General features: G+C 39.8%; 4 protein-coding genes across 7 annotated transcripts in view; 3 read left to right on the top strand and 1 right to left on the bottom strand.

Annotated features, from left to right (window-relative positions):
- The first annotated feature begins 15,530 nt into the window (after nucleotides 1–15,530).
- LOC108709540 (protein THEMIS2) lies at nucleotides 15,531–34,402 on the top strand. The gene is made up of 7 exons (XM_018249480.2): nucleotides 15,531–16,021; nucleotides 18,782–18,922; nucleotides 27,653–28,060; nucleotides 28,681–29,729; nucleotides 30,425–30,530; nucleotides 33,140–33,204; nucleotides 34,004–34,402. The coding sequence occupies exons 1-6, from the start codon at nucleotides 15,922–15,924 to the stop codon at nucleotides 33,184–33,186; spliced, it is 1,851 nt and encodes a 616-aa protein (XP_018104969.1). The 5' UTR covers nucleotides 15,531–15,921; the 3' UTR covers nucleotides 33,187–33,204; nucleotides 34,004–34,402.
- Nucleotides 34,403–44,274: 9,872 nt separating this feature from the next.
- Nucleotides 44,275–70,953, bottom strand: rpa2.S (replication protein A2 S homeolog). Of its 3 annotated transcripts, none has more exons than XM_018247892.2 (9): nucleotides 70,802–70,953; nucleotides 53,158–53,255; nucleotides 50,375–50,476; nucleotides 48,321–48,434; nucleotides 48,090–48,164; nucleotides 47,400–47,513; nucleotides 45,581–45,706; nucleotides 45,274–45,368; nucleotides 44,275–44,727 (listed from the first exon to the last, which is right to left on the bottom strand). In XM_018247892.2, the coding sequence occupies exons 2-9, from the start codon at nucleotides 53,230–53,232 to the stop codon at nucleotides 44,643–44,645; spliced, it is 786 nt and encodes a 261-aa protein (XP_018103381.1). In that variant the 5' UTR covers nucleotides 53,233–53,255; nucleotides 70,802–70,953; the 3' UTR covers nucleotides 44,275–44,642.
- A 5,236-nt stretch (nucleotides 70,954–76,189) lies between these two features.
- smpdl3b.S (sphingomyelin phosphodiesterase acid-like 3B S homeolog) lies at nucleotides 76,190–96,318 on the top strand. 2 transcript variants are annotated; one of them, XM_041583937.1, is made up of 8 exons: nucleotides 76,190–76,309; nucleotides 76,480–76,693; nucleotides 80,561–80,658; nucleotides 88,183–88,326; nucleotides 89,610–89,782; nucleotides 91,353–91,533; nucleotides 94,330–94,430; nucleotides 95,912–96,318. In XM_041583937.1, the coding sequence occupies exons 1-8, from the start codon at nucleotides 76,249–76,251 to the stop codon at nucleotides 96,278–96,280; spliced, it is 1,341 nt and encodes a 446-aa protein (XP_041439871.1). In that variant the 5' UTR covers nucleotides 76,190–76,248; the 3' UTR covers nucleotides 96,281–96,318. The 2 variants fall into 2 exon arrangements, with proteins under 2 accessions (XP_041439871.1, XP_041439870.1); XM_041583936.1 differs by having other exon boundaries at nucleotides 94,297–94,430.
- Nucleotides 96,319–107,592: 11,274 nt separating this feature from the next.
- Nucleotides 107,593–108,314, top strand: part of xkr8.S (X-linked Kx blood group related 8 S homeolog) — a 7,405-nt gene continuing 6,683 nt past the window's right edge. Inside the window, exon 1 of the mRNA XM_018249478.2 lies at nucleotides 107,593–108,314. This exon is cut by the window's right edge and continues 232 nt beyond it. Coding sequence (XP_018104967.1) covers nucleotides 107,747–108,314 — 568 coding nt within the window. The 5' untranslated portion in view covers nucleotides 107,593–107,746.

The raw sequence follows: 108,314 nt of genomic DNA, 5'->3' as shown, positions 1-108,314 counted from the left end.
TCAGAGTGGGTCAAAGGGGGGATAGCATCGCTAGTGTAATGAGCACAATATCGCTCTCTGCAGTAGTGGAGCTGAATTTCCAGGTTATTAAAGTTATGGCAGAAGCAGCCCTGCTGTTTTGCCCCATTTTCCACAATTGCTATAGACAGTTGCTGGCTGCATGCTGTTTAGTGGAAGGTGAAAGGGAGACTTTATACACACTTTCCTTGTTGGAATCTTTTTTTTTTTTTTTTATAGTTTTTATTTTAACAAATTTTTTCAAATACATTACAGTACATTACAAAACCACAGACATAAACAAATAAACAGATAAAAAAAAAAGAAGAAGAAAGAAGAAGAAGGAAGAAGAAAGAAAATTAAAAAAAAAAGAATAAAAAAGTAAAGTAAGAGTGTGTAAGGGTATGTAAGGGTATATGGGACCCTAATTAACTCACCCCTGGGTACCCCTGGCCTTCGCTGTCACACCCACAGGCCCATGTCGATCCTTTTAGGATTACTTAAACCGGTTATAACCTTTATTATTTCAGTTACCTCCCTTGCCCCCTCACCGATGTGTTCCTTTCCTTGCTACTGAGGGATCTCCCTATCTTTCTGTTTTATTACCATCCCTTTTAACTCGGTTTTTTTAGGTACCTAACCCATGGTCCCCAGACTTCCCAGTATCTGTTACTCTTGTTGTGGATAATGTGTGTTATTTCTTCCATTTTTCTAATATGCTCTACCTCTTGCTGCCATTCCATGCTGCTTAAGGGGCCCCTCTGCTTCCAGTGTCTTGGAATGATTGACCTAGCTGCCTCCAGCAGGTGCAAGTTGAGTGGGTCTCTTAATAGACCCTTATTGTCCTTATCAAAACTTAGCAAGATCAAAGGGGCATTATCCACTGACAAATCGTGGTTAGTTATTTCTTTTATTACTTTGAGGATTTTACCCCAATAATCTTGCAGTTCGTTACACTTGCACCATATGTGTTTATGTGTCCCCTTCTCCTTACCGCATCTCCAGCAAAGGTCTGTTTGTGTAGGAAACATCTTATTCAACCTAGTTGGAGTAAGATGCCATCTAGAGACTATTTTAAAGTTCATTTCCTTCACTCTTACGGCTTTAGATGATTTATGAGCTTGTAACACAATCTTTTTCCACATTTCAGGGGGGATCTCAATACCCAAGTCCTTTTCCCATTCGCTGAGTGCTGTATCTTTGCCCAGTGAGATATTTGATATTAGAAGCTTGTATGTGTTACTTTATTGGGGGCCTCTTTACTTTCCATTGATAGTTCCCATTTAGTCAATTCCCTGTCCCATTCTTCCTCTCTATATTTATAAAAGTAGTTTTGCAATTGGCAATAGTTGGCAATAGTTCCATATGTCCCTAGCCTGTTTCCCCCATTTCTTCTGAATTTCAGTTAAAGGAACCAATTTGTTTTTTTCCAAGAAATCGCTAATTCTCGTTGTTCTCCCCTCAAAGGTCCGCCAATTCCCAAATGCACCCCTCTCCAGGCTAGGTAGGAAAGAAATATTATTTGTCAAGGATTGTAATATAAACGGCCTTCTAGTCAGCTTTAACCTAATTCTATTGCCATACCAGATCTTGAGTGTAGTAGATATTAAAGGGTGGGCTTTCACCTTGTTTGGTATGTCTTTTGGCTCGCACCATAGATAATTTGACAGAGGTAACCCTGCCCATTGATTTTCTATCTCTGCCCACTCTTTCTTCCCTTCTTCTCTTGCCCATTGTTTAATACGAGTTAGGTGAGTTGAAATATAAAATAACCAGGGATCTGGAACAGCTAACCCCCCTCGATGTAGTGGTAGAATTAGTTGTTTATATTGAATCCTAGCTTGTTTGCCCTTCCAAATGAATTTTATAAATATGGATTTGATTTTTTTAAAAAAGGCAGCTGGTAGACTAATTGGGAGAGCTTGTAGGTAGTAGTTCAATTTGGGCATCAAGAACATTTTCAGAGCTTGTACTCTTCCCATCCATGATAGGTTTGTTTTATTCCATTTATTAACCTTATTCTGTAGTGATAACATTAGGGGGGCAAAATTGCTATTATATAAGTCAGACACATTTGGAGATATTTTAACACCCAAATATTTGATACTGCCATTTGCTTTTTTAAAAGGAAAGTTTTCTGTTAAACTTTCCATCATGCTTTCTGGGGTATTAACATTCAAAATATTCGATTTTGTGAGGTTCACCTTAAAGTTTGATAGGGTTCCAAAGTGTTCTAAAAGTGATAAGAGGCTAGGTAGGGAACACATCGGATTTGAGACAAAGATTAACATGTCGTCCGCGAATGCTATTGTCTTGTATTCTTTCTTTTCATACCTCATACCCTCTATCTTTGCCTCCAGTCTGATATGTGAGAGAAGAGTCTCAATTACCAGAACAAATAGCAAAGGAGATAGCGGGCAGCCTTGCCTGGTTCCATTACAGATATGAATTGGTTCGGACAGTTTACCATTCACTTTGACTCTAGCGTATGGGTCTTTATATAAAGCAAGGATGCGATTTATTGTAATCTCCCCTATTCCAAATCCCCTCAATACTTTTTCCAAATATAGCCACCCCACTCTGTCGAATGCTTTTTCAGCATCAGTTGTAAGAATTATAGTTGGAGTATCTACTTTGTGCCCGTTCTTTTGCCCAATTCTCAATAAAGATAGAATTTTATAAATATTGTCTTTTCCCTCCCTTTTAGGTATAAACCCGGCCTGGTCTTCGTGTATTAAGTCTGGTAAGTATTTTTTCAATCTATTTGCTATTATTTTAGCGTATATCTTTAAATCTATGTTTATTAGGGAGATTGGTCTGTAACTTTCACAAAGCTGGGGGTCTTTCCCCTCTTTTGGGATAATTGTAATGTTAGCTTCTTTTGCCTGTTTATGAAACCCACAAACTCCGTTGATTGTGTTATAGTATGAACACAGCAGGGGTATTAATTCTATTTTATACGTTTTATAGTACAGTGCGCTGAAACCATCTGGTCCAGGACTCTTTTCCACTGCCAATGAGTCTATGGTGTCGCTTATTTCCTGTGGTGTGAAAGGTAAGTCTAGTGTATTTCTCTCCTTTGCATCAAGAGATGGTAAGTGCGCTTCCTCTATAAATTTATCTATTTCCTTCGATTTGTCGTTATAGTCCTCCCCTCCCTGTAGTCTATACAATGTTTGATAGTATTGCTGAAATATTTTAACGATGCTTTTTGTATCATAATAAGACTTTTGGTCCTTGCCTTTTATTGCTGTGATATGAGTTATACTATTCATTTTTTTTAACTTCTGAGCGAAGTATTTGTTACATTTATCTCCCAATTCGTAACCTTTTTGTTTGCTGTTCATATATGCTTTATATGTACCCTGATCTAATATTGCTTTCAATTGAATTCTTTTCTTTTCCAGTAGCTCTAATGTATCTTCTGTTATTCTTATCTTATGTGTCTGCTCCAAATACGAGATCTCTTTAAGTAGATTGTTAATGTGTTTCTCTTTTTCTTTCTTTAGGTTGCTACCAAGAGCTATCAACTGTCCTCTAAGCACACATTTTTTGGTTTCCCACAGTGTCGCCAGCCCAACCTCTGGTCCTGAATTTTCTTTTAATATTTGTTGCAACATTATCCTTATTTTACCCTTTGTATCTTTGTTATGTAACAATAAATCGTTGAACCTCCATGTGTAGTCTTTATCAGTTATTTGAGGTATGTTCAGCTTTAGCAAAATTGGATAGTGGTCTGAAAACAGGTTTGTTATGATTTTAGCCTCCGTGACCCAGTGGAGCCCCCTTTGGGAGACAAATATATAATCTATCCGCGTGTAAACCCTGTACTTTTTTGAAAAGTGTGTGTAGTCCTTATCTTTAGGGTGTTGGACTCTCCACGTATCAACCAAACATATCTCTTCCAATTCTTTTTTTAGGCTTTTTATCCCCCCTTATCCCCCCTGGGATATATGGCTTTTCCCATTGGAGGAGTCCATTAATGGGTTAAACACCAGGTTAAGATCCCCTCCCATTATTACTGTCCCTTCTTTAAAATTATTTAAATCTTCTAAAAACTTCTTTAAAAAGTTTACCTGTGCTGTGTTAGGCACATACACGTTGGCTATCGTGAGTTTGGCGGCCCCTAGATTGCCCTTTATTATGATATATCTGCCCTCCTTGTCTGTTTTCCTCTCTTGAATTACAAGTGGTAAATCTTTATGGATCATTGTCAAAACCCCTGTTGCTTTTTTCTCGGGATTGTTGCTGTAGTAAACCTGTGTGTAATATTTATCCATTATCCTTGGGGTATGTCCCTCCTTGAAGTGTGTTTCTTGCAACAATATTATGTGTGCTTGGAGTTTTTTGCACATATTAAGAATTTGACTTCTCTTAACCGGTTCATTCAACCCATTTACATTATAACATACAATTGAGCACATTCCCTTTCGGAGTACTTTGTTATGTCCTGTACCCTAATATTTTTTCCCTCTTGTCCTGTATCATCAACTCTGAAAAAATTGTAATCCATCAGGAAAAAAAAGTTAAGCTTGGGGCCCCATACAGAAAAAACAAGAAATAGAATGTAAGAAAAACACATAAAAAAGTTAAGAAAAGTAAGAAATCCCACTTGCATGGTGGGAGATCGATATGCCGCCTCAGACTTATAGAGGAGATATCCTCTTGCTGTTCCCCGAGGGCGACAGGGTGCGCCTAGGCGCAATTATGTGGGGATTAATAGCTGCAATTAAGCTGTCTCCTTCCAGAGAAAGCCAAGATCTTATTCCACTTAAACCTAAACCTAGATGGGTTGCTTGCCAGAGCTTTGCCTTTTACTTCCCTTTTTTTTTTTTTCTTTTTTTTTATCTTATTGCTAAACTGCCTCGCTGCTACCTTCCCCCCTCCTGAGAAAAAGAAGTACACAAAAGACTTTTAAAACCTTACATTGCATATCGGTATTGCCCTTAAACATTTCCTTGAAGTCCTTAACTCTTGGGGGCATCTCAGGCGAGTACAGCGAATAGCGGCCTTCCAGGGTTTTTGGTGATAACTATGTCCGTGTCCCCCTCCGTCCCCCCCCTGTGTTTGTTCCCTTTAATATATAGAATCTATGTGACCATTAACCTTCCTCACACTAGACTAGTGTGGTTTGTCCTGTGAATTAATTTTGCCCATGCTATGTTACTTCACTCACCTAAATAACCATGTGTTGGTATAGTGAACTTATTTACTCCGACCCTCTTTGTGTATCTGTTATGTGCCCGACCTTTTTATACTTGTGTTGTATTTTAAGTTACTTGTCTGACCCCTCAGTGTTCCCCCTATGAATATTCCTCCTTCTCATGCTCTTCCCTGTGTCCATACCGCAGTGGCCCCCTAAATATAACATGCAGTGATAATTCCCCTGGAGGGCTTGCCCATTCACCCATCCGCCTGGTTGATCTACTCCCCCTCCCTTTATTGTGTATTAATAGGAATTTTGTTTGTGAGCGGAAAGGAAGAAAACAGCAGCAATATACAAATCTTCCCTTGTATCATTTCATTGCCACCCCTCCCCCTCAATGCATGTATAAACCCCCATATTACATAAAGTTCAGTTTAAATCCATTTAGACTCACAGTCTCTGAAAGACAGTCATATTTACCCATCCTGTAGGGCGGACCCTCTAGCATCTTTTGCTTGACTTCTCGGAACTCTCACTTAATTCTCTGGGGGTCGGGGTACTTGAAATCTTTTTAGTTGTTTCTTGCCATATTCCCTGTTGTAACGGGCCCCAATCGATTTCACACGGTTCTTCTGTTTTCCAACCTGGTAAGTCCAAGTCCGGTAACTTCATCTTCTTCAAAAATCTCTCTGTGTCCTTTGGGAAACGAATCGTTGCTTGCTGTCCTTCCCTGCTCGCGCTTAGAGAAAAGGGGAAACCCCATCTATACTGTATATCCCTTTCCTTAAGGGCTGTTGTCACTGGCTTCAGTAATCTGCGTTTGTTTAATGTGCTCCATGAGATGTCTTGGAAGAGTTTCAATGAGGAGTTCTCAAAGTTGATTGTGCCCCTCTCCCTTGCCTTCTTTAGTATCTCTTCCTTAAGTGTAAAGCTTTTGCTATAACAAACAATGTCTCTGGTTGCATTTAATGGTGCTGTCTTCGATTTCTGTACCCTATGGGCTCTCTCAATGTCCCTTTCTTGCACCAGTTTTCCTTCCAAAATATCTGTGAACAGTTTACTTAAAACTTCTTTCATTTCCTCTTCTTTGTCCTGTTCTTTCATTCCTCTTACTCTTATATTGTTTCTCCTTCCTCTATTTTCTTGATCTTCCATTTGTCGCTGTAAGTCCTCTAACCAAGAGTTGTGTGATAACACCGTCTTATGTATTGTTTTCTGGTTTATAATTATCTTACTTTGTAGTTTTTCAACCTCCTCCGTTCTATTTGCCAAGGTTTCGAAGTCCTTCTTCAGGTCCTTTAGTTCTTCCTTTATTGTGGAGGTTACTTCCTGCAGCATTAATCTTATATCGACTTTAGAAGGCAGTCTAGTCAGGTACGCGGCTATATCAGTTTCCCCCTCGCTTTCACTTTCATGTTCAGAGGATTCCTGCAATGTGTCGACAGATTCTTCTAGCTGAGCTTTTACAGGTGTCTTTCTCCTTTGTGTCCCTGCTACTTTCCCTTTTATGAACATTGGGGCTACTTCCACTTGCCCAGGAGTTTGTTGTTTTTCTGTAACTTTCACCTTTTCTCCTTTGGCTTTATGTAGTTTCCCCATCCTCCTTTCCTCTATTGGTTTCTTGCTGTTGCCCCCCTACAGTTTGTTTGTGCCTTTATAACAGGGCCTTCTTCACCTTTGAGGAGGTTGGTTTTGAATGCCCTTTAGGTATCTTCCCTCTCCCCCCTCCTTGCCCAAAGAATATCTTACAGACAGGAAGTGAGGGCTATAATTGCTTCTCCAAATAGTAGTGGGGGTCAAGTGTTCCAATACAGTGATTATTGGCAGTATTTCAAATGGCTGCTGGTTAGAGCATACAGTCAATGGTGGATTATAATACAGTCCTTCTTATAGACAAACCCCACTTTATATCGATATAAGTTCTGGTTAAACTTTAGAAGTAAAAGCGGGTTGTGTGCAGAGAGAATGCTGAATAGTGTACTGATGTAGGACGAGGTGTTTGCGCATACAGTCAATGGTGGATAATAATACGGTGCTTCTTACCGGCAAACCCTTCTTTATTTCAATATGAGTTATGGTTGTACTTTAGAATTGGAGGCGGGTTGTATGCAGAGAGAGAGCTGAATAGTGTGCAGGTGTAGGACGAGATATTTGCAGGCGAGTACGGCGTGCAAGACACAATATATGCAGAGAATTGTGGTCTGTACCCTGCTTTTAAGCAGGAGGCCCGCATTCATATCTTTCTCGACCCGCTTGCTCAGTCTTGAAGGGCCTTGAACGCCTATTACACTTGCCTTCCCACCGCCTTCCCTCAATCTTCTCTGCCAGTATATATTGGGACCTGCGATGCCGGCTATCTGGCCCCCTGTGATCCTTCTTCCCCCGCTTACTTGGCTTTTTAGCGTATGAGTGCCGCCTGAGGGAATGCCGCCTGTGGAAGCCCTGCTTACTTGCTTACTTGGTTCGTAGGCATACGGGAGCCGCGTGAGGAAGCCGCCCCCTCTTCAGCGTACAGCCCGGTAGTGAGAACGCTCCTCTCCCGGCCCTCTCTCCTCCCTTCTCCTTCTCCTGTCACTGTGTACAGAGCCTCGCACGGTTCTCCTCTTCCCCCTCTCGCGGGATCTCACAGGGCTCACCGCGGCGCCAGGACTCCAAGGAGCACTTGCCTCCTCACGCTGCCTTGTCCGTTCCTCTCGCCAGGACCCACTGATCCACAGCCTGCCTCCACGTCACCTCCTCGGTTCACTCCAGGTAAAACTTTTTATCTAAGGAGCTCAATTCGGCTATCGGAAAGCTCTAGCCCTGGCTTGCTCCCATCGTGTTTTAGGTGCGTGCAGCCATCTTGCTGACGTCACACCCCTCCCCCTTGTTGGAATCTTAGTCTGTTGAAGAGCATATGTTGGGGTTGTTGTCCCTTTCCACAATATACTGTGGATTGATGCAATTTGTGTGTTGTATAGTAGAAGGAGAAATTTAAAAACCTAGAAGTCCCCTGGTGACTATATTATTTCAGACTTTGTTGCTGCTGAACACCTAAGCACACTTTGGATATAACTTTGAGTAGGCAGGAACAGACTGTCGTTTGATAGCCAGCGTCAATCTCCCATGTGTGTGTGCTTTATGATGTGGATAACAATGGCTGTCTCCTTTATATTGGGCATGAATAAATCTGAATAGGGATGGGGGAATGTTTTCTCCGAGTTTTGACGTGGAAATGATGCTCATACACTCCGCTGGGAGAAAAAAATGTACGCAAATCAAAAAAATGTACAGTGCTTCAAACAAAAATATTGACACCCATAGACAATGCATTTTGGCAAATTTTCGCAGACTGTGAATTTTTTCGAAACAGGCCAGATTCGCCCATTTGAAGTGAGAACTATTCAGCTCAGGTATTATTAAGCATTTAAAGTTTTATTGAGGACACAATTATGTATGGATGTATAATCGTATATATATATATATATATATATATATATATATATATATATATATATATATATATATATATATACTGTACATATAGACATACACATAATGCTGGGGTCAGGATTTAATTTCCCTTCCCAAACTGAAGTACCAAGCCTTCCAGTGGGAACTGCTACTGTTGTCCTTTGTCCTGCTGACATTGATAAAGGTAAATGAGAGTGAATATGAAACTAGAGCTGTGGCATCCTGCAGAACCATACTACTTTATTTCTATTTGGACATCTCTGAAAGTTAATTTCCTTAAGGGCTGTCGCCAGATACCATAGACTATGCATTCTACTTAAAATTAAGTTTTTATCTGCAGAGTCAATACATGTAAAATAGCCGTGAATGTTTTCTTTTGTTACCTTTTGATTCCATTTAAGATCTCAAATGTCATAATCTGAATATCTACACACACACAATATGTTAGGGCCAGCCAACAGACTTATATATCAGCTTGAGGAGAGTTTAAGGTAAGGTTACTGATTCCTACTAATGCGTTCTTTCCCCTAGTATATGAAACCACATTTATTTTAGGGCACCTAAAATCTGAATAGGGTACATCTTCAGCACTACCTATGAATCTGACTGTACTACATATATTGCTTCTCTATTAAGAAGAACCTTACTAAAGTCTGCATAATATTGCAGTTCCCAATCAGCCCCACTGACTACATCAATTCCTTGTGTTCCACTGCATCACTTCCCCATCTGTGGTCCAGAGCCCTGATATCAGGTCAAGTTCCCAGAAAGCCCTTAGCAATGAAAAAAGTACATGATAACATATTTCTCAAGAGATAAATAAGGGGATTATTTATTAAAGTCGTATTTTTTCTGGTCAGACTTTTAAAGGGGAAAACACAAAGTCAATGGCAGATGTCCCGTTGATATCCTGATCTGTACTGGGTTTTGTTCAATAATCCAAAATTTTCGTGGTTTTCAGGCGTCAAATCCAAAAAGAATTCTGTTTTCAGAGACAAATCCAAAAAATGTGTATGATTTGTATTTTTCACAATTTTATCAAGTTTTTTCACACACAAGAAGTTTTCTGAGAAATGTATTGATAAATAGGGGGGGAAGTCAGAGCGGATTTGGTCGGAGTGGTTTTCAGAAGATGTAGAACTTTTCGGATTTTGATAAATAACTTACTGTAGCCTTAGAGTATAATACAATGTTAAGAGTATAATATATTGTTACACAGAGTTTTTGTATACAGTACATCTTATGTAACAAATTATTATAGGGCAGTATACATCTTTTTCAGCCTGCCTTTAAGGAAGTGATGCCAATTAATGTGCATCTTCTATCAGGTTGAGTATCAGTAGGACCCTGATGAATAAGTTATCAAGGTGCTAAATTAAGGTGGAATAAAGTGAGGGAAGTTTATGCTTGGGTTTTAACTAGGGTTGCCACCTGGCCGGTATTTTACCGGCCTGATCGATAAAAATGATGCTTGACCCCAATGTTATTAATAGGGAAATAGGTGGCAACCATAGTTTTAACCCTAACATTAAGATACATTATCTTTAGAGCTTAACACAATAGTGTGATTCTTATGAGTTATTTCCTTTATACTCTGTACTGGCTGTGTGACCAGAAGTATAAATACTCCCTTCTGTTTACTTCTTGCAGAAATCTCCCAGGTATCAAAAGGTTTGAAACCTAAGCCAGAAGGTAGGACCAAAAGGTGTTCTGAAAACATGGATGTGTTTATTACCGTTGATCCAAACTGTATTGTGGAAAGTGGGAAAAAATTATGTAAGGAGTGTTCTGGAATTTAAGTTATAGTTCTAAGGGCGTTGGTTTCAAGCGTTCCAAGGCACCATCATTATTTGCCATATAATAGTGCTATCTCTGCACCTGCCATGCCATTGGAAAGATGTCTAAGACCTTCCAATGAAATCACAATTTTGGGATTGCCAAACGGAACCACCAATACACTAATTTAGTATATATATCATATAATATATAGCTAAATGGATAGGAAGCAAAATACAGGTTCAGCAAGCGCAAACAAATGGAATTTTTTATTAATCATCTTAAAGTATGATTTAATGATATGTACCCGGGGTATTGCGCATCAGAAAAAACTCAACATTCACCCAACTTAAACCCACAAAACCTTAACCTGCACCCAACCTAAACCCACAAAACCTTAACCTGCACCCAACCATAACCCACAAAATGATGTCATTGTAGTACCCATGCCCAACTCATAGCTGCATCATCTTGCTCTGTATGTGCCTCTGGTGGAGGAGTGTACTTCCCAGGTTTTACCCACACCCATCTTTAATCCACAATGGTTGCCCAAATTTCAACCTGAAATTATCTGACCAGTGATTAAGGATCAACCCACACATCCCTATTGTGGGCAGTACATAAATAGCGGGGCAAACAGAACATTTTATCCTACCCCACAAACAGAATGGAAGTTTAGACCAAAAGGGCAGAGTTAGAAAGGGAGGTAAGTATAGTATCTAGATTAAGCCAAACACATTTTTCTTTACTTCTTAGACTTTGTATTCCGAACTATTAAAATGGTATCTACTGACATTTAGGAAGTTTCATGTAGTTGTTGTCGTCAGGTGCATGGAACAAGAGGAGCTGATTACTTCAAATTGACATTAAATCCAAAAAAGTAACCAAATTGATTTACAATATTTAACAGGGTTCTTGGCCTGCATCTGTATATTAGCATTTTTTCTGCATACCCTGATTTCCATTCTTCAATTGGATCCAAGTGCTAGTCAATCCAAGGGTCATTGTTATTAGGTTGCTAGTGCCTTTATCACCAAGGCAATAATTACGAATCTACATTCAGGAGTGAAATTGGCTTATATAATACATTTTGGCAGTTAATGAATGTGCACAGGATGGGTAGGGTTATCAGTTCTTAAATTGTTTTATATCAGTCAGCTGGTAAGCCATCTAGTCCAGGTATTTTATTACGGACAAAAGCATTTATGGCTTGATTGCATGATTGCATTTCCTTTTTCTCCAAATGTAATATGTCAATTATGGTTCATGATATAAAATATTATGGCTATTTTGCATCCCTAAACATTGTACTATCAGAACAGTATGACACATTTATAGAGCATTGTCTCTACAATTAAACAATATGTACGGACATTGAGATACAATGATTTCTTATCTATCTTAGTATCCTAGCAAAACAGATTATAAAAGAGGAACTTAGTAAGGTAAGTGAATAACTAATTCACAAAAACTTCACACCATATTTGTTTCCTTCTTCCACCTGGTAATGTCCAATATCTGTTTCACCTATCGTTTTTGTTGCCTTCTTATGTCTGACTCTTCATATACTGTGAATATGTGTGCACCCTTGTTGAATGGGAAGCTTGACAAATGTGTGAGTTCACCGTGTGCTATACTTAACATTTATTTGTGTTAGCAGAATTTAATTTCTCATCATGATTCAATATGTTCAAGTCTATAGCTTTGGCTAAACAAGGCTGATCTTTGGCCTGTGTACAAACACAGGCTGAGAATCAGCCCCTCACTCTGGCACTGGCCTTCTCATGTGCCTGCATCCGGGGCCACTGCGTCGGCCTGGGTGCAGGCACACAGAGCAGATTTTGGCACTGCAATGAGTATGCATTTTCAGTTTTCGTCAACAACTGGTTTAGCAACAAAATGCATCATGAATTTACAAAAATGTAAGCCAATTAAAGGGTGAATATACCCTAACAATTTCCCAGAAGACTTGTGGTTGGGCTAGATAAATAGCTATGCTATTGTAGATATGGTTTCTCTTTGTTCAAACTAGCCCCATGATCTCCCCTGGTTTCTAAATGTAGTTGTTATCCTGCTAACAGTTAGCCAAACTGCCTCCAAACACAAGTCATGTATGCTTAAAGCATAGCCTGAGAAACTGTAACAAGTCAAAACCAGAAAGATGAGCCAGATCCCTTTACCTAACCATTTCACTCCCAGACTGTGCTGCACCAGCAGGGCACTACTGCATGTCGCCTCACCTTTACATTACCCATCCATTGCCCTATTCACACACCCTGGGAGAGCATACAATCACTTTACTATGTGCATGTCCACAACCAGGCTGATCATATAATTTTCAAGTAAGGTCTTGTGCTTTGATCCCACCTACAGTGCAGAGAAGGAGGAGAAATGCAGGACTAATGTAAAACTCCACTCAACCTATCAGTTGTGATTTCAGGTGGTATAGCCAACCAATATTACTTACAGAACACTTGTAAATTGGGAGCACTTCGCAGGTTGTTCATAGTTTCACACTGTGCTTATTATACTGCCCCCAGAATGGATCATCGGCCAGGAAATAAAGTCTGCAAACACGAAGCACCAGCAGGACATTTAAAATCCACTCTTATTAAAGGAAACCTGTACCCCCAGACAATGTAGGTCTCTTTAAAAATATATTGCATAAAACAGTTCATATGAAAAAAAACCCTGCTTCATGTAAATAAACCATATATCAAAAAAAAAAGTATACAATAAATGTATTTTATTATTCCTACCTCCCAGCTATCCCACTTTTCATGCCACATTCTGTGGAGAAAGGGTGTGTTTTTGAGTTTTGATTTTTATATGCTGGAAGGTATGGATCTGGTATTTGGTCAAGTCCAAAAATGATAGATTCCTAAACTTTGTACCAGAAGAGACCGGCATTTACAGGATAGAGCATTGTCTGCACATCAGAAACTTCCCACTTGATGGATACCAACACTGTATATTTTAGTACTTTAGCAGATCTAGTTTAGATGGGATTTCTTCAAGTAAACTAAGGGCCAGGAAGGCAAAGAGGACAGGTGGCCTTTAGATCTGAGCCTTGGTGAGGCTTTAGTTGCTGTGGAGGGAATCATGCTACTGATTTTGCAGACAACACTGCAATTATTAGAATAAATTCTCAGTCTGATGCAGCAACAAATTGGGTGGGTAGCAGTCATTTCTTCTACATTCCCACGCTTAACTACTTGCTTCTGCTTCTATTTTCACAGTTGTATAGGGTGATGGCAAACAGGGTGTTTTCTAGCCTTCTGTGGTTCCTCTATAAACTATGAATTGGGTATCGCTTAAAAATACAGAGCTAGAAGTTAACCTTCCTGTTACTTGAAAGGACCAAGGAGTTAGCGGAGATTCACATTCACATTGTTTGTTCTGCCTTTACCCTTAAAGACAAGTATAGCCACGTAAGGATTTCCAGGAATCTGTGTTCAGAATAATAGCATACAGAATTTAGTAATGGGTGGAGGGCACACCAATTCAGCAAATGCTGTAGGTAAACAGTGCAAGAGGTGCAAACATCAAAAGGGTACCCCTACAATGGGTACCCCACAACGTAACAATATATAGATAGGTATGCACACTCAAAAGAAGGCAAGTATGGTATATTTAAAATAAAGTTTTACTTGTTTATGCAAATAATACACACAAAGCCACAATAGTAGGCCTGTATAATACAATACATAAGCTTACATGGTATATACCTAACGTTTAAACATAGCCACAATTACATAACAGTAAACAGTAAGTATTACAATTATACAGCAAGGAGCAGATACACCTACCACCAGTATGAGAATGGCCCCAACGTTTCGGCGTAAGCCTTTGTCAAGGGGATTCCCCTTGACAAAGGCTTACGCCGAAACGTTGGGGCCATTCTCATACTGGTGGTAGGTGTATCTGCTCCTTGCTGTATAATTGTAATACTTACTGTTTACTGTTATGTAATTGTGGCTATGTTTAAACGTTAGGTATATACCATGTAAGCTTATGTATTGTATTATACAGGCCTACTATTGTGGCTTTGTGTGTATTATTTGCATAAACAAGTAAAACTTTATTTTAAATATACCATACTTGCCTTCTTTTGAGTGTGCATACCTATCTATATATTGTTCAGAATAATAGCAGTCTGACATCACTAATCTGATCAATAACTGTTTTTGGTAGAAATTATATTTCTACATGGCAAATAATTTACTAGTAGATGCAGTAGACGCAGGGATCCCCAACCTTTAGAACCCGTGAGCAACATTCAGAAGTAACAGGAGTTGGGGAGCAACACAAGCATGAAAACTGTTCCTGGTGTTCCGAATAAGGGCTGTGATTGGCCATTTAGTAGTCCCTATGTAGATAGGCTACCTATATTTGGGCTCTGTTTGGCAGTACAGCTGGTTTTTATGCAACCAAAACTTGCCTCCAAGCCTGGAATTCAAAAATAAGCACCTGCTTTGAGGCCACTGGAAGCAACATTCAAGGGGTTGGAGAGCAACATGTTGCTCGCGAGCTACTGGTTGGGGATCACTGCAGTAGAGTAATAGAAAACCAACAGACCCAACAGTCATGACATGCATGCTGCTTTGTAATTGAATCATTAATTGAGGCTTACGCCAAATAATAGCAGTGTTCAAAATGATAATAACTTGTTCCAAATAGCAGTGTGGAGTTTAATTAGTGAGATCATTCATTCTGTTAAAAAACAGGTGTCAATGAAGGCCCTTATTTAAGGAAGGAAGGCAGCAAATGTTGTGTATGCTGATTATAGTGCATTTCTCTCTGAAAATCTGAGTAAGGGCTCTTACTGTTGAGCGGTTGAAGCTGCGCTCCCCTGCGTTCCATTTTTCTGCGTTCAGCCACAGGGGAGCGCAGGAATAGACGCATTTAGCTTTTTTCAATGGGGCTGTACTCACACAGGCGCGTGTAGGCGCCGAATGCAGGTTGAGACGCAACATGCAGAATTGTTCCTGCGGCTGAACGCAGAAAAACGGAATGCAGGGGAGCACAGCTTCAACCGTTTGTCAGTAAGAGCCCTAAAATGGGTCATTCTGGACATTGTTCAGAAGAACTTTGGTTAAAAAGTCAATTGGAGTGGGGTAATCATAGAAATAAGTGCAGAAAATGATAGGCTGCTCAGCTAAAATGATCTCATATTCTTTAAAATGTCAACTAAACCTGAAAGATGTTAAAGATAATGGTAAACTACCATTCTAATGGATAGAAGAATAGCCAAAATGGTTCCAGGAAGATCAAAGAAGGAGTTAAGTTACCTGTGAGTACTGTTACAATTAGAAGACACTTATGTGAAGCCTCCTTGGGAGGAGGAGTTAACATTGATAGAAAAAAACGAGGACATTGGCATTCAGCCACTAAATATTCTGCTCTTCCTGGTTCCTCCTTTGCTGTTACGTTCAATCACATTCTGAGAATTGAAAAAGGAGGGGGGGATAAAAACTGAAGACCAAACAAAGATTGAGTAAGTATATTAATGTCACATTTAGCAGTGACTGGATACCTGAGTCTGCACCATGGAGGAGGATTCAGTCTCTCTGCAAGATTACATTGCATCTGTGCCTGCTGCCTCACTGCCAAGGGTTATACAGATTGCCTCTGGGGTCTATCTTCAGAGTAAGTTACTGCAATCCCTTTTTCTAATGTATGCATCAGACTAGTTACTGTACATACAGGACAAGCTGCATATTCAGTTATAATTTATGCAACAAGAATACATAATTTTTTTGAGTTATTGCAGGACAACACTTAACATAAATAATATAAATAAGACAGAGGTATTATAAATTTTGATTAGCATGACTATTAATATTCTAATGTAATCGGCACCTTTGATTTATACAAACTTCTATTGTACAGAGTTGTGGAATATCATGGCACTTTATAAATAGTCGCTAATGATGCATGGTTCTCCAGCAGGAAACATGCAATCACTAAAAATAAAATCTTAATATATTATGCGTTATAATGTTCTAAACTGGAGAGTTTTTGGGTGAAGGGATTAAGAAGTTGCTAATTATCACAATAGCAATAATGCATATTTGGAAACAGCAAGGGGGATTAAACCAAATTTTGGAGATCCATAAACCTCTATTTTATGCTAACGAATAACCCTACAGATTTATTAAACTATAACTTCCAGCTGGATAAGGGTTTCTAAGAATTTTGCTGTCTGGCTCTGGAAGCTATAGTGTTCTGGAAAGAACAGGCAAACCATTCCAGTGGTCCACTTTGCACGTTGGAGATCACTTTCCACAGGAAGACTGTCCTGTGGAATGGTATTTATGGAAGTGAAAATGTTAGGAAGGTCTCTCAGAGCAGGAAGGTTACCGGTCTGTGTTAAGAACTCCCAGAGGGACTGGGGGTGCTGCCTGTCACTGCAAAGAGCTAGTGATTGAGGAGAGCCAGAAGGTGAGCCAGGCCAGAGGCTGGTGAATTTGTATCCCTGGAAGGGAAAGTCAGCAGAGCTTATTTAGAAGCCCAGAATATTCCAGGCGTCTGAAGCCTGTATGGTGAGAACCCTAGTGCGGGGTAAAGTTGTGAATGTGTGCTTTTAAAACGCTAATCAGCTATGTTCCTGCATGCCAGTATATTTATATTTGGAAGAGTTGCCTAAATAAATAAATTCGATTGATTGAAGACCCAGTGTCCATGCCTTTATGCTTCTGATCCTCTGCTAAACCTGCCTACCATTGTATGTACAGGCAACCAGCTTGCCATAATATATATATATATATATATATATATATATATATATATATATATATATATATATATATATATATATATATATATATATATATATATATATACGTATATATAGTATATATAAATATGAATATAAGAGTGCAAGTGCAGCATATTCAATTCCAATTGATAATTAGACGAGTATGTGAAATCTGCCTGTATATATACTGTATGTGAAGTGTAAGAGCAAATCCATTGCCAAAAAAAGGGAGAACGTACAAGTGCCCATTTACTATGAGCCCAGGTGCAAGTGCTACAGCACTAAAGGGTGCAGGGATGTGCCCCTTATTGATCCCTTAAACCTGTGGCAAAGTTTGAAACACACGGATGTTTGCACCTTTGTTTTGCACTTTGCACCCTGACTTCACTTTGTAAAGACCACTACAAACTGATATAGAGGCAGTGCCTCCTGGTCCCAACTGAACTCAGCACTGCAAGGTAGCAACATGAACACTTCACTGCACTTGGTTCTTGGGTGCATTTTTTTCAGAGAACAACAGAATCTTTAAGAATATTTAACTTAGTAAAAGAACACAGGAGGATGTAGAATGCGTAGAAAGAGGACTCTTATCCATGGCTCATCAGCTATTGCTTAACTACTGCAGCCATTGTTTTGCAAGAGCTGAGCTCAAGCCTGCAGGTTCCTGCTTTAAGTTGTGTAGCACCGACTTGGTGAAAATGTGCTTAACTGGGGCACAGAGTCCAGGGTGATGGGGGCAGGAATCGCTAGTGTAGAGAGTACAAATCTGTTCTCTAGGAGAGCTGAAATCCTACTTAGAAAGCTGCAATTTGGTTATTATTAGTGACTTTTTGTGTTATTCCTGGTAAAGTGCAGAGGATTTTTGCAGAAATGGTGAGTGTTAAGAAGGAGAGGCACATTTAGCTTTCTATGAAGGTATGCTCCGCTTGCAGTTTTAGGCTTATGGCACAGGCTCGGCCCCACTAGAGAGCCTCTTTCTATTCATTTGAATGCAAAATGCATCTGCCATAGACAGCATGTTCCCATGTGTATGTGAAGAAGCTGTCATCTGTGTTGGCATTTTGATCACCATGATTCTCTCTAAGGGGACAGCAGTAGTCACAAATGGCCATAAGAGATCTATACTTAAGATACAAGCACCAAGAAATGATAGCCTGGGTTGGGGGACCATCATGTCGGGAGGAAGTATGCTTTCTTAACAGGTTGCCCACAACTTTCCTTCTTTTAGTCACCCAAAGGTTTTGCATTTGTTAGCCAGATCTGCAATAACATGCCAAAAATCCAAAACTGACTGGCTAGCTGACTGACTGAACAGGTAGACCTATGCACCACTATCTTCACTCTTAAATAAAGGCTATGGATTCCCTGGGCGGGGGCATGTATTTACAGTCCTGAATGTACCAAACTATCATGTTTGAGTATAGTTGTTTTGTTGCAGAGCTAGAGAACTGGATAAAGGTGCATGTCACCAAAGAGCCACACAATCATGGTCCCCATACAAGAAATACTTGTACAGTGTGATCTGCATCTTGTGCTGAGTTGAAAATCAATTGCAAATCAATATAAAATGGAAACACTGTTAATTACATTTATTAATTATATCTATTTGTTTACATCTAACTTTTTTTTTCCTTTAACTTAACTCCCAGGCTCTGTCTATGATATCAAAGGATCCGAATGCTGTTTATCTACTGGTGATCTGGTAAAAGTTCTTGAAAAGGAGTTTCAATTCACATCTTGTGTTGATCTGAATATAGGAAAGTGCTTCGAACTACCAAGCAACTTTAAAGGTAAACTCATTTGCAGGAATAACAGATACAGTATATATTCTATTTTTGCAGATGATACTAAATTGTGCAGAACTATAGGTTCCATGCAGGATGCTGCCACTTTGCAGAGTGATTTATCTAAGTTGGGAAACTGGGCAGCAAACTGGAAAATGAGGTTCAATGTTGATAAATGCAAGGTTATGCACTTTGGCAAAAATAATATAAATGCAAGTTATACACTAAATGGCAGTGCGTAGGGAGTTTCCTTAAATGAGAAGGATCTAGGGGTCTTTGTAGATAACACGTTGTCTAATTCTGGGCAGTGTCATTCTGTGGCTACTAAAGCAAATAAAGTTCTGTCTTGCATAAAAAAGGCATTAACTCAAGGGATGAAAACATAATTATGCCTCTTTATAGGTCCCTGGTGAGGCCTCTGTGCAGTTTTGGACTCCAGTCCTTCAGAGGGATATAAATGAGCTGGAGAGAGTGCAGAGACTAAGTGCAATTAAATTGGTGGAAGACTTAAATTATGAGGGTAGTCTGTCAAGGTTGGTTTGTTTTCTCTGTAAAAAAGGCACTTGCGAGGGGACATGATTACACTTTACAAGTAGATTAGAGGACATTATAGACAAATAGCAGGGGACCTTTTTACAAATAAAGAGAATCACTGTACCAAAGGTACCCTTCAAGCAATGTAGGTGGTTCTTCACAGTGAGGACAGTGAGGTTGTGGAATGCACTGCCGGGAACTGGGGTAGGCAGAAGAGGCACGTGCCTAGGGCGCAAAGCTTGGGGGACGCCAGAGCCAGGCACGTACCTCATATGCAGCCTACCCCTATTCCAGCAAGTGTTACTTCAGTGAAAAGTGGGTGAGCTCTCTGAATTCAAAGCTCTTTGCGTACGCGCGCCCTTGGCTGCGCACGGTTGCGTACCTACGTCTTCAGTGCGCACTGTTGCACATGCGTGTCCTAGGTTGCACACTGCTGTGTCCGGCCCAGCACTATAGAACATGGTTTTATGCTCCCTCCATTGCCTAAAATCCATAATGGTCATGGACACAAGAGGAGACAAAGAAAATTAAATGCAGGTCAGTTCAGAGAATATGAGGCTGAAAACCAGTCATAAATTAATCTTTTTTTTTTTTTGGCGAGCCGTTTATACTTTATACAAACTACTCTAAAATATTCCAGCACACTCCTAAAAGGGACGCTACCCGCACAAGCGCATATCAGAAATCAGAAAAAGGCTTCTTCATTCCAGGGCTTTCTCTTGTCTCTGTAATACACTGTACTTCATTATTTAGTGTTTTAATAGAACAGCTTCTTTTTTCTGCTTCCCTCAATTGTTATGAACAATGAAATTATAGCTGGAAATAGAGGTAGCAGCACAGGGAAGGGCTGAAATGTACAATAGTATTAATTACGGGTCAATAAAACTGGTTTATACGTGTGTTTTGGCACAGTAGGAGGGGGTTGATGCTATTTGCAATGGCTGGATTTCTATTAGGACCAAAAAAGGGAAGGGGTTATGGGATGTTTGGGGCAATATGATGGATTTGTGGCTCCTGCTGGCACAGGTACAAATTAAGGACAATATGATGGATTTTTTGGCTGCCGCTGGCATAGGTACAGATTGGGGGTAACAATATGATGCATGTTTTGGCTTATGCTGGCACAGGTACAAATGGGGGCAATGTGATAGGTGCTGGCACAGTTACATGGGGCAACATGATGGCTGCTGGCACAGGTACAGGGGGCAATATGAATGGTAAGGTGGGAAATTGTAATGCAGGACCCGGTGGGGGCACTGATTGAAGACCTCGCCTAGGGTGCCAAAATAACTTGGCCCGACCCTGATGCCGGGTGATGTTGTGATGGCTGATTCTGTTAATGCCTTTAAGAATGGCTTGGATGATTTTTTGGACAGACATAATATCAAAGGCAATTGGGATACTAAACTATATGTGAAAGTAGGGAGGGTTGTGTGTATGGATGCTGGGTTTTCATTTGGAGGGATTTAACTTGATGCACTTGTTTTTGGACAAGGAATTGTTACTTGTTTTTGGACAAGGAATTGTTATATTGTATATCTGGCTTTCAGCCTGATGGCTCTTTAACCCTGCCCCCCAAACCCAATGTCTTTTTTAGGGAAAAAAAAGTATTATAATGTGTTTTTGGAACATTGTAAAAAATGGCAGGTAGCAATTTCAAGGCTTACTGGGTTGTTCTTGTTAAAAAACGTAACATGTCAGTATCCCTTCAAGCCTTAGAGGGGGACAGTTCTAGCAATCACTTTATTTCATTTATTACATGTATTTATTACATTTATTACTTTATTGAAGCACTTTATTACAACACACAATTCCTGCACAGCCCTTTATTTCTCCAAAATAGAAAAGTCCAATAAAAGCTGAAAATGATTAACAGAATCAGAACATTGTTTAATGCGTGCCTTCATCATTTCACCTAACATGATTTAAAATATCTTACTCTTTGCCAATGTTCCTGACGTGTGCACAAAAATGTTTTGCAAAAAGTATTTCCGCAGAGAATATTGTTTGCACATTACTCCCAACATTTGAAAAATGGATAGAGGAATAAAAAGTTGTGCTGCCTGCAACACAGTGACATTTTTGACCATGCATGTTTTATGGCCACACCCCCTAATTATCATGTCAATTTTACAAAGTTTGGCAGGTTATGAAAGTTTGCATACATTTCTGAGAATTTATTGCAAAGTTTTATGTTATTATAACAGTTCTTATATTGAAAGTGAATTGCCCTTTAAGCTGTGAATCTCAATTCTCCCAAGAGACCTGCTTGTCTTAAATAGTTACAATTGTATCTTTGCTCATCTTAAATTGTTACAAATGTATCGCAGTGCAGTGACCCAGTGTTCTAGGCTCTCTGCCAAAAAAACATCTTATTTTAATTAAGTTTCAAAAACTTTGATTCTTTTTTTCTGGCATCAGTGCAGGAGAAACTCACTGAGCTGTCAAAATTGGGAGAAAATGGGACGGTTGGGAGGTATGTGTATACAAGACGTGTATGCACAGCTTAGAGCAATGGTTCCCAAATGCTAGGGATTTGCAGCCTGAAGACCAGTTAGACTTACTGTAGCTTTTGGGAGAATGTCTACTTTCTCTCCTAGATACTTCTAGATATCCAACAGTCATTTACAGTGAAAATTGGAGTAAAAACCTGTTTGCTACCAACTAAACTACTAAGGCCAAATGGTTTTTAACAGAAGTGTTTACAAAATCTGAACCTCAAATTAGAGTTTAAGTAAAAAAAAAAAGTCCGAAAGCCACAGCTTTACCAGTAATTATGAAATAATGAATAAACAATGTTGTATGATCCCTTTAACAAACAAATGTGTCATATCTGTAATGATTTGAGAAAGGTAATTTGGGTAAAAGTACAAATAAAGAAGACCAGTTTCTCCAGATATAGAATAGACAAATGTAACCTGAAGACACAAGGTATGGAAAACTTTCTCATAAACAGTTTGTTTATTGCTGCAACCTCTTCACAAGACGTATGTTGTGGCACAATCCTTTCTCCTCACCTAACAGAGACTGCTGTCCCTTCCTCTATCACTACCAGAATGTCCACCATATTTCCTGTTTGCTTTATTCACTTTTCACTGCCAACAACTTTATACTTCATAGTTTAACTTAGGACTAAAGCTAATTATACATTAACCATTTAAAAACTCACATTTTGCTTCCTTACACTTCTCACTTTTGAAAATCAGACACATCCTTGTGTCTGCCAGTCATCCTCACTTACATCTCACGTTTTCACCATACATTAACGCTAGAATCTTTAAGATATTTGTTCTCCTATTCTTATGTAACACATCACTAGCACCACAGTATGGTTCACAAAATCTTCAGCAGCCTCTCCAGAGACCTGCCATGGCACAATGACTGCTGCAAAAGAATATCAAGTTATAACATCCTAACACTATAACTTTGCACTAGCTATAAACAGGGCTGCCATCAGGGGGGCACAGGGGTACATCTGTACAGGGCCTAAAGGGGGGCCTGGCTGTGCTGCACATTTCAAAATTACCTGGGCCTCCCTTGACAGCGGCGAAGCGCCAAAGAGCCAAAGTCCTGAAGACCCAAAGCCATGAACAGAGCTGAAGCCGCGAAAAGACCCAAAACGCCGAAGGACCGTAAGGAGCCAAAGCTGCCAAAAGACCCGAAGCGCTGAAGACCCAAAGTCGCAGATGGAGCCGAAGACGCGAAAACCCCCAAAGTTGAAGTCCTGAAGCCGCAAAAAGACCCGAAGCTAAGAAAGGAGTCGAAGCTGAAGCCCTGAAGCCACAAAAAAAGACCCAATGCCACGAAAGGACCCTAAGGTTAGTTCCACTGAACACCAATGTGTTTTTTTTATTTTATTAAACCTCTGGCCACTAATGTATTATTTTAACACTATATAGGCCCCTATGGGGCCCCTGACCACCAGTGTTTTCTTTTAACTTGTAAGGACGGGGGCATGGCCACCAATGTTTTTTTTAAAAACTTTTAAGGGGGGCCCTGGTGTCAATGTTTTTCTAAAAGGCTTGACAAAGGGTCTTGTATAGGCCAGAAACTTTGCAATTACTATGAGCTAAATAAATAAACCACAACTGGTTTCATAGCATAGTATGTGCCATTGGTGTTTTGTTCGTTTGGGCCCTTGGCAGTTTTTGGGCCGTACACCTAGAGACACCCAACACCAAACAGGTAATACTGGTAGCAGCACTCCATTTCAGTATAATGTTTTTTTTAAAAAAAAAACAATGTAGGACCCTGGCCACCAATGATTTTTTAACTTATAATGGGGTCCTGACCACTAATGGCTTTTTATAACTTGTGGGTGAGGGGGGTTTACCGTTTTTAGTGCTGTCTGTGTGGCCTTTTTACTGTGGTGTTGGTGGGATCTGGGGTGAGGCTTCGGGGCTGGGGTGGGCAGGGACCAGGGGGCCCAGAAAATTTTGTTTTATGGGACCCCTTGATTTCTGATGGCGGCCCTGGCTATAAACAAAACATTTCACATTGTTCAGAAATATTTTATACCTTGTACCTTCAGTCATACCATCATCCATACTCATTCTCACTGAGCATACTCCAATCACATCCAGCGCATACATTTGCAATATAACCAACACATCATTAACTCTCAACATATTTCACCATATTGCTAGATGGACATCCAATTATGAGTGACCAGCTGTCCCACTCTGGTTTAATGACTTGCTGTGGAAGAAACAACACCATTCACTTACAGTTCTCAACACTCACAGTTTGTAATCTGTAAACCTAGCGTTCCGTGCCTCTCACAACCGTATAGCCCAGCACCCGTATCCACTGTTCTGGGCTGCATTGCACTGAGCCCACTGCTGCTGGCAGTATAAGACCTAGCAACATCCTAGCCTGTCTACTGAACAGCAAAAGGAATGGGGAATACCCTGTAGTGGCATGCACTGTTGCTGCACTTCACCAAATGTAACCTGGAGACAGAAGATATCTTTTTTGCTAAGGTGCATGTACATAATTGGTTGGATTTTTGTCCCTCCTAATCTCTTTTTTAAAATTCTCTTTTCTAGTCAGAAAACAGAGGTAGTACTTTTTTCAAGCTAAAATGAACATAATTGCTGGTTGGTCTTCTTGTTCATGACGTCTTGTAGGACTTATGCTGGCATTTAACAGGGCAATTCTTTTGTGGGAATAAAAATATAGATAAGTACAAGGAAAAATGGAGTCACTGGACGCAAATTTGTTAGCCACCAACACCCCCCCAGTGATTTTAATTGCTTACCTCATACAGCAGGGAAAATAATTATTGAAAGCATCAACATTTTTCTCAGTAAATATATTCTAATGGGGTTATTGACATAAAATTTACAACCCAAGTAATCCACACATACAAAGAACTCAAAAGGAATAAGTCCATAAATTAAAGGAGAACTAAACCCTAAAAATGAATATGGCTAAAAATACCATATTTTACATACTGAACTTATTGCACCAGCCTAAAGTTTCAGCCTGTCAATAGCAGCAATGATCCAGGACTTCAAACTTGTCACAGGGGGTCACCATCTTGGATCTCACATGCTCAGTTGGCTCTGAGCAGCTGTTGAGAAGCTAAGCTTAGGGGTCGTTACAAATTATCAAGCAGAAAATGAGGTTTGTAGCTGATGCTACAGGGCTGATTATTAAATTCTGATGTTAGTTGCACTGGTTTCTGTGCTGCCATTTAGTAATTATCTGTATTAATGACTAATCGGCCTTATATTGTGACATTTCTTTTCTGTGTGTACTGTATATTGTGAGTGGCTCCCTAAGCTCAGTAAGTGACATCAGCACAGAGCATGGCAGTGAATCAGCAGAAAGAAAGATGGGGAGCTACTGGGGCATCTTTGGAGACACAGATCTTTACTGCTAAAGGGCTGTGGTTGCCTTGGGCTGGTACAGAAGCACAAAACATAATGTAAAACATTTCTGCCCTTCTTCTTTGGTCAGGCTTTAGTTCTCCTTTAGGCTAAGTGGAATGACACAGGGAATAAGAATTGAACACACTTACTGAAATGTATTTAATACTTAGTAGAAAAGCCTTTGTTGGTAATGACAGCTTCAAGAAGCCTCCTGTATTGAGAAACTAGTTGCATGCATTGTTCAGGTGTGATTTTGGCCCATTTGGCCCATTCAGAAACTTAGAAATACGTCTGTAACCAATGCCATCAGTATGTTTTGCAACAATAAGGTTGCAAAGGTCATGAGAGAGCTCTTTGCTTTTACCCATCATGAGATGCTTCTTGTGTGATACCTTGGTAATGAGAAACCTTTGATAGGCCATCAACTAGGACTAAACCAGCTGATATTAATTTGCACTGATAGGTGCAGGATTGCTTTCTAATACTGACGAATTTCTGCAGGTTTCTAGGCTTTCCATGCCTTTTTGTGCCTCCTTTTCTTCAATTCTTCAATACTTATTCCCTGTGTCCTTCCACTTTATTACACATAATTTAATGTATGGATTTATTTGTTTTGAGTTCTTTGTGTGGATTATTTGAGTTGTTACAGACATCTGGTGTAAATTTTAGGTCAATAACCCCATTAGAAATATATTTATTTAGAAAAATGTTGACGTGTTTAGTACTCATTTTCACTGTTGTTCCTGGGGTACTTTTCAGCAGGGTGGGTGACTGCAACCTTCCCAGGGATCCTCCATGACAGTTCATAGCTCAGCACATGCCCAGAACTATTTGGAAAAGTTCTGACATGGAGTATTCCTGGGAAGATGACAGTCCTCTTAGGCCCATTTAGGGCCCCCAAACATTTGTAAGTTAAGTCTACCAAGGAATATTGAAATTCTCATTAATTTGGGCCCCACACACATATAGCCTGCTGTGACTGCTCTACACGTTTTGGTGGGGAGATTAGTGAGTGTAGGTACAAAGTATAAATAAAAAATATTTAAAGGAAGGCGTTTCACTTGTGTTAATAATGCAATTCCACCCATCAATGAATACGTTTGTCTCAATTGTAGCTTTCAACTGAACAAAGTATTCCCTAGGTTTTCTAGGAACCCTCAGGGCCTAGTTCAAGCAGAATCAACTTGCTTCTTTTAGCTTTAAAATACAGTTTACAGAGCCTTCTCTCCTTCTTCACTTCACATGATAGAAAGCATCTCCACCACACTTTGAACAGGAAACTACAGTTCACACCAACCTTCTCACGTACACAATGGCAGCCACAGGAAGAACAGCTCCTCCCTTCTCAGACATAGAAAAGTCTGGTGCGTGTCAGCATCCTGTTTAAAGGAGAAATATGGCTGTATTTTCTTGGGAGTGCCAAAAGTCAGGCACCCCAAGTGATTGTATTGTGCCAGTGCTACTATCAGCAGGAAACTGCACTGACACGGCGGTTCTAACAATCGGCTTCCTCCTTTTCTTTTGTCCGAATTTTAACAAAGTCGGCTATTTCGTTCTACTGCCCATGCATCTGAAAGAAAAAGAAGGAAGCAGATTGATCTGTGGTGCTCACTGGATGAACCCCTGGACCGGTGCAGTTTTCTTCTGTAGGAGCGCTGGGTCAGGGTGTGAGGTAAGTATATATAGTCACCTTCTGGTGCCTAACTTTTGGCACCCCCAAGTAAATAGGCTTTTCCTTCTCCTTTAAACAGTAGTAGCTTTGCACTCAGCTTCAGGCTCATTACCTGGCCAGCAGTGAAAATGAATGAAATTTCATTACCAAGCCATCTACTGCGGCCTGTATTAGGCATGACATAATACTACTGCGGTGGGAGGCAGGGGTGAAACTACACTGGTAGGGGGTGATGTAAATGATGAGCAGTGTATACATGTTTCCATTGCCTGCGGCATGGCACACGCGGCGATTCATATTCTGAAGTCGTCCGAAGTTTCCTCCTGAGGCAACTTCGGCAATCTAAGCGCCGAGAGTGCCATTGCGCTTGCGTTTTCTCATTATAGCAGGCGAACGTCAGGGGGAAGGCAGTTCGCCAGGTGACTAAATCTCCCTGAATCTGCCCGTGTGCCCCTGCCCTAAAGCAGAAAGGACATTCATCTGTGCTTTTTAACACAATATGACCTCCACTGTTTACATTATAGATACAGGTATATGGCAGGGTCCTCCTGTCTTTGTAAACAGTCCTGGGTGTTTAACCCTGTTCTAATATGATGTGCTTGATATATGATAGGCTTCAGAACAGAACTGTGATCTTTATGTTCTCTTTCTCAGATATTTTTCAGATCGTGGTTCACAGTGGCACATACAACAACCTTAAAGATCTGAAGCAAGAGTTATATGGTGACCTTACCCATCCTTTCTGGTTTGCATCTGCAGCAGACATTATTTTAGAAGATCGAGTTATTCATCAGCATCGTCCAATTAAGTATGTGTCACCTGACAATTTTAACCCAACCAGCTTTGCGATTTGTCAGGTTTGGGAGGTTCACAGTGAAGCCTGCATTAAAATCCCTACAAGGACAGTTGGACAGTTTTACGAGTGTGATAATACAGAGTCCTACACATTGGAGCAGATCTTGCAATCCCCAGCTCTGCTGAAACGTAGCTACTCCTGCGGTAGCCTTGGAAATGGGCCCTACAAGCTCACTCCTGTTTATGAGATCAAAACAATTATGCACAGTAAGTGAATAAATACATATATCATCAATCAGTGACCATACCATACATACTGTCTGCTCCTATCAATTTTTCTAATTATAATATGTATATATATATATATATATATATATATATATATATATATATATATATATATATAAATATATATATAGTCAGAGCAGATTAGGGATTTTATATCTAGTCAAATCGCTTACACAAATCACCAAATTGGCAACAGGTGAAACAAGCCATTCTTCCTAGCAATAGCAAGCATAGGCATGAGTGAATCAGAGCCTTAGTTGTCTGCTCGTATAGAGCCGTGATAACACAGACAGCACAAGAACACCAGGATTCACAAGAGACTAGAGGTACAACAAAAGTACCTCAGACACATGAGAAAAATATGTAGCAAAAGATCTGTGCACACAGTACTAATGTTTGTATAAACTATTCTATAACTCTGTACCAATACATCTTTATTCTTTCCTATTTGCTTTATGTCTTAGAAGTCATAAAGAAAGTAGATCATGCTATAACATCACAAAATTCATCACAAAATCTGGCACAAGCATAATGTTCAATATTGTATACACATTACTGTGATATTTATGGTAGTCTTTGGTTTTTTTTCCCCAAAATAGTGAGAAAAGATATTGTGAAAATGCCTTCAAGCCTTGAAGTAGAAGTTATAGACATTACTGATCAATGTTGGGACACTGAGTTTATCAAGCCTTACTCCTTGGCCGAAGTTTCACAGTGTGAAGAGAAGTTTCCAGTTGTCACAGAAATAGTGGAAAGTTCGGATTGCAGTCATATAGTTAAAAACGACTTATTGTCATCTCTTGGGAAAGGACAAAAGATCATAATCCACAGGAAGGAACTTTCTAGAAAAGTCCTGGCTACAGCTGCTAAGGGTAAACTGTCTAGGTTCTTCTACATCCATACTGGATATGAAGGAAAGGCCCGTCAAAGGCCAAGGGAATTTACAACAGTTTATGATCTCTGGACCAAATTGATGGCAGGAGTAAAGCTGAATGTTGTTGTAACCCAAGACTGTGATAGTATAGAGGATTGTTTTCCTTCCCTTTGCATTGGGGATCACCTTAAAATCCTTCGTCATGAGAAAATCAGAGCATCAGACAGCTTGGACTGTAAAGAAACAGATGTTCTAGTGTGTGAAAAAGACTCTGCAGATGATGAAGATGACGAATCAGAGGAAATTATGCTGCCTTTGTATCTTGAAGGACATTTTGTTGAGGAAATTAAGGATAACAAAAAATATACCATCAGCAATATAATGCAGAAGTTTACACTTCCCTGTGAGGTCAAGGTTGTAACAAAAGATCCATCTTTTCCCAGTGATCCCCTGCCCTCATTTGCCTCTATTAGGCTGGAGGAGCAAATTGAAGAACCTGTTTTGTTGGCCAGTTTTCTGGATAAACCATCGGTGTGTTTTCAAATTCCTATTAAGTGGAGAGACTTTTCTTTGATTTTCCTCAAAGACCCAGTTCCAGAGACACAGACAATGTTCACACCTTTAGAGGAGCTGACAGAAGGGTTTTATTATAGTCTCAGGAAGGAACTACCAAGTAATGAACTTCCCCCACCAAGACCCCCCAAAAGACAGACCAAAGCTGAGAGTTCTAACAAACCTGGCAGAGAAAAAAAATCAACATGCAAAAACAGAAAGGTAGCTTTGAATTGCGTTTTGCTTTGAATAATGATCAGTAATGGGCTCTTTTGTATTAGTTTTTATTAGATACAGTCAGGGCTATTGGGTTTATATTTGTCATACCTAACTATAACAGCAGCCTATTACAGACTATATAAACCTATTTATAAGCTGAAAAAGGAGTAAACAGCAATCAGATAGGGTGTATTAAAACACAATTACTATCCAGCTCTCTGAGGTACCTAGAGAAAACCCATGCAGGTAAGGCAAACATGTAAACTCCTTGCAGATATTGCCCTGACTGCCCCCTCCTAGTTCCTTAATAAGATTTAAAATGTGCTGTGAAATTTCAAGTACACTGAGACCCAATCAGTCCCCACAGGCCCAATAAACAGGCCAAGTAAAACTTGTTGCTATGTGAAAGCCTACAACAGCCACTCCGGCAGAATATTCATATTGCTAGTCTGGGTCTAACATAGCAAATAATCTCTCCATACCCCATATAACTTCTCCTTGCAGCTCCACCTATCTCTTTAGTTATTTGTTAATATCCATATAACAGTTCATATTTAACGGATGATAGTAGCCTCCAAAACCACACCAACTCAATTTACCAGCTTCTTTTATTACAAGTGTTCACATAATCTTTTGAATTGTACAGCAAAATGCTATTGTTGATAATGCTGATTTCTCTTTTCTTGTCTTTCAATAAGATGCCAGATCAACTGCACTCTTTATCTAGAGGAAAATGTATCACAGAGCCTTACAGACCACCGACCATGAATGCATATTCTCCTCTGCCTCGTATCAGTCATGATGGTATGTTAGCATATTAAATAAGCATGTATCTTTCAACGGACCAGTACAAATCAAATAATAAAGCAGATCTCTAAATGGTTCACATAGTTTAGTCAACCAGAAATTATTCGCCAGCGTTACAAAATAGCCAAACATGAGTGAAGTTCCAGATGCAACGTGTTGCCTGCAGCACATTTGTATATTTGTGCTTTACTGGTACACACATGGATACAAAATTGCATCAGTTAATTGACAAAAATAAAGGCCTAAGTCGGGTCATTGACTGTGCTTCCTTTCCCATGATATTCACTAGATGTCCTCTTTCATGTGAGAATTTCTGCTGTCTTTCAGATGGAGGTATATTATCAACTATACTATAAGATATAAGACTTACTTGAGGAAATAAGAGCAAAGCTGACCATACATAGGCTAATATTAGCTGCCAACCTTAACAAAACCAGTAGCATATCAATACATATATAGTTGTGTTCAGAATAACAGTGTGTTTAAAAAAGTGAATAAAGCTCATATTCCTTCTAAAAGCTTTTATTTGCATACACACAAATGCATTGGGAACACTGCACATTCTATTCCAAATCAAAACATGAAGAAACGTATCAAATTTGTGTTTTTCATTTATAGAAAGTTAAGAAAAGGGAATATTAGGCAGAAAATAATAGTGTGTGCATTCTTCTTTACAAACTCGGACGTTCACTGTATAAACTGAACAATGTTTCAAGATCTTGCTTTCCTTTGAATCACTGAACTGATATTTAGTTGTATAATCAGTGTTTCTGAGAACTGCTGCACATCTGTGTTGCATGGAGTCCACCAACTTCTGGCACCTGTTACATTCCACAATTCTTCTGCATTTCTTGGTTTTGCCTCAAACAGCATTTTTGATGTTATCCCACAAGTTTTCTATTGGATTAAGGTCCAGGGATTAGGGTGGCCACTCCATAACGTCATCTTGTTTACTGGTGTATTTGGGGTTGTTGTCTTGTTGAAACACCCATTTCCTCTTCAGCATAGGGCAACATGACCGCTTCAAGTATTTTGATGTATTGAAACTGATCCATGATCCCTGGTATGAGATAAATAGCCCCAAACCCATAGTATGAGAAACATCCCATATCATGATGCTTGTGCCACCATGCTTTACTGTCTTCACACTGTACTGTGGCTTGAATTCAGTGTTTGGGGGTCATCTGACAAACTGTCTGCAGCCCCTAGACCCCAAAACAACCATCTTGCTTTCATCAGTCCACTAAATGTTGTGTCATTTGTCTTAAGGCCAGCCAATGTGTTCTTTGGCAAATTGTAATATCTTCAGCAAGTCTTTTTTTCAAATGTTGGACTTTGAGGGGGCTTCTTGGTGATAGCTTGGCTTCACATAGGCGTCTTCTAATTGTAACAGTACTCACAGGTAACTTTAGGTCTTCTTTGATCTTCCTGGAACTGATCACTGGCTGAGTCTTTGCCATTTTGATTATTCATCTATCCATTCGAATGGTAGTTTTCCATTTTCTTCCATGTCTTTCAGGTTTGGTTGCCATTTAAAACCATTTGAGATCATTTTAGTTGAGCAGCCAATCATTTTCTGCACTTCTTTATATGGTTTTCCCTCTCCAATCAACTTCTTAATCAAAGTACGCTATTCTGCTGAACAATGTCTGGAACGACCCATTTTACTCAGAGAGAAATGTACTATAACCAGCATGGACAACATTTGCTGCCTTCCTTCCTTAAATAAGGGCCGTAATTGACACTGTTTTTCACGGAATGAATGACCTCACATATTGACCTCCAAGCTGCTATTATTTGGAACAAGATATTATGTTGAAAAATGCCTCGATTAATGATTTAATTACACAGAATCAGCAGCATGCATGTCATGACTGTTGGGTCTGTTGGTTTTCTATTACTCTTCTACACCTACTAGTAAATTATTTGCCATGTAGAAGTATAATTTCTACCAAAAACAGTGATTGATCAGGATAGTGATGTTGGACTGCTATTATTCTGAACACAACTGTATTGTTTCAAAAATGATTATTTTCTCATCTCGGTCCACTGAGAAACGCTATTAATAATCAGCCCCTCAAAGCTGCAGCCTTGGTTAGAATTTGAGATAAAGAGCAGCTCAGTATATTCAGGTCTTCGTAATGGATCTTTGGGTAACATATTGTCTAGTTTATAGGTTATGACCCTGCTCTGTTCTAGTTTCTGCCTTCATTTCATCCCTGGTACTCCACTATTGTTTTTCCCCTTCTGTGGGATCCGGCTAGCCTTCTGACTAAGCTTCTACACACGGAGGCTAAGCAATCATAAATCTGGAATTATACTGTATAGTGAGGTTTCCCAAAAATCCAAAACAAATTAAAAGTACAAAATTATTTATTAAGAGGTAAAGAATGGTGTTTCATACCTATTGGGGAACTTACTCAGAGCCATACTCAGCCTATTTTAATTTGATAAAAATTTACAAAGTTTTATTCATTGTGCAGTACCCTTGTTTCCTTCGTGAGGAAGAGGACATCAAGTCATTATTTTTGCAGCATCTTTATAACGCAATGTTCATCTCAAAAATATTTAAGGAGTGATTTTGTTTACTTTTCTTACCTAAACAGACCGTGAACCAAATTATGAAGTAGCTGACCTGAAAATCACAGATTAAGACATTTATAAAAGAAAGGTAATTCTCTGCAATTTATTATAACGTTACTCTTCTTCTTTTGTTGCACTATTGATATTTTCAATTACAGATAGCACAATGTAATACAAGTCAATGGATGATTCATTTTTACAAAACAGTGATGATACTGTAGCTTCCTGGTGTAATTTGCACCGGAGAGTAAGGATTTGGATGGATGATAGAGCTCAGTGCTACTAAGTAGTAGTGCTGGGCTCTTGCACCACTTAGTGCTCAAATACTTGTGTCCAGGGTTATAGTAAATGACCCCTTTGGTGTTCAACTGCTCAAATCAGTCAAAGACAAACAGACACTAGTATTAGCTTTGATAAATATGTTGGTTCATTAAAAACACTGTCAGTAATATAGTCATATTTGGATGTCAGAAACATGCTGGAGAAACACAGCCCGATACTTCCCATGTGTGAATGCAGTGACAAAAAAGGCACCTGCCTGTCATTGCACAAATGGGGCAGATTTCACCCAGAAAAACACTCAAAAATCCAGAGTGCAGTAACAGGTGGATGCCAGTCCTGTCCTGTCTGTATAAAGCTTTTTACCTTCCATTTTTTGACACTGTGATACATTAACTGAATCCTTCCCATGTATACCCAAAGAAAATGCATTAAGCTCAAAGCATATCAAACGGCTTTCCTTTAGGAAAATATTAAAACAGGAAAATATTGAATTGCTGCACATCCTTCTTTACAGACTTGCTGTGCCAGGTATGGCATGGTAATTCTGAATTTGTTTCATTTAAACATTTTTTAATCATGGTTTATCTTTTTTTCTGTTTGTATAGGCCACCCTTCAGTACAGTTGGAGGTCGGTCTTCCTGGCAAACTTCAGCCTGGACTTCAGTTATAGAAGGTGGAGGTCTGGCTGAAAATATGGGATATCAGACTTTTATCACGCTATTACGGTTAAGGGATCTATTATTCAAAGTGTTTCAGACTTAGGGCTTTTGATTGAATGGTTTGTAATATGAAGTATCATGCCTCAGGTCTACTAATATTTTAACAATAAAAAAAGCAGAATAGCATTTTTCCCCATCAACAGGGCTGCCATCACACGGGACAGTAAAGGCGGCCATAGATGTTATCATTATCATAGGACCAAGCTTATCCTGAAACAATAGTTTAAATGTACGATTTGTCCATCAACTAAAAAGACCATTTCAAGTGATATAGTCGAGTTGAAGCCAGGAAAGCTGTGGGTAGCTGCCTGCTTGGTTCTGCAAACAATTGGACAATGAATAAAATGCACTGTGAACAATGAAAATCCTGGAACCTGTCCAATCAATTTTCTGATCAATGCCAGTCAAAAAATCATTAGATGCACAATAGTTTGGCACCCACTAACCGCACAATAATTTAACGGTTTTGTCGGATTGCACTGAAATTGGTCGTTAGGGAGAGAGTAATCTAAGAGGCACATTCTGATAAAACTTGAATGTCAGGAAGGCTGCAAACATCACCAAATTGATCCCTGGACCTCTCCCACTGACTTATACAGTAATTCGGCAGGTTTTAGGTGAAGAATAGTCTAATTCGAGTTCTTGAAGGGACAGATTATGATAAATCTCAAAATTCAAATTAAAACTCAAATCGAGTTTGGCTAATTCTCAATTCAAAGAGAGTTTTGACCAAAAAAAAATTTGGAAAATTGGAATTTTCACTTCGACCCTTAATAAATCTGCCCTTAATGTCTTTGACCACCTTTTAACGACTCCGTTAAGCCCCAGCCTGGTTTAGATGGGGAGTTTCCTGTTGAAAGCACAGAGTATTAGTAGTTCAGGGGCAGGGTTGGATGGGTCAGGGCTGTGTCAGGCAGACATGTGGGGCTGCACAATTCTTTACAACATCCCTAGCCATCAGAGAGGATAGTACGCCAATTAAGTTCATCAATACTGTCCTACTACAGAAAAAAGCAGATCAATAAAAAGAGCATTATTGACACATGACAAGATGACATATGCCATTGCTTTATTTTGAATCTTTCTGGATAACTATTTTAGAGATAATAGATTCCATCCAAGTATTACTTTAACCTCACAAATGTTGAAAACCTGTACAATTAGGTACTGTATAACTGCCAAAATATGTTTTAGAACTGTATATGTGTAGAACACATTAACATTATGAATCTCTAGATTAAAGGAAAGAATAACTTCAGTCATCATTATAGCCAGAGCATTTATGCAAACACAACCTTGAATAGTCTAACTTACTCATTATCTAATGTACTTTCCAATCTCTTTCCACCTTTTTCTACAGTCCAAGTCCAGGCCAGGTTGTACAATGTTCATAGTGTAACTGAATGAGTTTATGTTAAAAGGTGGGGTATTTTTCTCTTTAAGAAGTAGATGGTGGTACTAACTGAGTTCCCAAACTTTCCCCTGAAATGAACAGTACAGGAAGAATGCACACTTAGTAACCCCTATTTGCATGTCTCCTACTAATTGGAGGGGGGGTCATACCTTATGGATATCTTAAAGGAACAATCAGTGTAAAAATAAAAAGTGGGTAAATAGATAGGCTGTGCAAAATAAAAAATGTTTCTAATGTAGTTAAGTTAGCCAAAATGTAAGCTATAAATGCTGGAGAGACTGGATGTCTAACATAACTGAACCCTACTTCCTGCTTTTCAACTCTCTAACTCTGAGTCAGTGACTTTAAGAGGGGCCACATGGGACATAACTGTTCAACGAGTTTGCAATTGATCCTCAGCATGCAGCTCACATTCAAAATCACAGATATGACCCAAGTGCCCCTCCCCCAAGTCACTGATTGGTTACTGCCTGGTAACCAATCAGTGAAAACCAAGAGAGCTGCAAAGTAGGAAGTAGTGTTCTGGCTATTATCTTACACATCCAGTCACTCCAGCCTTTATACATTACATTTTTGCCTAACTATATTGAAAAGAACAATTGCTTTAATGGTATCCTAAACCCCTAAACTATACTATATATTTTTGAAGAATGAATGAGCATGTATTTGGGATTGTGCATTTTGTTGAATATATTTTTACATTTAACATTTCTCGAACTGCTGTAAAGATCAGCAGCACTAACTGCTCTGTAGTATAAAAGACAAGGCCAGGGGAGGCGTGGCCTGGAGCTGAATGTAAGAGGTCACAAGTAAGGGGAGCTCTGCGTCCTGGCCTGTAAGATCCCTGTTAAATCCTGATAAACCGGCATCAACAACTGAGAAAACCAGCCTACCCTGGGAACAGCTTCCCCCGAGAACACTAATGGGTCAAGATAGAGCTCAAAAGAGAGCCTCAGCGGCTGCAGTGCGCCTATGGAGGTACGCCAGAAAACCGCTTGATGAAGAAGATGGCGACGATCAACAACCACCAGGCCCAAACAACGATGCAGCAGCCTCTGGAGGGCCGCTACCACAAGAGCCTACGCTATCTGACCTCCTTATGGAGATCCGTGCCTCGAATGACTCCTGCGCCTCCCTAATCTGCTCCAAAACTGAAAAAATTAAAGTCGAGCTTTCAATCAGTCGGCTCGATGGAAGATATCTGCCATCCGCTACCAAATCAAATCCAGTAGTTGGACCAGGCAATAGGCGCTTGTACCTTCAAATCGGACGACCTAGAAAATAGGCTCCGCCACAATAATTTGCGATTCATTCCCCCGAAAGAGCAGAGGGCGAATCCCCAGAACAGTTAATCGAGGCTGGGCTGGCAGAGCAATTTAGCCGTGCGGCCTTCTCGCAGGCCTTCGCAGTTGAACGCACACATATAACCCCGACAAAGGCCCCAATACCAGGAGCGCCGCCTCGCCTTCTCATTGCACGGCTTCTCAACGCAAAGGACAGGGATGCGGCGCTGACACAGGCGAGATGGAAAGGTACCCTCAATTACAAAGCAGCAAAAGTATTGATATATGCCGACCTCTTCTGAGATCCAACGTCAGAGGGCCAAATTCCAGGAGTGCAAGAGGAGACTCCGTGAGATGAGGCTTCAATATGCTATGCTTTATCCTGCAGGACTTAGGGTTGTGGCGGATGGTCAGACCCATTTCTTCACAACGCCTCATGATCTGAATGAATGGCTAGATATCCAGAGAAGGAGACCCAACAATAATCCGTAGCCACCATGAGGGTCACATATCTATCCTCCATTCCATTCTGGGGATCGGGACGCTTCAACTTCGCTAAGGGTAAGCCCCCTATAACTGTTTCACAGTAGCCTGCACCTAGCAAGCGAGCGAACACTGGGCCATTACATAGAACTTAACCCTGAACATTGACTCTATAACCCAGGTAAAAGCGGCTAGTAAAAGGTTAATTTCACTGCTCCTTGACTCGAACTCCTTAATGGTTGTATGGACAGAGGCAATTTACACTAATTCAGCCAGTTTTTCTAATTCTTAACGCTACTGTACTTATGTTACAATTTCATATTTTAATGTGCACCTAGGCCAGGAGCAGTGTTTTTTTCCTCTAGCTTTTCACGAGGATAGTTGCTTGCCTATTGTTGGGGTATGGGGCAGAAAGGTTATGTAAAGGGATTCGTTCAGCTAGTTAAGGTTAAATGTTTAAGTTCAGGTAGGTTAACGGCAAATTTTTAAATGTTTACAATTATACCAGGCACAAGAGTGGGGGACAGCAAGGTGCCAATCACCCAACCAGAAAATGACTATGGCACTTAAGGTAATAAGTTGGAACACAAGGGGCATAAATGATGCCATTAAGCGCAAACTGGTTCTGGATTTCCTAATAAAAACTTGAGCCAATATAATTATGCTCCAAGAGACACATCTTACAGGTCCCAAAACGCGTGCGCAAAAACGTCCATTGGTAGGTTGGCACTATCACGCCGACTACCCGACGCACTCCTCAGGTGTAGCAATACTAATATCCAGGAATACCCCGTTTAGACTAGAATCTGTAAAATCTGATGCTAAAGGCAGGTTTCTGTTTATCCATGGATATCTACAGGCCCAAGAGGTGGTACTGGCCTCCATATATGTCCCTCCCCCCTACAGTGATGACTGCATTGTCCACTTAGTTAAATTTATGGCGCAATCCCAGCACGCTATGGTGTTGGCATTGGGCGACTACAATGCAGTATTAGATATTACACTAGACAGACTTAGGAAACCTCCCATAGCCGGGCATGAAATTACCACCAACATCAAGGAAATCACACAAGCAGCTGGGCTGGTAGAAGCCTGGAGGCACTTCAACCCTACAGCCAGGCAATACTCTTGCTTTTCCACCTCACATATAGTTCTATCTAGGATAGATCACTGCTACGTTAACCAGGCATCTGTAACGCAAGTCAATAGTATCAAATACCTCCCATGGGGAATATCGGACCATGCCCCCATAGAGCTCATGATCTCCTTTGCCCATGAAAGTGCAAGGCCCAGATGGTCACTGAACCCAGTCTGGCTTAATCTATTAGACAACCATGACTCCTTAGAAGCTGAAATCACAGAATTTTTAAGGCACAATGAAGGTTCTGTAAACACTTGCACACTATGGGATGCCCTTAAGGCCCACTTGAGAGGGGTACAGCATGCGGAAATATGTGCATACAAAAAGCAAACTATGCACGAGGTGGTGATTGCTGAGAAAAGAGTTACAACAATTGAAAATGACCTAGTTACAAACCCCTGCCCGCAGAAATTTAAAGAGCTTAAAGAAGCACAGGACAATTATTCCCACCTTAAGAATATGAGAGCTAAACACAAACTTTTCTTTTGTAAACTCAACATTTTAGAACACGGTGAGAGCACAGGGAGAATGCTTGCTCACCTCACCAGATCCCAATCTACTCCCCCTGCAATTACTCTCCTAAGAGATACCCATGGCTCACTCACCACAGACAATTAAAGACACCCAATACCAAGATACCAATTTTTATAGTACACTTTACCAAACCACGCTTAAGGATATAATTCTGCAAAAAAATAGATGAATTCCTAGAAAGGGTGTCCCTTAACCGCCTGCTACCAGAGTTCCAAAACTATTTGGATGCTGAGCTGTCACTAGCAGAGATACATGAGACGCATTTCCATTAAGGAAAGCAGCGGGTGCAGACGGCCTGCCAATAGAACTATACAAAAGGCACAGCAAAACACTAGCCCCCCTACTTCATAAAGTATTTAACCATGCTGTGCGCTCCTCAGCCCTCCCAGATTCAATGTATGAAGCTGCAATTGCCCTACTTGCAAAACCTGGAAGACCCAATCTCTCTGTTAAATGCCGATGTGAAAATCATAGCCAAACTCTTAGCAAATCGCCTGAAAAAGGTAGTGCACACTGTCATCAATGACGACCAACTGGGTTTTATGCTAGGGAGGATGACTGCACTTAATATTAGGCGCTTACTACTAAATTTAACCATAGACTCCACAAATAAAGGTTCTAGAGCGGTGGCGGCACTGGATTTAGCTAAGGCTTTTGACACTGCGGAGTGGCCTTATCTTTGGAAAACGCTTCAAAAAATGGGATTTGGGCAGGGGTTTATCTCTATGGTGCAGTTACTATACATCAAGCCAACTGCAGCAATCAGACTAGGTAGCTCAAACACACCACACTTTGCCCTAACCCCGTTGTTCGCCTTGGCAATCAAGCCTTTTGCAGAATCACTCAGACAGAACCCTCACATTGTGGGCTGGTCATCAAACTCGGGCATTAATAAAATCCAATTGTACGCAGATGACACTCTGGTATATTTGGGAGACAGAGGTGGCTCACTGGAAGAGCTAGTGACCCTTACATCCGAAATTGGTCAATTCTCTGGTTTAAAGGTCAACCCCTCCAAGTCTACATTGTTCCTGGTGGATCGGCAGATGGCAGGCGAGGATTTGAACAATTGTCCCTTACAGGTCTCTCCCCACTTTGTCTATCTAGGGGTAACAGTCAACCTCCCAGTAGCTAGTTATTATGATCTAAATGTGGCCCCACTGTTGGAGTGGACCGAGGCAAAACTTTTGGCATGGGCTTCACTTCCAATAGGACCAATGGGGAGGATCGCTCTCATTAAAATGTTTATTCAACCCAAGGTCATGTATGCTTTGTGGCATGCAGCACTGCTCATCCACAAAACCTTCTTCTACAAAATAGACATAATGCTAAAAAAAATATGTATTTGGGGGAATGGCAGACCTAGACTTAGCTTTGCCACTCTGGGTAGGAAGCAGGGAATGGGTGGCATGGCAGTCCCTGACCTGTATGCGCTCTACCTGGCACTACAACTATCCCACTTGGCTGTGCTAATCAGTGGGAGAGCAACGTTGTCCCAGGCCTGGTTATCATTGCTCCCGAAAGAACGTACCATGATACAATCACTCTTGGCACCAGGAGTAGGAAAGAAGCAGGGTTCAAATCAAATAATTAAGGCTTCCCATGAAATATTTAATAGGGCCACAAGAATTATGGCAATTGTTACCACAGACCCTATGACGCCACTCTGGGGGAGCGGGGGAAGAGGTGGTCTGTCAAACCTTGATCCCCCTGGAAAGTGGGTGCAAAGGAGTACCGTATATACTCGAGTATAAGCCGAGTTTTTCAGCACTCAAAATGTGCTGAAAAAGTCTACCTCGGCTTATACTCGATTCAGCATGTCAGTTGTTTTTTAAGGCTTGCCCCTACCCAAACGCTAGGTTTTTAGGTCAAAAAGCCCTTACCCCCATGATTTAAGGCTCCTCAAACTTCAAAATCCTCCCTGCATGCCTGTCCTGAGATCGGGTTAGAAGGAGAAGTGGGCGGGTAGCTGTGCTGTGTGAAAGGAAAACGTGACCCTGCAGGCAAAAGTGGCCATCTCTGAACAGTGAGACTGGAGAAGGAGGGGCTGAAAAAGGTGACTGTGCAGGCAGAAGTGAGCTCTGCTGTGGAAGTACCTGACCCATGCTGCAGAAGGAGAGGGCTGGAAACGAGACAAAGTAGAGAGCTATGCTGGGACACAACACAGAAGACTATAAAGCAGTCAGAAATGGTGAGCTGTGTTGAAGGGGGAAGTATATGTGAGCTTTTAAAAGAATGACTCCTATACTTATTTCTGAATATATATGTTTGTGTTTAATACATTTCCGATTTTTCAACCCCTGGAAAGAAGCACGCTACACTATATTTCGTTTTAGGTACTGGCAATTTGCTTTTTCAATCGTGAGCGCCCCGATCTTTGATAACTTTCTGTTTCACTTATATAGCAAGTATATAGTATAGGCTTATACTCGAGTCAATACAGTTTCCCAGTTTTCCTAGGTAAAATTAGGTACCTTGGCTTATACTCGGGTCGGCTTATACTCGAGTATATACGGTATATGATCACTAGGAGTTGTGTGGGAAATGAACCAGCTCAGCTCATTTAAGTCACTACACCTTAAGGCAGTGTTTTTCAACCTTTTTTGAGCCAAGGCACATTTCTTTCATTGAAAAAATCCCGCGGCACACCACCAGCTGAAAATGTGAAAAAAAGCTTATATTAACAATATAAGTGCTATTGTTAATGTAAGCTTTTTTTTAAACATTGATGCATGAGGCAGAAAGTTGTCAGTAAGAAAGTAGAAGGAAACATATATGAAAAGGCCAATTGAACTTTATTATATCATCTGCAGTCTTTTTACCTGATAAGATTTTCCAAAGCAGGGTAGCGCTGCCCTCTATTTAAGATGGTTGGGGCAATAGTTCTCTCACGAACACAGAGATTAAATTATTTTGTTATTGTGTTTTTTTGTAATAACACTCCCCCAAATATTTTATAATTGCTGCCAAGACCGTTGGGGTTTTATAAATAAACAATACTGATAATCAAATCTCAAATCTAACTAACTAGATCTGGTGCTTCAGCTAGCAACTGTGCAAAGGGAGAAGCAGGTCACTTATTATTATTTTGTTATTACAAAAAAACACAATAACAAAATAATTTAATCTCTGTGTTCGTGAGAGAATTCTCACATTCATCATTCAAGGCCAGGGTAAACTTGCTATGCCGGGTACCCACGCTATTGCCCCTACCAGCTTAAATAGAGGGCAGCGCTACCCTGCTTTGGAAAATCTTATCAGGTAAAAGTTCAATTGGCCTTTTCATATATGTTTCCTTCTACTTTCTTACTGACAACCTTCTGCCTCATGCATTGCAGCCAGACAGCTAGAAATATGGTTCTCCTTATTACAGCATGGCTAAGCCGCAGGGTCTGCTTCCTTAATATTTTGATAACAGCACTAGCCGTTCACCTGTCAGTCCGTGCACTTCTGCCTTCACATCAAAGCTGCGCGCAGTGCAGCCAGCGACCTCCCTGATCAGCCAACCCAGGCACGGCTCTTCTGCCCGCTCAGGTCACGTGACGTCACGTGAAAGGTCCGCGCACTTCGGCCTTCAAATTGATAGCGGCACACAGGTTGAAAAACACTGCCTTAAGGGGCCGATTCACTAACTTCGAGTGAAGAATTCGAAGTAAAAAAACTTCGAATTTCGAGTAGTTTTTTGTGCTCCTCGACTATCGAGTAGAATGATTCGAATAGATCGAGCGCAAAAACGCTGCGACTATTCGCCATTTGATAGTTGAAGTACTGGATCGAGCGCAAAAACGCTGCGACTATTCGCCCATTCGATAGTTGAAGTACTGGATCGAGCGCAAAAACGCTGCGACTATTCGCCCATTCGATAGTCGAAGTACTGTCTCTTTTAAAAATACTTAGACTGCCTACTTCGCCACCTAAAACCTACCGAATTGCTTTAAAAGCCTATGGGAAAGTCCCATAGGCTTGTTTTCCAAGTTTTTTATCAAATAAAAAAGGCATTCAATTGAATGAAAATCCTTGAGCGCCTATTCGCCTGGTGAATATTCGCCAATTCGACTATTCGCCAACGCGTAAATTCGCCTGAATTGCCTATTCGATTCTATTCCCCAGTCGAATTTCGAGGTATTTAACCCCTCGAAATTCGACCCTTGATGAATTTGCCCCTAAGTTTGGACTCCCAGCTTCCCAATGGTTAAACTACATGAGGTTGAGGCACTCACTGATGCAAAGGCACAGAGCCACTCCAGTGATACTAGGTGAGCATCCTATAGTATCTCTACTCAACCCCAAGTCGCCCAAGGGAATAATATCGACCCTCTATAAAAAAATCAAAGCTACCTCCACGAAACTAACTCCAATTAAGTCCAGGATGGCATGGGAAGAAGACTTAGGGTTCCTTAGGTTCCACTGACGAACAGTGGGAATACTTCCTTAAATCACCAAATTTAAAAATCTGTAAATCCCAGGCATAAAATGTTACAATTATACTTGATACAGAGGGCATACTACACCCCTGCCTGCCTGCATAAAACAAACCCTAATCTCTCCCCCAATTGTCTTTCAATCTCTACTCCATCTGGACCCCTTGGCTGATGAAGTTTCCTATTCCCAATATACAGTCACCTGAAAACCCCTCTTAGAACCTTGCAGTGTGGTATTTCCAGTGCTTCTTGTAATTATATGTATGACTCAATAAAAATCCGGCACTATAAGTGATGTAATAAAAAAAACCTATGCTTCACATGGGCAGTGTATTGTCCGGTATAACTCTGTTTGGTAATGCCAAAGTATATCTTAACAATACCCGACATAGGTAAAGTGGTAATGGAATGCCAAAGTATACATGTAATCTGTGCAAACTGTGTAATTTTTCTTTGCACTGTTTATCAATAAACTTACCTGAACAAAACAAATAATAAAAGATTAGGGATAAACAGGCAAGACAGGCACCCATGATAAGGATACCTGATCATGTAAATTGTCTGGAACATCTTTAAAAAAAAATAAAAAAAAACCCAAGGCCAAAGGGCTGCCTTTATCACGTATAATTTAAATGCAAGTACAGCATCCTTTGTACTATAGTATGATGCCAAACCTTTCCATATAATAGGACACTGAAAAAACTGAGGTAGTGTAGGAGGAATAAGCACAGGGGATATGTAGAAGGGGAGGAGCAACATTTTTATTTGTCAGTGTCCTGCCTCCTGGTTGGAGAAGCTTAACCCAGTGGTTCCTGTGTCCCCCAATGACCTAAGAGAAATAAAGATATTTACAGTGTACAATCCCAAAAACAGCCATTTGAGAGGGGGAGTGGAAGTCTTTAATTACAATAAACACCAAATGTTTTAAACTTAGTTGTGTCTTTTTTCCCCAGACATGTAATTTCTGGAAAGTGCCAATAAATAATATTTTCAAATGTCACTTGTCAAAAGTAAAGAATATCGTTTCAAACTTTCCTGGAGACAGTCAACGTATAACCAGATTAATCTTAATCTTTCCAGATACTTATATTTACATTAGGCTTCTCTGAAGTGCATTGTTTTCTAACAATCTACAGGTCAGTAAAATGAAGGGCTTGCTTCAGCATATATACACAATTACCATAGAATTTCAATAACTTCTACAATTAAATCAGATGTTCTAAAGCACAAGAAATGAAAACAAAACTTGTTAATCTCCATCCGTTGATTTGTAATGTTCATCATCAATAGTGGAATAAATGTGTCCCTCATTGCTGAGAAAGTCCACAGTTTTCCTAAAAATTAAACAAAAATATAAATAACATTATATACAGGTACAGGACCTGTTATCCAGATAGTTTGGGACCTGGGGTTTTCCAGATAACTAATCTTTCCATGATTTGGATCCTCATATCTTAATTAGCTTTTGCTTGTCCTTTAAGGTCAGTCCACATGAGCAGATTCGGGGAGATTAGTTGCCCCAGCGATCTCCCCGAACTGCCTTCCCCTGCGCCGGCTATAATGAAAATCGACTGCGGCAATGCACACACGGCGCATCGTTTTCGGAAGTCGCCTCACGAGGAAACTTCGGAAAACGAAGTGCCGTGCGTGTATTGTTGCAAGCGATTTTTAGACAAAGAGGCGATTTGTCGTTGGGGAAACTAATCTCCCCGAATCTGCTCGTCTGGACTGACTTTCCAGGATTTTTAAGAAAAAAATGAATGTTAAATGTATCCCTATTTAAATGTATACTTAAAAACATCCAAATTGGATTATAAAAATGAAGCAAATTCAAAACAATAGATTAATTTGACACTACTCATTCTGTAAGGATTGCATACCTAATTGAGTTAACATTCATTCCATGAAGTCGGTTTTTCAGTTCTTCAAATGCCATGCCTTCATTTCCTTTGCAGCTTTTGATCAAATTAAGAATCTGCAATAATAAAGAGAGAAAAAAAACACAGTTTAGGTGTTATTTTTTTGCAGTGCAACTTGTTGGAGCAACAGCTTTTTTAAAAAAATCTCTTTCTAGTATACGGTGAACATGTATATATTTTGGATTGCATTGGTATTTACAGCTCCTATAGGGCTGTGAAGCAACAGCAACTCGCCCTTCTTTTTGAACACAAACTTCTTTTCAGTTACCTGGTTCTGATGTGGTGTCAGTCCATTTGTAGGATTGTCATTTCCTCCTGAGAATGCTCCGCCACTGTCACCAATACCCATGCGTCCAGGTGTGTTAAGGGCCATTGTGGAACCACCCCCTGAAGGCTGTAAAAAGGAGTGTTTTAATATGAATTTAAAGCGTTTCTCAGTGAAATTAAAGATTTGTCAGACCAGCATCCTTGACATTTAAAATACAATTAAAATGACTAAAGGGAAACTATACCATGAACATTACAGGTCTCGGTAAAACACATCACATAATACAGCTTCATATAAATAAAAAATGTTCATAAAAATATACTCTTCTAGTAGTATGTGCCATTGGATAATCCCAAACTGCCGGGCAGCAACCTGGTTCATACAATTCATGCACACACACACATATTCACACTAGGTTACATGAGCCAATGTTTTTCTTTTACTTTCACCAGTCTTCCTGTTACAGTTAAAGCTGCATTATGTCCTGTCAGATGAGGGAGCACGCAAACTATCACAAAATGGTGGCCCAAGATAAAAGGGAAATATTTGAGGATATATATTTGTCAATTAATAAGTCTTTAATAAGTCACTTAATACAATATAAATTATCGTTTGGTTAAGAATCCATTTTGAAGGTATAATTTTCCTTCAATGGTGTTTCTTCTGAGTATTGCTCTTGCAGTAAATTAGTTGCAGTGACAGGCCCCCCTCCTAGTCTGCCTTCTTGGTATTGTGACAGATGGGCTATGTACTATGGGCTCATATATGAGAAAATGTTATTTGCACTTACTGTATTATGCAAAAAAAAATCAATACGCCTCCATTGGAAATATATGACAGCCCCTTTTGGAAAAGGTTAATTAAAGGGAACCTGCCACCCTAAGGCATAGAGTAAGGGCAGGCAATATTTGATTGACAGCTGAGATTTTTAAACGAGTTTACAACAGTTATGAATGCTTAAACAAAAAAAAAAAAAAAAAAAAGAATTTGGATTTCATGTTTAATTTGAAAAGGACTTTTATTATACAACTTTTTATGTCTGGGTGTCAGGTATACTTTAGGGTAGGGGCACACTGGGCGATTCGGGGAGATTTAGTCGCCTGGCGACTAATCGCCTCGTCTTTGTGGCGACCAATCTCCCCCAACGCCTTCCCTCTGTCTTGCGCCGGCTATAATGAAAAGTCGCCTGCGGCATGGTACACGCGGCGATTCGTATTACGAAGTCGCCTCGCGAGGAAACTTCGGAATGTGAATCGCCGCGTGTTCCATGCCGCAGGAGACTTTTCATAAAACCTGACGCAAGATAGAGGGAAGGCGTTTGGGGAGATTGGTCGCCGCAAAGACAAGGCGATTAGGCGGCCAGGTAGTGTGCCACTAACCTTAATGATTCTCTTTCAAAATAGAAACATATCTAGCCAGATGCCCCAAACAACATCAAAGATAATGCGGTGCTTATATATCTATACACATTAATGTATGAGTCACTCGACCCTACCCCCCTGCCTTATGAGACCTCTCCTTTTTCTACTATCTTCTCTTTTTATTTTTGAATATGTTTGTTTATAAATAAAATTAAAATAAAATCTTAATTTTTCTTTTTTAAAAAATGTAGTTGCTGTGAAAAGTAATGGCCTTGAGGTGTTACAACACAATAAATCTATACAGCAGAAAAATTATTAACTGACTGTATCACATAACAGCAAACTGATACAAAAATAAAAAATTACGAGAATCTACAGACATGCTTTCCTGTCCAACCCTCTGACCAGCTTATTAAACAGCTTTTAAAGAACATGGTAAGGAGTTACTTTTAACTTACCGCACCCTGGGAATTCATGACCATGTGAGAGTGAACAACTTCCAGCATATGAGAAACAAACTCGTTCATATCATCAACAGGAGCAATCTTAAATGCTACAACACTTTTCTTGTTCTGGAAAAATAATACATAGGTTTTAAAGGGAGGGTTCAGCTTTGAGTTAACTGTCCACTAACAAAAAATAAAAAAAACTGCAAATGGTCTCAAAATATCACTTTTTACATCATACTAAAATTCCAAGGGAACAACTCCTTTAAATAGTGACACATTTTCCAGTCTTGCATTTTTTGGGCTAAATAAAAATGTAATCCCTGTTCTGCCTTGCTACACCATTACTAGAACAGCACATAATATGGATTAGTCAGCCTAGATCTTTTTTGTTTTTTTAATATAAACAGGGTTATGGAAACGGGTTATGGAAACGGAGGATACAGCAGTAATCTACTGTAATTATAATGTTACAGAAGGTTAACCATACAACATCATAACATACCATCAGGGTAACAATAGCAAACATTTCTTCAACCAGTTGCCCCATATCTTATAAAATGTATTGGGATGTCCCTGAACTACATATTTAAGCTTATTCAAGGGAGGGTCTTCTTGGTCTCTACTACTGGGCAACATGATCTTTTCAAACAACATATTTTGGTAGAAAATTAAGGCCTCCGTTAACAAAAAATAAATTACCTGGAAGGAACGAAGGTGACCAGCAACTTTTACATAACTACCAGGAGGTACCACCATATTTTCACAGCTTGCCTCCTGCAAAGAAAAGGATTTTAGTTTGACTTTGCACAATATACTGTGGCAAAACTAAAAAAACATAGACATAGGCAATTATTTGTGATTTATAATAATAATAAAAAAAATAAAATAAAATAAAAATAAAAAAAGACTAGCGGGTAAGTTATCTCTTACATCTGTGTCCACCCACTGTCTGACATCCATGGGTGCTGCAGTCATATCATCTACTTTGTAAAGAATATTTGTCGGAGCTTTTTCGGCATGTCTGACAATGCCAACTATAATGACCTGAAAAGATTTTAAAAAAAAAAATTGAAGGAAAAAACGAATAAAAATACTTTTTATATCAGATAACAGAAATCATAATAAGCATAGGCAAATCTATTTTAAGCTGCTTAGAGAAATATGGATTATTACAATTTGGTGCAGTTAGCATGCTTCTGTTCCTCAACAACAAAGTATTTAAACAAACATCCCACCCAGGGTATATAGTCACCTAAAAGCATTTCATGTTACAAACGCTGTATACCGTATATATACTCGAGTGCTGAAAAATCTACCTGGTCTTATACTCGTGTCAGCATAAAACAGGCATGTCCAAAGTGTGAAACAGAAAGTTATCAAAGATCGCTGCGCTCACGATTGAAAAAGTTTATTGCCGGTACCTAAATAAAAGATAACAAAATATAGTGTAGCGTGTTTCTTTCCAGGGGTTAAGGAAACATCGGATCTACACACAAAATGGATTATTGAACGTCGGCTTATCACAGCAGTTGGTATCGTAATGGTGCAGGAGAGAACCGGTTTTCTTAAATGTCTGGAGAAGAAGCTCTAATAGTGTAATATTGCAGGAGCTCGTGAACTTTCCTCCTGGAAGTGCCGCTTCTCCTCGACAGGCCCAGGGACAGGGCAGCAGCATCTCCACTTCAGCGTGTTTCACAGGCTTCGTCAGGGTTTTTTTCTCTGAGCTTGAATAAGCGAAATCCAGTACTGAACACCGGACTGCCGAGCCAACATATAGAGATAAAAAAAAAAACCCTGACGATGCCTGTGAAACACGCTTAGATCCGATGTTTCCTTAACCCCTGGAAAGAAACACGCTAAACTAGATTTTGTTATCTTTTATTTAGGTACCGGCAATTACCTTTTTCAATCGTGAGCTCACCGATCTGTGATAACTTTCTGTTTCACTTCGTGGATGAGTGGATCCACAAGTACCTCCGGTGCAGCCAATTTTTCCCTTGATTAGACTCTGCGCAGAACTCTAACTTAACTACCATGTCCAAAGTGTGGTCCGCAGGCCAATTGCAGCAGAGTGTTCAAATTTAAACCGGCCCGCAGTATCCGCCTGTGAAGGTATCCAAACAGTTTTATATAGCAAGTATATAGTATAGGCTTATACTCAAGTCAATAAGTTTTCCCAGTTTTCCTAGGTAAAATTAGATACCTTGGCTTATACTCGGGTCGGCTTATACTCAAGTATATTTATACACACACTTCTATTTTTCCTGCTCAAGCCTACTCAATGGATTCCTGGGAACAAAAAGTCTGATGTAAGTAAGATAAGGGTGAAGGGATTTGTGTTTACACAAAAGTAGTAAAATTATTTGTGCAGTCTTAAGTGTAGAATTCTTAAGCAGATTTGGAGTCACACATAAAACCCACCCAAGTTTTAAGTAAGCAAATAGGTATTTAAGGACAGGATTGGGGCACATATACATTTTAAACACCATGGGGTAGGTGCAGAAATAGCATGATAAAGAACACCCTGTTCCCAGCTAATGGCATACTGAAGCAGATCAATGATTTCATTTCATAATGGGATGACAGAACCTACAAACTTTTGGTCATATTATTACACTTGGAAACTATACACTTTGGAAGTCATACTAAATGGATGTTTGCTGGTAATTTAGAAAGTTGCCTGAAATTAGGTAGCAGACAAGTAAAAACACAAATAAATTTCAATATAAACATTGAGAAAAAAGTTGCTGCTTTTTTCTTTTAATTTCAATGTTATTAAAAATAACCAATACAATTTGGAAGGTCTAGAATTGCCTTAAGTACATTACAAAATTCTGATGGACATAATTTCAGAAACAACGGTTTAGGTGTGATGCACTTTCTGGTCTCAGTGAGAAATATGCATCACCTCTAAAAGTTTTACTCATACTTTAAAAAGGACATATATATACAAAAAAATAGACATGACAGTGTGTGACACACACCTGTGAAAGTTCAGTCTCTCCTATTCGAAACACCTCATCATTCTGTGTTGCTGACAGTAGCTGTGACACTGTACATGGCACTATTTGCTGTGACCTGGACCGCTGGAAAAAAAAAGTGCAGTAAAATGTATCTCTTACAAGAAAATGTATATCTTACAAATATATCCACATCAGTATTTTTTATATTTTAAGAAAGTTTAATATCTTCCTGTTTATTATTAAAGGGATTCTGTCATCAGAAAACATGTTTTTTTCAAAACGCATCAGTTAATAGTGCTACTCCAGCAGAATTCTGCGCTGAAATCCATTTCTCAAAAGAGCAAACAGATTTTTTTATATTCAATTTTGAAATCTGACATGGGGCTAGACATATTGTCAATTTCCCAGCTGCCCCCAGTCATGTGACTTGTGCCTGCACTTTAGGAGAGAAATGCTTTCTGGCAGGCTGCTGTTTTTCCTTCTCAATGTACCTGAATGTGTCTCAGTGGGACATGGGTTTTTACTATTGAGTGCTGTTCTTAGATCTACCAAGCAGCTGTTATCTTGTGTTAGGGAGCTGCTACCTGGTTACCTTCCCATTGTTCTTTTGTTTGGCTGCTGGGGGGAAAAAGGGAGGGGGTGATATCACTCTAACTTGCAGTACAGCAGTAAAGAGTGATTGAAGTTTATCAGAGCACAAGTCACATGACTTGGGGCAGCTGGGAAATTGACAATATGTCTAGCCCCATGTCAGATTTCAAAATTGAATATAAAAAATCTGTTTGCTCTTTTGAGAAATGGATTTCAGTGCAGAATACTGCTGGAGCAGCACTATTAACAGATTTATTTTGAAAAAAATATATATTTTCCCATGACAGTATCCCTTTAATAATAAACAGGAAGATATTAAACTTTCTTAAAATATAAAAAATACTGATGTGGATATATTTGGAAGATATGTAATATTAGTAAAAAGTAACAGAACCAGTTTATTGCATTGTATTAGTTGCATGAGCTCATTCAGATAAGCTTATGTGGAAAAGATGCATAAACACTACCTACCAAAATTATTATTGATCCCACAGATAAAGGAAACCTTGATACTAACCATTTCCATATGGCACTCAGTGTAGTACTACACGGACGTTTTCAGCAGCGATCCAACTCGCTGCAACAAATCTCATGCTACGGAAATAAGGTAAATGAATGCATTGTCGGATGAAGTTGCAGTGTTGATCCGACACGACACGACTGTCGGATGCAGACGATGCATCGGACAGTCGTGTCGGATCAATGCTGCGACTTCATCAGACATTTCTATCTCTTACCTTATTTTCGTTGAATGCGATTTGTTGCTGGCGTTTTGTCGCAGCGCATCGGATTGCACGAAAACGTCCGTGTAGGTGAATGGGGTGACTGCTAAAGGGGAGATCTGACAAATAGTTTGGCAGCCATTACCCATATTTTATATGGATATGCTAAGACAGGGAATAGTTCTAGCTCTTCTACAAGGGGCATTATGTATTGCTTCCAAAAAAACAGCAAGGGTGGTGTGGAGAGCTGTAACACAGTTGGGTCTGGATGGAACAATTATGAATAAAAGCAAAGTCATAGAACTGACTTGGGGTGGGGCCATCAGTGTTTGTCTGCTTATTCTGGGTAAGTTTTGTTTGCTCACAACTGGGAAAAAAGAATAGAATCGATGCTGGAACATTTGTGGAGTGATCCATACTGGAGCCTACTGTAGTGAGCAAATAAATACATACTGTTTTAATGCAAAACTATAAAAGGCAGTGGAGGGAACCAGATCCTCTAATCTTAAAGGGGTTCTTCACCTTTGAGTTAACCTTTAGTATGATATAGAGAATGATATTCTGAGACAATTTGATATGGGTTTTCAATTTTTATTATTTGTGGTTTTTGAGTTATTTAGCTTTTTATTCAGCAGCTCTCCAGTTTGCAAATTCAGCAATATGGTTGCTAGGGCCCACATTCTCCTAGCAACTATGGACAGATTTGAAAAAGAGACTGGAATATGAAATAGTAGTTAGAGGAGAGCACTCATAGAAGCAGATACTGCTAAAACATTTTATTATTGACTACAATTCACACGACATGTTTCAGGCATGGCCCTTTCTCAAGTGTACACTTGAGAAAGGGCCATGCCCGAAACATGTCGTGTGGTTTGTAGTCAATAATAAAATGTTTTAGCAGTATCTGCTTCTATGAGTGCTCTCCTCTAACTATTATTTTATGGACTAATATGGGAATGCGGTAACCCTTTATGGAGGATTGAGGCACCGGAAAATCTATTCTAGCATCGGCAGAGTGAAGGAAGAATCTCCCTGTTGTTCACAAGACTGGAATAAGAATAGGAATGGGCATGAATTCAAAGATGAGAAATAAAAAGTCACGATAACCATCTGTAGCTGTACAGCGTATTAGTTTTTTTAGATGGGGTCAGTGACCCCCCATTTGAAAGTTGTAAAGAAGAAGAAAAAGGCAAATTTTCAGAAGAAAAAGGCAAATTATTCAAAAACTATGAAAAAATGAAGACCAATTGAAAAGTTGCTTAGAATTGGCCATTCAATAACATACTAAAAGTTACCTTAAAGGTGAACCACCCCTTTAATAGAAAAAAATAATAATAATGAAGAATTGTTTAACAGAACACTATAGGAAAAAGCAATAAAATATTTTGAAGACTTCTGGATCAATTCCTGTAATTTTATCAATAGTTATTTTATGTGTAAATCATATCAGAAAGAACAAAAATATAGGATATTTTAATATAGCTAACATACCGATTTTTTCTCTCCTTGAGTGGGTGCAGGAGACCCAAAGCCTCCTGGAGACTGCATATAACCTCCGCCTCCCATTCCTGAGCCACCATCAAATCCACCTGCAATGAAAGAGTGAAACATTTTAAAAACCATATACAGTTAATAAAAAGTAACAAAAGTTTATGATCCAAAACAAAAACAAAGACCAGTCAATTGGTTCCTGATAAAATGTAGAAAAATGTCTTAAGAGCACTGTAAGTTCCGCTGGGGCAGGGGTTGATATGAATAATGTATAATCTATATAAAGAAGTGTGGAATATGCCAGTGCTACAAAATAAATTAGAATATACAGTGGTGTGAAAAACTATTTGCCCCTTCCTGATTTCTTATTCTTTTGCATGTTTGTCACACAAAATGTTTCTGATCATCAAACACATTTAACTATTAGTCAAAGATAACACAAGTAAACACAAAATGCAGTTTTTAAATGAGGGTTTTTATTATTTAGGGAGAAAAGAAATCCAAACCTGTGTGAAAAAGTAATTGCCCCCTGAACCTAATAACTGGTTGGGCCACCCTTAGCAGCAATAACTGCAATCAAGCGTTTGCGATAACTTGCAACGAGTCTTTTACAGCGCTCTGGAGGAATTTTGGCCCACTCATCTTTGCAGAATTGTTGTAATTCAGCTTTATTTGAGGGTTTTCTAGCATGAACCGCCTTTTTAAAGGTCATGCCACAACATCTCAATAGGATTCAGGTCAGGACTTTGACTAGGCCACTCCAAAGTCTTCATTTTGTTTTTCTTCAGCCATTCAGAGGTGGATTTGCTGGTGTGTTTTGGGTCATTGTCCTGCTGCAGCACCAGCTTCAGCTTGAGTTGACGAACAGATGGCCGGACATTCTCCTTCAGGATTTTTTGGTAGACAGTAGAATTCATGGTTCCATCTATCACAGCAAGTCTTTCAGGTCCTGAAGCAGCAAAACAACCCCAGACCATCACACTACCACCACCATATTTTACTGTTGGTATGATGTTCTTTTTCTGAAATGCTGTGTTACTTTTACGCCAGATGTAACGGGACGCGCACCTTCCAAAAAGTTCAACTTTTGTCTCGTCGGTCCACAAGGTATTTTCCCAAAAGTCTTGGCAATCATTGAGATGTTTTTTAGCAAAATTGAGATGAGCCTTAATGTTCTTTTTGCTTAAAAGTGGTTTGCGCCTTGGAAATCTGCCATGCAGGCCGTTTTTGCCCAGTCTCTTTCTTATGGTGGAGTCGTGAACACTGACCTTAATTGAGGCAAGTGAGGCCTGCAGTTCTTTAGATGTTGTCCTGGGGTCTTTTGTGGCCTCTCGGATGAGTTGTCTCTGTGCTCTTGGGGTAATTTTGGTCGGCCGGCCACTCCTGGGAAGGTTCACCACTGTTCCATGTTTTTGCCATTTGTGGATAATGGCTCTCACTGTGGTTCGCTGGAGTCCCAAAGCTTTAGAAATGGCTTTATAACCTTTGAAATTTAACTCGGGTGTGATAAACCACAGTTAAAGGGATACTGTCATGGGAAAAAAAATTTTTTTTTCAAAATCAATCAGTTAATAGTGCTGCTCCAGCAGAATTCTGCACTGAAATCCATTTCTTAAAAGAGCAAACAGATTTTTTTATATTCAATTTTGAAATCTGACATGGGGCTAGACATTTTGTCAATTTCCCAGCTGCCCCAAGTCATGTGACTTGTGCTCTGATAAACTTCAGTCACTCTTTACTGCTGTACTGCAAGTTGGAGTGATGTCACCCACCTCCCCTCCCCCCAGCAGCCAAACAAAAGAACAATGGGAAGGTAACCAGATAGCAGCTCCCTAACACAAGATAACAACTGCCTGGTAGATCTAAGAACAACACTCAATAGTAAAAACCCATGTCCCACTGAGACACATTCAGTTACATTGAGAAGGAAAAACAGCAGCCTGCCAGAAAGCATTTCTCTCCTGAAGTGCAGGCACACGTCACATGACTTGGGGAAGCTGGGAAATTGACAAAATGTCTAGCCCCATGTCAGATTTTAAAATTAAATATAAAAAAATCTGTTTGCTCTTTTGAGAAATGGATTTCAGCACAGAATTCTGCTGGAACAGCACTATTAACTGATTCATTTTGAAAAAATTTTTTTTACCCATGACAGTATCCCTTTAAGTTATTTTTTAACAAGGGGGGCAATCACTTTTTCACACAGGCCCATGTAGATTTGGAGTTTTTTTTCCTCCCTTAATAACGTAAACCTTCATTTAAAAACTGCATTTTGTGTTCAATTATGTTATCTTTGACTAATAGTTAACGGTTTATGATGAGCAGAAACATTTAAGTGTGACAAACATGCAAAAGAATAAGAAATCAGGAAGGGGGCAAATAGTTTTTCACACCACTGTAGTTTGCCTATTTGCACAAGCTTAGAATTAAGTGCTGGCAATTTAAACAATCATGCTTAATGGCTATGGTATGCGGACTGATAAAATCCTAAAGCTAAAAAATGTAAAATTAATCTATTTTAATATCTCCCGACATAGTGGATTAGTGGAAAAGTCCCTGAATGTCAGCGTCACATATCCATGCAGAGTAGCGCATCAGAGCTCAAGGGCGCCATCTTATTCATCTAAAATGTTCTTCAAATACAGTAGTCTTCCTTCCCTTTGACAATTTACATAGCTTCCCGGCACATCTGGTGCAAATACTGGATGAACTCCAACTGCGCATGCACCAAATAACGGCGGGCGCCTTTTCGAACAGAACCAAAGATTGCATATGGCGCCCTTGAGCTCCGCTGTGCTACTGCATGGATACGCCGGATTGACATTCCAGGACGGGGAGGACTCTGGACGGGGCTTATCTCATGGGGGGGGGGGGTTAGTTCTCCTTTAATGTTTACCATCAGGATGAATAAATCTCAATCCAATTGAAAGAAAGGACAGGTCTACAACACCTCTACTACTGCAGTTTCCCACCTTAAAACTTCTTGCTGCTCCTTACATTTGAAATACCATCCCTGAATTCTTCTAGAGAATCCTTCCCTTGGTCACTTCATAAATAAACGCAAATGTGATGGGCAAATAAATTCGCTAGGCATGTATTTGCGGTGAATTTCCACATTTTGCTGCTCGTGAATAAGTTAGCAAAACGGAGTTGAAAATTTGACATGACAAAAATTGCAGAGCGTCAAATTGTCGTAAGCATGGAAATTAGGGATGCACCGAATCCACTATTTTGGATTCGGCCGAACCCGAATTGAATCCGAATTTGCATATGCTAATTAGGGGTGGGAAGCGGAAAACATGTTTTACTTCCTTGTTTTTGACAAAAAGTCACGTGATTTCCCTCCCCGCCTCTAATTTCCATATACAAATTAGGATTCGGTTCGGCCGGGCAGAAGGATTCGGCCGAATCCTAATCCAGCTGAAAAAGGCCGAATCCTGAATTCGGTACATCCCTAATGAAAATTGTGGTGCGTCAAAATTATTTTGGATGCCAATTGATTTAATGCATTTGGACCAAATAGTTGCACGTATAAAAATTGACGCTCGCGTCAAAATTGTTTTGACACCCATTGACTTCAATGCGTTTCGCAAATTGGCCCATCACTACTCATAACATCTGACATTGATAAAGCTGTAACCTGCAGCACTTAATATCCTCCTGTTTGGTCTGTAAGTTACCCTCCCATTTAGATCGTAAGCTCTACGGTGCAGGGAGCTGCTTCCTCTATTAACTATACTTTGTATTTATGTGCATTTACTATTGTCATTTGTATTTTTTATTGTAATGACCCCTTTGTTCTATGAATGTATTTGTTCTGCTGTACAGTGCTGTATACATAAGTAGTACTATATAAATATACATACATATGACCTCCACGGAACAGAAGCACAAAGCAAAGCAGTAGGGATTGATTAAGCAAATCTGACAGATAAAATCCAGGCATGTATGGGCAGATAGATTTGGCCAAATCTGAAAACAACGCCCAACCATCTTGGCATGCTGGGAGTCCGCTTTGACAGAAGTTTTGACCTGTAGTATTCTGCACCTAGTGTTTTTTGTCACTTTTGCGACACTTTTTTTGAACTACTACTACTAGTAGTACAATCCTTCATCTTGCAGTTACACAAATACACAGCGCAGTGTACACGCTGCACAGTCCGAAGCTGGTCTATTACACTCACCCTGGTTGTTCCACATGTTCCTGCAGCTCAGTTGCTACTTCTTTATCTTCGCTGTCGCTTACAAGTCCTCTTGGCGCGCTAACCCAGACCAGCCAATTAAATCGTATAGTCAAAAGGCGCTTCTCTTTCTCAGCCAATGAAACCCACTGCTGCAGTTCGGTGCTGAGGGGAATCTTGGATGTTACCCATGTTATCGCGGTAAAAATCGTCACAGTTGTCCATGTTTACTACTGGCGGCGCGATATAAAACTTACAGTCGTGGCCATCTTTGATTCTGGTTACTTTTTTTTTTTTTTTTTTTTAAAGAAAAACGTCTACGTATTTGCTGTCATAAATCATCATTATAACAGTTTCAAGCTTATAAGAGTAAAAAGGCTGTTATAAATGCTTTCTTTGTTTGCGAATTCATTTGCCAATTAATAGAAGACAATGTCAGGCCAATTAAGGAGACAAATAAAACATAGTTGAATCAAATGTTTAACTGAGAGGTGTGAGGGAGAGATATGGTGGTTGCCACCTTTTATGAAATAACTAAACTACTGGCCTTCCTATATTTTTGCCTTTTGTCCCATTGCATCAAGCAGTATTTTTAGCAGCCAGGCTGATGCCAATATAGAAGGCTCTTATAGAATCTTTAATTTGTCACCCTTTGGCTCAGTCCCAGTGACGCTATCAATAAAACTATGAGATAAGCTATGAGTAGGGTTGCCACCTTTTCTGGAAAAAAATACTGCCCTTCCTATATATTTATCTTTTTTCCCTATTAATAACATTGGCATCATTTTTACTGGCAAGGCCGGTAAAATACGGCCAGGTGGCAACCCTAGTGGCAACCCTAGTTATGAGTTATATACACTTATATGTCTATAGATTTTCTGCCTGGAATAAAGCTATGACTTTCAGAAAAGCAGTCAAGCTATCTGACCAATTATTTTAATAAACGCAGTCAAACTATCAGACTATCCTTTTCCCATGCAAAACACCCCTAATGCCATCAGGTGCGCTCCCCCAATGAGGCGAGCTGAGGCGCTCGCCTCAGGCAGCAGCGCCAGATAAATTTCCAGGGGCGGCAAAAAGCCGCTCCTGTCACTTTAAAGAGCCAAATTTCTGGTTTTGAAACTGGAAATTCGGCTTTACTAGTGTCAGAGAGCGCAGTTGTGCTCTCCGCTCTAGTGTTCCTGCGAGGGGAGGGGCGGCATTTAAGGAGCCGCCTCAGGCGGCGTCTTCATTAGAATCGGCACTGCAGATATAAGTCATTCCACTTAGATTGGTGCAATTTCACTGTCGAAATTTATTGTAGCACTGCGCCAAATATTCTAAATTGCACATATTTAATTTTCATGTGGCAATTTCGGATACCCACAGCAACAGCAACATATTTCCCGTGCATTCCACCACTAGTGCCATAAAGTTGACCACCACCTGACTCAGTCCACTTAGTTGGTGCAATTTCACTGTTGAAATTTACTGTAACACTGCACCAAATATTCAAGTCCCACTAATTTCGCCTCCTCATGTGTCAAATTCTGTTACCTATAGCAACACATTTTCCATGCATTTCACTACTAGTGCCATCAAGTTGACCCCCACCTGAGTCAGTCCACTTAGTTTGGTGCAATTTCACTGTCAAAATGTACCATAACACTGCGCCAAGTATTGAAAATTCTGTTAACCATAGCAACCATGCATTCTACTATTACTGTTATTACCCCCCCCCCCCAAAATAATAAATAGTGATTTAAGCTTTTTCAGGTTACTAGTCCTGTATTTGCAGAAAACATTGTATTCTATAATAGTTATAAGAAGTTTTATAGAAGTAATATTTCCAATACTATGCTTTCAGCTCCGCTCTTCTGTTTGGCTGAGTGTTAGCAATTCTGTCTATGTAATCTTTATGTAATTCTTGTATTTAGCTAACGCTAGGGTTACAGAGTCTTTGGTTATACAAAATCCTAGTTTATTAATAGGATGCATTAAGTGGAATGCTTGGGACCTGCCATTTTCCTATTTAGTAGCATTTATATAAAGGAGCTGTTCACCTTTAAATTAACTTTTAGGGGCTGATTCATTAAGGGTCGAATATCGAGGGTTAATTAACCCTTGGTATTCGACTAGGAATTGAAATCCCTCGACTTCGAATATCGAAGTCAAAGGATTTAGCGCAAATACTGCGATCGTACGATCGAAGGATTATTCCTTCGATCGAACGATTAAATCCTTCGAATCGAACGATTGGAAGGATTTGAATCCAACAATCGAAGGAAAATCCTTCGATCAAAAAAACTTAGGAAAGCCTATGGGGACCTTCCCCATAGGCTAACATTGACTTCGGTAGCTTTTAGTTGCCGAACTAGGGGGTCGAAGTTTTTTTTAAAGAGACAGTACTTCGACTATCGAATAGTCGAACGATTTTTACTTCGAATTCTTCGATTCGAAGTCGTAGTCGAAGGTCGAAGTAGCCCATTCGATGGTCGAAGTAGCCCAAAAAATACTTCGAAATTCGAAGTTTTTTTACTTCGAATCCTTCACTCGAATTTAGTGAATCGGCCCCTTGGTGTGATGTAGAAAGTGAGATCCTGAGACAATTTGCAATTGGTTTTCTTTTTTTCATTATTTGTGGATTTTGAGTTATTTAGCAGCTAACAATACATTTGTAGCTTTACAGAGCATTTGTTCTTTTTTAGATGGAGTCAGTGACCCACATTTGAAAGCTGGAAAGGGTTCAGAAGAAAAAGGCAAATATGTAAAAAAAAAAATATAAAAAATAAATAGTAAGGACCAATATGAAAGGTGCTTAGAACTGGCCATTATATAACATAACTAAAGGTTAACTTAAAGGTGAAACACCCCTTTAATGTGGATCTCTATATGATCCCATTTACAATATGAGAAATGTTAAGAGATTAAATTTCAATCAAATCAGTACTAAATACTGAAAGTAAATTATATATTACCATACAGAATTTTAATCATCTCCTTTATGGCCTAACAAATCAATAAATTGTCCTTTATTAATATGCAAAAATTGTTCTTAAAAAGTACTTCCTCACCAAAAAAACAAGAGCTGTCATAATAGGGGGGCTATTCCAGAAGAAAAAAATATGTGATACCAGTGCTCTTCAAAAAAATCAGTACAGGTACAGCAATGTGAAAATATGTATATATACAAGTTGAGGATGTTGGGCTTGTGCAGATAATAAGCCTTGTTGTTGGGATTTAAGTTTTTTTGTTTGGTTGGAGATGAGGTAATAATCAGAAAAATCTATTTATATCATACAAAGTTTCTCTCTTTAAAAAGTGTTTTTTTCCTTTTTGGACTGACTCAGGTGGTGGTCAACTTTGCAATACTTGGCACAGTGTTAAGGTACATTTCAACTGGGGAGCCGCACATCCCCAGTGCCCCTACGCAATCGGCTGGGCGGCATGCCGCCCCTAAAATTCCATAAGGAAGAGCTCTGAACTGAAGATGCATCAGAGAGGAATTCAGAAAGACTGCAATCCGAAGAAACCTCCTGCTCCTCTGATGTATAGGAATGTGAAGATATGTGTCTTTTAGATCTTACATAATCATCACAAATCCTTCTTGCATAATGTTTATGATAATGATCTTACAGTTTCCATTCTGAATCTTTCTTTCCTTAAGAACTGGTTCAGGTATTTTAGATATATTATCAGTTGATGGTACCTGATTTTAATGTATCAATTGACACACATGAAATCGATCACCAGCGTAGCTGGTGACAACATATCCAGTATGTCGTCTCTAGAGGTACCAGCATCAAACTCTTTCTCTAAGGAATTTTTCCAGTATTTTAAAGACCTGGACACTGAGACGGCTGCTAGTGAAGGTTTACACACATTAACCACTGCCATATAAGCTCTGCGCAAGGCCCATTCAGCTCTCCTATCTATTGGGTCTTTTATAGCCGATTCTTCCACTGGAATCATTGTTCTTTTTAATAGTCTTGCAACCGAAACATCCAGCTTAGGTGGCTCCTCCCAGGGTGCCTCCTTAGCATCTATGGCATCAATTTAAATCTCTTAGAAACATCAGGTTTCTTTCCCGGACATTGCCATTCTTTTTCTATGAGACGTTTTATAGACTGATGTATGGGGAAATTTTAAGACTTTTTCTCAGAGAAGAACAAAAGTTCCTGTTTACTAAAAGAAGATGGTGTCTCTTTATTTCCCAAAACTCTATACACTTCCTTTATCAATTTAGATGTTTTTTTCCCCTAGAAATAATATTCGTCCTTAGATCTAATTTGCGATGATGAGGAAGAATCACTGTCTACAACCGTATCAAGAGATTCTGAGCTAGAAGACAAATCTCTAGAATGGTCAGCAGATGGCATATTTGTATTAAGAGTAGAAATAACTTCATCATAGTATGTAGACAACATTTTCTTGAACCAACTAATAAACTGATCAGAATTATTTACTGGATCCCCACTTTGAGTACACGATTCACAAATGGACTGGGAAATATCTTCAGGCAATGGCTGATCACATCCTGAACAAATATTATGCCTGGATTTCCTCTTTCTTTTAAAATATGATAAAAAAAGTGTGAAATCCCAGAATTCCAGAATTGATTAATATTAAGGACATCTTATGGAGGTATTGGTAATTCATTCATTGCACATAGTATTTGCAAGCAAAGTCAATGATATGTTAATGGACAACAAAAGGTTAACAAACCGGACTAAGTTATATTTATTAGAGCAGGAGCCGATTCAAAAGCAAGGCTCTAGGCTACATTGTTGCCCGTTTATACTGCATGCAACCAGTGGCTTAACTAGATATTATAGGGCCCCACAGCAATTTTTTTTTCAGGCCCCCAAAATGTTTAGTGGATGACTTGTTTTTAGTGATGGGCGAATTTGGGGCGCCGAAAAATACAAAAATTTCTCGCAAAATGGTGAAAAATTCACAAAACTGCGCCAGGGTCTCGTTTTTGACGATGGCATCCGTTTTTGATGCCGACGTCTGTTTTTTGGACGCCGACGCACATTTCGCTGGTGAATTTTTGTGGCGGTTTCGCAAATCGCGCAAATTTGTGCTCATCACTACTTGTTTTACTAATAGTTATTGAAGCTGTGTATATAAATTAGGGCCTCATGGGGCCTCTATATATCCTGGGCCCAGTGCAGATGCAGGGTCTGCTTCCTCTATAGTTACGCCCCTGCATGTAACTAATACTTTGTAACAAAAAGTGGAAACGGACGGATACAATTTTCTCCTTTAGATATGTATGACAATTGAGGCGATTCACTTAACATATCATTGACTTTACTAGCAAATATTAAGTGCAATGAATTAATTTACTAATACCTCCATAAAATGTTCATAATAATAATCAATTTTGGAATTAAATTATGGACTGGATTTCACAATAACTTTTTTTAAAAAAAAACAATACATGCAATTTCAGCAATACGGTTGCTAGGGTCCATAATTACCCTGGAAACCATGCCCTGATGTGAATAATTTCAAGGTTGAACACTGTATTTATGTGAATAAGAGACTGGATTAGAATATGAATCAGAGAGGGCCTGAATAGAAAGATGAATAATAAAAAGCAGCAATAACAATACATTTGTAACCAAATGTATATTTGTTTTAAGAAGGAGTCAATAACCCCCATATAAAAGCCTGAAAGCGTCAGAAGGGAACGGCAAATAATTCAAAAACTATAAATAATGAAGATTAATTGAAATGTTGCATTGTATTAGCCATTCTATAACATACTAAAAGTTAATTCAAAGTTGAACCAGGGGTCCTGGCACTTGTTGTAAAATAATCCAAGTTGCGAGTGGTGTGGATGCTAGAGATGTGGGCAGGCCCGGATTTGTGGCGCGGCCACAAAGGCCCAGGCCTAGGGCGGCAAAATAATAGGGGGTGGCATGCCACCCAGCCACTTGCTGGGGAGGACCGCTAGGACCATGCGGCCGGGCACCAGGACTGCACGGCCTCGGGGCACCTGCCCACTAAATCCGGCCCTGGATGTGGGCTGCTTCATATGTGGAATTTGGTCTGCAAGGGCCCTGCAGCTCAATTCTCATGGACGTTGCGGCCCTAACTTTGATCACCTGTGCAAATTCCAGTGAACGTAACCCCCTTTGTATTTTCTAAAAGGTTTTGTCTTTTTTTTTTAGGACCACTGGTTCCCAGGGCACACTAGGAACTCTTTTTGCAGCTCTGTGAGTTTTGTTTTAATATCTCAGGCCTATGTGTATAACCATGCTTTTCTTCTAATGGTGTCAGCGAATCATAAACTCAAGCCATTGGTTGATATGATGCCTATAACCATTTATAGTTCTTCTAGCAGTGTCTGCAAATGGTAAGCAGTGATCTTGGCGAATCGTGAGCTCCAGGCATTGGTTCATTTGATGAGTATAACTATATATATATATATATATAACTATGCATTTCTTCTAGCAGTGACAGCAAATGGTAAACTGAGATCTTGGATCTTTGAATCATAAGCTCCAGGCATTGGTTGATATGATGTAATGCTCTCTGCTTCTTCTTGTTTATTTCTTTTTTGCACTGTCTTTCTCTTTTGCAAATGTCATATTTCCAGCCTGGCTAATAGAGATTTTGCATTAATTAAATTGTTAAAAGCAGGACTGTACAGGGAGTGTCAGTGTTTCCTGGGAACCAGAGGTTCTTGGGAGGGAGGACACATCTCTGTAAGAGAATCCAAGTTGGGAGTGGTGCAGCTGCTAGAGGTGTGGGTTGCCACACCTATGACTGATGATGTGTGTGGTGCCTGCAGTTAATCACCTACCAAATTGTGGGTGCAGTTGTACTAATTGCAATGAAAGGTAACCCCCTCTGGATTTTCTGAAAAGTTGTTTTATAGAACCCCTGGTCCCCAGGGCACACTGGGAACTCTTTGTGCATCTCTGTGAATTTTGCTTTAATATCTAAGGGCTCTTACACATGAGCGTTTTTACCTGCGCTCCCCTGCGTTCCGTTTTTCGGCGTTCAGCCGCAGGGGAGCGCAGGAATAGACGCATTTCATTATTTCAAATGGGGCTGTACTCACACAGGCGCATGTAGGTGCCGAACGCAGGTTGAGACGCAACATGCTGCATTTTTCCTGCGTTCTGCTCCTACACACGCCTGTGTGAGTACAGCCCCATTTGAAATAATGAAATGCGTCTATTCCTGCGCTCCCCTGCGGCTGAAGCTGAAAAACGGAACGCAGGGGAGCGCAGGTAAAAACGCTCATGAGTAAGAGCCCTTAGGCCTATGTGTATAACCATGCTTTTCTTCTAGCTGTGTTAATGAATCATGGGCTCTAGCCGTTGGTTCATATGATGTGTAAAACCATGCATTTCTTCTAGGTGTATTGGTGAATCAAGCGCTCCAGCCATTGGTTCATATGATGTATATATAACCATGCATTTCTTTAAAATAGTGAGCTCCAGGCACTGGTTCATGTCATGTTTATAAATACGTATATAACCATGCATCTCTTTTAAATAGTAAGCTCCAGGCATTGGTTTATATCATGTTTATAACTACATATATGACCATGCATTTCTAGAAAATCGTGTAAACATTAAATAAACCCAATAGGCTGCTTTTGCTTCCAATAAACATTAATTATAACAGTTTGGATGAAGTACTAAAAATTTTGGATTATTTGGATTAATGAAGTCTATGGGATCTGGAGCTTTCTGGAAAAGGCTTTATGGATAACAGATTCCACACCTGTATCTCCTATGTGATTCTAATCATTGTGGTGCAGGCAAGAGTAAAGTTAAGCTACACCTGCATTTGTTGCTTGCCTGCATAATCACATACTGTATGAAAATACACGGTTGTGTTTTCCCTACTGCGACCTTGCTAGTCTAATTCCGTATATTTGTTACATAATTTGTGAAATCCAAGAATGTGTGTATCTTTGTAGCCTACTGAGATCTGATACTCCAGGAGGGTTAAGTCTGGAAATAAGAAATGACAATGTAATGTAATGTTGTACATTATGTTTTGGACTTCTGTACCAGCCCAGGGAAACCACACAGGGGAGGAACTACCGGGGGAGCAGGGGGATGCAAATGGGCCCGCACCCCCTCAGGGCCCCCCGGCAGTCCGCGCGCAACATATTCCCGGCCAGTTCCGGGTGTACGGAGGGGGGCGGGGGCCCGGCTGCGCGTTCAGCGCCAGGGCCCACCCCCCTCTAGTTCCGTTTCTGAAACCACAGTTCTTTATCTGTCTCCAAAGATGTCCCAGTAGCTCCCATCTTCTTTTCTGCTGATTCACTGCACATATTCTGTGCTGCTGTCACTTACTGAGCCTAGGGACCCACTCACAATATACAGTACATATAGAATATAAATGTTACAAAATAAGACAGATTAGTACTCAATACAGATAATTACTACGTCAGCTCAGAAACCAGTGCAACTAGCATCAGAATTTAATAATTAACCCTGCAGCATCAGCTTATATTTCAGAAAAACCTAATGTTCTGCTTTATAATTTGCAACGACCCCTAAGCTTAGCTTCTCTACAGCTGCTCAGAGCACTGAGCGAGAACTGGGTCATGTTATTGGCCAGGAGCCAGTCTTTAGAGTGGCTGGAAATGATTTGATTTTGATCTAGAGCAATGAAAGGCATACCTTGTTTGTAGCTAAAAATGATGTTAGAACCAGTAATGTGCTTCATTTTGATTGTTGCTAGGGTCATGAAACACAGAGAAGCTGTTTTCTGTCTAATTGGGAGTTTTGGCTGAAATACTACTCTGCAAGTTCATAGTTACTTAATTACCAATCTTACAATAAAATGTGCCACAGGCAACATATCCAGTGATATTTACACTAACTATGAGGCTAATTAGCCGAGTAGGGCATTCCATGTTATGCCAAAGCATGGTTTAATGGCCTCCCATTAAACCATGTAGCTTACTACATTAGGGGGCAGATTTACTAAGGGTCAAAGTGAATTTTCAAAGTTAAAAACGTTGAATTTCGAACTATATTTTGGGTACTTCAACCATCGAATAGGCCTAAATTCGACTTTGACTTCGATTAGAAGTGAAAATACTTCGACTATTCGATAATGGAAGTATTGTCTCTTTAAAAAACTTCAACACTTCGCCACCTTAAACCTGCCGAATTGCTATGTTAGCCTATGGGGACCTCCTAGAACATATAGCCAACATTTGGCTAAGTTTTTAGAAGTCGAAATATAATCGTACGACTGTACGATTAAATCGTTCGAATCTTTCGATTCGAAGCACGATCGGAGTACGATCGTAGGATGTTAAAAATCCACAGAATTCTACTTCGAATATTGAAGTATGCAATTCGATGGTCGAATTTCGACGTTTTTTCCACTTCGAAATTCAACCCTTTATAAATCTGCCCCTAAAGCTATAAAAAAGATAAAGTGAATTACCCTGCAATTACGTACATATATAATATATATTACTAGGCATACACTAAATGCATTCTTTTTTATTTTGGACAAAGCATATTAAACCAATGAATAAAAATGAATACAATCCAATGCCTTGTTTTTATGTTTAAACTTGGGCAGATTTGACAAAAAAAAGCAGCATGTGAACAAAAATAGTTTCCTTTAGCAAAACCCTTGGCATTAAGATTCATATGAATACTAAGAAGTTGGACAGGCCCTTACAAACGTGCTGGGATTCAGTTGAATCTCAAACTAAAGCGTAGATTTGACTTATCCATAAAACCAGAGCCCTTATATTTACAAACAATATTTAGGGTTGGAAGACTGTAAAATGGAACTAGATGAAAAGCACAAGGTTGGCAGCTAACAGTAAGTCTAATTATGAATATGGCTGTTTGCTTGCATTGAGCCAGCATTTGCAGGACATTTGTTAAACTCTGACATCCAATATAACCAAATATATAAGGTACATTATACCACCAATATTTGGATAATAAGGGGCACATAAACTTAGGGTCGAATATCGAGGGTTAATTAACCCTCGATATTCGACCGTCTAAGTTAAATCGTTCTACTATCGAAGTCGAAGGATTTAGCGCTATTCGTTCGATCGAACAATTAAATCCTTCGAATCGCACGATTCAAAGGATTTTAATCCAACGATCGAACGATTTTCCTTCGATCACAAATTGGCTAGAAAGCCTATGGGGACCTTCCCTATAGGTTAACATTGAGGTTCGGTAGGTTTTAGGTGTCGAAGTAGGTGGTCGAAGTTTTTTTAAAAAGACAGTACTTCGACTATCGAATGGTCAAACGATTTTTATTTCGAGTCGAAGTCGTAGTTGAAGGTCGAAGTAGCCAATTCGATGGTCGAATAGCCAAAAAAACACTTTGAAATTCGAAGTATTTATTATTCTAATCCTTCACTCGAGCTAAGTAAATGTGCCCCTAAATGTTACTAAGGTTTTCCATGACTATATACATTCACAAGACATGGCTTGAGTTGACATATCACCCCTTTTAAAGTAAGACATTTAGAATACGTAGAATACACATGCTGCAAGTTGTATGCATGATTGCACACAAAACCAAGCAGTCATGCTTCCAACTTACAGCATGTGTCTTACTTTAAAGGGGTGATATGGGAACCCTAGCTTTTGTGCATTACAAAACTTACATTTCACTAGTTATTTTCATGATATGTTTTTACGTTATGAATTTGAAATTTTTTCAGCAGCCATTAGAAAACATTGGTTAATTTTACATGGTAACCATAAAGACACTAGTTCTGTATTACTCAAACAGGGATGTACATTGCATTTGTTGTAAGAGACACACTGTACCGGGAAAATTCCCAGTGTATGATGCAGGGTGCTCATTAGGAGGATGCCAATCATTTTCATATGTCTGGTGTCAGCTGTGTGAACTAAGATGAACCTGATACTGTCCTACAGTTGCTTCACATTCTACAAGGTGCTGAAGTCTGGTATGACCAAAACAACATTCCAGTTGCCTGGCCCGACACAGCTGCTGTAATATAAATTCTAGTAGCAACATTAGTTAGATTAGGAAATATGTTTATTAAATAGCAAGCAAAGCCAGACATTTTATGAATTTACATAGCCTATTTTTAGGTAGAATGAGTACATATGATTGGAGAAATGGCAAGGGACATTGCTTATCATTTTTGACCCTTAAAAAAAGGGGATTATTGATATATTCAGTTATGGGATCCGTTATACGGAAACCGGTTATCCAGAGAGATCCGAATTATTTTTAAAAATGATTCCCTTTAAAACAGTACCTTGTTCTTGATCCAAACTAAGATATCATTAATCCTTATTGGAAGCAGAACCACCCTATTGGGTTTATTTAATGTTTCTAGTAGACTTAAGGCATGAAGATCCAAATTACGGAAAGATCCATTATCCAGAAAGCCCCAGGTCTTGAATGGATCAATCTTTCCATAATTTGGATCTTCATAATAAAATTCTATTACAAAATAATTTAAACATTAAATGAACCCAATAGACTGATTTTGCTCCCAATAAGGATTCATTATATCTAGGTTTGGATCAAGTACAAGGTACTATTTTATTACAAACATCAGAAACAGGTCTAAATATTAAATCGGAGCTCATCCTTTTCAATGAACCGTCTCTCTCTTCGGTCGCAGCTCTCACGGGATCCTCCTCACTTCGTTGGGGAGGTAACTTCAGTACACAGAATTACCCCGTTTCACGGCGCAGAATGAAGGAATCACAAGAGACGGTACTGTTCATTTTTCTTGCGGCTTTATTGGCACATCTTAGTGAGTTTCTAGCAGTGGGTTGGTGTTTTCCTCACCAACCCACTGCTAGAAACTCACTAAGATGTGCCAATAAAGCCGCAAGAAAAATGAACAGTACCGTCTCTTGTGATTCCTTCGTTCTGCGCCGTGAAACGGGGTAATTCTGTGTACTGTTTTATTACTACAGAGAAATAATTAGTTATTATTTTTATTATTTGGATAAAATGGAGTCTATGGGAGACAGCTATTCCGTAATTTGGAGCTTTATGGATAATGGGTTTCCGGATAATCGATCCCATACCTGTATAAGCCATTCTGGCTGCAACTTCTTAGCATGGAGGAAGTAGCAGGTGTAAATGGCATTAAAGCAAAATAATGTTTTACTCTTTGCACTTAAAGTCAAATAACTAGATAGAAGTCTCTAGGTCTGGCCTAGCGATGCACTAAAAAAAAAAAAAAATCAGCCCAAGTTACCAGGTACGGATTTTGGTCACTCACACGCGAGTTTATATATTTTGACCAAAATGTGGTACTCACACCTAAAATTTTTGTAAAATGGCTGAAGTTGAGTGCTGGAAGTTTTTTCTCTTTTTCTGTATTTACTAATAGCTGTATATTGTTTGTAGCAGCTGGTCAACTCCAGATTGTAGGTTAGTCTGAGCACTGTAAACAATAGCAGCTGGTCAAAGATACAGTGTGGGTTAAGGTCCCCATAGACCCGACGATTCTTCTTGCCAAACGACCGATTTTAGGGAAGCCCGACCAATCCTTCGAAATTATCGTGCGGTTAGTGGTATTCGAACGATCGTACATCTTACGATTTTTCGGCCGACATCTTTTGGGAAATTGATCGGCCAGGTCAAAAAATCTTTGTCGGTCCCAGTGCAATCTCTCTATGTTTGCAAGGCCAAGCAGGCAGCTCCCCTTTGTTTTCCTGGTAAATTGGTCTTTTTAGTTGATGGTAGATTCGTACGATCGTACGATCGTTCTGAGAAGATCGTGGTCTCACGATCAGGATCTGATCTTTTAAAAATCTCAACATCTATGGCCAGCTTTAGACTGAGCACTTGCGATTTTGGATTCAGGAGCAGGTGTGTTTGAATTAATTAGTTAGGACTTAAAAGCTTCCTTGCTTGTTTCACTAGAGTTTCTGAGCAAAGGGTAAATGAGCATGGTTCCAGAAATCAGTTGAACAGAATGCACTGTGTTGCTGGGAGCGCAATGAATGAAAATGCTCCTATAGCTTCTAAGTACAAAGTGAACACAGTTCTACCACACATTTTTGGTAGGGATGTAATTGGATTAAATGCACACTATAGTACCCAGTATGCAGTGTAGGACTCAATCCAAGGGCTCTTACACAAGGGTGTGTGTTTTTGCATTTTGATAATGCACACTGAGTGCGGAAAAAAAAAACATACGGTATAATGCGTTAAAACACTTTTTTTTTTTACACAGATTTTTCCATTCCAAAGGACCCTCTATTCTATTGCTAGCTGAACATGCGTCAAGCACAAGTAAGGGTAGGACTACACAGACATTTTCGGCAACAAAACGCCGGCGCAAATCGCATGCGACTGAAATAAGGTGAGAGATAGAAATGTTGGATGAAATCAAAGCGTTGATCCGACGCGACACGACTGTCGGATGCAAACGCTGCATGCAGCGTCTGCATCCGACAGTCATGTCGCATCGGATCAACGCTGCGACTTCATCCAACAATGCATTCACTTACCTTATTTCCGTCACATGCAAAATTGGCGCCGGCGTTTTGTCGTAAAGCGTTGGATTGCACCGAAAACGTCTGGGTAGTCCTACCCTAAATGCACCATGCTGCAGCTAAACAAACACACTCAAATGCAAATGGAGTAAATGCAACTCAGAACGTGAGGGAGTGTTCTCAGCTGTTACCATTTTGGTGGGAGGGCTTAGGATGGAAAAAGTGTGTTCCTGATAACTGAATTATGAATTTGGCACCTATGCCGAGTAGAGCAGAGTAGCATTAAATAACAATAACAATTGTAAATGTTTTCATAAATAAAAAGGAATTTAGCTTGGAGTGTATTCATTTATTACAATATTATGCATAAGTAGGTTATTTACTGCATTTTCGTGAATAGGTTAATCTTCAGTGGGAAGCTACCCTATTTGATATTAGTTTACTTGCCCCACCCTGGAAATTTTTCTGAAGACACCCATGGATGTCAACTTGACTCACTGCTAAAAATTGCACTGTTATAAGGCTACTCTGCTCTGCGCTTGAACTGAAAACTGTTTTTTAAGCATGCATTTTGTAAATGGTAATGTCTTCGAAGGGAACTCGGTATGCTATTTCTCAGAGGGGACCATTTACCCTTAGACCAGCCGTGAAGACATGTTAGCTAAATGTTCTCCAGGGCTGCAGCTGTTATTTTATGGTTGTACTTATAGAACGGATACATACTATAAGATGGTTTACAGAACTAAAAGTTACAGCATTATAGAATGCTGAAAAATCTCTAATGCTCTCCTGTAAGTGCAGGGCGTTCCGTAGTCATGAATGTGTGTTAAAAAATATAATTGGAATAGTGTACCCAGGGGATGAAGGGCATTACTAACAAGTCTGTTTTATTTTATTGTTACATTACACAATGCACAACCCACATTTTAAAATATAGGTTACTTCAGGACATCAAAAACCCATAAATTGGGCATTCATTTTGTAGGTTAAATAAAAAGAAAATAAGGCATACAAAGCTATATACATCCTGACAATGGTTCAAAGTGAACTGAAATGCGTTGATGTGAGGGATTATGTGAAACTCCAGTAAATCCATTTATTATTATGCTTGTGAGTGCCTCCAATACTTCTAAATGCTTGAATTTAGGATAAGCACCCAGTATTCAGCACGGGATTGGGTGAGTGCCGGTGTTGGTTTTGAATATATATATATATATATATATATATATATATATATATATATATATATATATATATATATATATTGAATATATATATATATTGTATATATAATTGAACAGCAATGTCCGCACTTAAAAAGGTCTTAAAAAGAGTTTAACACTCTAGCCTTTACCAAAGTAAAAAACATTTACGCCTGTGTGTCTAATAAACACCAGGACACACAGGAGTAAATATTTTGTACTTTGATGAAGGCTAAATGTGCTAGCCGAAATGTTAGATATATATATATATATATATATATATATATATATATATATATATATATATATCCCAGCAGATTATGGCACGCCAAGAAAAATGTAGCAAACAGCAAAAAAGGTTAGGTTACATCAGCTTTATTTGATCCAACATTTCAGCTCCATCTTGGAGCTTTGGTCAGGGAAGAAAAAACAACAACAGTGCATAGATGGGAAGTTTAAATAGGCTCTAATTGGCGCCAAAATGTGGTTACTAGGAGTCCCTAGCAACCAGTGTGAGCTAAAGGGAAAGGATCATCCCATATAATAAAAACAAAAGATAATACCGCTTGTATGGAGGGAGGTTTTATGCCATATAAGAGATATGTGTCACATAAAGCTGCACCACTGGTACAACAGATACCATCATACACACAGGACTCCAGCCATGTGATCAAGCGTCTCCATGAACTAACTGATATCCCCCCACAAAGTCTTCTGGTGTCTTTGGATGTCTCCAGTCTGTATACAGTGATCCCACACCAACTAGGAATCTCAGCTTGCAGGAAAGCTCTATTGACCTCACAGACTGGAACAGTGCCTAGTGAATTTCACCTACTTGAACTCACTCTAACTAGAAATTTCTTCAGATTCGAAAAATCTTATTACCTGCAAACCTCGGGGACAGCAATGGGAAGTGCGCTCGCGCCCTCATATGCCAATCTTTTTATGTGTGAATTTGAGACGGCCTATATTGTGCCGAACTAGAAACTGAGATACTTACCTACTTTCGTTATATTGATGATCTCTTCCTGATATGGACATCATCCAGAGATGAACTACTAATCTTCCACCAACAACTTAATGAGCTTGATACCCCTATCAAACTTACCTTAAAATATGATGCAAACAGTATTGTTTTTTTGGACATTAACATGTTTGTTTCTGGCTCACAGTTAGGTACCAGATTGTTCAGGAAACCTACGGATCGAAATTCTGTGTTACATGCCACGAGTAACCATCCCCCTGCTGCTATCAGAGGCATACCCTATTCCCAATTCCTTTGAGTTATAAGAAATAACAGCTCGAAAGAAAATGCCCTGGAACAGATAAGAGATATGCATGACCGCTTCCGTGAACGTGGATAACCAGAGGATCTTCTGAACACGCAAGCTGAGTGAGCACTACAGCACTCACAATTTACTCTTCTGGCTGACAAACAACAGAATGACAATCCCGCCTCTCCATTGATTTTTACAACGACTTTTTCATCTTCACAATTATCAGCAAGCATTAAGAAACATTGGCCGATGCTGAATATGGATGAATCTTTGTCCCTTTACCAAGTACCTAAACCAATGATGGGCTATAAAAGGGATCGCAGCCTAAGGGATCTTTTGATGCGCACTGATTTCTCCAAAAATGAACACTCAGACAAAAATTGGCTGACTACACAAAAAAAGAATGGCTGCTACAAACAGGGTCGGACTGGGGGGCCCGGGGCCCACCAGGTCTGCTGTTCAGGGGCCCTCTCCAGCCCCCCCGCCACCCCCTACTAAGATGCATCAGAGTGAGCCGTTCGGCACGCATGCGCAACATCGCAGCTCGGCGTGCATGCGCAACATCGCCGCTCTGCGCGCATGCACAACATAGGCACTCGGCGCGCATGTGCAGGAGGTGCTGCGCAGCAATTCTAAATATCTGGAGAAGGGTTCTGGCCCGGCGGGGGCCCACGAGGGTCGGGGCCCACTGGGTTTTTACCCAGGGCCAGTCCGACACTGGCTACAAATGTCCTGACTGTGTCACTTGCAGATGCCTTCTGACTGGCCCAGACTTCCCGCACCCCCACACTGGGAAAAGGTTTAAAATTTTGCACAGATTGGGGTGCCCATCGTCATTTGTAGTGTATATCATTACTTGCCCTTGTGGCCTTTACTACGTTGGAAAGACTAGCACCACACTTAAAGAACGAATTGGCAATCACAGATCTGCAATTAGCAAGGCCCTGCGTGAAGGCAAGGCCCTCCAGCCTGTGGCCAAACACTTTTTACAGAAAGGACATATTTCAACTTCCAACATTTTCGCTGCATGGCCATTGATCATCAGCCCCCCCTCTGGATAGGGGGGGCAATCGTGACCAAGCTCTCTTGAGAAGAGAATCTAGGTGGATCTATAGACTTGACACGGTGGCACCTCGTGGCCTTAACGAGTCACTACCACTTGGATGCTTTATGTGACTGTGGCAATGTATAAAATTTTCTCTTAAGTTGCATTTCCCTTTTTGTGCCCTCTCTGTGTACATTGTAACAAGTGTTTGACCCCTCATATCCTGCACTGTAATGTTTTTTCTTGATACTTTGACATCTGCATGCTCTTGTCCCTCCTATGACAGCCCAACAGTACACTATTCACGTATACCGCTTAATATGACTTCCCCCCCCTCATTTTGTAATGAGGTTTTATAATGCCAGGAGGAAGGATAGCTGGCGTATCCCCTCATGAGATATTGATGAAGACAAGGTTCTAGGTCCATACTGCTGTCCATTTACCTCTACTACTCGGGGAGGTAGTTGCTAATATATCCCCACAGCTACCGGACTACACCGGTGAGTACCCGCTTCCGACATGTGGACTCCCTAAGTAGGGACGACCTAGAACTACCCCGCAGATAGGCGACTTCATATGCACCTGACTCTTCAAGACAATAGGTAAAATGCTGTGCGATGTTGGGTCCACTCCTGGCTTTTAGTAGCAGGGAATGTCCCCTCTATGTGGCCAGCTATTACCCTGTCATAAAGCATACTACCCTGAGATGGTGGCGGCCGCTGAAACACGAAGCGTATACACGGGTTGCTAGGCAACGCGCCTGGGGTCTACGCTCGCAGCCGCTCAGTTCATGGATGAACTTCCGGTCCAACTCTGTTGGATACGCTAAGGGTCGCGCTTATTGCTGTGACTAGTGACACGGGTAGTAGTGGCACAAAGGGAAGGTGATGCAGCTTTATGTGACACATATCTCTTATATGGCTTTCCCTTTAGCTCACACTGGTTGCTAGGGACTCCTAGTAACCACATTTTGGCGCCAATTAGAGCCTATTTAAACTTCCAGGGGTGGAACTACGGGGGGAGCAGGGGGTGCGAGCGGGCCAGGGCCCGCACCCCCTCAGGGTCCCCCGGCAGTCCGCACGCTGAATATTCCCGGCAAGTTCGTGGTGTAGGGATGGGGGCGGGGGGCCCGGCTGCGCGTCCTGCGCCAAGGCCCGCCCCCCCTCTAGTTCCGTTTCTGTAAACTTGCCATCTATGCACTGTTGTTGTTTTTTCTTCCCTGACGAAAGCTCCAAGATGGAGCTGAAACGTTGGATCAAATAAACCTGATGTAACCTAACCTTTTTTGCTGTTTGCTACATTTTTCTTAGCGTGCCATCATCTGCTGGGATACATTTATATATTTTAAGATTGGCACCCAGGCATTGTAGCGTGAATGGTTGTCCGTTCCATTATCGCTCTCTCTCTCTCTCTCTCTCTCTCTCTCTATATATATGTATGTACTATATATATAAAGTTTGTTTTCTTGTAGAAAGTGCATGCTACTTCCAGAAACCTTTGCAGCTAGTGCATAACGACATGAAGATAAAATGCCCAGCCTTGAAAGTGTCAAAGTTTAACCAATATGCCGATCACTCAAGGAGCGAAACCTGAAATTGGGTTAATATTTATTATGTATGTTATCATTAATAATTAAAAAAAAATAAACTTCCCGTTTAGTATACCATAAAAGTCACATCCATTGAAAGGAACTGAATTGTAGATTACAAATAATTGTGAAAAACATGTAATTTGCAATAACCTCGCTAATTAAGCTGTAAAAGTGACTACGTAACAGTTGGTTTTTGCCCTGTCAGTAAGCTGACTTTAAGCCATGGCTGAAGGAGTTGATAAAGCTGCCAAGCACATAAGATGCTGCACACACCCTGGTAGAGGAGAACAGACAAAGACATCTACAGAATAAGAAGTGCATCTGAAGCAAGTTCATTCTATTTCATCATGAAATCTTTCTTTTTTCTGCTTCTAGCAGGCAGTGTAAGATTAAGTTCTACTGAACGAGGTAATTTAATCCAAAGGTTGCTTGGAATGTGTGAAAGTCCGCAAGGGAGGGAGGCTTGCAAGTTAAACTATGGCTTATGGTAAATGTGTGAAGGTATTTCTGAAACATTTGTCCTAAGGGCACTGGTAAATCAGCCTTTATCTGAATGGCATATTTGTTTTTGGTCTTAGGATATTTTTGGCATCTGACAGACTTACATTTGGACCCAAACTACACAGTTACTTCGGACCCTAGGAAAGTGTGTCCCTCAGCAGGAGACCAGTTGGTAACAGATGCTGGACAATGGGGAAATTATCTGTGTGACTCTCCTCGTGTCCTTATCAACTCATCTATCTACGCTATGAAGAGTATCCTGCCAAAACCAGACTTCATACTGTGGACTGGGTATGAACATTTTCTCATTTACCGTTGCAGTTCCATCAGTCTTTCCCTAAAAGCTTTCTGTTATCAGTAAGGAATAGGAGTTATATGTTTTAAAGACATTTACCTGTTTAATAATTAGCCAGTCATTTATATTAGGGGTATTTTTTTATTAATTCTAAATGACACATTAGGGGTGAGCTTTTCAGACTTTTTGGGGGTCAAGCCCTACCTTACAAACTTTTTTCAGGCCACCCCATAGCTTATTATAAGATATGAAAATATATCAAAAAAATACTTTTAAGTATCACCCTGCATTGGTTTGAGGGAATATCCAATAAATAAGTGTGCATCTCATTTTGCCTTCAGACTATGCCCCACAATTGCTATAGGAACTTGTATATCTCTTGCAATAAGGTAAAAGTAAACTGTAAATATACTACTATCTAAAGCATTAGAACAGCATCAGACTGAGCTGACAGGACACCAGGAAAAAACATAGTGGGCCCCGTCAACCCAGACCTGCTACTGAAGAACTCCTCCCCCTAATTGTGTTTGCAAGTAGGAAGTTGGCTATGTGTTTGCAAGGGAGGGGGGGGAATTGTGGTGTCAGGAGATGGCAACGTGTCACTTGTGTATTCAGTGCTACAGGCATAGACAGCTGCAGAGGCATGCTGTGAATGTTCTCTGAGTACTTGATCATATCTGGTTTCAAGTAGATCTCACTGCACCTAGACCTTAAACAACTAAGGCCTTGTGTTAGGATCTGTCTGGTGTAGGACTTGGGACCTTGTATTTATAACACAGCCTCCAGCCTGTGCCACTTAGTTTTCAACTTGCTGTTTGTTCACTTGTTTATGAAATCATTTGCTTGCACCATAATTTGGCTTCTGTTCTTTATGAAGCCAATAACATTTGGAACCTGCCTTATACAAAACATACGCTCCAATAGGAATCTCTACACCTGTGGTATTTTGTGGCACTTTGCTTAAAGAAGTAAATAAATCAAGACCTAGGTTGTCTCATCTTTGGAAATACATTTCCCATATTGTTAATATTTAACCTAAAGGGTGCAAAAGATCAATTTCAAGAGCCCTTTTACAGTTTATTTTTGCTGATATAGAGGCCAAGTTAAGGCTTTAGATTATGAAATAAATGTACACACACACACTATATAGTCACATCATTCAAAAGATTACCAGTATGCTAAATAATTTACTACTAAATTCCTTTCTTACATAAAAATTATAAGGAAATGTTAAATTAAATTAGGAAATATTTTTCATTGCCCCAAATCAGGGGCCTAGGGCAGAAGATGGTGTAAATTTAGATTTATGGACGTTTAACATATTGGTGCTAAAGCTTACCCTTCTGATTTTACAAATAATTGGGAGAACAGAATGAATGTATAGAAAGTTCGGATGGTTTTCCGAGGATTATTTATTGGTGACTATAAATTAGAACATAAATGAGATTGCAGATAACAGTAGTTGTAATGGTCCATCTAAGCTTTGCAGTCAGGGTCGGACTGGACCACTGGGGGGCCCACAGGGTTCCAAACACAAGACTCATTTATGGTGAACACAAAGATGGAAAACAATATTTGTTTATGCATAAATCTTACAGTCTTTCCGTAATTTGGATCTGCCAACTCAATCTACTTAAAAATCATTTAAACATTAAATAAACCGAACAGGATTGTTTTGCCTCTAAGATTAATTATATCTTAGTTGGGTACAAGGTACTGTTTTATTCTCAGAGTAAAAGAAAATCATTTTTAAAAATGCGAATTATTTGATTATAATGAAGTCTATGGCATACAGCCTTTCTGTAATTCGGAGCTTTTTGGATAGCGGATCCCATACCTGTATATGGCATTGACATTATCTCAGTAATGCATGTAGGATTTTTTTTTTTTTTAACAGACACAATGTTTTACAAGCTTATATGTAGTGATTGGTGAATTTCCCGAGAAATTCGCGAAACTGCGAAAAATTCGCGAAACTGCGCCTGCGTCCGTTTTTGACGCCGGTGTTCATTTTTTTGACGCCAGTGGCCGTTTTTGACGCTGTCGTCCATTTTTTTCTGACGCTGGGGAATTTTTGCCTGCGAATTTACAAAGGCGTATCACGAATTTATTCGCTGGCGGCGAATCGCGCAAATTCGCCGCAAATTCACATCACTACTATATGCATCTCGTCATTTATTAATATGCTGTGCAGCAAATTCTCTTTCCCATGTGTAGGCACTGCAGTACAGTTACAATTGGTCCATAATGCAAATTTCTACCTTGTTCAATTGAGCTAAAAGCTACACAACAAGATTATTGGAGTCTCTAAGAGAAAACAAAACATTTTTTTTTGGAGTTTGCTGTGGTTTATGATTTGAAATAGTATTATTCTACTTAATAGATAATCAGGAATGCCTGGCAAGTAAAAGTCTGAGGAAAATATTAGTGACGTAATAAAGAAAAACACATTTTGACCTTATAGACATACAGTTCATGAATACACCGATTACATATCAGGCCAGACAAGTATAACTAATCTTTTTTTTCACTGGATAGCTAATGGCAGTGTAATAGATATGGATTATATTTAATCATGTTCTCCCTATAATAAAATGTAACAATATTTGAAGGCACATTCCATACAAGTGACATCACTAAGAGCCAATTATATCTGATGACACTGTTTATTGGAATACATTTTACAGGTAAGCCATGGCTATTGTGTGCATTTGACTCACAAAAAAACAATAATTATATTGTTTATTAAAATAAAATGCTATCCCTTTGTAGCAAAAGTATTACTTACACAGAGAAAGGTACATGATAGTCTTAGTTGAACATCACACAAAAAAAGCAACATTGATAACTTCATATATTTTCTACCTTATTGCCAGTAATGTAGTAATAATTCAGTCCTGCCATAACAGTAAGGCGCAATTCCGGGTTTAGAGGTGCTGCTGCTGCCAGACATTCATTAATAAATATTCTCAAAGCTATACAGATATGGGATCCGTTATCCAGAAACCCATTATACAGAAAGCCTCAAATTACAGGAAGGCCATCTCCCATAGATGCATTTTTAAGAATTAAAATGTTTAAAAAGTATTTCCTTTTTCTCTGTAATAATAAAACAGTACCTTGTACTTGATCCAAGCTTAGTTATAATGAATCCTTATTGTAGACAAAACAATTCTATTGGGTTTATTTATTAATTGTTTAAATAATTTTAGTAGACTTAAGGGCCCATTTACTAACAATCTTCCTTGTGAGGCGACTTCGGAAAACGAAGTGCTCTGAGTGCCATCCCGCCGGCGATTTACATCCTAGCCAGCGGGAGGCAGTTCAGGGAGATTAGTCGCCCCTAAGAAGAGGAGATTTGTTGCGGGCGACTGATCTCCCCGAATCTGAGCGTGTGCCCTGACTCTAAAAGTTGTCCAGGTCCTATAGAAATCAATAGCACTGAGTTTTAGACATTTAGAGTATTTTTTTATCGTTAGGAATTGTCAGAAAAACTAAAATTTTTAGAGGTTTTCAAAGTATTTGTATTTTTTACCACATCCTTCAGTTTTTGAATAAATCCAATGACAATTGTGGTTTTAGAGTTTGCGAATTTAGTTGTGGTTTTTAAAACCTCTAAATACGACCTTTAATAAATAAGTCTCTGAATGTATGCTGATCCAAATTATGGAAAGATCTTTTATCTGGGAAAACCCCAGGTAATAATAATACTCATTATATTCACTCTTCTTCTGTTCATTAGTATAGAACAGAAGAAATTAAATTGTGTTTTATATATATATATATATATATATATATATATATATATATATATATATATATATATATATATAAAATAATTGTTTTCTTGCAATTAAATGTAGAGATGACACTCCTCATGTGCCCAATGAGCAACTTGGTGAAGAGGCTGTGCTTGAGATCATCAAATGGCTGACAAACCTAATCCAACAAATATTTCCAAGTAAGATGAAACTATTATGAGCTTTCGCCCTATTGTGCAACATAAGTAATGAATTACAATGATTCTTCCTATAAAATAATGCCTATTGATCAGTCAACCCTCTGCATACACTTACTCTAAGCTTTTTTTTTTTTTTTAAATTCTATATTTGTCCTCGGCGATGTCGGCTTCTTTGGTTTTTTTCCGGCTTCGGGCTTCAGCTTGGCTCCTTCATGGCTTTGAATCTTCAGCTAGGGTTGACACCCTTTCTGGAAAAAAATACGGCTTTTCTATACATTTATTCCTTATGAATAACATTGGGATCAACCATAATTTTTACCGGCCAGGCCTTTAAAATACAGGTGGCAACCCTATCTTCAGCACTTTGTGACTTCTGTGCTTTGGGTTAGCCTTGTATGCTGTTAAGGGGGGCTTGGCTAATTTAGAAAGAGCAGCACAACCAGGCCCCCCTTTAGGCCTGGGTCTGGTACTGGACCCACTGTGCCCCCCTGCAAGCAAGATTAATAAACTGGACAAAAGGAAAATTTGCCTAAGATTCACCAGAACATAGGCGCTTTCCATTAGCCTTTTCAACATTTGAATGAAGCATTGATTACATTGTAGAAATGGTGGCCCCTTTATTTTAATGAGCATTACAACATATCCCACTCATCTGCTTATGGAAAAGGATATACTACTTGATTATCAGCAGAGCTATTTATCCTTGTAGCAGCATAAATACCACAGGACCACTATTAACAAACAGGCAAGAAATGGACCCTACTACTTCACTCCATTTCAGCACATAGCACCTCTGCTGCAGAGGTATTGTTGAAACATTTCTGTAGTAGAAATAACAAAAGAGCCAAACAGACTGTTGCGTTTATAAGTGTTACTGCAGCTGAGATATGAATGCTAGCTGCTGAATAGTTACTATAGTTTAACACTTTGAATATCACATTAACACCATTGTCATCAAATCCCCAAACAGAAGCATAACCGTTATTTTGATTTATTTCTTTATTAAGGGGTTGTCTGTTTGACAGGAGGAAGGAACATGTAGCAAGTAAAGGGAATTTAATCTTTACTAAATGAAGATGAAAATGCTTTGTTATGTTGGGTGGTTTCTCCTTATAATACTTTTTTGATTCAACACATTATTTGGTTTCAAAAATGGACAGCTGAGTTTTGACACAATTACAATGTTATTAAAATAATAAGTAGATCAGTGATATGGTGTTCGAGTAAAACACTACACGTACCTGACCAAAACCAGCACCTGACTTCCCCCCTCCATTTATAGACCAGCACCATCCCGTTGATGATGTCAAAAAAGGGGCAGGGCGGGTGCATGCCTATAAACCCACAGATCGCAGGCCGTAGCGCACATCAGTAAAGTAGATGTACAAGGGTACAGTATCAAATGTGACAGGACACACTTCACTGAATCTCTGTATCAAGAAATAGTACTAGTAACACAGTTTCTTCTAGGATGATAATGCTGGGCATCGCCATCATTCAGAGAGGCAGAGTTCATCTAAAGTGAGGCTTAAAGGAATTGTTCAGTATAAAAATAAAATCTAGGTACTGCAGAATTTTTTTTTCAATATAGTTAGTTTCAATATAGTTAGTAAACTGTAGTATATAAAGGCTGAAATGACTGGACGTCTAACATAATAGCCAGAACACTACTTCCTGTTTGCAGCTCTCTTGGTTTCCACTTGGTTGGCCGTCCCCTAAAATCCTGCCACCCTAGGCCCAGGCCTTGGTGGCCTCTGCACAAATCCATGCCTGGCAAGCTCATTGAACAGTTATGTCCCATGTGGCCCCCCTTCAAGTCACTGACTAATTTAGAGTTGGAGAGTTGAAAAGCAGGAAGGAGTGTTCTGGCTATAATGTTAGACATCCAGTCACTCGAGCCTTTATACATTACAACTAACTATATTAGAAACTTTTAGGTGAATTCTCTATACAATGGTGCCTGATTTATCAGAGTAAAGGTCTTTTACATTAGCCAGGTCTGGCTAGGAGTCAAAATAGGCCCTAGCATTCCAAGTACATTGAGGCCCAAGCAGCCCCCACCAGCCCACTAATTAGTTATTTTGTATGACACCTTACAGCAGCCCCTCTGGCATTAGCCAGAACCCATAGATTGCCAGTCCGGGCCTGACAATAGCCAAGAGTCACACCTTTGGGATCCAGTGGGACTGGAGAGCACATCACATTGTGTATACATTGTATTGCTTGTTCCCAGTTAGTTAATAAGGGTCAGGCAAGTCCAAATTAAGTTGTAAAAATGATGCAGTCAAAATGGCATCTTGGGCAAATAGTGTTAAGTGTCAAGGTTAGACAAGCTTTATGTGGGATGTAATATGGTGTCCTACATTGTACAGCATTCAGTTAGGGAGCTGTTCCCCACAGTGGAGTATAGTATTCGACTACCCATACTGGGTGGGGTACCAGTTTACTAACTTGAGACCTAAATGTTCTAAGTTCTCTGTCTGTTATTCGCCAAACATTTCAATTCACTTCAACAAACCAAAAACCACACTGCAAAACAAGTTTTTTGTGGAAAAATTGAGGAACCAGAGGTCACAGCTTTATTATTAACAATTAGAAGGTCCCGTCACCAAAAATGTGGCCCAATTACATCCATGTAATTTTAACATATAATAAAAAAGAGGGGACAATCCAAACCTACTTAATCCAACAAACTCCTCTTAACACACTTCTTTCTGCTATCCTTATTACTTCCAACCAACTCAAAGTGCTAGCTGTGCCTCTGGTCCCAACACTCCAGTTTCCTCTTTACTACCCAAACTCTTTTGTGGCCTAATATACATAGTTACATAGTTAGTTACATAGTTAAATTGGGTTGAAAAAAGACAAAGTCCATCAAGTTCAACCCCTCCAAATGAAAACCCACCATCCATACACACACCCCTCCCTACTTTTAATTAAAATTCTATATACCCATACCTATACTAACTATAGAGTTTAGTATCACAATAGCCTTGGATATTATGTCTGTCCAAAAAATCATCCAAGCCATTCTTAAAGGCATTAACTGAATCAGCCATCACAACATCACCCGGCAGTGCATTCCACAACCTCACTGTCCTGACTGTGAAGAACCCTCTACGTTGCTTCAAATGAAAGTTCTTTTCTTCTAGTCTAAAGGGGTGGCCTCTGGTACGGTGATCCACTTTATGGGTAAAAAGGTCCCCTGCCATTTGTCTATAATGTCCTCTAATGTACTTGTAAAGTGTAATCATGTCCCCTCGCAAGCGCCTTTTTTCCAGAGAAAACAACCCCAACCTTGACAGTCTACCCTCATAATTTAAGTCTTCCGTCCCTCTAACCAATTTAGTTGCACGTCTCTGCACTCTCTCCAGCTCATTTATATCCCTCTTAAGGACTGGAGTCCAAAACTGAACTGCATACTCCAGATGAGGCCTCACCAAGGACCTATAAAGAGGCATAATTATGTTTTCATCCCTTGAGTTAATGCCCTTTTTTATGCAAGACAGAACTTTATTTGCTTTAGTAGCCACAGAATGACACTGCCCAGAATTAGACAACGTGTTATCTACAAAGACCCCTAGATCCTTTTCATTTAAGGAAACTCCCAACACACTGCCATTTAGTGTATAACTTGCATTTATATTATTTTTGCCAAAGTGCATAACCTTGCATTTATCAACGTTGAACCTCATTTTCCAGTTTGCTGCCCAGTTTTCCAGTTTAGACAGATCACTTTGCAAAGTGGCAGCATCCTGCATGGAACCTATAGTTCTGCACAATTTAGTATCATCTGCAAAAATAGAAACAGTACTTTCAATGCCCACCTCCAGGTCATTAATAAACAAGTTGAAAAGCAAGGGACCTAGTACAGAGCCCTGCGGTACTCCACTAACAACACTGGTCCAATTAGAAAATGTTCCATTTACCACCACTCTTTGTAGTCTATCTTTTAGCCAGTTCTCTATCCAGGTACAAATACTATGTTCCAGGCCAACATTCCTTAATTTAATATAACATTTGAAACAATTGGATGACCATCTTCCAAGTCTTTTAATTTCTTCTTCTGCCTTCCCTCCTACGGCCTACGCCGTTGCCGCACCAATCCTAAACCAATGTGTCCCCAATTTGTCTAGACCCACCAATGCACATACTCTCTTAAGTATTACCCCAAACTGATATCTTGACAATGATGTACCATACTCATGCCTAAAAAATGATCCTTCAGCAGTTCCTCTTACTGCTATAAAGTTTTCCACCACTTTCAGAGGGCAATTGTTGACCTGCTGCCTTAGCAAGGTTACCCAGTTCCCTTTGCCCAATTGATCAGTCTTTGATTTTTTTTATTAAACATAAAAACGCTTTATTGCAAATTCTAACATCTGCCATCTGCAGACCCTCTGATTTTTTCGGTGAGGCTAACAATTCCCCTATCCTAAATGCTCCTCTAAAAGCCAATGTAAATACTGCCTTAAACAGCTTTATTTTGTACTCATTACTCACCACCTTGCTAAGATTGCTACATAAATGATCTAAACGCTCTTCCGTTATAGGCTCTCTTTTATCCTTCACTGGCCCAACAAGCCTGCATCAACCTTTCATCATCTGTTTTACTGAAAAATGTACACACGGATTACTAACCTCATATTAATTTTGAAAAAAAATGAAATTCCAGCCAACCATCCACCCAATGTATTTCTAGAGAGTCCCTCCTCCTTTTTAGATATAAATTGAATTAATGCTGTCTCCTCATCTCCTTGAGCCCTTTCTTTAAACTGCACCCATTGACTCCATGCTCTGGTATACTTGCCACGTTTTCCTTGATACTGAACTCTGTGTCATTTGGAGGGCCCTTGGAAATGGATACCCTTCTTTCTGCGCATTTGGTGCCACCAAGAAAAAACCTGGACAGTGCATCTCAAGTACATTCCTAACGCTTGGTACATGAGTGGCTTTAAACATGGTGTTATTCTCCAGGCAGATCAATACAAGTTGCCTCAGCAAATTTATCACTGGTGCCGATGAAGTGGATAAGTTATTTACTGCATACACCACGCTCATATTGTCTGTCCAAAAAACTACCTCATTGTTTGCTAGCTCCAAAAAGGTGAGATTCCTTGATAGCCCTGAAACATGCCACTCTGCTGGCCATTTGAAAATATGCACCAACCCCAGTACTGCCAGCGGCATCCGTGAAAAGTCTTAAAGGAATTGTTCAGTGTAAAAATAAAAACTGGGTAAATAGATAGACTGTGCAAAATAAAAAATGTTTCTAATATAGTTAGTTGTATGTAATGTATAAAGTGTGAGTGATTTGATGTATAACAAGTCAGTCAGAACACTACTTCCTGCTTTTCAGCTCTCTTTGTTTACACTGACTGGTTACCCTGGTTACCAGGCAGTAACCAATCAGAGACTTGAGGGGGGGCCACATGGATCATATCTGTTGCTTTTGAATCTAAGCTGAATGCTGAGGATCAATTACAAACTCACTGAACAGAAATGTACCATGTGGCTCCCCTTCAAGTCGCTGACTAACTCAGAGATCTGAAAAGCAGGAAGTTGGATTCTGGCTGTTTTATTAAACATCTGTTCACTCCAGCCTTTATATATTATATTTTTGCCTAACTAACTATATTAGAAAAATTTTCTATTTTGCACAGCCTATCTATTTATCCAGTTTTTATTTTCACACTGAACTATTCCTTTAATTCCTGGTTAGACATTGCGTTCTGTGACCAAATTGTAACAACATTAAAACCTTGTGATGTGGTTGCTTTGCTGTCCTTAACAAACCTTCCAATCTCCTGTTAAATATCTGCCCCATAGGTATGACCATACAGGCAAAATTAAGAGTGCCCAGCAGTGCTTGTAAATCCTTTAGAGTCACATTGTCCTTGGACACCAAACCCCTCACTGGCCTTTACCACTTTTTCAATTGGCAGTCAATTGCATTCTCCTATCTTTGTGTCAATTTCAATGCCTTAAAAATGACAGCATTGTAGCTGGTTTTTAACAAAAGTTCTAGGCAACTCTCCACAGACTGGTGATCCTTCATGGCCCACTAATAGGAAATAATCTAAATAGTGGGCTATGCTGCTATGCCCTGACCTTACTTCCATACACCAATGCAAGAAAGTGCTGAAGCTTTCAAAAAAATGCACAAGATATTGCACAACCCATGGGTAAGCACTTATCAATAAAGTAGCCCCCTTGGAAGATACAACCATTAAATTTACAACTGTCTGGGTGCAAAGGCAGCAAGCAGAAAGCTGACTCTATATCCAACTTGGCCATTTCTGTCTTTAACCCTTTCCCTTTTACTATCCCAGGGACTGATCAAAAGACTAGTATTGCACTGTTCACTGTCAATCTCATCATTAACAGAATTCCCTTTGGGTTATCATAAGTGCTGAATCAATCTAAATTTACCTGCTTCTTTTTTAGGTACCACACCCACTGGGGAGATTACCAGATTTTCAATTGGAGGCTCTATGAATGGGCCCACCATTCTGCCCAGTAATTTTCCAATACAATGGGATACTCAAAAGCTGATTTCAAATTCGTTTTAATTCTACCCCCACTTACTAACTGCTGCACAGGAATTTTAAACCTTTCAACAAAACCATTCTTAAAATTCCACCTTTGTTCTATCTGGATACACGTCTAGCCAGGGGATCAATTTGTCTTTGTGAATTGGGGATGGTGCCTTTGCCAGTATTGCCTCAAAAGGAATTCTGCTTCTTCCCTGTCTTTTATTTATCACCAAACAATCAACTATTGGGTGGTTGCTCCCAAAAGAAGAACAGACATGTCTAAATTTGCAACCGGCTCCTCTATCACACTTCTTCTCATTGAAACTCCAACACTCCCTTTTTATCCTGATATTGCCGTTTTGTCTGATGCTACCTGTTTTCTCCTTCCGAGTTGCACCTGCCCACTGCATCCATCTCTCCATATCTTTCCTACCAAAACTCATTGCATCATTGCCATGCATTTTCTCTCTAAACTCCTTGCCATACATAAGCCATGAATTCCCACATACATTGTAAATGTATCATAAACAGTGTACATATATTTCACCATGCGCAGTGATGTTCGCTTAACGGAGGGAGCACTGTGAGAAGTGGCTATGAATGCCAGTGGGGGCAAAAAATCCCAGACTGGGGGTAGCCAGAAGACTCTTCATGAGGTACCTGCCCAACTCTATCCCCCCCATTGTTGCACCCTAAGTGGTGCTTATTCTGCCTACCCCTTGTGCCCTAGTTCATGTACAAAATCTTCTCCTATACAGCACTGTAAAGTACTTTGGAAAATGCTTGTTAATAATGATATCAATTATGCAGATCTCCTTTTTTCAAAATATCTAAAATGCATAATGCAAAACACAAAAATACCCAGCAAGTTCAAGTCAAGTGATAGGTAACAATGTAAAAGACACTGGCATCTGGACTGGTGTAACAGCCTACACCGCAACAAACATATTTCAGTAATGTAACAACTGTTTTATTTTATTTTTCCTAGCTACTAAAGTGTACTCTGCACTTGGAAATCACGATTTTCATCCCAAAAGCCAGCTGCCTCCGCACAACAATTCTATATATTACCGGATCTCAGAATTTTGGAGCCCATGGCTCAAGAATGAATCAGTGATAAGTTTCCAAAAAGGTACAGTTATAAGTTCTCTTTGGTGATAACTTGATATTTGCAGTAATTTATGCAGAAAAAAAGGGCTGCTACCATCAACATGAATACTACAAACAATTCTACTATTTCCATTGACCAATTTAGGTGTTTGGGCAGTGGCACACATGGCCATTTTTAATTTTGTTTTTCTCAGATTAAACAGTAAAAAAATGATAAAATCTCTGGTTTCTCAGGTTACTTCATGCTATAGATTATGTAAGTGGTTATTCTTATAAAATACTTGAGCAGCTAAAGCTTGAAAATCTTAATTTCAGAGTTTTTGGTCAATGCTTATTTGTGTCGTAAACCTGGTGATATCCATTAGCCTTAATGAGATATGAGTAAAGACAGAGCAGGGTCAAGCCAACCAGGTGCCCTAAGCCACCCCACCGGCCACCTCCTACATTGACGTTGCACGGAGCAGAGCGTGCAGTGACACTGCATGGGGGGGAGCACAGTGACAAGCAGAGAAAGTGGCAGCACCCCAAATTAGGGGTAGGCAGAGGACTCTTCAAAAGGTACCTCCCCAGCATCCTCCATCACTGCGCCCTAGACAGGTGCCTCTTCTGCCTACCCCAAGTTCCAACTCTGAGTAAAGAATATTTCTGTCCCTTACTTTTGACCTTTTAGCTTGGATTGCTAATAACCCTCTTAGCCAATCAGGTTTTTATTTGTACTAGTGACTATTTTAAAGGATAAGTAAACCTTTAAAATAAGTGAATGTAAAATTAACGAGGGTGCTATTCTAAGAAATTTTGCAATGTACATTCATTATTTATTTTGTTTTTATTCCAAGATATTAAGGGATACGTGTCCTGTTAACATTGATGAATTTGGTTACAACAGCGCCACCTGCTGGTCAGTTTCCCACCAGTCTGACCACCAAGTAGTCAAGGAAGTTGTCAGGAGAAATAAAGAGGCTGCTCTGATGTTCTTCTGCTTAGGAAAGGTTTAAGAAAAGTTTTTAATTTTTTTCCTAAGCAGAAGAACATCTTTCTTTCTTCTGACAACTTCCTTGACTACTTGGTGGTCAGAAAGAATGGTGGGCTGTTGTAATACAATGTTTTTATATTAACAGTACATATTTCCCTTAATATCTTGGAATTAAAGAAAAATAAATAATGAATGTAAATTACAAAAGTGCTTTAAATAGCACCCTCGTCAATTTCACACTCACTTATTTTAAAGGTTTACTTATCCTTTAAATGTCAGTTCATATTCTGGGCACAATATTGAGTTGTTTTTTATTCTCTCTGTACCCTCAGGAGCATATTACAGTGAAGAGTTAAAAGATGTAGGAGCTGCAGGTCGTATGATCGTTTTGAATACCAACCTGTATTATGATTCTAACAGCCTTACAGCCAACATGAAAGATCCAGGAGACCAGTTTCAGTGGCTGGAAGAGCAATTAAATAATGCTTACCTTAAAGGAGAAAAGGTATGTATGTGAACATTGGTCCCTTTAACAATATGAAGATTTTTCTTGCCTTCGTGATCTTTGAGGTTTTGGGCTGGTTTTTGTTTAATAATCCAAAAAAGTTGAGTTTTTCGAGCATCAAATTGAAAAAAGTTGCACGTTTCGAGCGTCAAACCGAAAAAGTTGTACAATTCGAATTGTTGCACGATTTTTTTGGGGGCTGAAAAACTCGGCTTATACTCAAGTATATACGGTATATGAAGCCAGATTGTGCATGGGAGTTTGGTCTCATTTTTATTTCTAAAATAATGGGAAAAATCGAGTTTTAATAAATAGCCCCCTTAGGGGAAGATTTATCAAGGGTCGAATTTCAAGGTGATGGGAGTTTTTTTAAATGACTCCAAATAGGTTCTAGCCCCATAGGCTAAAACAGCAATTCGGCATGTTTTAGATGGCGAATGGTCGAAGTTGAAGTTTTAAAGAGACAGTACATGATAAATTTCGATATTCGAATAGTCAAATTTGAATGAATATTGGACGATTCGATAGTCGAAGTACACTAAAAATAGCTCGAAAATCTAATTTTTAAATTCGATTTTTCACTTCGAACCTTGATAAATCTGCCCCTTAATGTTGAGTAGTGTAGCTGCAAAAGAGTGATTCTATTTTGTAAATCGTTTCTGTTTTTTAGACAACCATTCTTAAATTTTCTAGACAGACTATTCTCTTTAAGCCATTGGTGGGTCCAGGCAAAGTTCCTGTTGATAGGCATCCACAGTCCCCTGCCCCTTACTTAATGCATCCACACTGCCCTTAACTTAGACAATATACTCAAACACATTTGTAATTTTAACACACAAGCTAAAAGGGTCTAGCAGTTGACATCCTGTAAAATCATAATATTGTGTACCATGAGTTAGCAAAACATCTGTCACTTAAGGAGTAAACTTATCTGTACTGTCATACTATCCTATACCAGCTGTTTATTGCTTGAGCAGTATACTCAGTCTGTGCAATCAGAAAATCCTATCACAAACTGTCAGCTACCAGAACCCAGAACCTAATCATTTGTACTGTATGCTCAATCAGAAATAATATCCTATAATAAGCAGATTTGACAGTGCTAACAGCAATTTATAAGTAATAAGACTGTACTGGATGAGAATTCTGTTCAAATTGGAATTGGTTGGTGGATTCTAACATTGCTCTGCAAGAAAAGTATATTACAAGTAGATGTGAAAGCTGCTGCAGACAGCATGCCTCTCAATAAGGGGTTGGTAGCTGACAACATGACTATATATAAGCTGTATGTGCTACTTGAAAAAGGGGCTTGGAGACAGGGCTGCCTTAGTAATCATACGACCCCATTCTACTAAGTTAGCAAGGCTGCTCAGGTGGTCTCTATAATTATTTCACTAATCACCTGGCCTCTTGGGTGGTGGGTCCTGCCAATATGTAGGGTCCCAGCGGAAGAAAATTATTAATATCACTGCTGTACTACCGGTATATTTGTTCAGATTCAATAAAATTGTCATTTAAAAATAAAATATACTTGATAACTCTAATCCCCCAAAAATTGGTCATCTTGCAGGTTTATATTGTGGGGCATGTTCCTCCGGGGTATTTTGAAAAGAAACGAGACAAACCTTGGTTCAGAGAAGAGTTCAACAAACGTTTTATTGAGATCATACAAAAACATCATGGAGTGATACAAGGACAATTTTTTGGGCATCATCATACAGACTCTTTCAAAATGTTCTACAGTGAATCAGGTATGAGTAGAACATAGAATATATAGAATAGAACATAGTAATACAGCAAAATACAAGTAACAATAGGGTTCATTTATGATGATTTTTAGGCCTCCACATGGGAGGCAGAGGTGGCTCAAACTCTCTTCTGCATGGTGACATAGCTGGGTGACCTATACAGCAGCACCCACGAATGTCCAGGGCCTCTCCTCACTGTGGCTGCAGAGTTTGCCAGGTTTCACCATGAAAAAGAGGCCCATAGACTTCGATGGGTGAAAAAAAATGTTGCCCACAGACTTTAACGCATTTAGCGAATTTTTCAGTGAAGCGAAATGGGTTAGATTCGCCCATCACTACGGGGCACAATTTCTTAGCTCGTGTGAAGGATTAGAAGGAAAAATACTTTGAATTTTGAAGTATTTTTTTGGCTACTTCGAACATCGAATTGGCTACTTTGACTTCGAATCGAACGATTCGAACTAAAAATTGTTCAACTATTCGACCATTCGATAGTCGAAGTACTGTCTCTTTGAAAAAAACTTCGACCACCTACTTCGCCAACTAAAACCTACCGAACACCAATGTTAGCCTATGGGGAAGGTCCCCATAGGCTTTCTAGGCAATTTGTGATTTTTCCTTCGATCTTTCGATCAAAGGAATTGCGGTAAATCCTTCGACTTCGATATTAGAAGTCGAAGGATTTAACTTCAATGGTCGAATATCGAGGGTTAATTAACCCTCGATATTCGACCCATAGTAAATGTGCCCCTACTACTTATGCCACCACATTTAAATGCAATTCATGATTCAGCTGCAATAGTGCCAATATTCCATCTCAGTTTGGTTTGATGAATTGTCAACAGAGTGCAAGATACAGGGCACCATATGCTTGTTGTATAAGCTGATTTGGTAAAGCAAATCACAAGTAGTGTCACACACTGCATTTAGGGTAAAAAATTGGTAATTTGCATGCATTTGTGTGGCTTGAGTTAGTAAATGAGCCCTCCTGATGCATTCACTGATGCATGTTTCTTAAAATTTAATAGAATATTTTTAGCAGAATAATAGTACAGTTATGGGATCCATTATCCAGAAACCTGTTATCCATGACAGCTCCAAATTACAAAAAGGCAATTTCCCATTGACTCAATTTTATCCAAATAATCAAAATTTTATAGATATAATTAATCCTTATTGGAAACAGAACCAGCCTATTGGGTTTATTTATTGTTTACATGATTTTCTAGTAGACTTAAGGTAAGAAGATCCAAATTATGGAAAAAAATGGTAACTGGAAAACTCCAGTTCCCAAACATTTTGGATAAAGGGTACCATAACGGTATAAATTAAAGTACCATTGACTCTATATGGGATTATTTCTGCATGGTCTAAAAAATGTAACATATTTCCCAAAAGGCACCACCCCTCCTGTCCTAGGTCATCAATCTTTTATCAGCATGGGTGGATTTTCATTAAGGCTAAGCCTAATACCTTAAACTAAAAAACTGCTCCATTGCTGACTGTTAAGAGGGGAGGAAAAGTGCTGCTCCTGGTAGCAATTGTACTCTCTGTGCTAACATGCCTGGACCCCTGTCCGGTGGCATAATGGACCCCTCCCTGGACCCCCTCCGGCCAATAATTTGAGCTGGTGGTGATGGGGGGGTGCAGCAAGCCACCTCAGGCGGCAGCTGGGCCCGGATCGCCCCTGGAAATCAGCTGCACTCTGATTGGACATTACAGACATTAAAATAAACCAACAGCTACAGAAGTAGGCAGGGCTCAGGAAACTAACTATTAAGAGGGACATATGCCATTTACTCCATACTAACAGAATATTTGCAGATACTATATATCCAGTGCACTGACAGGAACAATATACATTCTGAGGGCTGAGGGCAGTTCCAGTTGAAAATGAAAAAAAATGCATTTTGTCCCTGTCACCCTTGTACGGGTCATGGATTAACCCTTTCCTCTTCTTTGGTTTCCTTTTTACTTGTGGTTTTCATTTTTCTATTATATGTAAAATTAGCACTTAATTTATCCTGATATTTGTGGTACTTGGCATTTATCTTGTCCTGTTTTTTAAGGTGTTATTATAAATGAAATTGCCAATTTATTTACCCTGGATGCACCTTAACAATAACCTCTATACACTGTATATATTTTGCCTGGTGTGTCAGTACCTCCTGGTGTGTCTTTCATATAATGTGCAGGTGTGACCATTTCCCAACCTGAGTATTTCCCAATTTGAGCATTACAGATTTAAAGAAAACTGTATTCTGCTTGGTTCCTATTGACTCCAAGTTGGAGGCACGGGAGGTAGTAAGGGTCATTTTTATATAAGCAGAGAATCTAATATTAGCTTTAAGTCAGCCAGTGTATGTCCATCTTTAGCCTCCCCAAACAATAAAATTACCCTCATGTTTATCAGCAATGAAGGGAATGTAGTTATAGGAGAAATATGAATTACTGGGTCTGGAAAGAATGACAGCAGCAGAGCCACTAAGCAGGTGCAGGCACAGTCCGATTGTTTATCCTGTATGATGGAAACTCAGCTGGTAGATTACACAATCAGAGCTAGAATGCTGTAAGAGTGAATAGAGTATGATATGAAAGCACAGGGCAGTAACCAGACAGGGACTCTCAGGTGGCAAAGAGGTGCATGATGGGCAGGCACTACCAGGAACCCATTAATTACTAATTCCAATTTCTATTTATTCATTTGTTCACAACTTTATGCCAGTGTTTTCTCTAATTTAATATATCCATGTGGTGTTATTTTAGGCACTCCAATTAGCAGTATGTTTATCGCTCCAGGGGTAACGCCATGGAAAACAACACTACCTGGAGTTGAAAATGGAGCCAACAATCCTGGAATCAGAGTTGTTGAATATGACAGGCAAAACCTTCAAGTTTTTGTAAGTTGACACTTGTAATGTGATTGACAGTGACGGTAAGGTCCTCCTTTTCACCTTGATGGGGTGCAGGAGACTATACCTCTCATACTATACCTTTATCACAAATTTATTTTCCCAAACCCACTTTTATTCATATTCCTAACCACATCCAGTTTTTTCATGTTCTCTTTCTTCTCATTTTCTCTGTTCTCCCATACAAAGCTAAAATGCCTGACCTGTTTAGTACTTGGTTCCAGCAGTTTTGAAATCATATTTGGGGGTATATCTGGCCTGCTGATGCAGGTATATAGCAGTCCACTCCTAGAGAACTGGACTAGTAGGCATGGGTACCTCTGTCCCCCCACCCAAATGAATAATACAAGTGAAGACCAGATTCCAATATCGGTATGGGGCCTGTTATCCAGAATGCTCAGATAACAGATCTTTGGCTCCTCAAACCTTAGGACTACAAGAAAATCATGTAAAAATAAATAAACCCAATAGGCTGGTTTTGCTTCCAGTAAGGATTACTTGTATCTTAGTTTGGATTAAGTAAAAGGGGATGTTTTATTGTTACAGAGAAAAGGGAAATCATTTTCAAAAATGTGGATGGAACTAGGAATGTAAATAAAAAGAAGTAGGTATGGGATGAACTTGGTGCACAGGGATATAAAGGTACAAGATAAACTTATCAGATATCGCCAAATTACTAAATTCTATTTATATAAAATAGGTGTTCAGTCAATGAGGTTCATTAAAGCAATGCAAACTGAAGACAATATATATATATACAGAAGGCAATACATTTATACAGCATAGTAATGATAGCTGCACATCTGCACAGCTGGAAACTTTTTCTGAAAAGAAGCACCCGCCCAAAAAGAAAATTATGGTTTATTATAGGGTGACTATCACATTGGTACCTCACAATACATTAGGTTTGTGAATTCAGGTTTACGTATCCTTTAATGCATATGCGCAGGTATTGCCATATAGCTGGGTTCTGGGCTACTGTCCTCCATGGAAAATTCATTATATTACACATCTGTTAAGTCATTTATTCCAATAATTTGTAATAATTGCAATTAATGAGAATGGTGATCTCATAAAGCTATTGTTGCTTTGGCCAGTAATTGACTTCTGTAAAACATAATCAATCGTTCAAGATCTATTCATACAGTGGGGTCTAACTTTGTACATTTAGTGGGTCAGTTGTCATATCACATGTCTGAGTGCCATGCATAGCTTTTAATATAAATTGCATTTATTTGATGACGGCATCCTAAGCCTCAGCATGAGTTGTGTATCTACAAATATATAAATAAATCACTGTTCACTATTACTGGGGAATGAAACAATATTGATTTACAATGATAAATATTCAGGTGATTCATTTATAATGTGGACACATAAGAATGAAATGAAGGCAATCATCTGCAAAAATGACTTTAACAGGCTAAAGAGTGTGTGCAATAATCTCTCTGTTTGTGTTATGTCTATAGGATATAGTTACATACTACCTGAATCTTACTTATGCCAATAAAGTGTCTCCAAGATGGGAAAAGGAATATCGTCTAACAGAGGCATTTCAGGTTCCAGATTGTTCCGCACAATCCATGCACAGCGTGCTGAGAAAGATAGCTGATGATTCTTGTTACCTCCAGAAGTATTACGAATATAATTCAGTCAGCTACGACTTAGAAGCCTGTAATAAATCATGTCGGGCTGATCATGTATGTGCCATTCGTGAGGTCGATTTCAACAAATATAAGGAATGTATTAAAACAGAGAGCTCCTCAATAAGGCATACGTTTAAAATCATTGTGCTGTTCATTGCGATGTCTGTTTATTTGTTTACATTTGATTTGTAAATGAATTAAAATATGTTAGGCCTAGTAGCCACAGATCATTGGTATGTCTCTTTATTACTACTATATTACACCTGATCCTGTAACGTCAAACAACAACTACTTGGAGTTTCTGTACATCTGATATATTTATTTACTAACAATACTAGATGCTATCACCACCAGGTTTGTTGATCCCTTTACTCAATTAGCAAAGTAGCACAGTCTGTATCAGTTGACAGACAGACAGACAGTCCAGGCTGTATTTATCAGTACTCTTTAACATCTTAGCAGCCACACAGAAAGTATGCGGTGCAGAATGGGGTGGGTAGTAGCTGTGAGAGATTGGACCGTATCGAGGGCCCTTAAAGTCTCAAAGGGCCCCAACACCCCACTCTGACACTGCACAAAGAGACCATAGCAGTTGCTGCCTCCCGCGAAAAACTCGAAGCATAAGATATAAACAATTATGGCAGATTTATCCACATCTGAGAAATGTTTTGTTTTTTCTCACTTAGGGGCAGATTTACTAAGCTTGAGTGAATAGTTTGAATCCAAAAATATTCTAATTTCTAAGTAATTTTTTGGGTACTTCGACCATTGAATTGGTCAAATTCGATCGAATTCAATCAAATCAAATGTTTTGAACGATTCGAAGTAAAAAAACGTTCGACCATTCGATAATCTAAGTACTGTCTCTTTAAAAAATCCTTCGACTCAATACTTTGCCAAATAAAAGCTACCAAATTGAATGTTAGCCTATGGGGACATTGTAGATGATCAAATAAAAATCATTCGATCGATCACTTAAAATCGTTAAAAACGTTCAATTCAAACGATTTTATGATGGTTCAATCAAACCTTTTGCGGTAAAATACTTCGAATTCGATATTTTACTTTGAGGGTCGAATTCAAGGGTTTTTTAACCCTCGAAATTCGACTCTTGATAAATCTGCCCCTAAAGGTCACAAGTAAGACATTTTTTCCATCTTGCACATTTTTTAATTCTCATTTTATTTTCTCAGGCAAAATTCTTCTTTAATTGTGCAAAGTTCCCATAGGCTTCCGGACTGAATGGATTTCCTTAGCCAGCCCTGGTCCCTCACATTTTACAAAAGAAATCCAAAAAAAAATGCTTTCTAAGCCATGGCTGGACCTTTGCAGAATCTGACCCTAAAGGGTCTATTTACATTTAAATGATTGTTTTTTTCACAAATCACGATCCTGTTCACCCGAGTTTAAAAAATTAGATTTTCATAATAAATTTCGATTGGTCGAATTTCGAGTTCATGGGCGTTGATAGGAGTTTTAAAAAAAACTCACATGAATTCGAAATTCAACCTTTGATAAATGTGCCTCCCCATAAAAAAACCACAAATAAAAAATGAAAACCAATTACAAATTGTCTAAGAATATCACTATCTACATAATACTAAAAGTTAATTCAAACATGAATAACCCCTTTAATATATTCTGCAGCAACATGTAATGCTGTGAATGCTGCTGAGCATCCCTAAGCGTCAAAACTGTATTTTTCCTGCTGATTGACAGAATAAACTAAGTGCATGAAGACAGCACTGACTGTCATCCCTACTGGTCATGAGTGTGTATATCTACTTACAGGCCCCTTACGTTCCTATACAACAAAAGGAAGCTTACAGCTTGTGCATTAACGTTTTTCAGGGGAGACGCTTGCTCTGCTAGGATACACAGGGAACTAAAATTCCAGCAGGCAGGTTTTTATTGTAGCTAAAGTAATGACAGGTGAAAAAATAGTTTTTTAAAGTGTAATTGTACAGGGACTCTAACAGTCCTGGGCTTCTGGAATAAGAGACATCATTGACCCCAAGCCTGAAGCACCACATTAAACCCACCTGGGAAACCAGGGATATAAAGCAAGAAAGTTGAGCTGAAGTACAAGACCCTGAGCTGTATAACAGAATACTGGAAGATTCTGGGAGCTGTTATCCAGAAACCTGTTATTCAGAAACCTCAGAAGTACGGAAAGGCCATCTCCCATAGACTCCATTTTATCCAAATAATCTAAATATTTAAAAAATGATTCCTTTTTTCTCTGTAATAATAAATCACTACCTTGTAATTGCTCCAAACTGAGATATAATGAATCCTTATTGAAAGCAAAACCAACCTACTTGTTTATTTAATGTTTTCATGATTTTTTTGTAAACTTGTATGAAGTTCAAAATTACGGAAAGATCAGTTATCCGGAAAACCCCAGGTCAAAAGCATTCTGGAGGTCCAATACCAATATCAGATTGTATATAATCTCTCCATGTAACACATTTATGTGGGCCTCAGCAGAAATATAAGTGAAAGGGGTCCTAGCCTCACTCATTCAGACTTGGGTCCAAATAAATGGATTCATCTAGTCATAGAGCTTTCAAAAATATTGCACTTTCTAACTCTAGAGTTATTTTTTACACAAGGAATGCTTTAATTTAATAGGAGGAAAAAAAAGTATTAACACCCCCACCTGTGTGTTTGGATCACCTGCAATAAACAACCCCCACATATAATCCGATCCCTCCGGTTAGCCATGCACTAAGCACTGATAATCTGTATTTAACCATTCATATCTCTTTCCTAAGGTCAATTAGGTGAAAGGGGAACAGAGCCAACCAAAAACCATTGCATTGCACACTACAAATATAAAGCAGGTTGACAGCATGACTCCATCTGCCAGTTGTAAGCGACTGTAAGCCTAGTGTCCCACTGTAACTGTATAAATACTGTATATTCCCCTTAGTGTCTTTTAGTTACAGGAGATGTTAAACTAGCAACCCCAACTGATACTCCATGCTATCAGGGAGATAATTTTATATTTTGTACCTTCTTGTGAGATTTCTGCTGCTGGCCACCAGGTGGGCTCTGACACTCTATCCCAGCACTTATTCCATTGGCGCAAATATAGAAGGGGCAGACCTGCACTGCACATGAAATCAGACAAAGGGGTCCTGCCTTTGTTTCATATTTAATTAGACTGACTTGTTTGAGCCATTGTCCAAGAAAAATAGATCTGTCCAGTGGCGTAACTAGATGTTACTGGGCCCCACAGCAAATTAATTTTAGGGCCCCAAACATATACAGGGGTTGTCCTGTTTTACCAAAATGTATTGAAATTGTATATGAATTTGAGCCTCATGGGGCCCCCTATACCTCCTGGGCCCCCTGCAGCCGCAGGGTCTGCTTCCTCTGTAGTTACGCCCCTGGATCTGTCCATTCCTCCTTACGATATCAGACAACATCTAACCCTAACCCTGGAATGATTTCCTCTCATTTTGCCCATAATAAGTTCAGCCTTATACAGGGTATCATTTATTCCACTGGGATTGAGGTACAGAACATTCCTTAGTATCTTATATGAAAGGTTATGGCCCTGTCAGTGACGTAACTAGAGGGGGGCGGGCCCTGGCGCGGTACACACTGCCGGGCCCCCTGCCCCCCTCCGTACACCCAGAACCGCCCGGGAATCATGCGCGTGAGCTGCCGGGGGGGCCCTGAGGGGGTGCGGGCCCTGGCCCAATCGCACCTCCTGCTCCCCCAGTAGTTACGCCACTGTTGCTGTTTTGCTTCTCCCCAAACTGTTATTGCTGTGTGCCAAGTGACAGATTGGGCCAGTGATCTGGAAATCAATTCATGATGAGGCCACAGGTTTAACTGGGCCAACAATTACATCATAATTGGCACTATATTATAAATTATGAGGGGTTATTTTCTCCGGAAAAAAAGAGGGGACATGATTATTCTTTACAAGTATATTAGAGGACATTATAGACAAGTAGCAGGTGATCTTCCCATAAAAAGGATCCCCGCACCAGAGGCCACCCCTTTAGACTAGATCAGGGATCCCAAACCTTTAGAACCTGTGAGCAACATTCAGAAGTAAAGGGAGTTGGGGAGCAACACTAGCATGAAAAATGTTCCTGGGGTGCCAAATAATTGCTGTTATTGGCCATTTGGTAGCCCTATGTGGATTGTCAACCTACATGAGGCTCTGTTTGGCAGTACAACTGGTTTTTATGCAACCAAAACTTGCCTTCAAGCCTGGAATTCAAAAATAAGCACCTGCTTTGAGGCCACTGGGAGCAACATCCAAGGGGTTGAAGAACAAAATGTTGCTCACTAGCTACTGGTTGGGGTTCACTGGACTAGAGGAAAATAACTTTCATTGAAGCAACGTAGGTGGTGCTTCACAGTGTGGACAGTGAGGTTGTGGAATGCACTGCCGGGTCACCCGGGTGATGTTGTGATGGCTGATTCTGTTAAGAATGGCTTGGATGATTTTGTGGACAGACATAATATCATAGGCGATTGTGATACTAAAGTCTACAATTAATGTAGATATAGGTATTTACAGTTTATGTGTTTGGAGGGTCGGTGTGAGTGTGTGCATGTACATGCGTTGGGCTTCATTTAGACTTAGAGAGTTGAACTTGATGGACTTTTTTCAACCCAACTTAACTATGTAACTATGTCCCCACAGATGCTTAGCACTTCTTTATCATCCTCAAGACACAGAGAGCAGAGATCTTATAAATTTGAGGTATTTGTAAAAAAAACTCGAATTTTTCCGAGTTTAAGGAGCAGATTTATCAAGGGTCAAATTTTGAGTTTATGGAAGTTTCTAAAAACTCCCATCAACTCAAAATTCTAAAAAAAAAAACAACCAATTGAAATTTATTACATAAATCAAATTTTCTAAAAATGGGTGAATAGGATCGAGTTGCAAATTCGAATCGACTATTTTCACCAAAAAAAAAAAATCAAAAGTCCACCAAATAACTCCAAATTGATTGTAGGAGTTGGCTAAAACACCAATTCGCCAGGTTTTAGATGGCAAATAGTCAAATCAGAATCAAATTTGGACTATTCCCTAGTCGAATTACACTACAATAAACTCAAAATTCAAATTTAAAATTTCTAATTTTCAATTCGACCCTTCATAAATCTGCCCCTAATTGTTAGTAAATTAGCCAAATTCGTGGATGAGAGTTAGGTCTGGTAAAATATGGAAAAAAGAGTTTTTATCTATTCAACAAGCTAAAACAATATATTTACCAACAGAGAAATATTTTCCATTATCTGTATTCATTTTCTAAGATGCAAGGAGGGGCTGGAACAAAAAAGGTTGAAAAGCACTGGCTTAATGTGACATGAGTAACTTGCATCTACAGGAACCATTGGTAATTTTCAGTAGTGTAGATACCTTGGTAGAGTCAACTTCTATGAGCATATGTAGATTATAGGTGTGTTGATTTACATATCTAACAGTGTGAAGCCCTACAGTGCCCCCCATCAATTATTGTTATAAAAGTAGATTATATGTTTTTAAGAGTACATTAGGTTTTCCTATTCTAGGAAGAACCACTCATATTGTAAATGGCAAACATAAATAACAGTCACTCCATTGTTGCTTCTATTTTCCCTTCTAAAGTTAAAAACTGGGCATAAATTTTGGCAAAGTACTTTTGTTTTCTTTTGATGTCTACTTTCTAGTGTGAAAAGAGGCCATAAACTGCTGGAGGTACCAGTGATCAAGCAAATGCTCAAATTTGCTAGAGATGTAACAGGTAATTGAGTTTTTTCTATTTCTACCCTTGCAAAAAAAAAAAAAAATGAACACAAACAAAAACAGTAAACCCAAGTATCTTCAAGGTGCTTTATCAATTGTTAGTTATAAGTCAACAGCAACATATTTGCAAATTCACCCGCAGTTTTTCAGTGATATTCCAGACTTTGAAAAAGACCTCATGATATCATGGAGATTAATTTATTCACACAAAGATGTAAATCAAAGCACAGTGGACCCAAATATATCGTTTTAGGAGGGCTACCACTGATAACGGGGCATGTGCAGCTAATAACATACATCTGCTTATGAAAGTTATTTTGCAAATTTTTGTTCACTATCATCTTTGCATTTTGTTTATGTCCCATGTGTGACCAGGGAAGCCTAACTATATTAACTTTATGGGTAGGCACTTTCACTTGGAAGAGTAGGACTGAGTGCTGAAAAAACTATATGCCACAGTAGAAGTCACTTGTAAACATACACCCATGTGAGGGTGCTCTAAAATGGATACAATATAGAACCAAAATTGTCACCATTCACTAAGGTGCTTGCATCGAAAAATGTTCCTGCATTTCCAGATGGTCTACCTCTTTTGATGAATAGTGAGCACCAATAGACTAACTGACTGCGAGGAATGCCTAGAGACCTCTGCCACAATTTCCTTCCATCTCCTGGATGGATGGGCACGTCTTTCAGAGCAGGAAAAAATTTGTAGGCGCTCTGCCGGTCAGTCCATGTATTGCGGAGGCAAGGCCCACTTTGCCAAACATTGCCCATTGAAACAGGGATACTCCAGCTCCTTGGTAAGACAGGGGAGTCTTATCTTGGCGGAATTGAATCTGCTCCCTAAATTAACTCTCATAGAATCCTGCTTCCATTACAGATCCAACTGGCTTCAAGAACCATCAATGTAAAAACCTTTCTTGATTCAGGTGCAGCAGGGAACTTTATGGACTAATCTTTTGCATGAACGCTTGGGTCTTCCTCTTTTTCTGCTGGCCTCACCCTTGCAGATGCAGGTGATCGATGACAGACCACTGTCTACTGCTTACATCTCGAAAGACCACTAGGGAGTTATCTCTGACAGTTGTTTCTCTGCATAAGGAAAAGCTATCCTTCCTCAACATCAGTTGCCCCTTTGCTCCTGTGCACCTGGGATTACCTTGGCTTCACCTGCATAACCCTTCTATTGATTGGTCCTCTTCAAAAATCTCCCGTTGGGAGTCCCTATTGTCAAAAGAACTGTCTTCCTTCTAATGTTCTCCAGCACCTTACTCTTGCTTCTGTGGATAATTGTTACCTGCCTCTGATCTATCAAGATTTTGTAGATGTTTTCTGCAAAAGATCCGCTGAAACCCTGCCACCTCATTGTCCCTATAATTGCCCCATCAACCTACTTCTGGGTACCATGCCCCCTGGTGAAACCAAGGCTATGAAGGAATATATACAAGAGAACTTACAACATGGATTTACCATTCCATCTTCCTCTCCCGCAGGTGCTGGCTTCTTCTTTGTGGAGAAAAAAGATGTGAGTTTACACCCATGCATTGATTACCGGGGTTTTAATAAGGATTAATAAGATCACATCCAAGAATCACTATCCATTACCCCACATCTCTGAGTTTTTCGATCAGCTCAAGGGGTCTTGTCTCTTCACTAAACTCAATGTTTGGGGGCATATAATCTAAACCATATTTGAGAGGGCAACAAATGGAAGATAGCATTCAACTCCGAGATGGGCACTATGAATATTTAGTGATGCTCTTCAGTAATGTAGCTCTTTGTAATGTACCTGCCAGCTGGCATCTTCCAAGAGTGTGTGAATGATATCTTTTGATATCTGTTAGGACTAAGTGTTGTGGTGTACTTGGACGACATCTTAGTTTTCTCAAAAAACTTGAAAGAGCATCGGGTCCAGGTGCGGGAGGTTCTTTCTTGGCTTAGAAAATATTATCTTTATGCCAAGCTGGTGAAGTGCACCTTTGCGGTCCCCAAGATTCCCTTTCTGGGATATATCATCTCACAAGAAGGTTCTGAGATGGATCCAGTCAAGATTGCTGATATCCAAGATTGGTCTTCTCCCACCTGTACTAAGGCCATTTAGAGATTCATCAGATTCGCCAACTATTACAAGCAGTTTATTAAAGGGTTCTCTGCCTGTATTGCCCCTATTTTGGCCCTCATTAGAAAAGGGGGAAAATCTAATTGTTGGCCTCCACAAGCCCTTGAAACCTTTTGAATCTCTAAAGAAATCCTGCACCTGTGCCCCTGTCCTCAAACATCCTCCTACTCCAGTAATCATTGATGGTTAGCAGGAATATATGATCGAGAAAATTTTGGAGTTATCTTGGGGTTATCTGCGGTATCTGATTCAATGGAAAGGATTTGGATCAGAGGAATGTTCTTGGGTAAAACATTTAGGCATCCATGCCCCCGACTTTAACATCAGCTCCACAAACAGTTTCCTTTCAAGCCTGGTTTTTGTGGTCCAGTGACCCCCCAAGGGGCTGGGTACTGGGTACTCTTCTGCACTGCTTGAGAGATGTAGGAGCCCATGAAACTGCAGTGCTGTGGCGTCATTATGCCATCGCGTGACGCAGCACATCAACTTGCAGCAGCAGGGCACCCTAATTTGGTGCCAAATTTGAATTTAAATAAATTTCGAAGCCCTAGGATCCTTTTTTAAAAACTCAAACACTGAAATGCTTGACGACAGAAAATGCACCATCCGTTGACTTAAACCAAAGCTTGCCGAGATTTTCCAACTGATAAATTTCAAAGATCTGGCAGCCACCTTATTTTATAAAGCTCAAGAACACATTCATACACTGTATAAACAACACGCATTTTATGGAGCTCAATAAAGACTTTCATTCATTTATCAGGTTTAATTGAAATTTAAAGCATAGCAGTGTAAGTGCAGTGCCAGCTTAGGGGCTTGTTTATTATGCTATGTAAACGGAAATTTGCCTGAAAAACGCTGTAAAAAGCTGTTTAAAATAAATGGCGAATTTATCAAGGTCAGGGCTGGAACTAGGGGTAGGCAGAGTAGGCACGTGCCTAGGGCGCAAAGCTAGGGAGGGCGCCAGGCACATACCTGCTCTGACGCCTACCCCATTGTCCGGTCCCATCTCTCCCCGACTGGCACGCATATATTTTTAGAATTGCGCTTCTGCGCATGTGCGCACAAAGTTTCGCGCATGCATACTCAGCCAGCGCCGTACCCGGCCAGATTGCCTAGGGCACCTGGCTGGGTTGGCCCGGCTCTGATCAAGGTGTGTGCTATTTTGCACCATGCGAACACCTGATTTGTAATTAAGTTCCAGCGGAAGTTGTCTGTAGGGGAGGGGTCCCCAAACTTTTTTACACGTGAGCCACATTAAATTCTAAAAAGTATAACACAAGAATGATAAATGTTTCTGGAGATGCAGTGGCATAACCAGATGTCACTGGGACCCATAGTAAATTCAATTTAGTGTCCCAAAAGATTGGTAAATTGATATAGTGGGATTGCTCATTATTTAGTGCCTTACTGGGTCCCTTACACTCCTGGGCCCCCTGCAACCACAGGGTCTGCTTTCTCTGTAGCTACAACCCTGTGGGGATGCCACATAAGGACTGTGATTGGGTATTTGGCAGTCTCTATGTGGACTGGTAGCCTACAGGAGGCTCTGTTTGGCAATACATCTGATTTACCAGTTTTTAAGACACTGGGAGCAACATCCAAGGGGTTAGTAAGCATGTTGCTCACAAGCCACTGGTTGAGAATCAGTGCTGTAGGGCCTCCCCCACAACTCTATGTTTGGCTCTAAAGAACAGATGGAAGAAGGCAACTCAAACAACGTTATCATTTTCACACAGTAAAATATTTTATTGTGTAATTGTGAGCTCATCCTTGTAGAGATTGGTTCTTGACTTGCATGCCTTTTCCTTGATCATTAAACAAGTCTGTAGAAGGTTTGGGGGCTTCTACAACAAGGGGTGCAATTTCATTATGTAAACATGAGGGTTGTCAAATGTCTATGAATGTGGAATGGTCCTTCAAGAGTGGTCAGCTGCAGCCCAACTGAACAGATGTATAGTCCCACATGGCTTTCCTGACATCTCTAATCTTAAAGTGGCCATAGATGAGCAGATTTTAGCTGCCAATTTGGCACCTTGAGTCTGGTTGGCAGCTTAACTGCCTGTCTACGGGGCATTCTGAAGGGCCTCCCTCATATCTGGTCAAAAATTGGCCAGATTTTGATGGGGGGGGGGTTTAAAAATCCTCTCATAGCAAAGACCACATCTGATTGTTAATGTAGAGATACAAGGGGCCCATGATCTAGCTTTTTATCAATTATTTGTATCTTCTTTTATATTTATTGTTATATGTGTTTCTGGGCGTGGGTCTGGGCATGGGTGGGAACGATGCCTGCTGCCAGGTATTAGGCAGCCAGACAAAGCAAATGGTTGGTATACGCCCGAAATGCCCGCCACACGTGCTTTGTCTGACTCCATAGTCTTCTTCCAGGAGGAACTGTGTGTGACCAGACCCACGCCCAGCATAAAAATAATTTCTAAAAGTAAAATAAAAACAATTGAAAAAGCTATATGCCTCCCTAGGCTATATCCTATTCATTAATCTCCCCCAGAGTTGCCAGGTTGGCAGGTTTCTAGCAAAATTGGGCTAGTTTTAAAAGTTATTGGAAGGTTTAAAAATCCAAACCCGCCAATTAGTGATGTTTGGGCCGACCTAGTGCTCTTTCTGTGCAGGTGGCGAGCGGGTGCGGGTTGAGCTCTTCTCCTGCTCTCCCTGCCCACCACCATCAAATGTCGACTTCCGGGTTCTTCTTTTATTGAGGTTGCACCTGCTTGCCCCACCCCTTTTGTGATGTCATCAGCGGGACGGGTCTATAAAAGGAACCCGGAAGTCGGCTTGGGGGGGTTGTGGTGGTGGGAGGTCTGGTGACAGCGGGTGCGGGGAAATCCCGACTATAACTACTGCCAATATACAGATTTGGGATTGTTTTTAAAGTTGCCGTGGGTTGGGACTTTCAAAACCTGCTCAATTTTTTAATGCAAATTAAGCGTGCAAGCCGGCTACTGGGAAGCAGTGAGCAGATCAGGATAAGGAAATATAAGGATATTATAAGTTACAGAGGAGTTTCATGACCATATAAAAACACGAAGGCGAGTGTTTTTATACAGGTCATGGAACTCCAAACTTCTTATATCCTCATATTTTGCAACTGGGGGTACTTTATTTATTATAATACACAAGTTTCAGTGAGTCATGTGACAGAAATGACATCAGAACTCACCGTTTATAACTGATGACATCAGAACTCACCGTTTATAAGGATATAATTTACAAGATATTCATGGCTTTTGTGTATAATATGTCCATAAATATAGAAATCTGTCCCAACTTGAATGTAGAAAATTTTATGAAAAATTCCAGATACTTAATTGTTTTACTTTATACACTAATGCCCCTTTTTTCAGTGTACAGATTGGGCTACTTTTAAAATGGCTTTTGGCTAATTTTTTTGCTAGCCTTTGGCTGGTTTTGAAATATAAACCCGGCCACCCTGATCTGATGTGCCCTTTTCTGTAGGAAGAGAAAGTAAAGCACAATGAGACTGCTGATGTGTTTCCACAGCTCGGCTCTTCTTATCTCTGACTCTGTGGCGAATATCCAGCAAAACTTGAAGTGCTGGGACTGGGAGAGCCTTCCCATGAACTACACAGACAGAACGAAAGTGATATGTGCGCAGCCAGTAGCAACTCTATTGCCCAATAATGTGAGCAGGGAGGCGTCTTTACAGTAAGCCGGGCCTGTAAATCTCCTCCCCCGCCGCTAGTACTCTTGGTGCAACCTCCGGGCCGGGCTGCTGGGAGCTCAGGAGCTCGGGATGTCGGCGTGTTGCCCGCCACGGTACCGGCTGCTGGACTTGGTGTTCGCACTGTTAGGGACATTGACTTTCCTGCTGGACCTGGGCTCCGATGTGTGGGGGGCGCTGCAGTACTACAGAGACGGGCATGTGGCCTGGGCCGCTCTGCTACTCGGCTTCTATGGGATGGCCTCGCTCCTCCTGCAGATCCACAGCTGGGGCTGGTTCTGGGCCGATAGGCGCAGTGGCGACATTTGGGAACTTCCCTGCGATTCCAAATTGGGGGGCCCTAGTGAGCCGGAGACAGCCCGAAGTGGATGTACTTGGACTGGTGCTGACACGGGTCCGGCTCAGCCGAACGCACAGGAAAGTCCTAGTTGTGGGTACAGTGTCTCAGTCACGGAGCCGGACACTCAGTGGGCGGGAAATGGGCACACGGGGATGGAGAACCGTGGGGAAAACAAACTGAGTCCTAACACGCCTTGTCCAGAGAATGGTTGTCAAAGTGTCGCCGTCACAAGGGCTCCCCTATTAGCGGATGAGACCACCAAGCTCACTATTCCAGGGAAGTTCATCGCCTTTTATCATT

This window comes from Xenopus laevis, chromosome 2S (assembly GCF_017654675.1).
Source record: "Xenopus laevis strain J_2021 chromosome 2S, Xenopus_laevis_v10.1, whole genome shotgun sequence".
NCBI lineage: Eukaryota > Metazoa > Chordata > Amphibia > Anura > Pipidae > Xenopus > Xenopus laevis.
The sequence above is the reverse complement of the archived record's forward strand: the minus strand, read 5'-3'. Positions and strand labels throughout refer to the sequence as shown.

Coding starts and splice junctions, on each gene's coding strand:
- LOC108709540 (XM_018249480.2), top strand. CDS start 15,922: ATGGAGGAGGATTCAGTCTCTCTGCAAGATTACATTGCATCTGTGCCT. Junction 16,022..18,781: donor CTCTGGGGTCTATCTTCAGA/GTAAGTTACTGC, acceptor CTTAACTCCCAG/GCTCTGTCTATGATATCAAA. Junction 18,923..27,652: donor ACTACCAAGCAACTTTAAAG/GTAAACTCATTT, acceptor TCTCTTTCTCAG/ATATTTTTCAGATCGTGGTT.
- rpa2.S (XM_041582903.1), bottom strand. CDS start 53,277: ATGTTTCACTCTTTCATTGCAGGTGGATTTGATGGTGGCTCAGGAATG. Junction 50,477..53,157: donor CTCAAGGAGAGAAAAAATCG/GTATGTTAGCTA, acceptor TTTTTTTTCCAG/CGGTCCAGGTCACAGCAAAT. Junction 48,435..50,374: donor GAGAGACTGAACTTTCACAG/GTGTGTGTCACA, acceptor AAATCTTTTCAG/GTCATTATAGTTGGCATTGT.
- smpdl3b.S (XM_041583936.1), top strand. CDS start 76,249: ATGAAATCTTTCTTTTTTCTGCTTCTAGCAGGCAGTGTAAGATTAAGT. Junction 76,310..76,479: donor ATTAAGTTCTACTGAACGAG/GTAATTTAATCC, acceptor TTTTGGTCTTAG/GATATTTTTGGCATCTGACA. Junction 80,659..88,182: donor AATCCAACAAATATTTCCAA/GTAAGATGAAAC, acceptor TATTTTTCCTAG/CTACTAAAGTGTACTCTGCA.